General features: G+C 61.5%; 5 protein-coding genes across 8 annotated transcripts in view; 3 read left to right on the top strand and 2 right to left on the bottom strand.

Moving 5' to 3' along the window:
* Positions 1-11751: 11751 nt before the first annotated feature.
* Positions 11752-64889, bottom strand: Tbc1d16 (TBC1 domain family member 16). Of its 4 annotated transcripts, none has more exons than XM_048366360.1 (12): positions 64832-64889; positions 56067-56302; positions 53361-53937; positions 21940-22047; positions 21429-21576; positions 20623-20790; positions 19993-20141; positions 19440-19574; positions 18730-18916; positions 16080-16259; positions 13461-13607; positions 11752-12041 (listed from the first exon to the last, which is right to left on the bottom strand). In XM_048366360.1, the coding sequence occupies exons 2-12, from the start codon at positions 56242-56244 to the stop codon at positions 11793-11795; spliced, it is 2226 nt and encodes a 741-aa protein (XP_048222317.1). In that variant the 5' UTR covers positions 56245-56302; positions 64832-64889; the 3' UTR covers positions 11752-11792. The 4 variants fall into 4 exon arrangements, with proteins under 4 accessions (XP_048222317.1, XP_048222316.1, XP_048222315.1 ...); XM_048366359.1 differs by having other exon boundaries at positions 20623-20787; positions 21940-22059; XM_048366358.1 differs by having other exon boundaries at positions 21940-22059.
* Positions 64890-65808: 919 nt separating this feature from the next.
* Positions 65809-91391, top strand: Ccdc40 (coiled-coil domain containing 40). The gene is made up of 20 exons (XM_048366901.1): positions 65809-65837; positions 67103-67163; positions 67556-68341; positions 70799-70886; positions 71991-72160; positions 72799-72882; positions 72973-73192; positions 75332-75489; positions 75629-75751; positions 77452-77573; positions 79121-79364; positions 79818-80000; positions 81908-82153; positions 82438-82651; positions 83476-83645; positions 83917-84008; positions 85238-85358; positions 87139-87324; positions 88497-88655; positions 91143-91391. Exons 1-20 carry the CDS (start codon positions 65809-65811, stop codon positions 91389-91391), a joined length of 3705 nt encoding a protein of 1234 aa, XP_048222858.1.
* Positions 91392-94628: 3237 nt separating this feature from the next.
* Gaa (alpha glucosidase) lies at positions 94629-105043 on the top strand. The gene is made up of 19 exons (XM_048365092.1): positions 94629-95186; positions 96224-96369; positions 97038-97203; positions 97278-97374; positions 97741-97860; positions 97940-98058; positions 98343-98474; positions 99157-99267; positions 99732-99845; positions 99934-100018; positions 100251-100368; positions 100674-100807; positions 101922-102073; positions 102182-102330; positions 102971-103112; positions 103446-103595; positions 103874-104038; positions 104206-104358; positions 104655-105043. Exons 1-19 carry the CDS (start codon positions 94641-94643, stop codon positions 104712-104714), a joined length of 2859 nt encoding a protein of 952 aa, XP_048221049.1. The 5' UTR covers positions 94629-94640; the 3' UTR covers positions 104715-105043.
* A 1203-nt stretch (positions 105044-106246) lies between these two features.
* Positions 106247-117604, bottom strand: Eif4a3 (eukaryotic translation initiation factor 4A3). The gene is made up of 12 exons (XM_048365093.1): positions 117365-117604; positions 114334-114406; positions 113618-113684; positions 112056-112118; positions 111231-111363; positions 110951-111031; positions 110285-110426; positions 109443-109581; positions 108744-108859; positions 106779-106886; positions 106564-106691; positions 106247-106468 (listed from the first exon to the last, which is right to left on the bottom strand). The coding sequence occupies exons 1-12, from the start codon at positions 117531-117533 to the stop codon at positions 106452-106454; spliced, it is 1236 nt and encodes a 411-aa protein (XP_048221050.1). The 5' UTR covers positions 117534-117604; the 3' UTR covers positions 106247-106451.
* A 10055-nt stretch (positions 117605-127659) lies between these two features.
* Positions 127660-136387, top strand: part of Card14 (caspase recruitment domain family member 14) — a 15681-nt gene continuing 6953 nt past the window's right edge. The window contains 9 exon segments of the mRNA XM_048366902.1: positions 127660-127665; positions 127723-127746; positions 128530-128655; positions 129084-129233; positions 130418-130546; positions 132271-132413; positions 132525-132616; positions 135301-135364; positions 135564-135768. Of these exon segments, the coding sequence (XP_048222859.1) occupies positions 127660-127665; positions 127723-127746; positions 128530-128655; positions 129084-129233; positions 130418-130546; positions 132271-132413; positions 132525-132616; positions 135301-135364; positions 135564-135768 (939 nt within the window).

A 136387-nucleotide genomic window follows, 5' to 3' on the forward strand; every position in this document is an offset into this window, starting at 1 on the left:
AGAACCCTTGCCACACGGAGGGAGCCAGACAGGGACAGAAGCCGGCCCCGCCCACCGCCCCGCCCACCGCACTCAGCCCCGCCCACTGCCCCGCCCCACCGCGCCCAGCCCCCTCCCACCGCCCCGCCCACCGAGCTCAGCCCCACCCGGCCCCCGCCCACAGCCCTGCCCCACAGCGCTCGGCCCACCCCCGGCCCCGCCCCACAGCCCCGCCCACAGCGCTCAGCCCCACCCCCGGCCCCGCCCCCACAGCCCCGCCCACAGCGCTCGGCCCACCCCGGCCCCGCCCCACAGCCCCGCCCACAGCGCTCAGCCCCACCCCCCGGCCCCACCCACAGCGCTCAGCCCCCATCCCGGCCCCGCCCACATCGCTCAGCCCCACCCCGGCCCCGCCCACAGGCCTCGACCCGCCCAGGACCCTCCTGTCATTAGGGAGCCTTTGAGACCCCCCAGGGTGTTCTTACAACCTAAACCCTGGGTGAGCAGTCGGAAGGGGGCGCCTTGATGGCCATCCCTGGCCAGCCCTGGAGGAGCAGGGCCCCGCCTGCCTGTCTCAGGCCCAGCCCTACCCCTCACTGATCCACCCGCCCCCAGCACTGTGGCCTTCCACAGGGAGGAGGGGGCAGCTGTTACCCAGAACTCCACCACAAGGCCACCTTTGTCATCCCCACTGGGGGAGGGAGCAGAAGACACCTCCCGGAGCACCTGCTGTCCCCTGCAGGCCCCTGCTCAGTCCCTCCTACACCGTGGGATCTGCATGGCCATTGCACAGATGGGGGAAACTGAGGCCCAAGGTCCCGGAGGCAGGGAGCAGCATGTGCAGACTTGGAAGTCACGGGATGCACCCAAAGTTCCTTGCATGGAGGAGAAGCTGCTCTCTAGAATCCTAGGTGTCCTTGTCCTGCACCCTCCCGCACCGCTCTGACCCTGAGTCCTGGTCCTGGCCCCCTGCCCCTAAACTCCTCGCACAGGACCCCTTTGTCCCCAGAAGGACTGCCTTGGGGGTGCTTACGTCTATTTTACAGGCGAGGGAACTGAGGCAGGAGGTGCAGGTTTGTCCTTACACTCGGATGGGTGGGAAATGTTCGCCAGGGCAGGAGCCCAGCCCCTCTCTTCACACTTTTCCTTTTATTAAAACGCCACAGGGTGGAGGGTGCAGGGGCTCAGGGCCGAAATTCCAGCTACTCAGGAAGCTGAGATCTGAGGGTCACAGTTCCAAGCCAGCCTCGGCAGAAAAACCAGAACGAGAGGCACGGTTTAAGCGGTAGAGCGCCAACCATGAGAGAAAAAGACGAGAGAAGCTTTGAGTTCCAGCCCTAACACACACACGCATGCGCACACACACACACACACACACACACACACACACACACACACACAGAGGAGGGACTGGGGAGCAACTTGGTTCTCGCCCGCTTGCCTAGCATGGGAGAGGCCCCTGAGCCCAGGCGAACCCACAGATGTGGAAGGTGGACCAGTACTGGGAGTGGGGACGAGCCACCGTGGGGACAGGATTGTTCCCTGCGGGGTTGATGAGGTCCTTGCGGGCAGCGTGAACCCAACACCTCCAAGTCAAACCCCTTATGGCAACTTTTACATAATGTGGACTTCAATGAAGTTCTTAGAAAGAGAACAACACCTGCTTGGGTATTTCTTCCTTGTGTTTGGTAAGAGGCTGGGCGCCCTGCCCACCCTGGTGTTCCTACGGGGGGGGGGGGGTCACAGGACACGGGTGGACACCGAGATATCCTCCCACTAGCAAGAAGGGTCACTCCTAACCTCCGTCTGGGCGAGCCCCCTGCCTCTCAGGACTCCCGAGCTGCCCGCTGGCTCGGGTAGGCAGGGAACACTTAGTTCCCTCTTCTCCTGCCCCCCAGGGCCCTCCCTGTCCTCAAGGCCCCAGCCCCGCCCATGGCCTCCTCTTGCTGGGGCCCCGCCTCCCATGAGCCCCTCGCCTTCCCCAGTGGGGTTGAGGGTGCGAGGCTGAGCAGGACCCGTTGGTTTAGGCACCCCTCTCTCTCAAGCATACCCCTAATGTCCTCCTTATCCTGACCAGCCAGCGGCAGAGACTGCTCTAGAGATGGGTGCCAAGGGCCCCCACGGAGCGGCTTGCCCCTCAGGCCTCCCTGCTAGCATGCCTGGCCTCAGGCCCTGGAACTTGGGCTGTTTCGCTGGCTCCGGCCGCCCTGTGGGGCCCCTGCCAAGTTCCTCTGACTGCCCCCCATTCTGAGAAATCCCTCCAGGCTGAGGCTGGAAGTGCCCTGGAGCGGAGTGGGCAGTGAGAGCCCTGGGTGGTGCTTTGGGGCCAGGATGGGGTCTGGGGCCCAGCTGCTGTCCCGGCAGCAACTCCACGGGCTGGGCTGCCTCTGGCTCCACCAGCCCCGCTGCAGACCCGGAGCCCTGCAGAGCCGGAAGTGTCAGGATTGCAGGGGTTGAGAGTCTGGGTTGGTGCTAGCTGGAGCCCCCGACTTCAGGTGCTGGACACTGGTCACCAACTGCCCTCCTCTGTACTAATTCACACGCATCTGTGTCAACTATGAAAACCCACCAAACTGTTCTACTTATTTACCTTTGTGCCAGTTCTGGGGCTTGAACTCAGGGCCTGGGCACTAGCCCTTAGTGTTCAAGGCTGTTGTTGCTGTACCGCTTGAGCCACAGCTCCACTTCTGGCATTGTTTTTGCTCATTAACTGGAAACAGTCTTGTGGAGTTTCCTGCCTAGACTGGCATTGAACTACGATCCTCAGATCTCAGTCCCCGGAGTCGTTAGGATTACCGGCGTGACCATGGGTGCCCAGTCATGGGATTATAACTGAATAAAAAAATAAACTTCGGATAACTTGACAAGTTGCTGCGTACTTTCACATGTGCAGCAACTCGCCATCTGAGATGCCCCTCCATGGTAGGCGATGTGCTTCTGATGCCCCTCAGTGCCACCCTCGCCCCCCTCCCCCTGCCCCCCCAAGGGCCACACTGTCCCCCCCAACAGACCCATCACAATGGGATCCTTTATTGTCCCAGTGCTACTAAAGGAAAGGAGTTGGGGAGGGGGTGCCCCGGAATGCGCTGCACCCAGGGGAGCAGCACAATCAGCTATTGTGGCCCGAGAGGCCTCCTCGCGATAAGGAGGGAGGCCTGGAGGCGGCGCCTCCAGGATTGCAACACAGGATAGAAAGTTCACGGCCAGGAGATAGTCCAGGGCTGTGTTCTTGACCAGAGCCGCCTTGAGCCACTGCGGGGCCTCCCAACACCAAACCCTTGGCCTTGCCAGGCCTCTGTGAAGCCGACAGGCAGGGGGCCCAGCTCAGAGTCCCCCCCCCCCGCCACCCTGCCCCCCAGGATGGCAAGCTAACTGGCTGCCTGTTCAGAAGGTACCTCCTTCCTGCCCTCCCTCCCTCCCTTCCTCCCTCCCTTCCTTGAATGGGCGTGGTGCTACGGGCAACTTGTAGGCTCTGTGGGCTGTGGTTCTCGCCCCGTGTGTCTTTCCCCCTTTCCCACGCCAGGCTGTCCTCGCCCACCTGTGCAGGTTTCCCAGGGGCGCTGGGCACCCAGGCCAGCGCGGGCACCCCGCCCACAGCTGCCTCCCCTCCCCCCCAATCCAGACACTCCGTGTGGTGCCTGCATTTCCCATAGGCCATCTGTGCTGATAACCACGCTCTGAATCGGGCTGGTAAACGAGCAGCCGTGTGAACGCGGGCGGGGCCTCCTAGCCTCGCGGTGCCCCAGCTTCGTAATCTAGGAAACCGGGTAAGAATGACTCCACCCTCAGGGCCACCGTGGGGAGACTCGGACAGCATGCTGGTGTTGGGAGGTATCTCCGTCCCAAGAACACAGAGGAGTCCCAGTTTGAGAGGTGGAATTGGGAGTCTTTATTGGAGGGCTGCTGTCTGCAGGTGACTCCGGTCTCAAAGCGCTGCAGCCCCTCACAGAGCCCAAAGCTTTTAAAGACAAAAACCACACGCTTGGGTGGAGACCTGAACAGAAGCGGACCTTACATGGGGTCACTCCGGACGGGCAGAGCGTTTCAGAACTACCGAAGGAAGTAGCTCTGGTGCCGGCAGACCTTCTTCCATCGAGGGAGGATCCGCCTCAGCCTTCGCGTCTGGGGGTGTACGCGGAGGCTGACTCGGAGGGGAGGAGCGGAGCCGTTTAAGGAGGTCAGCAAGGCAGAATCAGAGCATGCTCCACGCGAGGCTCTCCTAAGGCCAGACCCCAGGACCCCCTGCAAGTCAATGAACGGCCCGGCCGCCTCCCGGCTTCTCAGCGCTGAGGGGGGAAGCCCCGCCACCCGGCAAGGCACCAGAATGGCGCGCGAGCGTCACGTCCACTCGGCCTCCTCACTCCATTGGCACCCGGCGGAGCGTTCAGTTCAGAGGACTAAGCAGTGTCCCAGAAACCCAGGGCGCTCTATCCTGGAGCCCGGGGGCTCCGCCACGGCTGAGGCTGGTCACCTCATGACATGAGCCCCACGCCAGGCTCCTGGCCCTTGTCAGCAGGTGGCAGCCCGAGTCCCTGCCCCTGGGGGCCTCAGGCCCCTCCTCCAGCATGGGGCCACCCGCCACGTCTCCAGGGACATGAGACCTTCCCTGGGGAAGCCCTTCCCCTGCCCCCCCTTCCCAGGATGGTGAGGCCGCGGTCACTGGCTGGGACAGCCTTGTCTGTCTGCCAGGAGATAAAGCCAGTGGAGGACACACACCCCATGAGGCTCGGGGAGACCTGTGCCTCCCGCCCTGTCCCCCCAACCCCAGCAGCCCAGCTGACGCCATCGAAGCTCCCGCTGTCGCCAGCCAGAGCTGGGGGCCCAGGTAGTGAAGCCCGGAGGCAGCCACCACCCGCCCGCCCGGGCCCTTGGCACCTCAGCCCTCCAACGCCCCCGACCCCCCCGCCAGGGCGAGGGCAGGCCCCGCCCCCTGCCCAGCCTGCGGAGCCGCAGCCCCTCCCCCCGCAGCTGGCCACACACGAGTGACCGCAGCAGGTCCACCACGCCGGGAGACGATTCTGGAACCACCGGCTGCAGGGGGCCATCTGGGCCGGACGCGCAGACTCACACCGTCACCTTGCATCCCGCTCTCCCCGCCCCCACCCCCCAGGGCAACTGAGGCCCAGAGACGGCTGTGTGTGACCAGGGCCGGTGCAGGGCGGCAGAGTCGGAGGGACCCAGGGCGGGGGAACACGTGTCCTGCGTGGGGCACCCGAGGCAGGACGTCTGTGAGCCACCCACCGGGACCTGCTCCGTGGTGTTCAGTTCCTGCTTTCCAGGCACCCCGCATCCTGAACCGAGCCCACGCCGCCGGAGGGCGCGACCCGGGACCAGAGCCGCAGAGCCACCTTCCCAAGGTCACAAGGGGAGCAAGATGGCGGATTCCAATGTTGCCGAGTGTCCTGGCCCCCAGGCCCAGCGAAAGGGACTCCACGCCCCTGCCCTAGGCCCCTGGCCCTCGGGGGCCGGCCGCCTCCGCGCCGGGTTCTAATCTTATCAGCCATCAGCGCTTGGCCTGGGCTCCTTTATGATTTGTGTACAGGAGGCATCCACACAGGACTGCAAGGGTTCTTCATTCGGACAATATTTGCTGACCCGCAGGAGGTGCCCTGATTTATTCATTTATTATCCTGCAAGCACTTGAGAGGCTGTTACGGGGACCAGATGCCCGCCCCACGCGCGGCAGGGCCACCTCTGAAGCCCAGAGAGGGCAAGCTTGCTATCCAAGGCCACCCAGCACATCCAGGGCTCAGCCGGCTCCCGGGTCAGTGCTGGGAGCCCACGCCCACCTGGAAAGGACCCTGCTAACCACGGGGCTCCCGGGCTCCCCAGCGGGTGGGCGGTGGCTGCTCCTTCTGCCCTTGGGAGGTGAGGGGTGACCGGGAGGCCCGGCTATTCAAACAGGAGGAGTCCGCCACGGTCCCGTACGGGCTCTGCCAAGGACCTGGGGAGCAGGCCTGGGGCCTGGGGGACACCCCCAGTTCATCCTGGTCACTCGGGTCAGGGCAGAACACCATTGTCCCCCTCAAGAACCCCTGCCTCCGTTCTAAGGAGCAGGGCCTACAGCAGCAGCAGCCTGGCTCCGTCCAAGCCGGAGACCAGCTGGGAGGAGTTTGTGGGGCCCAGGTCGGGGGCAGCCCGCTCCGGAGCCACAGAGGGGGTTCCCTCAGATCCACTCAGCAAGTCCAGGCTAAGGTGTGTGTGGTGGGGGGGGGAGCTGGGACCTGGCCCTGCCCGGGGGTGGGGGGTGGGCTGGAGAAGCCTCCGGTGAGGAGCGGGGACTGTGCGCCGGGAAGTCCCGCCCCCGCGCCGCACAGCACAGCATCCTCGTAATTAGATTCCCCCCAGCTCCCCGTGTCACTGGTTATTAATATTTATCTGGCGCACACCTGATGTGATTAGATTAGAGGCCCTCCTCCCCAGCCCCCCTCCCGCCTGCTCCCCTCCTCACCCCTCCCTGCTTCTCCCCCAGAGGGACCCTGTGCGCCCGCGGGGGGCAGGAAGGACAGACGTGGCTGGATGGGAGCAGACTGACACCCCGCCTGCAGAAACGGGATCTGGGGAGGGCTCCCGGATGGACGCCGGTCTGGCCGCGCCTGCAGGGCCCCCTCTCTCTGCCCCGGGGCCGGGGTGGGAAGCCGGGCCTGCAGGGGGGGCATGGCACAGAGGCGGGAACACCCAGGTGACTGCAGCTGGCTGGAGCTAACGACGGAGCCGCCTGCCCAGGACCTCTGCCCGGCACAGCGGCGCCCCATCCTGCCCTGGCTCCCCCACCCCACTCGGGGGCACGGCCAGACGGAGGTGGTGGTCCCAGTGCTGCGTGGATGCCTCCCAGGGGCCAAGGGTGGGAGCGGACCCTCCGGGGAGACCGTAGAGCTTCTGGAGCCGCCCGAGACCCTTTCTGGTGGGGCAGACTTGCCACTGAAGCCATCCGCGGGCGGGCGGGGGAGCGGGGGGGCCGGGGAGCGGGCGGCGGGGCCCTGCAGACAGGACTTGTGTTCTGGGGCAGGGAGACCCCCGGGGCGGGCCAGCCTGGCGCACCAGTAGATGAGGCCCAGAGCCTCAGTGTTTCCCCACAGACCGTGGGGCTACCCCAGGATCCAACTCAGGGCCTGTGTTCTAGAAGCCAGCAACCTGGACCGGTGCTCTCGCAGCACCTCAGCCTCGGTCTCCCCACCAGAAAGCAGGGGGCAGCTAGCAGGCTGTCGCTAGCTAAGTGAACGGTCCGCGTTCACGCTCCGCGAGCCCTGCCTTCCGTCACTTGCCTGTTCTCCCCGTCTCTGCCTGTCCCCAGGCGCCGGCCGCCCCTGCCCCCGCGGACTCCACGCCTCGTCAGTGCACGTGCCTACCGGGCACCAGCGGACGCTCGGCAGGCTCGTTTCCGCAGCCGGGTTCGGTGGACCCTGACTCCTCCCTGCTTGGGCAGCATTGGGCACAGCCTCCGTCGATGGCCGGGTCCCTCTGCCCGGTGTGGGGGCGCGGACGCGTGGGGTGTGAAGCTTACTTTCCCACCAGAGACCAAGTGGCCTCTTTTCCTGCAGCATTGCAAGGTCGTGGCCCAGCGGCGCTGAACCCCGCTGCTCTCCTGCGGGGCAGGGGGAGGATGGGGGAGGGGGCATCCTGGACTGCTCCGGGGTCTGGACCCTGTTCCGGGGAAGGGGGAGGGTAGGGAAGGGGCTGGCCTGGAACCTTCCAGTTACACGGGGGGGGGGGGGGGCACACAGGGCAGGGCAGGGTTCAGGTGTGTGTCCCACAAAGAGCCCAGCCGACGGGGCGGGCCTGCCGTCGCTCCGCGGAAGGGTGGGGCTCAGGCCTGCTGTCTAGGAGGCCTGGAACAGCTGCATCTGTAGCTGCAGGAATTCAGCCCAAAGGCACGGCGGTGGGGGGGGCCTTGCTCCTTTGGAGGTGGAGGGTGCAGGTCTCCTGACCCAGACCCCAGGGACTCCCCGGTGCCCCCATGCTGGGGCAGAGCACCCGCCTGGGTGACCGGGGTGGGGGGGGCCCGGCCAGCGGGGCCCGCAGGTGTAACCAGGGGCCCGGAGAACCTGGCCTGCACCGCCTCTGCCCTGGGCACACGTCTGGCCGCCCTGGGAAGCCGAGCCCTTCCTCCCCAGGACGGGGGGCATCGCCAGCCTTAGGAGGGCAGGGCCGCCCCGGAACAAGCACACACCTCTGGCGGAGCTGTGTGCGTACCCCGGAGACGGAGCCCTGGCTCATGTGGTAGAGCGCTAGCCCTGAGTGGAAAAAACACGAAGGCCCTGAGTTCGAGCCCCCACACAACAAAAAGCGGCACACACAAAACACGGGGGAAGCAGCTTGCAACCCCCAACACGCTCCGATCCCGCTGAGCCCGCCGCACCCAAGGCTCCAGGAACGGCTCCCCTGGGGCGCAGGCCCTGCCCACCTCCATTACCCCTGGGACACAAGTCCTGGTCACCAGCACCCAGGGCTCGGAAGAGGAGCAGGACAGGAGGCGTGGATGCCTGATTTCTAACTCCTACCCATACTCGAACGGAGTGGACCTCGTTTGCCCACTAAGGAAGGTCACGTGGGCAAGGCTCGGGCTTTTCCTGAAACTGGAACTGGGGTGTCAAAGGCCCAGCGGAGTTCTGTGTGTTTCCAGGTTGGCTGAGAGCCCCTCCCCCCAGGCCTGCCTCCCCCCCCCCCCATCCCACTGGCCCTTCCCCAGAGGCACCCAGATCACACGCTTCCTCAAGTTCCATTTTATTTACCTTGCAGCGAAAGCCAAAGCCTTGCCGGGGCGGCGGCCAGTCCTGGGCCTGACCAGAACAGAACACCGCACAGAGGACAGATCGCTCGCCTCAGACGTGGCACCTCTCGGCAACAAGGGTGGAAATTTCAGGAAACTGCTCTTAAATGCCCCCAAGACCCTGCTGTGCCCGAGTCGCTGGGGGACCCGCGGTGAGGGGATCCCCCTGACCGGAAACCGGATGCCACGCGTTCAGAAGGCCGGGCGGTGGCAGCCGGCTGTCCGCACCCCGGTCTCCAGGGAGCCCAGGCTCCCCCCGTGCCGTCCTCTAAGGGTCTTGGGGCGACGCAGGGGTGCGGCCCCCTCTCTGGGGGGGACGCTGGGTGGGCCGGCAGACACGCGCGGGCGGAGATCACCGAGGACCGTCTGTGAGGGGCCTTCCCCGGCACGGGGTGAATTTCCCAGAGGCACAGAGAGGGTCGCCCTCGGCAGAGGACACACCGCAACGTGGATGTTGGCCAACTGCGAACCAGGGGCGAGCTCCTGGCCTGGAGCGCGGCCGGGCCGGCTGCGGGGGCCGCTGAAGGCGGAGGTGGGCGGCCTGACTTCCCTGAGTGGCAGGCGAGGGTCCCGGGCTGAGCCCCCCCCCCCCCGCCAGCCTGGGCGGGTGTCCTGAGTTCCGGCTCACAGGGGAGGAGACGGAGGCAGGGGGAGACAGGAGGCCTCCCCCCACCCCCAGGCTTCCCGACATCCCCACTCTCGGCTCAGGACGTAACAGGCCCCCGGGGCTGTCTGATTCCAGGAACTCCGGGGCACAGCCCTGGGTCTCTCACGTGTGGCCCACATGGGCAGCTGGCCCTGGCCACACTCCTTGGCGCACGCGTGTGTGTGTGTGTGTGCAGCGACACACGCAGCTTCCTGCAGAAACCAACGCAAAGGCCAAGGCCAAGGTCAAGGCCAAGGGCCTGGGCTGGGTGGACACTGACTCCTGAGGGTTCCGGGCTGGGACTTGAGATGGAGCTTTCTAGAAATGCACAGCCCTTCCCTAGACACCCTTCTGGCCCAGATGGGTGTACCCATCCCAATCCTAACTCCACCTCCCCTGGAGACCCCTTTCCCGACCCTCCCCCCCCGCATCGTCCCCCCCCCCCCCGCCCCCGGGTGACATCGCTCAGCACCAGCGGCGGGCCAGCCCAGCCCCAACCTCAAGCATGCGCGCGCACGCCAGCCAATACTGGGAAGCGTCCCTTAAAAAACGGGTGACACGAGCAGCACGCATAGCCGAGGCCGCGGCGGACCGACGGCCCCCATCTGCGCGTCCTGGCGGCGGGCAGGCAAAGCCTAACGGCTGAATTATCACCCTCGTGCCTTCTGCTGGCTGGAACAAGCCCGGGGTGACAGCTGCCGCGGGGTTTTTGGCCGGTTTCCTCTAATTGCATCCAGATGAAGGGAGCCGGGCGACGGGCAGGGCTTCTCCACCCCTTGGCAGCGGGGCTCCTGTGGCTCTGCCCCCCCCCAAGCAGGTGCAAGCTGCCTCCCCATCGCCCGTGGCGGCGGTGCCAGGGAGGTTGTGGCACGGCCCGCCCCCTCCCCGCCACCGCGCAGGGGGACCGTGGAGGAGGCCTCGACGGTCCAGCCTCACGGCCCGCTGTGCCACACGCCGCCGCCACGGCTCGCCAAGTCCCCTGCTGGTTGGTTTCGGCCTCTCCACCCTTGCCTTCTCCACAGGCCTGGCCTGCGGGAGGGGTGCACGTGTACCCCCCCCTCGGAGCGCCGCTTGATGGCCCTGGGCAAGACGGCCCACCCCTGACCAGACCCAGCCAGCCGGGACTGCTGGTCCACTCGGCCCTGCAGTGCTCTCCTGGCGGTGGGCGGCGGTCCCCCCCCCCCCGTGCCTGCCAGGCTCCCACGGAGGAGCCAGGGTGAAGGGTGGGCGTCCCCAAGGGACCAGAAGCCAATCCACACAACAATCCTTCCTCAGACGCAAACCAGAGAAACTCATGCCTCGGCCTCCCTGGAAGCCAGCACCCCGCGATGTGGACACGGGTGACCTCCAGGACGGTCTCCCCAGAGGCTCCTGGACACAAGGACCCAGGTATCTGCACGTGGCTGCCCACCGCGGAAGGGCGTAGGGAGGAAAGAGAAGCTGAGTAAGGAGCTCTTTCCTGTGACAGTCCCCCCCCCTTTAAAAGTGGCACCGTCCTGCAGTGCCACATTCTGTGACACCAGCCCCGGCAGGAGGCCCTCCGCGGCCGGCTGGCCCCACAGAAGGGTCGGGGTTCCCGGCTCCCCGCAGCGGCTTTTGTGCTGCTCAGAGTGCTGAGGGGCAGGCCCCCCCCTCCACCTGCAGAGGCAGCCACAACCCGGTCTTCTGGAGTTGGGGCGTCAGTGGTGTTCCCCGAGTGTTCCAGGCCCCTGAGACACTGAGGAGAGAGGCCACGGCCGGCCCAGCTGGTCAGGCGCCTTTGTCTTGGCTGATCAGGCAACACAGCTTCATCCCTGGACTAAACAGATTCTCCCGGGAGAAGCTAGCACGTGCGCACACACACACGCACACACGTGTGCACACACAGCTTGACCCATCCGACCCCCGCTTGGCCGCTGTGTTTGAGGGGGCATGGCCACAGAGGGGGGGGCCCCGGAGGGCGCGCTGACCCCCCTGGCCCGCGCGTGGGGCTTCGTGGGTTTTCTGTCTGACAGCTGGGGAGGCGCAGGAGAGGCGAGGCGGGGCTGGGCTGTGCGGGAAGGCCTCCAGGCCTGGACGGGCCCGTCCTCCACGTCCCTCCGTGCTGGTGCGTGGACCGCGTGCGCTCCCCGCTGCTGGGCGAGGAGGAGGTCCTGGGCCACGGGAGAGCCACGGCGGGGGGCCACAGGGCGGCCCGGGGCGGCGGGGGAGCCGGCTTCTCTCCTGGCCACGAGTTCCAGTCCCTTCCAACTCCCGGTTCACGGGACGACGGCGCGACAGGATTCCCTTCTTGTCCCACAGAGGCGTCTCCCTTAGTTTTCTGTCGTCCCCCACCCCCTCCACGCTCCTTCCCACCCCTCCCGCGTGCCCGAGGCCTCTGGGGAGACCCCCACTCCTGGTCCCGACCCGCAGCGCCACCTATTTGCGGAGACCGAAGCCTTCCAGGGGCGTCCTGGGGCCCTTCCTGCCCTCTCTCGGGGGCGTGGGGGGAGGCGCGTCCGCAGTCCCCGCGTAGGGGCAGCTCTGGGAGCCCGAGTGGTGGCCGGCACACTCGACGGCGGGCATGCACCCGCTGTCCCACATGCCGGTGCTGCACAGCTTGCACAGGTCGTGGAGGCTGCAGGGGATCTGGGGCAGGAGGCGGAACTGGTGCAGCAAGCTCCTGGCCTGGGGAGAGAGGGCCGGCTGAGGGGAGGGAGGGCGGCGGGGGGGGGGGGGCAGCAAGCTCCTGGCCTGGGGAGAGAGGGCCGGCTGAGGGGAGGGAGGGCGGCGGGGGGGGGGGGCAGCAAGCTCCTGGCCTACGGAGACAGGGAAGGCTGAGGGGAGGGAGGGCGGCAGGGGGTGGGGGGGGCAGGCTGGCAGGATAACCCTGGCCCACACCCGTCCAGGGGAGCTCTGGGGGCCCCAAGTCGAGGATGAACAGAGCCGTCAAGGCCTTGCTTGCGCCCCAGCCCAGCCAGGACCAGCCTGTCCTCTCGCAGGGCCCCTCTGACTCGGGCTCACCCCACCCTGGGGGCCGCCAGGCAACCCTGGTGCTCGCCTCAGCCCCGGGACCCACGTTCAGTCCCCGTGGGGCGTTTGTGGGGTCTGGTGGAGTGTGGGGCCAACTGCAGGGGGAGGAGGAGGGGAGGGAGATGCTCACGGCCCCTTTCAGTCTGGCTGGCTTCGGGTGGGCCCTCGGGTGGGCCCCCGCCCCCCGCCCCCCGCCCCCCCTTCCCCTGACACCCCCCCCCCCGCCTCTTCTTCCATTTTCCCAGTTCTGGGCTACATGCCGGGTGGGCCCAGATGGGGACCAGCCCAGAAACTCATGAACTCTGACCCAGTGCCGGGGCGCCCGAGGACTGGGGTGAGGGGGCAGCTGTGCAGGTGCAGCGGGTGCTGACTGCTGGGTCCTGGTGGGAGGGGCAGGAACGCTGGGGGCGTGGCTGGGGCGAGGGGGAGCGCTGGGGGGGCGGGGTCGTAAGCGCTGAGGGGGACGTGGCTGGGGCGAGGGGGGGCGTGAGCGCTGAGGGAGGGGGGCGTGGCTGGGGTGAGGGAGCATGGCTGGAGCAGCGGGGTGTGGCTGGGGTGAGGGGAGAGCAGGAGCACTGGGGGCAGCAGGGGCGTGGCTGGGGCAGCAGGGGCGTGGCCTGGGGCAGCGGGGGTGTGGCTGGGGCAAGGGGAGGGCTGGGGCAGCGAGGGGCGTGGCTGGAGTGAGGGGGCGTGGCCGGGGGCAGCAGGGGGCGTGGCTGGGGGCATGGCTGGGGCGAGGGGGCGCGGCTGGGGGCAGCGGGGGGTGTGGCGGGGTGAGGGGGCATGGCTGTGGGCAGCGAGGGGAGTGGCTGGAGTGAGGGGGCGTGGCTGGGGGCATGGCTGGGGCGAGGGGGCGTGGCTGGGGGCAGCGGGGGGGTGTGGCGGGGTGAGGGGGAATGGCTGTGGGCAGCGAGGGGCGTGGCTGGGGCAGCAGGGGGCGTGGCTGGGGACAGCGGGGGGCGTGGCTGGGGCGAGGGGCGGGCGGGTGCGCTGGGGGGGGCACAGGGAGGGCGTGGGCGAGGCGTGCGTGGTGCGCGTGCGCCCGAGGCCCAGGCCGGGCGGGGCCTCGCTCACCTTCCTGAGCACCAGCTCCCCGTTCATGTGCATGGCCAGGTTCCCGAAGTGCAGCAACATCTGGTCGGTGGCCAGCTGCTGCTCGACCACGTCATCCCCGTAGATGGCCACAATGGCCACGCAGATGAACAGGTGGAAGTAGTCCGTCTGGGGGGAGGAAAGTGGGCTCAGCGCTGCTCCCCAGCCCCCCCTCCACCCATGTGACCACAGCAGCGACTGGGGGGGGGCTGCCAGGTCTGATGCCTGGCACCACAGCGGCCGGAACGCTCACGGTGGGCTTTTTGGGGGTTACTTGTGCGAGGGGTAACCAATGTGGCCCTCCCAGTCCTGGGCCACAGCCACTACGGGGTCTACAGGGGCATGGCAGCCCCCCCATGATGAGCCATGGCCCCCCAGCACCGGGCAGTCTGCCCCTGGCCCCCACGTCCTCCGTGCCGGCCCGAGATGGCAGCCTGCCAGTGTGGGGAGCCCTGCGCGGGCCGCCCGGGTGTGTGGAGGCCCAGCCCTCCTGTAAGGCCACCTCTCTGGGACGCCCGGGGCAGCCGGCAGCCCACCCCCGGGCCTGGTCTGGCCTCCGCGTCCTGTCTCGTCTCTCCTCCCGCCTGGACGCCCCAACGCGCGGCTCCGGAAGGGGGAGGAAGGATGGGAGCGCCAGGAAGCCCATGTTTAGTCTTGGGGCCCAACAGGGCCGTGTCCCACCCGCTAGGCAGAGGCCGCCCCCACGCCACCACCGAGCCGCTTCCTCCCCAACGCCTCTCCAACGGTCCGCCTCCCTCCCTCTGAGTTCCAGCAGCGTCAGCTGCAGGAAGTGGACGCCCAGGCCCAGCCTCTGCGGAATGTGGGGTGGGGCACGCGCCCGTGGGCCTGACCTTGAATCTCCGCTCCCCAGCAAAACCCAGGGCCAGTGGAGGGGAAGGGAAGGGATGCAGCCTGGACCTCTCGGAGGCCACACAGAAGCTTTGTGGGGAGGGGGCCAGCCCCGCACACCCAGCCCACTCCTGGACGGCTCCCACACACACCCCGGAGGCCAGCATGGACATTCAGCCTTGGGTCTGAAAACGGCCCGCTTGGGCTGGGGATATGGCCTAGTGGTAGAGAGCTCGCCTCGTATACATGAGGCTCTGGGTTCAATTCCCCAGCACCACATATATAGAAAAACGGCCAGAAGGGGCGCTGTGGCTCAAGTGGCAGAGTGCTAGTCTTGAGCAAAAAGAAGCCAAGGAACAGTGCCCAGGCCCTGAGTCCAAGGCCCAGGACTGGCCAAAAAAAAAAAAGAAAAAAAGAAAAGAAAAAAGTAAACAGCCCGCCTCCGGTCACTTCCGCTGGGCCTCAAGCATGGGGCACAGGCACCCGGGCCACCGTCCCAGTGCTTCTGCACACAGGGAGGCTGTGTGTGACCGCAGGGGTGGCCGTGCCACGTGCGTCTGAGTGGGATTGTGTCTGCGGTGTGTGTGTGTACGTGTGAACGTCCGTGAGCACGTGTGGTGATACGTGAGTGAAGTGGCGTGCATCCGTAGGTGAGTGTGTGTGTCTGTGGTTGTACGTGTATATTACGCGCGTGTATTTGCATGTGAGTGTGGTTGCGTGTGTATGCGTGCACGTGGGAGTGTATGTCGGATCTAGCGTTCGGGGCCAGCTGAGCTGTGTGTCCCTATCTCAGTGCAGAATTTCCCTGTGAACCGTGCCAAGCACGTCCGTCAAGGCAGCGAGCAAAGCCCGGGCCTGGGCTGGGTGCGGCCGGGGCAGGCGGGAGCAAGGGGCAGACCCTGGCACTGCCCCTCGGTGGGAGCTCCCCGCGGCTCCTCAGGGTGGGAAATGTGGGGCCACACACTGTTAGAGCTGCCTTCCCCCAGAGATCTCCAGGATGGGCCCACACTTTTTCTTTTCCGTACTGGGCGCTGAACTCAGGGCCTCTGGCTTGCCCTCTACCCCTTAAGCCTTACAAAAAGACTGCCCCTCAGTCTTTTTTACTTTAGTTATTTTTCAAATAAAGTCTCAGGTTTTTTTCCAGGCTCAAACTGAAAGCTACCTACCTCCACCCCCCTCTAAAGCTGTGCACCGCCTAGTGCACCTGCTTCTAGTTTTCTGGGTTTGGTGCTGGCACCGGGGCTTGGGCTCAGGGCCTGGGTGCTGACCCCGAGCTTTGTCGTTCAAGTCTAGTGCTCTACTACATGAGCCACAGTTCTACTTCCAGCTAATTGGTAGCTTTTTGTTTGTTTGTTTAATTGCAGAAGAGCCTCATGGACTTTCCTGCTCAGGCTGGCTTCAAACCGCACTTCTCGAGACCGCAGTTCTCGGATCTCAGCCTCCGTGGTGGCTGGGGTTCAGGTGTGAGCCGCCAGTGCATGGCTGTGGTACTGTTTTACAGACTGGCCACTGCTAGGAGAACAGCCTGCCGCTCCAACTGCCACGGGCCCCGACGTCAGTGTAAGCCCCAGAGTGGGGTGCTGAGCGGGCTGGGGGGTCATGTGCATCCATTGGGGGGGCATTTGCTGTGGGAGGGGCTGCGGGCAGCTTGTGGGGTGAGCAGGAGGAGGGCAGGGACCCAGAGGAAGCCGGGGCAACGCGTGCAGCCGGCCCTCGGCGCTGGGCGTTCGCGAGGGGCACGGGCCGGCTCACCTGGTAGTGGGCCCAGCAGGCCTCCCAGATCCGCAGGGCTTCCGCCTCGGGGAACTCGCGCTTGAAGCACAGCAGGAGCCAGCGGTGGCAGAAAAGCATCTGCAGGCCGTCCTCGCCCAGCGAGGCCAGGTGCTGGTAGAAGCGCACATGTGTCAGCCGGAGCAGCTCTCGCAGGTACAGCTGGGGGCGGGGGGGGGGGGACAGTCAGCCCAGCCCGGCAGCCTGTCCACCGCAGGTACAGCTGGGGGCGGGGGGAGGGGGGAGAGTCAGCCCAGCCCGGCAGCCTGTCCACCGCAGGTACAGCTGGGGGCGGGGGGAGGGACAGTCAGCCCAGCCCGGCAGCCTGTCCACCGCAGGTACAGCTGGGGGCGGGGGGGGGGGACAGTCAGCCCAGCCCGGCAGCCTGTCCACCGCAGGTACAGCTGGGGGCCGGGGGGGGGGACAGTCAGCCCAGCCCAGCAGCCTGTCCACCGCAGGTACAGCTGGGGGCGGGGGGAGGGGGGACAGTCAGCCCAGCCCGGCAGCCTGTCCACCGCAGGTACAGCTGGGAGGGGACAGTCGGTGGCTGGCCCAGGACAGGCCTGTCCACCCGGCCAGGGAGGCCACGCCTTGGGCCACCCGAGCAGCACACACAGGACGCCTGTGCCCGCGACGTGTCTGGCGTGTTGTCCACATGTGAGTCTGCTTTGGACCGAGGCTGTGGTGCGGAGGCGCGTGTGGCCGGGAGGCCGGCTCCCTCGGAAGCCATCCCAGCCCCAGCCCACATCCGGGGCTGCTGCCGCCGCCCGCCTCTCCTGGCGAGGTAAGCAGGGTCACCCCCTGGGCCCCCGGCCAGGCCTCTCGGCTCCCACCATCCCTCAGCACTGAGTAGGGAGAGCAAAGTCTGAGCCTCATGATGGCGGCTTCCCATAGGGCGGGAGGGCGAGCAGACCGAGTAAGGTCACCCCAAGACGGGAGGACTGAGTAAGGTCACCCCAGGATGGGAGGACCGAGTAAGGTCACCCCAGGATGGGAGGACCGAGTAAGGTCACCCCAGGATGGGAGGACCGAGTAAGGTCACCCCAGGATGGGAGGACCGAGTAAGGTCACCCCAGGATGGGAGGACCGAGTAAGGTCACCCCAGGATGGGAGGACCGAGTAAGGTCACCCCAGGATGGGAGGACCGAGTAAGGTCACCCCAGGATGGGAGGACTGAGTAAGGTCACCCCACCAGGATGGGAGGACTGAGTAAGGTCACCCCAGGATAGGGCTCCGAGTCCCGGGGCCAGCTTCCAGGCCACCCTCACCCGGCACTGGCGCTGGCGGGTGGGACATGGAGCCGCACACTGGCGACGGAGCGGAGCAGGTGTGGAGTGACCCCGAGCTGCACAGGGTGCTCCCTGCTCTGCCCCTGGGCTCGTCCCCTCCCCGCCCCTCAGCCCGGCCTCGCCTGGCCCCTCAGGAAAAGCCTGCTGCTCTGGGGAGCGGCGGTGAGAGGCGCCCGCCCGCCGGGGCCCCACCCCACCCCACCCCACCCCACCCCACGCAGGGGTCTTGCTGTGCTGCACCCTGCAATCCAGACACGGCAGAGAACCTAGTCCTTGCAGTACTGGCTGGCCCAGGTGGGATGGGGACTCCCCTTCTCTGCCTGTCATGTGCAGGGAGGGAGGGAGGGAGGAGGGAGGGCTCTGCCCAGCTCCCCCTCTGCCTGTCACGTGCAGGGAGGGAGGGAGGGAGGGAGGGAGGGAGGGAGGGAAGGAGGGAAGAGGGAGGGCTCTGCCCAGCTCCCCCTCTGCCTGTCATGTACAAGGAGGGAGGGAGGGAGGGAGGGAAACGGGGAGGGAGGAAGGAGGGAGGAGGGAGGGCCCTGCCCAGCTCCCCCTCTGCCTGTCATGTGCAGGGAGGGAGGGAGGGAGGGAGGGGCAGGAAGGGCTCTCCCCAGCTCCCCCTCTGGCCTTGCAGGAAGTGCGGCAGGGAGGGGCGCTGGCCCTGGAGCCCTGGGCCCCGCAGATCCTCTCTGTGGGCAGCCGGCAGCCCTTCCCAGGGCTGAGACGCCTGCTCCCTGCCAGCCAGGCCCACACCGGCTTCTGCTGCCGCTGACCCACAGCAGCAGGTCAGCCCATCACCCGCACACCCCTGGCCGCAAGGGGAAGAGGCGGCGTGTGCTCCTTCTCCAAGCCCTGCAGTGCACACACACGTGGGCACACACACAGCCCGAGCCTACACACACAAATGCACGCACACACAGAGCCTGAGCCTACACACACACACAGCCTGAGCCTACACACACAAATGCATGCACACACAGAGCCTGAGCCTACATACACACACAGCCCGAGCCTACACACATAAATGCACGCACACACAGAGCCTGAGCCTACACACACACACACAGCCCCAGCCTACACACGCACACACAGCCCCAGCCTACACACAAATACACACACGCACACACACAGCCCCAGCCTACACATAAATACACACACGCACACACACAGCCCCAGCCTACACACACGCACACACACAGCCCCAGCCTACACACGCACACACAGCCCCAGCCTACACACAAATACACACATGCACACACACAGCCCCAGCCTACACACATGCACACACACACAGCCAGAGCCCACACACACGCGCGCACGCACACACGCTGCCCGAGCCTCACCAGCTGCCTCTCCATGTCCTCGTCCCGAGGAGAGCTGACGAAGATCGTGTTCTGCATCAAGCCCACAAAGCACCAGAAGGTGTCGGACTCGTCCAGGACCTCGGCCAGGATGGGCGCCAGCAGGTCTGACATGCCCTGCGAGTAGCCGATGGCCGGGTTGTACACCGCGTAGTTCAGCAGGATCCTCCTGCGGGGACGGTGGGGAGGGCAGCGGTGACCGGCGCCCCCTCCACCCTGCTGTCCCCGCCGCAGCGGCTGCCCGGGCCTCCCCCCCCACCTCAGGGCGGCAAGCGGGGGACCCCTCGGGAGCCCGGGCCCCTCCATCAGCTCCGCTCCCGCGGTCAGCTGCAGCCGCTGAGGAAGAATGCGGGTCTCATTTCCTTAATGGTCCACCGCCTGTGACAGGGCTGCTTGGGACATTTTTATGGGCTGTTAATTTTGTGCAATTATTTGTCATTTGGCAGCAGAATGTCGGGGATGCCACCTCTGGCTCTGTGTGGGCCGTTACAGGAAGACCACCCAGGGAGCACGGGGGCGGGGGGACCCACTGTGGCAGGCCTGGAGGGAGAGCCCGGGGGCACGGGGCGCAGCGGGCTCCCCTGGGAGACCCGAGGAGCTCCGGGCTTGCTGGGCCCCGGCTCTGCGACCGGCTCGGCCAGAGGGGCGGCGAGAGGGGGGAGCGGGTGCCAGGCCCCGGGCCCGGCGGGTACCTCATGCACTCCACATTCGGGTTGTCCTCCCCTCGGAAGAACTGGTTGCTGCGATCTGTGCGTACCACGTCTTTGTCCACAGTGAACTGCACATTGCGCCAGAAGGCTCGGTGCTCCCCGGGGGTCATGGAGAGCCTGGGGGAGGGGGGGTGCAGAGCACGGCCTGGAGGTCAGCAGCAGCCCAGGGAGCGGGCGGTGGGGGTAGCGGACATGATGGGGGGGCATGCCCATGCTGCCCCAGGAGGGGTACGGGCTGGCAGGGCCCTCAGCGGGGACAGCGGGGTGGGCAGCGAGGCACCTGCCCGGTCCCAGCTTCCTGGAGGGGTGGGGGGGGCCCCAGCTCCTGCTGTCTTCCCCATCTCCCCCTCCCCCGGGCCGGGGCCCCCTTTCCCAGAGGCCTGGTGGCGAGGCATGCGGCCAGCCTTGATCTCTCGCTCCCGGGAGAGCCATTTTGAAAAGAAACCACGGGGTCGAGGGTCACATTACTGCCCCTGCCAGGATGCCCGGCCCTCCGGGGGCGCTGCCCCCCTCCACGGCTCGGGGGGACGGGCACCTCTTCTGCTGGATCTCCCCGTACTCCTTCCGCTTCTGCGCCCGCAGCGCCTCGCGCTCCTCGGCCGTGGACGCGGCGCTGTAATAGCGCAGCAGGAACGGCCAGACCTGGCCGCGGATGCTCACGTCCACGCCGCCGAAGAAGATGGCCTGCGGGACGGGGGGCCGAGGTCGGGGCGGGGGTGGTAGAGCAGCGCCCCTCCGAGAACCCCAAGCGCTCCCTGGGCCCTCCGGGCTCCAGAGCGGCGGGATCCAGACCCCCGGCAATTTGCACATGTTTACCAGGGGGAAGCCGGGGCCCCATTCCCACACAGGGCCCCGAGCGGCTCATTTCAATGTCAAAGCCCCCCCGGGGCGACGCGCGATTAACCTGTCCTTCTCACGTCACCGCCTAATCCCCGGGTCTGGAAAGGCGGCATTTATTTCAATACCGCGGGCCCTGGGCGCAGGCGGGCTGACATGGGATCCCCGGGCCAGCTCGCCCGGCTCCGGGGTGTCTTTTCAACACGGCGGCCTTGATTGCTTCCTTGATACAAATGCGGGGAACTTCACAGGAGGGCCCCCCCCCCGGGGGAGGCTGGAGGCGGCCCCACCCCCCGGGGGGACCACCAGGCGGGGGGCCCCCCCTCACCTTGCGCAGCTTGTACTCCTCCTCTACCTGGCCCCGCGCGTTGAGGTGGGCGAGCCAGGCCGCGGCGTCCAGCCGCTGGTAGAGGCTCTCCTCGGGGTGCGTCTCGGAGGACGGCAGCTTGGGCCTTCGGATAGAGAAGAGCATGCACGTCTTCTCGTCAGAGACCTGCTGGACCGGAAGAAAACCGGGCTGGCTCCCCAGGACGCCGCGCCGCGGTTCCCAGGGTTGAAGCCCGGCCCCCCCCCCAAACCCCTAAATGGCAAGTGTAATTAGATGCAATTAAGAGGGGGAAAAAATGCCTTCCTCCTAAAGTGGGCTTTCCTCGGCTGTGAACCGGCCCCCACCCTTAATGAAGGCCCCCCCACGGCCCAACTTCCCCTGCGGGGTGGGGGGGTGGGGGTGGGGGTGGGGGGGTGGGGGGGTGGAGCTGCCCTGTCAGATCGTCTCGGGGAGCAGCCACCAATCCCGGCACCACGGCAGCTGACATTTAATTCAAAACTCAAAGGTGGCTGGGTGTGGGGAGAGGTGGCAGGCCACTGTAATAAGATGAGCCACGGGGGGAGGGGGGTGGGGGGGGTCTGCCCGGCAGGGGCGGGTGGGGCCCCGAAAGTCAGCCGGCTCCCGCGTCCGCGGGCACACAGGGCACCTCACGCGGATCGTCAGCAAGCTCTTATCCCCCGCGTGTGTCACTTGAGCAAAATACGGCAGGACGCCCTGTCAAAACAGGAGTGCCGCGAGCGAGCACAGGCCTCCCGCCCGCGGGGCCCAGGGGGCGTGCGGGGCGGCGGCGGGCCCCGGAGGGCTACCTGGTCCCGCAGCCGCGTCTCGGCGCAGCACTTCCACCGCTGCAGCACCTCGCAGAGCTTGTCCAGGCCGCCGTGGTGGAAGTGGAAGATCTTGTACTGGCTCTCGCGGCTGGCGACCACCAGCTGGCCGCTGGTGCAGGCGTCGTCGCTGGGGGCGGGGAGGGGGGGCGAGAGGGCGGGCGGGCGCTCAGACGCGGGCTTTATTCAGTACAGGCCGAGGCCTCCACGCGGGGCACGGGGCCACGCGGGCTTCCGGGCCCACGCGCCTGGGGGCGGCCACGGTGGGGTGGGCCCTCGCAGAGACCCCTCCGGGCGGCACCTGACTACACCCCGCGGCTGAGGGCCGTACCCCGGGTGAGAGACCGGAGCTGTCCGGGGCCCCAGGCTCCTCCCCACCCCCCCCCCCCCGTCTTGTCTTGGGGCTGGGCCACCCCGAGTGGCCAGCGCCCGGCTTTGCCCTCCTCCCTGAGCCCCCCGCCCCCCCGGGCGCAGGCCCGCTGAGGGTCCTCACCTGAAGAAGAGGCGCAGGGAACGCATGTGGCCCAGGTCCACGCGGAACACGCCGCAGATCTGCTCCGGGGCGCAGCCGCTGTCCGGGAACCTCAAGTGCACCTCTGAGCTGCAGGGGGAACTGACAGAGCAAGTCCCGTGAGGGCTTCCGGGAGCACCAACTTCCAGAAGGTCACGAGAGAACGAGTGAGCGAACGAGCAAATCCTACCGCTGGTCACACACACAGTGACATCCACATCTATAGATCATATCCAGGTGTCATGTATATATATATATATATATATATTTGCCAGTTCTGGGCCTTGGACTCAGGGCCTGAGCACGGTCTCTAGCTTCTTTTTGCTCAAGGCTAGCACTCTGCCACCTGAGCCACAGCGCCCCTTCTGGCCGTTTTCTGTCTATGTGGTGCTGGGGAATCGAACCCAGGGCTTCATGTATACGAGGCGAGCGCTCTTGCCACTAGGCCACGTTCCCAGCCCCCACGCAGTGATGTTTTGGCCTGGATGGGACAGCATGCTCACGACCAGGAGGCAGCAGGGCTGGTGGCAGGGGAGGTCATGCTGACTAGAGCTCCAGACTTTGCTGTGTGCCCTTGGACAAGTTCCCAAGCCTCTCAGAGCCTCTGCGTCCTCATTTATAAAGCCCAGATAGCAACAAGGCTCTGCTGGGAGGAGTAACTGGACAGGGCTCAGCACAGGCCCGGTGGTCAGGGCGGACGAAGGAGGCTGCTCTGCGGGAGTTTCACATGGGCTTAGACTGGCTCTCTGTATTTCTAGAAATCACTGGTTTGGGAAAGGAAACATTTAGATTATTAGCACAATTAACAACGGTCAGTAGCCAGGAGCTGTTGGCTCCCACCTGTAATTCTCAGGAAGCTGAGATCCGGAGGATTACAGTTTGAAGCTATCCTGGGCAGAAGGGTCTTGTGAGGCTCCCTCACCGGTTAGCCAGCAAAAAAGCTGGGCTGGGACCAGCTGTGAGCAAGCAACCCAAATGACAACTTGGGGCCTGAGTACCCAGCCCCAGCCCCACCACACATACACACACACACACACACACACACACACACACACACACACACCAGCTACTATTCATTAAAACGTGTACACGGCTACCACTTCCTCAGTGTCTTCACTGCCTACGATTCTGGCAATAATCCTGTTACATGACTCCTGGATTTGCCCCACGGGGCAGAAGTGAATCTGAGGCCCACAGAGGTCAAGTGACTTGGCCTAGGTGGCCCAGCTACGAGGTGGTGGAAGGGAGATGAGAACCTGTTTTGTGGCTCTCTGCAAGGCTCTCAGAGGACGTTTACAGCCCGGATCTGCAGGGAAGTTTTTTTGTTTTGTCTGTTTTTAAAATCCACAAGCTACCAATCACAAGGTTCTGAATTCAAGCCTTAGTACTGACACACACACACGTGCGCACACACACATACACACGCACACACTCCACGGATATATTCCTAATTGCAAAATACTTTCTTACATGGATTCAGCCACATCTCAGGTTGGATTCTGCCTCTTGAGCGTTGGCAGTGACATCTAGCTAAGGCTAAAATATAATCAGCGAATGCAAGAGCCGGTTCCAGACCCCTGTGCACCCCCTTTCCCCCCTCACGGCTCTTCTTCTGGAGCCCAGAGTCATACCCATGTGACAGTGTAGCCCTGCGGGCCGCCCCCTCCCCTCAGCCCTTCCTGGAAGAGGAAGCCTCTGGAACCCGCCAGCTGGTGTGTGGCACAGCTTTCCTTCCCCCTCCATGGAGGAACGTGGGCCAAGCGTGCCCTACCCCCCCCCCCCAGGTACCTGGGCTCCTGGCTGCAGGGCCCGTCAACACCGCACTGAGCGTGCGCAGAGCCGAGTCCCACAGCCATGCCCAAAGACGGAGCACTGGGCCCCAGCCTGCCCCCGTGGGCCTGGCCACCGAGTGAGCTCACAAGCGGGGTGAGGGCTGTGCCCTCCTCCCCACCATTCCCCTCCCAGCGCCGTCCTTTAGGACCCTTCCCAGCATGCCCTGTCCTGCCGCGCCAGGGGGCCCACCAAGCTTGCCCAACACCAGACAGGGCTTCACGAGGCCCAGGTTCAGGCAGGAGGCCCCTGTTGGTCCCCTAAGTGATTGATTCCAAACCAGCGCCCCAGGGGAGAAGAGCTCCGCACCTTCTCCGGCTACCTGCTTCCAGGCACAAGGCTGCAACGTGCTTTCATGGCTCCTTGGGGGAAATCGTTTGCAATAAGTAATTGATTCATTAAGTCAGGACTCCATGTATGCTTGGGGCTATGGGTTCAAACCGGAGCAAGGCTGGTAGAGGCCTCTGGTCCCTGGCTAGGCGGCCGTCATAGTAGGGGTGATCTTATCTGCTTCCTCCTGGGGAGGCAGGAGCTGCCATGTCCTCCGCTCCCAGTGCTGGCTCGGTATGGCACACACACGCACACGCACACACACCACTCACACCTGGAATTAACGTGCAAAGTGTCTGGGAACTTGGAAGCTATATACTTTCTTTTTTTTGGAAGGGGGCACTTCAGGAAAAATTGAAATAGGATTTTTTGATGATCTTTCTACGTAGATATGTAAAGCAGTTCGGTTTGAAGAGTATTTGCTTTGCCCGATGCCAGTGGCTCACGCCTGTAACCCTTGCTACTCAGGAGACTGAGATCTGACGATCAAAGTTCAGGAGCCAGCCTAGGCAGGAAAGTCAGCGAGACTCATCTCCAGTTAACGGCCAGAAAACTGGAAGTGGTGCTGTGGTAGAGTGCTAGCCTTGAGCGAAAGAGCTCAGCCGCAGCACCCAGGCCCTGAATCCAAGCCCCCAAGATGGAGAGAAGGAGGGGGGGAGGGAGCAAGAGAGAGTACTTATGTTGCAAATAATCCGGTTTGTTCATAAAATGATCACACAGGATACATTAAAATAAAAGGGTGGTTTCTTCAGGCAGTCACACCCAGGTTGCTACTATGTGAAAACATCCTACAGGGAGGGCTAGAAGATGCTCAGTTTAAGAAACATAGTTTCAGAGCTGGGCATATGGCCTAGTGGCAAGAGAGCTTGCCTCCTATACATGAAGCCCTGGGTTCGATTCCCCAGCACCACATATAGAAAACGGCCAGAAGAGGTGCTGTGGCTCAAGTGGTAGAGTGCTGGCCTTGAGCAAAAAGAAGCCAGGGACAGTGCTCAGGCCCTGAGTTCAAGGCCCAGGACTGGCAAAAAAAAAGAAAAAAAAAGAAAAAAGAAACATAATTTCAATGGAATTTCACTCATCCATTACAAAGAATAAAATTATGTCATTTTCAGGGAAATGGATGGACCTGGAACAAATCATGCTAGGCCAGGTAAGCTAAGCTCAGAGAGACAAATAACACACATGTTCTCTCATATGAGGCAGCTAGATCTAATGCAACTGGACATGATAACCTACACGGGACTCAGGCATTTGCACAATGAGACCAAGGAGGACACCCCTGGGGAGGAACACAAAGGTGGAACTTCTCTGAACATTTAAAATACTATGTATTGAATCCAATTCCAGGAAATGGAAACTTTAAAAAATTCTTCTTAAATTGTTACAATAAAGTGACATACAGAGGGGTTACAGTTACATAAGTCAGTAAGTCAGGTAGAGGGTACATTCCTTTTTGGCAAATGTCACAGATGTCACCCCTTCCCTACCATTCTCCCTCTGTTTCTGTGGCCCCCTTAAAACATGTTTTTGTTGTTGTTGTTGTTACTGTTCTTGTTGTTTTTTTCTTTTTGCTTTTTAAGGGAGGCGAAGGGGGTGCAGAAAGAGGGAGGAAGGGCGCACAAATGTAACCATGCTATTCAGCACACACTATGTGGGAAATAAACTATGTCGCTGTGAGCAGCGATGCAGGGGGAAAGAGAAGGAAGGGGTGACGCTGTCCAAAAGAGAAATGCACCCATTATCTGACTTAGGACACGGTAACCCCTCTGGACAACACCTTTGTCAACAATAAAAATGACATTAGCAAACATAAAACGGAGGGTCAAAGGGTGAAGAAATGCAGCAATGGCATTTGCTGGACACCATGTAGGAAATGAAGTATACAACTTGTGGGTGGGGACGAGAGGGAAAAACTGAGCTGGGGGAAGGGGTGACATCGTCCGAAAAGAAATACACTCATTACCGGACTTACAGAACTGTGACCCCTCTGCACATCACTTTTATAATAATAAAAATATTTACAAAAACCCCCAGTTTCTTTTTTAAAATCTTTATTGTAAAGGTGACGCGCAGGGGGTTACAGTTATATATGTCAGGCAATGAGTACATTTCTTTTCTTTTCTTTCTTTCTTTTTTTTTTTTTTTGGCCAGTCCTGGGCTTGGACTCAGGGCCTGAGCACTGTCCCTGGCTTCTCTTTGCTCAAGGCTAGCACTCTGCCACTTGAGCCACAGCGCCACTTCCGGCCATTTTCTATATATGTGGTACTGGGGAATCGAACCCAGGGCTTCATGCATACGAGGCAAGCACTCTTGCCACTAGGCCATATTCCCAGCCCAGTAAATTTCTTTTTAAACACTGTTACCCCCTCCCCCCCCAAAAAAAACCCCATGGTTTCAAGCTGTCGCTGGGTCATGTCTATAATCCTAACTACTCAGGAGGCTGAGATCTGAAGATTGTGGTTCAAAGCCAGCCCAGACAGGAAAGTTTGTGTGATTCATATTTTCAATTGGTAGAACCCCAGCTTTGAGCGAAAAAGCTAAGGGATGGTACCCAGGCCCTGAATTCAAGCCCTAGTACTGGCACACCCCCACACACCCACACGCACACCCACACACACCCTCACAGGAACTAAAGGCCTCACGGGACGCCACAGCCAGGCAGGAGGGATGCCTGCTCACGTGTCACACACCCCAGTTAAAAAAAATGGGCCAGGGTCCCCCAGCCGGCCTTGGACAGCGTCTGCCGGGCTCCCCACTGCCGCCATGGAGACTCCTGCTCCTGCTGGGAGAAGCTGAGCGAGTAGCACCAGCTCCTCCTCCTCCCCAAACCGCTGAGGGACGAAGACAACAAGTACTAAGCACCGCGCCAACTGCGCGGCCCCCGGCCCCCGACGGGCTCCCTGGAATACGGGCGCATTTCTTTGCATCAGATGTGCTGGGATTCATAGAAATCTTGAGGTTCACATATCCAGAGTCGAGTCAGTCAACTGGACCAATGGACCAGAACAGATACAGCGCATGCAAGAGATGGGAAATACTAACGCAAGACTACTCTATGAAGCCAACCTTCCGGAGAACTTTCGAAGGCCACAGACAGATCAAGCAAGTGGGAATTTTTCATCAGAGATAAATATGAAAAGAAAAAAAATATTATGGTAAGAATGCTATGGCTATTCCAAATGGTTTTCTTTTGGTAGATAGGAAGCATCAGTCAAACTCTAAGCGTATTTTTTTTGGCCAGTCCTGGGCCTTGGACTCAGGGCCTGAGCACTGTCCCTGGCTTCTTCCTGCTCAAGGCTAGCACTCTGCCACTTGAGCCACAGTGCCACTTCTGGCCATTTTCCATATATGTGGTGCTGGGGAATCGAACCAAGAGCTTCATGTGTAGGAGGCAAGCGCTCTTGCCACTAGGCCATATTCCCAGCCCTCTAAGCGTATTTTAATACCCCATCACTGACCAAGGGAAAAGCTCCTGTAACACACGTTTTCAAATGACCACTGTTGATTATTTCAGAGGAAAAAATTATCCTTGTTGTAAGTGGACATAATGAATAAAGTCTATTGAAAAATTAATTTAAAAAAAAAAAAGGGCAAAGGGCCCAATCAGCAAAGAAGGACAGACGGCCCAGAAGCACAGGAAAGACAGCGGACGGAGCACCTCTCCGCATCTCAGAGAGCTCGTGACCTCCACACTTGCTGGTGGGAAAATGAAGGAATAGCAACCACTTTGGAAAAATGTCTGGATTTCCCCAGAAGGAAACATACAGTCATCATGGGAAGAGCGCAACACGCCAGGTACAAATCCAAGACTGGAAACATATGCCCACATGCAATAAGCCTGCGCGTGAATCTCACAGGAGCCTTGATCAAGAGCAGCTCCAGAAGGAAACGATACAAACTCCTAGCTGGCACAGAAAAACAAAATGTGGCATATCCAGACAGTGGAATCGTAGTCAGCCAGAAAAAAGGAATAAAGGGTTGATATCTCCTACGACAAGAATAGATCTAAACATGTTTTCTTCAGGGAGAGAAGCCAGTCAGACCTGCGGTCACCCCGGGGAGGAGGTCCCAGGGGCTTGGGTGGGAACTGGAGGGGGCGGGGAGAGTGGACAAAGCCCCTGGGATCCAAGCATGAGGTCAGCTGGGCGGGAAGGAAGCAGCGGTAGCCCTCGATCAATCCTGCTGTCCAAACGTCACCACAGGAGCACAGCTACACAGTTTGCTCTTGGGGTTCACCTTGTGGGAGTTGGAGATGGCCCCGTACGGAAAATCATTTTACGTTAAAGTTCCCTCCCTGTGCGTCTTAAGCTGCTTACAATTTACAAGTAACAAACTCATTTTTGTGGTTAAAAATTCACAAACCATGGGTATGTGCAGACCCAGCATTCGAAGGCCTGCTCTGTGCGCTTGTTACACACCTGCGCTCAGGCTTACACACGAAAGGTATTTTCACATGCAGCTCACAGACACCCTGCGAGGGCCATCTTGGATGGTCAGATTCAACCAGACACAGATTGATATATGTGCTTTTGTATGTGCACACGTGTGTGCATGTGCATGCATGTGTGTGTGTGTGTGTGTGTAAGGTACAGGAGCTTGAACACAGGGCCTTGCACCTTTGCTTAGCCTTTTCACTCAAGCTGGTGCTCTACCACTTGAGCCACGCCTCCATTTCCAGTTTTTAGGGCGTTAACTTGAGATGAAAGTGGCATGGACTTGCCTGCCTGGCTTGGCTTTGAATTGGATCCTCCGATCTCAGCCTCCCGAGTAGCTCTCAATGCTCCCCCGGGAGCCGCTGGGGTCTACTCTGAGTACGTGGGAGCACTGGTGGGGCAGGTTCAGCCACAGGGACGGGAGGAGAGGGCGGCCACCTGCTTCCCCCGTGACCTCATGGCCATCGCTCTGCCAACTCCTAGTCCAGCCCGGTTTCCCATTTTTCCTGGGGGGACAGGCCGGCTGCACCGCACCTGGGCACTGCCAGGGAGCCCCTGGGAGAGGCCAGCTAGGTTCGTTTCTTTTTAACTGTAGTTTTTGGTCTTTTCTTTTGGGGCATGAGGGATCAAACCCAGAACATGGCTCTTGCTAGGCAAGCATTTCCCCACGGAGCTACACCCCAGCGGGAGAAGCCCGTCCCGAGGCCAAGTCAGCCCTGCACGCCAGGGCGCAAGAAGACACGCCAGCCACCTGCTGCTTTCCACCGTCCTGAAAATCTTCCCGGCCCCCCGGGCAAGGCTTGGGGTGTTTGGACAGCAAGTTCTAGTTCCTGTCCGCTTGTGAGATCCAGGAGAGCAAAACAGCCCCACTTCCCGGTAACTGACCGGGCTTGTGCCCTCCCCCTCCCCCTGCAGCCCGGCTCTGGACAGCCCAAATGTCACCCAGATGTCTGTCTCGGGGAGCCCTGGTCCCCCCCACCGGGCCCAGCGGACTGCAGGCCTTCCCGAAGCCGTGGCCTGCATGAAAGCCCACTGGGAAGCACCCAGGTGGTCTTTAAGCCCTTGTGATTGATGAGTCCTTGATGGATGAGACAAAGAGCTTGCTTCCCAGAATGAGACCTGGGCCGCTGGAATGTTCTCTGCAACCCCAGCTCCCGGTGTCAAAGGGTCTGTGAATGGCAGCGGGGCGTGGGGTGTAGGTTGGTTAGGCGCCCAGAGCTGCCACCCACAACAGGTCCACCCCAAAGGGCAGAAGACAAGTACTGCTTCCTACCCCAGCCTGCAACCGAGGGCGCCCCAGACACCCCACCCCTGTGAGAAGCCATCTCCAGCAGCCCCCGCGTCTGCCGCAGCGCCCTGCCCCCCAGGGCAGAGGACCCGGCGCATGGCGGGAGGGCCCTGGCTGTTTCTGAGCTCACCTGCCTCACCACAGGTGTGGGCAGAGCCAGAGTGAGAAGGGGGTAACAGTGCAAAAGCCCCACAGTGCACCGGTCCCCACCTCCGTTACCACGCCCACCTTGCAGACCCAGAACCGGGGGGCCCACTGGGGCCAGGACCCCCTCTGTTCAGCTGTCTGCCTGGCACACATCGCTTTTCTTTGCCTCCCGTCCGTGCCCCATCCATCCCCCGGCGTGGGGCACGGGCTCCTGGAGGACTGTCTAGTGTTGGGGGATTTGGAAGAAAAGCTGGGGAGCGAAACGGAAGAGGGGGCTCACAGCAGTGCGGGCGCCTGGGCGGGGCGGGCTCCCGGGACGCACGCGGCCTGTCGGCTACGCCCATCCTTCCTGACCAAGGGAGGTCCAAATGAGACGAGGAAACACCCTCTGGGAAGACAAGGTCAGAGATGCTAGTGGAAACAGAACCCCAAAACCCAACCCTCTAGGATCTGAACCAACAGCCTGGGGGCTTGTCCGGATCCAAGGACCTACCCCCAGGGTCAGTCCACGAGGCTGGAGTAGAGAGGAACACCACGGCCGGGCACCTGTCATCCTAGCTACTCAGGAGGCTGAGAGCTGAGGATTGCAGTTTGAGGCTACCCCGAGCAGGAAAGGCCTTGACACTCTGATCTCCAATTAAACAGCACCAGAAAACTGGAACGTGGCGCTGTGGCTCAAATGGTAGGGTGCCAGCCGTGAGCAAAAAGGCGCAGGGACAGCAAGCAGGCCCTGAGTTCAAGCCCGGCCGCTGACAGCAACAATGAAAGAGGGACGCCGAGGAAGCCTGAGTAGTCCCTGCAGCCCGTCCCTCTGGGGTGCCCTTCCCTGCAGCCCGTCCCTCTGGGGTGCCCTTCCCTGCACAGAGCCCACGCGGCCGTGGAGGGCGCAGCCCACATGGCCTTCCGACCCTGGCCCAGGTGAGACCCCGGGGAAGGCCCGGCTGCCATGGCGACAGGGATGTGAGAGGAGCAGGATCTGATATCCAGTCCCAGCTTTCTCTAGTTCAGCTTTCGGTGATGGGGCAGTCGTGCTGCTAATAAAGTCCCTTACCATCTCCAGAATATTCCACCTTGTCCTGGGCCACTTCCCTTCCTTCCTGACAAAAAGAGAGCCTTGGTAACCTGTTTCAGAGCTTCCTCAAGTCCTCTCCCCTCCGTGCCCCTTCCCTACCCAGGTGTAGTAGTGCAAGCACAGGCCCCATCCCAAATCCTGTCATGCAGATACACCAGGCCCTGCCCTGAATCCTGCCATGTAGATACACGAGGACCCAGCCCAAATCCTGTCACGTATATACACTAGGCCCCGCCCCAATCCTGCCACGTAGATATACTAGGCCCCGCCCCAATCCTGCCACGTAGCTATACTAGGCCCTGCCCCAATCCTGCCATGTAGATACACTAGGACCTGCTGTGAATCCTGTTGAGATAGTACCGCCCCATCCTGTTCTGTAGATACACTAGGCCCCACCTCCAATCCTGCCATGTAGATACACTAGGCCCCGCCCTGAGTCCTGGGGAAGGATTCCCACGCTCCAATCCACATTCAGGAGGAGCGAAGGGACCAGAAGGGACTGGTGGGAAGCAGCAATCTGCTCCCTCACCCTGTGGTCCCAGAGGAGACCTCTCACCCCAGACCCTGAGCATCTCTGAGTGTCTCTTCTGAGTATTTCTGCGGCCCACTGAGGTGGCCGGGACCCCCAGGTCCAGACGGCCCTGGCCCTCGAGGATGGGGAGAAGGGTTAGTGTCTGTGGCACAGTCTGGAGGTGGCTGCTGCCGTGGTCAGCTCAGCCCATCGGGTTACGGCTGTTTACAGCGCACACACAGCTCACTGCTCCAAGCAAAACGCAGCGCTGCCTGCCCTGATTCACAGCAGAGTCTCCCGCACCGCACGGGTGCCGCACGGCCGCGGGAGGTCAAGCCAACACCAGGCTGCCGCCCCCCCCCCCCCCCTGCGTTCTGCTGACCTCAGAGCGCATCGAGCTACGCCAGGGAGGCGATCGATGCCGCCTCCGGGGGGCGGGCGGGGGGCGGGCGGGCCAAGCAGCCAACCTCCACGCCCCCCTGACTGCGGCCAGGACGGGGCCGGGCCCCTCAGACCCGGGCCCCCGCACCGGGGGAGGGGGGGCCGAGGGGGGGGCCCCCGGAACCCGCCGGGTCCCGCGGGGGTGGGGCTGCATCAGCCACAAGGCGGAAGAAGAGAGGCGGCCGGGGATAAATCCCCGCTAAAAATCACCGCGCGTCCCCCCGCGCCCCGCTCCGGGCGCTGAGCTGCGGGCCGCGGGCCGTCGGCCCCCGCGCTCGGGCGATTAATTCCGCACCACGTGAGCGTGCACGGGTAATTATGAAAGGTATAAATTACAGGGAGGAAGGGCACACGGTTCAGGTTTATTACCAACACCGTTTAGGAAACGATAACCAGGCCGGGCCTCTCTCCTTCCCGCTGCCAGCCGGGGGGCGGGAGAGAGGGGCCCCGAGACCCCGCGGAGGGAACGCGCCCGTCCCTCGGGCCCCGTCTTCCTTTCAATTGTTCCTCGGTCAAATCAAGTGACCTCCCCAGCTTCCGGGGAGAAGGAGGAAGCGAACGGCTGGCGGCGGGGCTCGCTGGGCCGGGAGCTTCCCACCCAGTGCGGGGACACCGCCGTTCATTAGGGGCTGGAGACGCGGATGGCAGGCATCATGTGTCGTTCCCTTCTCCCTTCAGGCATTTGCAAATGTGCTTGGAGGCTGAGGGACGGGGGTACACTTAATAAATAAAGCAGAATAATTAATAGCGTGTGTGGTCTGGAGAGCGATGCTGCGCCCCTGCACCAGGCTGGGCTCTGACGCCCCCCCCCACCCCCACCCCCCGCCTCCCGGGGCCTCACCGCAGAGCATGGGGAAGACGCGGGTCTTCCTGAGCTCGGGAGGAATGGAAAGCACAGGTCAATGTGGCTCCCCCCCGATTTTGCAGGCACCAAACGTGGGAACGGGTAGGAGAGTTCTGCGCTGACTGCGTATGACCTGGGGACAGGAAGACACAGTTCTGCCAGGCGGGGGAGCCACCCCCCCCCCCCCGCCAGAGCCCGGAACTGGACAGAGACCCCTAGAGAAGGATGTCCTCAGTACCCAGCAGGGTGGGGATCAGAGCCCGGGGCGACCCCCTCCCCCCTCACAAATGAGACAGGGAAGGCCAGGAAGAGCAGGAGAGAGGACACCTCTGTCCTAAACCCGCCTGGCGGTGCAAGTGTCCCCACAGTGGTCCGTGGCCCTCGAAGCTCCCGGGCAGCAGGAGGAAGTGGACCATGCAATCTGTCGGACCCGGGTCTCACCAGGAGGAGGAATAACCCTGGGCTCCTTCACAGCCCCCGAGAAGCCCACCCTGGACTACAGAGCCACCAGGAGCAGAGGCCAGAGGATAGCTACGCAGCAAGGGGCAGACCCTGCCGCGCTGAGCATAGGCCACGAGAGCCAAGGACTGGCAACCTTCTGCGTGGCCTGCGGACAGTGGCACTGGCTCCGCCCTCGGCCTCAGGCCACGCATCCCTGGACTGAGAAGGGCAGCTACCCACGCCAGTGACTCGGGTCTCAGTTCACAGGGGGCAGAGGATCCCACGGGGCCACAGAAATGGAATCATCAGCACCCAGGCCGGTGGCTCCCCGACTCTCGGTGACACCCCCCCTAGGCAATCGAAAGACGGAACGAATACTAGTAATAATTTGACTAAATTTAGGTGTTCCCCGTAGGCATCTGATTAGATTTCATGAATTCTTTTTTCAGGCATCCAGCCCAAATTCTCCTACTCTTTTTCTGCTCCACAGCCAGACTGTGGCTAAATACAGTCTCTTGGCCCTCCTAGAGGGTCAGTGAGTTCCGCCTAGTGAGCCAGAACCTTCCTCCCTGGACGAGCAGAAGACGGTGGCTGGGTGCAGAACCGTGGGCATTGGGATGCTCTGTTATGGACGGTGTAACCGAGGTTTGTCCCAGAAAAACAACACAGGCACCAATGGCCCATGCCGGTACTCTTAGCTACTCGGGAGGCTGAGATCTGGATAATCATGGTTCAAAGCCCACTAGGACAGAAAAAAATCTACAAGACTCCATCTCCAAAAACTAGCCAGCAAAAAGTCAGGCTGGAGGCATAGCTCAAGCGGTAGAGTACCATCCGTGCGAGCTAGCTGCGTGGTCCGAGCCTGGATCAGAACGTTTAGAACCAACCACGCTGGGTTCTCAGCACACGCAGGCCTCTCTCCAGCCAGGGCCCCGGTGTCTCAGGGGGGCCTGGCTCCTGGGCGGCCATCAGCCTGCTGCTTCCCCGAAAACTATTCCAGGATGGTGCTTGGGGAGGTTTTGTTGCCCCAGTGAGGTTAAGGCCTCTTCATTTTGACTACAACTTCCCCAACAGAGACAACAGCAAGTGAGCAGACGTGCAGAGATGGATTTGGAATTGTCAGGGATGAAGACGTGCAAAGGAGCACACGTTTTTGCTTCTTTTGTATGCCAGTATGGAGGCTTGAACTCAGGGCCTGGCTACTGCACCTTAGCTTTTTTCACTCAAGACCGATGATGAGCTACAGCTCCATTTCTGGCTTTTTAGTGGCTAACTGGAGATAAGAGGCTCACATGGGGGCTGGGAATGTGACCTAGCAGTAGAGTGCTCGCCTCGTATGCATGAAGCCCTGGGTTCGATTCCTCAGCACCACATGTATAGAAAAAAGCCGGAAGTGGAGCTGTGGCTCAAGTGGCAGAGTGCTAGCCGTGAGCAAAAAGAAGCCGGGGCAGTGCTCAGGCCCTGAGTTCAACACCCAGGACTGGCAACAAAAACAAAACAAACAAAAGAGTCTCACAGGCTTTCCTGCCTGGGTTGGCTTCAAACTATGACTCTCAGATCTCGGCCTCTTGCATAGCTGGATTACAGGCACGAGCCACCAGCACCCGGCTCAGAACGTGGCTGTTAACCTGGTGTACTAACAAGTTACCTCCCGAAGGGTAGAAGCCAATGCCGGGGCGGGGAGGGGGCGCTGGGGGGACACAGCAAAGCAGGAGCCCCCTGCCTCAGGACTATGTGCTGCACGCCTGCAATCCTAGCTACTGGAGACTCCGTCTCAACCAAGGGCTGGCTCGTGAACGCGCCGCTGTTAGCCCAGCCGAGAGGATGCGCGGCGGTGTGCGCCCGTCATCCTCAGCCCCATCCGAAAGTACAGGCGGGAGGCTGGCCTGGCACAACGCGGGACTCGACCTCAACCAGAACCCATGCACAAGGGCGCAAGTAGTGACTGCAAGAGTGACTGCCTTGCAAGCTCCGGGCCTTGAGTTCATTCCTGAGTACCCCCAGAAATAAAACGAAACGAAACGAAACGAAAGTGGGGCTTGCCCAGATCACATGGGCCTCATGGGGTGTAGACGCAGTTCCCAGCAGCCTTTGTTTTACCCTTCGTTACAGACAGCTAAAGACTTGAAAAATCTCTCTCTCTCTCTCTGTCATACCGGGGCTTGAACTCAGGGCCTCATGCGCTTGAGTCACATCACTCCCTTCTAATTTTTCATACCGGGTTTCTTGCTTTTTCCCAGGCTGGCCTAGACTATGATCCGCCCCCTCCCTGCCCCCCCCTCCAACAAGCAGCGGGATCTACAAGCATGCAGACCATGCCCAGCCTTCCTTCATAACACCAGGGCACTGACCCTGAGTTTTTGTGTTCAAGGCTCGCATTCCACCACTTAAGCCACAGCTCCACTTCAAGGTTTTTGTGGTTACTTGGAGCTACAAGTCTCATGGACTTTCCTGCTTGGGATGGCTTTGTTTTGCCAGTCCTGGGGCTTGAACTCAGGGCCTAAGCACTGTTCCTGACTTCCTTTTTTTTTTTTTTTTTTTGCCAGTCCTGGGCCTTGCACTCAGGGCCTGAGCACTGTCCCTGGCTTCTTTTTGCTCAAGGCTAGCACTCTGCCACTTGAGCCACAGCACCTCTTCTGGCCTTTTCTATATATGTGGTGCTGGGGAATCGAACCTAGGGCTTCATGTATACAAGGCAGGCACTTTTGCCACTAGGCCATTTCCCAGCCCCTGACTTCCTTTTGCTCGGGGCTAGCACTCTGCCACTTGAGCCACAGCGCCACTTCCGGCCCTTTCTGTGTATGTGGTGCTGAGAATCAAACCCTCTACCACTAAGCCACATTTCCAGCCCCTTGGGGTGGCTTTGAACCTTGATCCTCCGATCTCAGTCTCCTGAGTAGCCAGGATTACAGGCGTGAGCCACCAGGGCCCAGCTCATGAGGACATTTTTGTTTGTTTGTTTGTTTGTTTTTGGCCAGTCCTGGGCCTTGGACTCAGGGCCTGAGCACTGTCCCTGGCTTCTTCCCGCTCAAGGCTAGCACTCTACCACTTGAGCCACAGCGCCGCTTCTGGCCGTTTTCTGTATATGTGGTGCTGGGGAATCGAACCTAGGGCCTCGTGTATCCGAGGCAGGCACTCTTGCCACTAGGCTATATCCCCAGCCCCCCTCATGAGGACATTTTTAACACATCTTTTTTACCAGGGCATCTGGATATCACCCAAGGTCAGAGAGCTGCTCGGGGGTGTCTGTAGCCACCCCAGTATGCCATGGCCTGACTCCCGTAGGGGATAATTCCTGGGGACAAGAGAGTCCCTTGCCACGTTGTGCCACGTTGTGCGTGCCACGAGCAGATGCCTTCCCTTGGCCCGTGCCCTGATCCGCTCTGGGTGTGACGGGGGCATGGCCAGCATTGTTCCATTGTCCAGGGTCCGGGTGGAAGCCTCTTCCATTGATCTCCATTTGCCTTTCAAACATGCATTTCCCATCCCGTAAACTGTGCTAAATGCTATTTAGTAGCTAATTAACTTTCCGTGCGAAGATCTCTGTTAATTGCACGCTCTGCCCCTCTCTGCCCGGGTCCTCGGGGACCTGAGCTGTCCGAGGATATTTGTTCTGCCGGCTCCCATCTCGAAGGCGCAACTTCAAACCCAACCACCAACTGCCAATCAAGGCGGCAGAGGTCAAGCGGGACCAAATTAGGTGCTGCCAAACTTGCTTGGCAAAGCTTCATTTAAATAAGAAAGCAAAAAAATAAAGGTTATGAAGGATATTCTTCCCAAGGTAGCTCTCTGCTAGGTGCAGAGAGGGCAGGCTCTTCTGCTTTTGGGCGCCGCTGATTTTTGCTTTCAAACGTTGCAACCGGAATCCATTTCTATTCTGACTGCGCTAGCGCTTGCCATCCATCACACAGAGAGATAATCAGAAAATAAAAGGCTTTGATTAGCACTTGCATAAATCATGCCGGTGCCAATTACTGCAAGGCCCCCTCCCTCCGCCCAGGCCGGGGAAGCGGGAGGCAGCCAAGGTAGGTGTCTGGTCGGGGCTGGAAGCCACCGGGGCATTATTCTCCGACTTTGTATTTGTAGGGCACTCAAGCACAGGGGTACATCCCAAGTCAATGCTGATTCAAACGTGCCAGGGGGCGCTGGTTGCCCCCCCAAGGCGGGAGTCCCACCCAGGCTCAGGTCTCCGACTGGCATGGGTGCACCGTTCTGAGTCAGCGCTCAAGATCAGCTCCTCGGCCTCTCGCAACCAGACCAAAGCCAGAGGTGCTGGGCAGCCTGCTAGCCGCTCTGCATCCATCCAAGGACACGGGGCGAGGCGCCATGGCCTCCAGCGCGGAGAGCGCCCAGGGCATCCTCCCTGCCCTCGAGGATGTGCCAAGCCCGGCCCTGCCCAGAGGACCTGGCCGGCCGGAGCCCCGGCTCGGCTGGGGGAGGGCCATGGAAGGCGCGGGCCCTGGAGGCCACTGCCCCCTCTCCCCATCTGTAGATCGGCCACCGAACGCACGGACGGGCCCTCCTGGGCCACCTTGGCACAAATCCACAGAGGGCCCCGGGCCCCTGGGGCCTCCCCGGGTCAAGGCCAGGACGGGCCCGCAGGAAATGGTGCCCTCTCCTCTACTAAGATCCCAGAGCCGCGTCCAGATCCCCTGGTCCGGGAGGGGCAGAGGATGAGCATTTCCTTAGGGATGGCTGCTTTTAAAATATAGTAAATGGGGGGGGGGGGACATGTCAAGACAAGGGGCCCTCAGTCTCAGGAGAGGAAGGGCTGCTGGGGTGGGGAGGGGCCCCCCACCCATGGTGAGGGAGGGATCACTGCTCTCAGGACAGGGCTTTGCGGGCGAGGGGTCCCCAGGCCTACAGCTAATGCAGGCTGCGATTCCCCCCCCCCCGTAGGGGGCCTGGGGGCGGCGGCACTGCCTCCACGCGGCGCAAGGGCGGAGACTTAAGTCAGAGTCAAGATCTGGTTCCGATGGGTTCCAGGATCCTGTGACCTCAGACACTGCAGGCTGCTGGGCAGCTTTGCTTCCGGAAGCTTCTGGGAGACCCGAGTGCGGTGTGTGCCAGAGCAGGGCACCACCTCCGAGGCGAGGGGCTGGGGCGCCCCCCCCCCCAGGCTCCCGGAGCTGAGCTCTGAGAGAGACCGGAGGGAACTGTCACCAACCCGGCACCACGAGGCCCCCGAGGAAACAAGGGAAAATGACACTAGCCCACGGGAGGGCGGACGTTTCCTCCCGACTCAATCAAAACGCTTCCAAGTTCTTTTCCTTCACACTCCTCTGTGTGTGTGCATGTGTGTGTGCGTGCGTGCGTGTGTGCATGTGTGTGCTGTAGGGAGAAGAAAAAGATGGCCTGTGCTCCCAGAAATCATTTTATGTGTTGACGTTGCACATTTTCCCGACCTCCCCGGGAGGCGCCCGCCTGGCCGCCCGCCCGGCCCGGCCCGTGGCCCCTCGGCAAGCAGGCGTCTACTGAGTCTTTCATGGGCTCCCCCAAGGCCCCCCAAATCAACACTGCACAAGTCAGCGCCGCGCCGGCCTCCAGCCGGGCCGGGCCGATTTGTACAAAAACAAAGTGTTTCTCCTCCATCCACTGCGGGGGCGGAGCCTGACCCGCCGCCCCGCAGCCGAGTCCCCGGCACCCCTGGGGGGCGCGGGGGGGGGCGAGCGTCACAGGTGCTGCCCCCCCCACTCCCCGGCCAGGCTCCGGGTGAACCCGGGCCCTGCCGCGCCCACGGCAGCCACCCAGCAACCGTCCGGAAAGGGGCTCGCGTGGAAGGCTCTGTGCGCCAAGTGTGAGTCCCGAAGCCACGCCTAGGGGGCCACTCAATCAAAGTGCTCCCCACAGACACCGAAGCCCGTCCCGCCAGCCCTGCGGGGCCTTCCCCGAGCCCGGCGGCTGGACGGCTACGCTCCGCGATCCCGCACGCCGCACACCGCGCCCCCGCGCCCCCGCGCCCCCGCACCCCCGGACGGGCCCCGCCGAGGAAAGCCTTGCAATGAAAGCAAAAGGAGGCTGAGATCTGCGGAGCGAGGCGCGAAGCCAGCCTGAGCCGACAGAGCCGAGAGACTCTCATCTCTAAGGAATCGGCAAAGTATCGGGCTGGGGGTATGGCTCAAGTGGTAGAGCACCAGCCGTGAGTGAGAAAGCCCAGTGAGAATGTGAGACTCTGAGTTCAAGCCCCAGCACTGGTGTGTGCGCGCACACACACACACACACACACACACACACACACACACAGTTCCCGAAAAGGAGTTTCTGAAATTCAAGGGAACAGCGGGGAGCGGCAACATTTCCCGCCGGTCGCTGTGCAGAGACAAGCACGGCTGACACCGCAGCCGCGTCCCCCGAAGGACGAACCGCCAGGCAGCCAAGAGCTGAGCTGCGGGACCCCCTAACACCCCACACCCCTCCGGAGAGAGCCCCAGGGCCAATCACGGCGCCCCCAGTAGGGGAACCCATTCTGCTCACTAGACAACTGGAGCGAAGCCCCGAAGCAGGGGTCGCTGCGGGCCGTCCCCGAGGGCTTGCTGGAAACTCAGCGTCCGCGAGGCCCGGGAGCCGTCCATCCCCGCCACCTCCAGCAGGAGCAGGACCAGGAGCCCACGGATGCGAAAGCCCCGCCCACCCAAGCTCACAGCGTGTCCACAGAGCCATGGAACGCACTAGAAGGACGGCACGCTCGTACAGCAGTGGCACGCACGCGCCCTTGCCGGCTTTGCGTCGTCTCTGGAGGACCCGCAACGCGGGGTGCGGCGGGAATGTCGTGTAAACGCTTGTTACGCTACGCTGTTTAGGGAACAAAAATAAGAAAAAAGGCTGCACACGTTCAAGACAGATGCTGTGCTTTGTGGGGGTGGTGGTGTTGATTCTAGGGCCTGAACTCGGAGCTGGGAGTCTCACAAACTTTCTTGCGTGGGCTGGCTTTGAACCATGATTCTTAGCCCTCAGTCTCCGGAGTAGCTCGGGTTACAGGCGTGAGCCACCTCATCTGGCTCACACGCCATCTGTTTCCAAGGGCTTCTGGTCAGTGTTGGGAGCAGCACAGGTGGCAGAGGGCAGAGGGAGGTGAGCGCCCTCGCCCTGCCAGTGGGCAGGTTGCTGTCATTCGCTCCAGGCAGGTCCACAGCGTGGTGTCAGGGCGTCCAGGCAGGCAGGTCCACAGCATGGTGACAGGGCATCCAGTCGGGCAGGTCCACAGCGTGGTAACCGGGTGTCCAGTCGGGCAGGTCCACAGCGTCGTGACAGGGCATCCAGTCAGGCAGGTCCACAGCGTGGTGTCCCGGTGTCCAGGCAGGCAGGTCCACAGCGTGGTCTCTGGGCGTCTAGTCAGGCAGGTCTCCAGCGTGGTCTCCAGGACATCCAGTCAGGCAGGTCCACAGCGTGTCCAGTCAGGCAGGTCTCCAGCATGGTCTCCAGCGTGTCCAGTCAGGCAGGTTTCCAGCATGGTGTCCCGGCGTCCAGTCAGGAAGGTCTCAAGCTCCCAGGAGCAAGGACCTGAGTGAGGTCCATCATCCGGCTGCCAGGCCGTCCCAACCAGCCAGCCCTGATGCACAGACAGAGAGGCACACACACCAGCGCACGCTACTGAAGAGTAGGGGCAGGATCGGTAGGGAGGGTGAGCCTGGGGGGCCACAAGGCCACCTGCCAGCCAGTCCGGCTCCACAGTCCTATCTGCATCCCCAAAGCAGCGGTGGAGGAGGGCGCACAGGGCCTCCCCCTGATCCCCACCCCACCCCCAGGCCTTCAGAACAGTGTCCGCACCCAGAAATGTGGCCGGTGTCTCCAAACTCCCAGAATGCAATGGGGAGTCTGCTTTCCTAAGCTCAAGAAGCGCCGGGGAAGTGCTAACCCTACCTAACCCTGACAGACCCCCCTGCATGGTGGAAACTCCTGGGAGACTGGCCTGCAGAGCCTGGCGACTCTGACACTACCCACCCCCGCCCCCAGGCCATGGCTGTGTCTCGCTCACATGGTTTGTGGCACCGACATAGTGGGCTAGGGCGGGGACGTCTGCCTGTCCCTGCAGCCGGCAGAGGGAAGGGCACGCCCCCAGAACTGGCTGGACTGCACTGGCCCACGGGGTTCCTGGGATCTGACGTTCAAGGCCCGCTTCCGGTGGGGGCCGACGCTGTGGGCTTTGGGACTTGATGGGCAGCGCTGGTTCTTAAGAGGAGAGGGCGCGGGAGGGAAGGACACCCACCCAAACCCCCACGTACCCGCTCCCCAGCTTCAGAGTGCACGGTGCAGCCATCGCCACCTCCCACCTCCCAAGTTCCTCACCATCCCCACAAACCCCCTTGTCCCATTACAGAACAACTGGCTCCTCGCTCCTCCCCCAGCCTCTAGAAACCTCCATCCTACCCTCCCGTCTGTGCCTGTGCTCCGGGCGGCGGATGGGTGGAGATCATGGGAGACTTTCTGTGTCTGGCTCAGCTCAGGCACATGGTCCTCACAGGCTCCATTCTATAGCTTCTGTCGGTTTCTCCTTTTCTATTTATTCATTTTATTTTTTTGCCAGTCCTGGGCCTTGGACTCAGGGCCTGAGCACTGTCCCTGGCTTCTTTTTGCTCAAGGCTAGCACTCTGCCACTTGAGCCACAGCTCCATTTCCAGCTTTTTCTGTTTATGTGGTGCTGAGGAATCGAACCCAGGGCTCTGTGCATTCGAGGCGAGCACTCTTGCCACTGAGTCACATTCCCAGCCCCAGAAGTTTCTCCTTTTTAAAGCTAGATAGACATCCTTCATTTTGGGGGCTGGGGTGAGAATGGAAGCCGGGACCTCGAGTCTGGGAGAATGTGCCCGTCCACAGGGAGCCCTCCGGTCCCCACAGTCCCCTCTTTGCTGCGGTCTTCGTGTGTGGACGCACCCCCGCCGTCCATCCCCGCCTTGGCTCCAGCAGTGCCGCGGGGAGGAGGGAGGGCCGCAGCACCCGCTCTCCATCGTGTGAGGATCCTTTTTTCTAACACCACCACACGGACCACACATCATCTCTATAAAGAGTATTAAAAGAAAAAGAGGCCAACAGAGCAGATTCCAGACAAGTGTACCTCGAGCCCCCCTATCCTATCCTGGGGTGTCCACAGGGGGTGAATGGAGAGGGCAGGAACAGGCTGTGTCCAGGGGGAATCATCTGTGAGTCTCCATATTGGGTCCAGGGTTCGAGGCCACCCGGCACAGATCTGGCCTCCTGAGGGCTGTGGTTGGCTCGGGCGGGGTCAGGCTGGCCGTCCTCCGCCCCCAGAGACCTGACACCCGGAGGGGCAGGAGGTCCCAGGAGAGGAGGAGGCCCAGCGAGGCCTGGTTGGGGCCTCCGCTGCCCCCTCTCCTGGAAAGCGCTCTCAGGCACCTGCCCCCCGTGGGGTCAGGCTCCGCCCCAGGGCTCAGAGGAGGGAGGAGGAGGAGGTCAGGTGTGGAAGGACCCCAGGCAGGACTTGCTGGCCCTTGGCAGGTGTGGGTATCCAGGAGGGTGGGGTGAGAGGACCGGGCAGACAGCCCCCGCGGATCTGGGGGAAGCCCGCCACCTGCTGGGCACCCGGGGCTCCCTCCCCCGCCAGGCACCCGGATGCAGATGGGGACAGGCAGGAGCGGGGGCGGGGGCAGCTGAGCCCCCCCCCCCCGCCCCACGTCAGGGTGGCGGTGCCCAGACTCGCTCTGGGCAGGGGGACGCGGGCTCCCACTCTGCAGACGCGGAGCCTCGGGCCCGGGAGCCGCCCCCCCCGGCCTCCTGCAGCTCGGAGCCCCGCGCCTGGTCCTCGGCGAGGGGTGGCACTGCGGGAGGGGCGGGCAGGCCGGGGCACCGCGCAGCCTTTCGCCGCAGGTGCGCTGTGGCGTACGGCGGTCCCGGCCCTCGTGATCCCGGCACGGCGCCGTCCCCAGCCTGCCAGCCTGCGGTCTGGAAGCTCACAGAGCTGTCACCATCCCCTGCCCCACGGGGACTCGAGTGCGTGCCCGCGCCGGCCTCGCCCCGAAGGGCCTTCCTTCCACAGCGGCCCACACCGAACACGGAGCCACACAGCCACGGCGTGTGTGTGTGCGAGTATGTGTGTGCATGTGTGCGCACGCATGCGTGTGTGTAACTGACCAGTGTTATTCAACACCCATCCAGGCAGCCAGCCAGCTTCGGGGAGAAGAGAGACAGACCTACCAAAAATAATCCTCCCCGTGTTTAAATATTTACGGAAGCAAGACAGATCCTGAAGCCTTCCGTCCCCGCTCCGCCCTCAGCAACGCGAGAGCCTCCCCTCCGCCCAGCCTCCCCCCCCCCCACGCAGCGGCCTCTCCCCTCCAGGCCTTCCCACCCGGCACCGTGGCCCGGGGCTCCCCAGGAAGGGCCCCTTCCGCGGGAGGGACCCATTCTGCTCTGGAGATCATGGCACAAAATAAAGTGGCGCAGAGGTGTCCAGAAAGGCCGCTCTCAATCTCCTCTCTTCTCCTGTGCCAAGACAGACAAGGCAACCACACCAGTCCCGGCCAAGTGCCGAGCCCACCCCAGGTCCCGGGGCCGTGCCCAGAAGCCTCCGCAGGGCGGTGCCAGGAGAGGGGGCAGCACTGACCCCGGGGTGAAGCCATCTGCCTGGGCACGGCGCCGGGCAGCCCGGGACGAAGCCCATCGGGATCACCGCAGCCCCACGGGGAAGGGCAGGGGCGTCCAGGGCGCCGGCCCCCGCCCCGCCGCGTTCCCGGGCCTGGGCGCTGAGGCGGGGTGCCCACCGGCTCCGGATGGCCGGGGAAATGATGCTAGCTGACTTCCAAACAGATTATCCGAAGCAAGAAGACCCCTTGTCCTGTGCACCAGGGGCAGGGGCAGGGGTGCAGGGAGAGGGGCCGCCTCCAAGGGAACCCCTTGTCCTGTGCACCAGGGGCAGGGGCAGGGGTGCAGGGAGAGGGGCCGCCTCCAAGGGAACCCCTTGTCCTGTGCACCAGGGGCAGGGGCAGGGGTGCAGGGAGAGGGGCCGCCTCCAAGGGAACCCCTTGTCCTGTGCACCAGGGACCCCTTGCTTCAGGGATTCCGGGTTGCTCTGCCCTGCCGAGTATGAGAGCAAACAGAACCAGATACAACGATCCCCCCACCCGACAAAGGGTCACCCCCGCCCCCGCCGGGTTCCGGGGAGGATTTCATCAGGGGTTGGGTTACATTGCAACAGCCAGCCGGTCCCCGGGGGCGCAGGGTGCACGGCCGCGTCGGCTCAGCGCCTCTGGGTGGCGGTGACCTCATGCTCGGCTCCCGTGAGCCCTCGGGGCCCTGCCCAGCTGCTGATGTAAGCGCCGCCCCGGGAGCCCACGGGCCCACGCAACCGTCAGCCGGGTTGCGTCAAGAGCCCCGGGGAGCTGCGGCGGTGCGCAGGGCTGCAGAACCCCCAGTGGGCACAGCGGAGCCTCGCCTGACCTTCCAGAAGCCACCCAACCATCAGGGACAAAAGACAGGGGGTCCACCGGAAAGAACTGGCCGGAGCCCAGGACCGGGCGGACTCCACGTGGATAGATAGGTGCCCTGACCACAGCCTGAGTCAGCTTGAAACGTGGACTCCCCTGCTGAGACAGGTGTGAGATACAAAGCAGAGGCCGCAGAGAGACAGGGGCGGCTCTGGGCCGGCCTCGTGCCAGGGCGATGCTATGGTGGACAGATGGCGGTTGCTGTGATTGGCTTTACCTTCTTGGTTCCTTTGAAAGAGTGCAGCTATGCCAGGCGCTCATACCTCTCACCCTAGCTCTTCAGGAGGCTGACATCTGAGGATCACGATTTGAAATCAGTCTGGGCGAGAAAGCCCAGAAGATTCTTATCTCCAATTAACCACCCGCGCCCCCAAGAAAAAGCAAGAAACGGAGCCGTGGCTCAAGAGGCAAGGGGCCAGCCTTGAGCAAAAAGCTCAGCGACAGCGTCCAGACCCTGAGCTCAAGTGCTAGGGCTGGCGCGCACGCACGCGCGCGCACACACACGCACACACACACACACAGCTACGAAGAGGCCGGAGGCATGGCTCAGTAGTAAGAGTGCTTGCCGTGTAAACGCGAGGACCTGAGTTAGAACCCTACCACCGCCACCACGGCAAAAATGTAGCTCCAAGACCCACCTACGGTGCGGTGCTCTCGGCTGACCTGGATAGGAGAGCGGAAGCACTCAGCGGGGACGGACCGTCAGACAGAAAGACGGACAGTCTTTTCAACAAGTGAGGTGGAAAAGTGAACCTTGACCCGAATCTCAGACCTGACGCTCCAAGGAGCTTAAATGGGCCACAGACATCCCTGTGAAACTCTGAGGAAAATGCGAGAACATCTCCAGACCCAGCACCAGGCCTGGGATTCCTAGGTCTGACATCAGAAGTAATGATCCGCAAAACAGAGAACTGACAAAATGGACTGCAGCAGAATGGCCACCATTTGCTGTTGACACCGTAGACTGGGCCAAAGATTTGCAAATCGCCTTCAGCACTGGACTCAGTTTCTAGAATACACCGAAAGCTCAATGCGGGCCCCAGAGACACCAGGGACACCAGGGACAGGCACACACCGAGCAGAAGGGCGTTTTTAAAAAAGGAGCTGGTGTCATACAAGCCAGTATTGGCATTCCTAGGAATTTATCCCAGCGAAATGGAAACGTACATGCCGACAAAACCCTGCATCTGAACACTGAGAACCATTTTGAGATTGCCCCAAACTGGGCTGGGTGAGCGGGCCCCAAAGGGCCGGAACCCCTCCCCCCCACCACCCCCCCAGGGACACTGCTCCGCAGCGCCCCAGTCGGATCTCATGCAGGCCCCAGCTACCACGTGCAGCCACCGGGACGAAAGCGGACTGAACGCAGCCGCCCTGGGGGAGAGCGGCGGGCTCCGGGCTGGGCCCAGGAGCTCGGGCAGCTCGGCTGGGCGTGTTTGAGGCGCCCCTGGGCTCTGCACTTTGAGGGGTGGGGGGCAGGATTCGGAGAGGCAGGTGCCTGTAATCCCAGCAGAGCCGAGGACCTGCTGTCCACCCTCCTTTCCTGGGGCTTGAACTCTGGACCTGGACGCCGTCCCTGAGCTTTGGGCTCAAGACTAGCGCTCTACCACTTGAGCCGCAGCTCCATTTCCTGATTTTTGGTGGTTCACTGGAGATCCGAGTCTCACGGACTTTCCTGCCCAGGCTGGCTTTGAACTACACGATCCTCAGCTCTGTCTCCTGAGTAGCTGGGATTACAGGTGTGATAACCAGCACCTGCTTGCATGTGGGGTTTTATGACAGAAATTACCCCTAGGTATTTGGGGTGAAGGGTGCCCGGAAACCCTTGTACATTTTCACAACTCTGGGACTTCATTGTTTCTTCAAAAAAACACCAACTCGTTAAAATCATGCTACGAACGAAATCGCCTAAGTTTCTGCCGAACGGACAGGTGAACGGACAGGTCCGTACGCGGGACGGGCAGGACCCGGGCAGAGTCCTCGCCTGCAGTCTATCTGCACAGCCGGGAGCCTCAGCGACCTCGAGACAGGGCCGCACAATGGAGCCCGGGCAGGCCTCGAGCGGGGGCCGGCCCGCGTTTTGGACTTGTGATTTCCGTGACAGGAGAAATTCCCCGCGCCGCGCCGCACCGCGCTGTGCGGTGCCTGGCAGCCCCCCGGACGCCCATCCGCAGCCCGGTGCCACGTTCCAGTCTGGTCACCGTGGCAACCATTAGCATCTGTGCTGAGCGCTCCGCACAGCCCTTTCCAGGTGTCCTCTGACTTCCCCCTTCTACCCCCACCCCATCTCCCGATGGGGAGACTGAGGCACGGCGGTGAAGGCCTTGCCAAGGGTACCCCCCCCCAGGGATTTTGGGTGAAGGCTCAGGCTCCCAACTGGGCGTCCAGAAGGCAGGCTGTAGGCCCTGCTGGACTCCCGGGGCGGGGGGGGGGGGGGGGGAGGAAGGGCTGGTGTGGCCCAATCCACAGCCTCTCCCTTTCCAACGTGTGTGTGTGTGTGTGTGTGTGTGTGTGTCCCAAACACACGTGTGCAGCCGCACATCAAAGGGCTGGGCACTGTCCAGACGCAGCAGCCTGAATTCTTTGGCAACCCCTCCACAATCCTGGCGCTGGTGGCAGCCAGTTTCTGGCCCTGGCCGCCTGGGCGTCTCCCGCTTCCTGGCTTGGCAGCGAGACCTCTGGGCGACTCCGGGGTCTCCCGGCTGTTTCTAGACTACCGCGCCCCCCCCCACCCCGGGGGGCTGCAGGCCAGCCGCGGAGCTAAGACCCGCTGCTGCCATTTCCACAGCGGCTTCCCGGGGACCCCGGGATCAGCCAGGGGGAGCAGCTGGTGACGGCCGCGGGCGGCGGGGGAGGGGAGGCGCGCACGGAGCCTGCGCCAGGCGTCGTCGCGGAAACAGACGGCAAGAGGAGTCCAAGGCAGCCCGGAACAGATTGCAGGGTGTCGAGCGATGGGATGTTTTAAAGAAATAAATCTCAGCTCCCAGTTACCGAAGCACAAACAAACCCAAACAACAGACCGTGGGGAGCGGCAGCCCGCTCCTGGGGGCCCGAGAGGGGCGCAGGGGCTCCCAGAACATGGGGGGGGGGTGTCTGAGGCTTCAGGGCACCTGGGCTGGCTCAGGGATGTGGCCCTGAGTTTCAGGGGGCCAAGGACACACCTCTCACGGACCACCGGTCACTCCATGGGCCTGTGGGCCTCCCCCCTCCCCCCACCCCTGCTTCACACTGGCTCCTAATATACGGAGGGTGGTGGCATTCCGATGCTCATCCCCCCCCCCCACCAGCTCTGTCCCTCGCTTCTTCCCATCTTCCAGCACTGGGGCCAAGGAGAGCAAGTCTGCTACGGCCATCCTCAGGGAGGGAAGCCCACCCACCTGAGCGGTGGCTCAAGCCTGCAAAGCTACTCAGGAGGCTGAGATCGGAGGACTGAGGTTCAAAGTTAGCCCAGGCTGGAAAATCCACGGGACTCTGATCTCCAATCAACCACCAGAGAACTGGAAGTGGCGCCGTGGCTCAAGTGGTAGAGCGCCGGCCTTGAGCAAGAGCTCAGGGACAGCGCCCAGGTCCAGGGCCCACCCCCGTCCAGACATGCCCCACAGGGAGCAGAACCTCCGGAGGGCTCCTGGGAAAGGGGCCCGCACACCTGCGGCGCGGCTGGGCCTTCGGCGGGCGGGAGGCTGCTTGGGACTGAACACAGGGCCCCTCCAGCCAGGACAAAAGCCGGGACCGGGCCAATGTCAGGAGAAGCCAGAGACCACGGGAAGGGCAGCAACCCCAGGGCAGACACAGCCCAGCCTGCCCCGAAGGCCTGGCTGCTGTCCTCCACCAGGGCCAGCGGCTTCTTTGCCTGGGCACGGGGTCACCACTGAGGCTGAGGACGGCGGGGATGGAGAAAGGCCAGCAGCGTCAGCTCCCTGCCCGGATTGGTTAACACGACAGCAGGTCAGACAGAGCCAGCCCCCAGTGCCAGGCTGTTCTTCAACTGTGTTTTGGTCAGGTATGGTGTCTCACACCTACAATCCCAGAACGTGTCTCAACAAACAAGCCGAACTTGGCAGTTCACGTCTGTAATCCCAGCTACGGAGGGCACAGAGGTAGGAGGGTCAGAGCCTGAAGGAAGAAGTGTAAGGTACTATCTAAACACAAACCAAAGCGAGAGGGGGTGGGCGTGGTTCCACAGGTGGAGCACTGGCCTGAGTTCAAGCCCCAGCACTGCCCAAAACAAAACCTCATCTTCATCTAAAGATTAGCATAGTTACAAAAAATATATTACAAATTAAAAAAAGAAATACAGTCTCACAAGTGCACTCCTGCAGACAGGCAAACCTTCCTTTCCCGCTGCCGGTCCACCCCACCCCACGGCCACGGACACCGTTTCTGTGGATTGGGACCGTGTCACACAAAAGGAAACTTCCCACCGCTCCGCGGCACAGGGGCATGCGGGGTAGGGGTGGGGTACGGGGGGGCATGGAGCTAGCGGTATCCATGACCATCCCCATCTCGGCGGAAGTCCCGGTAGGCAGCGTTCCTGCTCAATATGTGCTGGTGCTCTACCACTCGAGTCACTCCCCGACTCTGACTTTCTGGTGGCTCATTGGAAATATAAGAGTCTCACGGGCTTTCTGGTCCAGGCCAGCTTTGAACCCTGATCCTCAGAGCTCAGCTTCCTGAGCAGCTAGGACAGGTGTCTGCTCTGACTCTGATACCTGTGAGCTTCTGTGTTACAGTGCTGGTCTCAGGACGGCAGATTGCACCTGCTGCCACTGAGGCTCGGGGCGGGGGAGGGGGGGAATGGGGCGATGGTGAGATGGGACAGACGCACCAACCGCCCCCCCCGCCCGAGGGAGCTCTGGGAAAAGGGGGAGCCGCGGGATGCTTCTCCTCCACGCCACCCAGTGCTGCCAGGGCCCCTTGGACTGGACCGGGCAGCCCCGCCATGGCCCAGGGCCTCGGGTCCTGCGAGCCGGAGGGCAGGCACGCGTCGGGGGCTCGGTCCCCGGGAGGTGGGCTTGCGGTTCACGGGGTGCGGGGTGCGGGGTGGTGCCGCACCACTTCCTGGCTCTGATTTTCAGGCCATGGCTGTGTTGGGGAGCTCGGGGGAGACCTCAGAGCCTGGCGGTGAGGCTCCCTGGGGGCCCGGCCCTGCACCCCACAGACAGCTCCCAAAGGAGCGCGCACGGGGGGGGGGGGGGGAACGGCGGTGCTTTCCAGCACTCAGAGCTCTGTGTTGGGGGGCAAATACTGTTTGTCCTTGCAGCCCCGGAGGACCAGGCACTCCGCTTGTACTTCTCCGTTTCTGCCACTAGAGGGGCCCTGAGCCTGCCGCCTGCCCTGCCCTCTGGGGTAGGTGGTCACAACCCTGACTCCCACTGGGGCGCGGCTCCTGCGTCCAGGTCACTGTCCCTGAGCCCAGCCCTGATGGCCCCTCCCCTCCCCAGCCCCCCTCACAGAGTGGTTTCCAAGTGCACTACCGGGGGAAACCCCGGGGGGCGGGGCTGAGTGAAGGGGGCGTGGCTGAGTGAAGGGGGTGTGGCCTCGTGGTGTTGGAAAGCAGTCCCAGGTGCCAAGGGCCCAGGTCTACCCACAGGCCAACGCAGGCCGGGTGCCTCCAGGGAAGGGAGGGAAACAGCAGGGGCCAGGGCCGCTTCCAAGGGACCCAGATGGCACGGTGGGCGGATTACAAACTCAGCCAGGGCAAACAGGCAGCCGCAGCGCTCCCCGGACCCTGTGGAAATGCACTCTACCACCGTGGGTGGGGGCGGGAAGGAAACACAGAGCGCGCAAAGGCGGGGTGAGGCTGTCCAAGAGGAAACGCACCCTCTACCTACCCGACTTAGGTAACTGGAACCCCTCGGTACAGCACCTTTATTTACTTTTATTTTTTGGCCGGTCCTGGGGCTTGAACTCGTGAGCGCCTCAGCTCAAGGCTGGCGCTCTACCACTTGAGCCACAGCACCACTTCCAGTTCCTGCTGATTAACTGCAGCTAAGAGGCTCAGACTTCCCTGCCCAGGCTGGCTTTGAACCTTGACCCTCAGATCTCAGCCTCCTGAGTGGCTGGGATGACAGGCGTGAGCCCCTGGCGCCGGGCTGTACATCATCTTTGTAATAACACTGTTTAAATCAACGAAACCAAGCCCCAGGTAAAGATGGGGGGAAATGCCAAGTGCAGGACGCGGTCTCTCGGAAACCTACTTTTTAAAAATAAAAGCTCCGAGGCACCGGTGACACGCGGGTCACGTGGAAGCACGCTGCACAACCTCTGACTTGAAGGTAGGCGGGTTCCACCATAGCCAGACGAGCAGGCTCCTGGTACGGGGGGGTGGGGGGGTGTCCCGGCACTGGGCTGTGCTCCTCTGCGGGTTGGGGGGACTTATACAGGTCACGTGTGGGGAGCTCGGGCCTCAGTAGGCTGTGGTGGGGCTGGAACCTCTCCTGCAAGGTCATGAAGCTGTTGGGGCATGTCATGAGGAGGAAGGGCCCTGAGGAGGAAGCCCCCTGAGGAGGAAGTGTTCTAGGAGAAAGTGGTCGTTCTCCTGACCCAGGCACTAGCCGTCTCTAGAGGGGTGTGATGGATTCCCGCCCTGCCTCTGCCCTGGTTTCCTATCACAATGGCAGCAAGAGGATGGCAGCCCCTCCCAAGGCCAATCCATGGGCCTGTGATTTGGGACTTAGAGCTTCCCAACTGCGGGCCTCGGGTCCTTCGTCACGGTATCGGAAAGTGAAAGGACACCGCATGCATGGAACCTGGTCCACACTAGATGTGAGCACAAAGAGCAGGTGATAGGGCTGGTGAGGCCTCTACACTCTAGGCCCAAAGGATGAGAGGCACGAAGATGGCCGCCACGAGGCCCCCAAGCACTTAATACATGCCCACGGTGAGGAGGTGACAGGAGGTGACAGGAGGTGACAGGAGGTGCCACTCTCCCGCAGCAGCCCCGGGCGAGGGCGGGTTCCAGGCCAGGCTCGCTGACAGGCCCCCTGCCCCACCTGGCACTGGACTCCCAGCAGCCCTGCATTTCACCCCCTCGAGGCCACTGAGCTTCGGATAGACAAGATCACACGGGCGGGGGTGAAGTCAGTCTGAACCAGATCCACCCATCCCTAAGTTCACACTCAGCGCCTCGGTGCCACAAGGGGCGTGGCCCAGGGCGGGAGCCGGCTCCAGCGGCAGGACCGAGAGAGGAGCACGGGACGAGCAGTGCCCTACTTGGCAGGCTGAACCCACACGGGCCGGTGAGGTGGGGGAGGAAGCCCGGGCTAGAGGCCCACGGCAGAGGCAGCTAAGAAGAGGTCGGGCTCCAGGGCAGGACGGGGGCCAGCCCTCGCCCCACTGGGGGGCAAGGTGCCCTTGTCCCCTGGGTAGAAACCATGACTGTGGGAGTCAAGGCAGCCAGGGACGGGAGCCAGCTAGCAGAGAACCTGGAAAGGGGCAGGCGTGTGGGCGCATGGGGACCCCTGAAAGAGATAGCATGGTCCCCGTCTTATGAGGGGAAACCAGGGCTACGGAGAAACAAAGCATGGTGCCAGTGCTCAGCCAGGAGGCAGGCCCCCACTCCCCGTCCCAGCTCCTGACACGGCGTGGCTGGCGGATGGAGGACCGCGCTGGCCAGGCTCTGACTAGCATCCTGGGACGGCAGGCTCAGCCCAGGCCGCGAAGCCACCTCCCTGGGGCAGAGCAAAGGGGTGGGCACTGGGGCACCGCTGCACCGACACGGTGGCACCACCAGGGGGAGTGCCGGCCCAGTCCACCAGAGGGCGTGGCCTCTTCTCTGCGCTCTCAGCCTGGGGCAGACCTGCCCCAGGGCAGGGAAGGCAGGGAAGGCAGGGAAGGCAGGCCGCGTCTGCCGGTTCACTGCCCTCTGCTGCCTGCCTGCCTGCCAGCGCACCCCAGCCCCGGGTAAGCCCCGGCTGCAGCCCGCGCTGGAGGCTCACACCCGTGACCCTAGCTCATCAGAAGGCTGAGATCTGAGGATGAGGGTTCCAAGCCGGACGGGGCAGACATGGCCAAAAAGCCCCCCCACCCCCGCCCCCCGTCTTCCATTAGTCAGCAAAAGGCAGCGAGTGGAGGTGTGGCTCACACGGTAGAGCACTAGCTTGGGTCTGAGCCTCCCTTTCCTCTTCTGTGCAAGGCCGAGTTCCGGGAACTACACCGGACCCAGGGTACGGAGAGCCGTGGTCCCGCGTGCCGGACCGTGGGCGCCCCGCGCAGGGCTGGCTCCCACGGGAGCTCGGCCATTCATCAGCACTGGGATCATCGGCGCTTTCCCGAACGGAACTCGCCGCCGGCCTCACCCAGGGCAAAGGAAGACGCAGGGTCTGCCTGCCACGCCTGGGCTCCCTCCGGCTGCCCCGGGCTGGCCCACGCCGCCACACCGAGCCCGGGGCCTGGGCAGCGCGGTGGCGGGCGCCCAGACGCGCGTCTCCCGTCAGAGGCTCTCCTCGGGGGACCCTGCCGGGTAAGGCCCCCACGTCCACCCGGCACGGAGCCCAGTCCCCCCGGTGCCCAGTGGCCGCGGCCCGGCCTCCGCAGCTGGCAGGCGGGAGGAGCCCCGGCAGGCCGCGTCACCTGCCCGGACGGCCGGAAGGATGCCTGCGGGAACCCCGTTACGCGTGGGGAACTCACCTGCCCTCGCTCTCCAGGAACGCAGAGCCGCCGCCCTCCACCAGGGCGGCGCTGATGGGTGAAAGGCAGAAGGGTGACGAGAAGGCGTCTGAGTCCGAGTCAAAGGAGCTGTCCCTGCTCACGCCATCGGCCGAAAGCTCCGAGGAGCCCTCCTCCTCCCCGGCCTCAGGCCGAGGCCCCCGGCCATCCTCCGTTCCGTCCTGTGACCTGACCGTGGACAAGATCCCGGAGTCGCGGTGGGGGCCGTGGGCTCCGGGGCCCCGGGCCGGCTGCTCCCCCTCCTCCGGGGATGGGCTGATGTGCACAGTGTCCCGGCTGCTCTGGGCCACCACCAGGATATCCTCATCTTTGGGGGTCAGGGAGGGCCTTTGTTCTGTGAGGGAGGGCTGGTGAGGGGCCCCCGAGCTCGGGGTGCGCTGGCGCCAAGGGCGGGGTGCCTTGTGCACCGGGGAGCTGTCGGGGGTGATGTAGCGGAGGGCCTCCTCGTCTTGCCTCTCGATGCGAGAGTTGGGGACCCACGCCAGGATGAGCGTGGCCCCCAGGAGCTCATCCTTCTCCACGTACAAGCCCAGGTACCCTGTGGGGAGTCACAGGGCCAGGGTTAGGGGGGCTCGCGAGCCGCGGAAAGCCCCGCGAAGGCCGCTGGCCGTTTCCATGGAGACCGCACGGAACAGCCAGCTCCGGCTGTTGTCTCCCTCCAGCCAAACACCTCGGGGAGGGATGAGGCGTGAGCCCGTGTCTGGTGTGCTCACGCGCAGGCACGCACGCTCCTGGCCACACCAGAGGCCGGCCCCCGTGTCGGGACCAGCCTCGCCAGCCCCCCAGTCCGGCAGTCTGAGGAGGGGCGGAGGCGGGGCCTTGACGCCTGTTTCACGGGAACAAATCCAGGTGCCTGGCCTGCGCCCCGCAGCTGTGCATTCTGGGTATTTCCCCAGGGCAGGTGTGAAGCAGGATGGAGGATCTCTAGACGAGCGGGGGGGGGGGGGGGGGGGGGCGGTGCTCAGGCTGGGAGGGGCAGCATTTCCCACGGCAGCCCTGAGCGGTTTCGGGGGTCTCCTGTCTCCTGGGCGATGTTGCTCTGTCCCCTGGCGGGCCGCCTCTGGCAGAGATGTGTGCCCCCAACGAACCCCTCAGCTCCTGTGCTCAAGAAAGGTCCCCAGAGCCCTGCCAGCTGTGCATCTCGAGGCGCTGCCATCTAGAGGGAGCTGAGAGCTCCGCCCTCCCTCCCCCAGCCTTCCCTCAGGGCGCCTTCCATTCCGTGCACTTCACACCAGACCCCTGCACTCAGAGCCTGGGGAACCCCTCCCCCAGGCCCACACAGACCAATGTGGAGCCCACCACACACAGGGCCCAGGAGCCCCCTCAGTCCCCGGTCCTCCAGGGGTGCCTGCGTTCAAGGGAGCAGCAGGCTGGAGGTCAGAGCTGGGCAGGACTGGGCCTTGGTGTAAGTGGGCTGGGTCATGTTCTGTACCTGGCAGTCAGCGCCCTGAAAACCCCAGGAAAGAGGGTCTGACACAAACACCTTGCTAGACTTTTGTTGTTGGTGGTGGTGATGGGGCTTGAACTCAGGGCCCGGGCGCTGTTCCTGAGCTCTTCAGCTCAAGGCTGGCGCTCTACCACTTGAGCCACAGCGCCACTTCCGGTTTTCTGGTGGTTCATTGGCGATCAGAGTCTCATGGACTTTCCTGCTTGGGCTGGCTTTGAACCATAACCTTCAGTTCTCAGCCTCCTGTGTAGCTAGGATGACAGGCGTGAGCCACCGGTGCCCAGCACTTCATTAGCTTGATTTTAATTTTTTTCCCCCTGCTTCCTAACTTGCTTGCCCAGGGCCCCTCGAAACCGCAATGAGATGCTCAGCTCTCGCTGTCACCCATCACCTTAAACACTGATAGCCAGGTGTGGGGGGGCCCTGCCTGCCGGCCCGGCACTCAGGAGGCTAAGGCAGGAAGGTCTGCAGTTCAAGGCCTCTCGGGCTACGGAGGGAGACGCTGTCCATAAATAACCGAATAAATAACAAAATGAGAAAATACCCGGCTACCTGGCCAGGGCCTCGGGCGGCACCCGTGCCCTGCCCTGGGAAGAGAGGAAGCAAGCCCAGGTGGTGGCCAGGCTTCCCGGAGAGCGGAAGGAAGGGAGGGAGGGGGAGGGAACCCCAGGCTGCCCTGTACCCCCCCCCACACACACACACAGTATGGCTGTGGCTCAAGTAGTAGAGCACCGGTGAAAAAACTAAGGGACAGTGCTCAGGCCGTGAGTTCAAGGCTTAGTACCAGTGCACGCACACAAACTAAAACAAAGTTCTGTTCCAAGTCAGGGCAGGGAGGCCGAGGGCCTGGCGGGGACCCAGGGGCAGCCCCGGGAGCTACGGCGGGCTGTTAGGTGTGGTGGCACCTGTGCCCTAACTCAGAACACACACACGGCCTGCCCTGTGAATGCAGAACGGAGTCTCCCCCTGGGGTTCACAAATGACGGCAAAATCCCCAGGGACACCTCCCTCCCTGCGTGCCCACAATGTCTCACTGCACCCCAGGAATGGCCGCGGGTGGCAGAGTCGCCACGTCCCCTCCACGGCTCCACTGCTCCCCGATTCTCCGAGGGTGACGGCCCTGGACCGAGGCCCACAGGACCAGCGATTGCCTGGGAACGTCTGCCCCCCGGCTTGGGGCCTCCCCTCCCGGGACCCCCGACCCCAGCCCCCAGCCTCACCTGGGTGGTGCTCCCCCCGCCCCTGCAGCCCCTCAGCCGGGTGCACGCAGACATTGTTCTTGGAGTAGATAATCTCCCCATCGGGGACAGCGGGGGGCCCCCCACCGCCACTGGGGGTGAGGGTCAGGAGGTCCGAGGCTTTGGAGGAGGCCCGGCGAAGGAGGCGGCCCAGAGACATGGCGGGGCGCGCGTTTCCATCCTCCGCGCGCCGTGGCCCGGGCGGGGCTCGTCAAGACCTGCGGGGAGAGCAAGGAGGAGAGGCTGGGGTCAAGGTCACGGAGGTCACGGGCAGCACAGGTCACCCCGCGCCTCAGGCCCCGGGAGGCCACGCCTGCCAGCACAGGGCCCACCCCAGCGGGGCGCGCCTCCCAGCCTCCTCCTCCCACAGGCCACTGGCCCCTCTCTGTGCAGCACGAAGTGGCTCCAGACACTGCCAGGAGTCCCCAAGTTCAGGTCACCCCCAGAGAACACGTCTACGCTAGAGCATGGCTGCCTCCAAGCAGCGATGCCCTAAACCCTCAGGGTTTCTCTCTGGCCGTGACCACACCAAGGAGCCCTGACTCCCCGTCCTCCCCCGCCGTCCTGGCATCCTGACCTCGGGGCGCCGTAAGTATCTGAAGGACCCAAGAGTCCCTACAACCATTTAAAAGAAAACCAGAAGGGGGGCCCTGCTGGGTCACGCCCGAAACCCCAGCCATGCACGAAGCTAAGTCCAGGCAGAAAAGTCCAGAAGGCTCTCATCTCCAATGAGCCACACACCCACACCACACCAAAGCCCTCCCTGGAGCTGTGGAGCAAGCGGTGGAACACTGGCCTCGAGCTAAAAGAGCTCAGCCACAGTGCCCAGGCCCAGCACGGGCAAGAAACAACCAGAAACGACTAGAAACGAGAGCTTCGGGATCCAGCCGACCTATGAAGCTGCTGGAAGTCACTATTTACAACAGTCAGAATCCCAGTAGGGAAACCGAGCAAGTCACACCGGAGGAAAATCAAAGCACCGATGAAGGTGAAGGGATTTTCAGCGCCGACGCCCAGCAACCCGGGGGCGGCAGCGTGGCCTCGGCAGGGCCTAAGAGGAGCTGGGATGGGCTCCGGTCTGAGCACTTCCTCGCCCAGCGGATCTGGGGAGCACCCCCACCCCTCCGACACCTCAGGAGATGCAGGTTACAGCTCCACCCAGAGCAGACCTGGAAATCAGTGTGAAGATCCTGGACCCGCACCGGGGAAAAGGAGGAGGTGAAGAAACACCCGGAGCTCTGGTCACAGCGAGGGCATTCCGCGAGGCCGGGCCAGCCAGGCAGGGCCAGCGAGGCCTGGACAGCGAGGCCGGGCCAGCCAGGCAGGACAACGAGGACAGGGCCAGCAAGGACAGGGCCAGCGAGGACAGGGCCAGCCAGGCCGGGCCAGCGAGGCCTGGACAGCGAGGCCGGGCCAGCGAGGCAGGGCCAGCAAGGCAGGGCCAGTGAGGACAGGGACAGCGAGGACAGAGCCAGCGAGGACAGGGCCAGCCAGGCGGGCCAGCCAGGCAGGGCCAGCCAGGCAGGACAGTGAGGACAGGGCCAGTGAGGACAGGGCCAGCGAGGACAGGGCCAGCGAGGCCTGGACAGCGAGGCCGGACCAGCGAGGACAGGGCCAGCGAGGACAGGGCCAGCGAGGCCTGGACAGCGAGGCCGGGCCAGCGAGGACAGGGCCAGCGAGGACAGGGCCAGCGAGGACAGGGCCAGTGAGGACAGGGCCAGCAAGGCCTGGACAGCGAGGCCGGACCAGCGAGGACAGGGCCAGTGAGGCCTGGACAGAGAGGCCGGACCAGCGAGGCAGGGCCAGCGAGGACAGGGCCAGCCAGGCAGGGCCAGCGAGGACAGGGCCAGCGAGGACAGGGCCAGCGAGGCCTGGACAGCGAGGACAGGGTCAGCGAGGACAGGGCCAGCGAGGACAGGGCCAGCGAGGACAGGGCCAGCGAGGCAGGGCTGAAACGCTTCTGCTGTGTGGTGCTGCCTGTGATCTCCACTCATCAAGGGCTGACTCCCAGTGTTTTTGTTTTGTTTGTTTTTCCCCCAGTCCTGGGCCTTGCACTCAGGGCCTGAGCACTGTCCCTGGCTTCTTTTAGCTCAAGGCTAGCACTCTGCCACTTGAGCCACAGCGCCACTTCTGGCTTTTTCTGTGTATGTGGTACTGGGGAATCGAAACCAGCGCTTCATGTATGTGAGGCAAGCGCTCTGCCACAAAGCCACACTCCCAGTCTGACTCCCAGTGTTTTGATTTTGTTTTTGTTTTTTGTTTTTGTTGCTAGTCCTGGGGCTTGAACTCAGGGCCTGAGCACTGAGCTTCTTTTTGCTCAAGGCTAGCACTCTGCCTCTTGAGCCACAGCACCCCTTCTGGCTTTTTCTATATATGTGGTGCTGAGGAATCAAACCCAGGGCTTCATGTATACGAGGCGAGGACTTTACCACTAGGCCATATTCCCGGCCCACTCCCAGTGTTTTGATATTGCAAAAATCAACACACATTTAGTAGAAGCCACACTGAAAAAAACATTGTGAGCTGGTGCTGGCGCTTGAGCGCATGGCCTTGGTGTCATCCCTGAGCTTTGTCCACTCGGGGCTCCACCACTTGATCCACAGCCGCACCTCCAGTCTTCGGCGGTGAACTGGGGAGAAGCGTCTCACGGGCTCCCCCGCCCGCGCTGGCTTCCCGCTGAGGTCCTCGGCTGTCCCCCTCCTGCGTAGCTGGCATGACCGGCGTGAGGCTCGGGTGCCAGCCAGCCTCACGCTCCGGGATTGCGGGCATGCTCCACCATGCCCAGCTGGTGCTCTATGTTCTCCGAGTCTCCAGGCCTACCTGTGTCCCCCCGGCCATGTTTCCGGTGTTCAGGGGCCGCCATGGCGGTGGCCTCCACCGGAAGGGGGGCAGGCAGCACAGGAGTGCACCCCATGAGCGACCTCCAAGGACAGCACGACGCAACCAGACTCGTCGCCGGCCTTGGCTGCTTCCAGAAATCAATGTGTTCACCTTGACAAAGTTTTGCCACCACTGCAGGTAACCAACAGAGGGTGCCAGGGGCGCAGGCCACCGTCAGAGCGGGCCCCTTGCGCCCGGTGAGAGGCTGCACCACCTCGCAGCTGTGCAGAGCGGAGGACGCGGCCCCGCGCCCCGGGCTTTGCAGAAGCACAGACCGAGCGCTCGGTCCTCGGCCTGAGCAGCTGGCCTCTCCCCACCCAGATGGGCAGCGGGGCGCTCGAGGACCCCCCTCCAGCGCTCAAGAGGAGGCCCCCCCTTTCAGGTGAACCAGGACAGGGCTGCTCAGCATCACCTCGCACCGCTCACCACTAGGCGATCCTTTCTCATTTTTACAGAAGCTTGCTCCTTAGGAGAAGCTACGCGAACCAACAGATGTGCACACGCCAAAGGAAAAGAAACACGCGCTTGCTCTTTTGTGACCGCTCTCCTCCGGATTGCTCCCCGACTTCTGGTCCCCATCAGACGAGAAAGGAAAACCCCTCAGCCTGTATTTTCAAACTTTCAAGTTTGCCTCGTGCCAAGCATGGGGGTCCGTGCAGACGTCTGCCTGGCTTTCCGGCCTCCAGGGCAGGCCAGGAGCCCCCTGAGCCCAGAGGGCGCCCGTGGCCACCCCAGAAAGGGTGGAGGCGGCCAGGCGGCAGACACAGGTGCCCGGCGCGCCCGCGGGCATGGCTGCCTTAAAATGCTCACCTCTGCCGGGCACCGTGGCACGCGCCAGCCATCCCTGCTGCCCGGGAAGCTGTGATCCGAGGAAAGCCCATGAGACTCGTGTCTCCAACGAACCGGTAAAAGAGCGAGACGTGGAGCTGTGGCTCAAGTGGTAGAGCGCCAGCCTTGAACCACATAGCTAAGGGACAGTGCCCAGGCCCTGAATTCGAGCCCCACTTACTGGCAAAAAGAAAAAGAAACTCCACAAACCCCCGCGTACAGGAATCTGTGAGAAGCCCCCCTCTGAGCCCGGTCTGCCAGAATGCCATCCCAAGGGAGGGGCTGGCAGTGCCCACCTGGCGGCTGGCATGGAGCACTGAGCTGGAGGGAAGCCAAGAACCAGGCTGAGCATCAGCCCCGGTGTGCGGAAACAAACAACTCTCCGTGGCTGTGGAGACGCAGCAGCTCACTAAGACATGCTGTCACTGGTGACCATTAGGTAAGGCCGGATTTTTGCAGAAGGTCATTGTACGATTGCAAAGGAAAACAGCAACAACAACAAAATGATCTGGGCTCCTCCCAATGAAACTACAACTGCTCATCAAACAAAAACACCCTCCATGAGACCCATTCTTTCCCATTAACCTGCGGCTCTCAACAGGAGAATACCCTGGAGCGTGCGGCAGGCTCCAGGGAAAGTTACCGGGGATAAAGGCAGCGAAAGTTGGCTTTAGGAGTTCTGAGGTGGCTGAGGCCTTGGGATACAGATGCAAGAAATAATGGAAACCCCAAGAGGAGTGGGGAGAGGAAAGAGAGGGAGAGAGACAAAGAGACACAGAGGAGGAGGAGGAAGAGGAAGAGGGGGAGGAGGAGGGGGAGGAGGAGAGGAGCAGCAGATTGCTCCCAGTCAGGATGGGCCCTGGGGACAGGCAGAGCGGGGGACAGCGTAGGAGCAGCTGCTAATTTACATGTTCCCTCTGCCCTGCAGGAGGCACGGGCCACAGAAACTTTGTCTCCGGCAGCTTTGGACACCACGGTGGTAGGTACAGAGGGTGGGGTCCCCTCTAGCAAATAGTTACAAGGGGCAAAGGGAAGACATTTATTACCCGGAATTCACAGCCCCAGACTGGGTGACTCAGCCTTGTGCAGGGACCCTCCCAGATGTCAAGAAGCCAAGCCCCGAGGAAAGCCGCCTACCCCTGGGCCACACATGGTCACCTGCAGCCTGGGCTGGGCTGTGTCCTCCGCCTGGAGGCCCAGGGCCCGCCCGCTCCCCACCTGGAGGCCCGCACCCCTCGGCTTCAGGCCCTTTCTCCACTTCCAGGCCAGCAGTGGCCTCCGGCACAGGCTTTCCCGCCTCCTCTTCTACCTGCAAGGCTGCTGTGACCCCAGAGGAGCCCAGAGCCCAGGCCCGCCCGCCGCAGCCCGCTAACGCTGTGGAGCCACCTTGAAGTTGCACTCCGTGTAAAACTTATGTGCCAGTACCGGGACTCTGGAGTCAAGGCCTGGGTGCTCTCCCTGAGCTTTTGGTGATCGAGCCTGGCATGCTATGACTCGAGTCACAGCTCGACTTCGGGCTTTTTGCTTGCTGCGTAACTGGAGGCGAGTGCCCCCCCGCGTTCCCGCCAGGGCTGGCTCGGAACCTCGATCTTCCGATCTCAGCTTCCTGAGTAGCTGGGATTGTAGGCGTGAGCCACGGGGGCCCCGCCCCACTCTGCCACTACTCCCTGCGGGTACATAGCCCCAGAGTCAGCCAAGGATATGGGGGGGAGGGGCGTTCTCCCCCCCCCACCCAGGCCAGGACCACACGTGTGCAGGGCCGACCCCCACCTCCCAGGAGGCTCTGGACGGCTCGTTCACTGCCGGACCGCGTGCAGAGCGACTACAAAGGCACCGAGGTCCCAGCCCTGGCCGGGGGGAGTCCAGGCCCCGTCGCCCCCTCTGCACGGCGAGGGTGTGGGCTGCAGGTGCAACAGCGGCGCCCGCACGCCCAGGGAAGGAAAAAGCTTCTTCTAGGGCCATGGGCAGGCTGCGGCGAGGAGGGGCGAGGCGTGGCCTCCTCCCGCTCCAGCCGCTCATGCTGCGGCCAGCCTCGCCTCCTGGGCTCACCCCGCATCTCCTCCTCCACCTGAGCCCGACAGCCACGCCACGGCGGAGTGGGGGCCACGAGGTGCACAGACCACGTCATGGGACGAAGCCCCCCTCCCGCGGTGCCCCGGACCTTGTCCCAGGCTCGATGCCCTAAGCACTGGTCACCCGCAGGTGGCCAGCAGAGACGGGGTCATCCGCCTTGCCCCACAGGCCTGAGCCACACGGAGAGGATGTGGCGATGTCCCGGGAAACACCAGCCGAGTGCTCAAGCAAGAACTGACTCTCCCAGACACCAGCGGCTCAGGCCACTACTCAAGGGGCCAGGACCTGAGGGTCGCGGTTCAAAGCCAGCCGGGGCAGGAAAGTCCATGAGACTTTCACTGCCAATCAGCCACCCAAAAGCAGGAAGTGGAGCTGCGGCTCAAGGGGTAGAACACTAGCCTTGAGGGACAAAGCCTCTGGACAGCACCCAGGGCCTGAGTTCAAGCCCCAGGACCAGCACAAGGATAAAAAATAAAAGTAAAAAAGAATGTCTGCAATACCCCTCAGGTGTGATCCGGGCCCCCCTTCCACAGCCAGGAACATCCCTCCACGCCATCTTCGGGGAGCCCAGTTTTTCAGGTCAAAGGAGGACCTCAGGCCAAGTGCGGTGTGTCTGCAATCCGAGCTACTGGAGAGGTAGATCAGGGGCCACGGCCTGCAGGCAACTCTGGGGAAAGGAAGGTCACGGCCGCATCCCCAGCAATGGCTGAGTGCAGCGGGGTGCGGCTGTTACCCCCGCTCCAGGGGAAGCGCGGCGGGAAACACAAACAGGAGGATCGCAGCCCGGGGGGAAAGGGGAGGCTCTGCCTCCAAAATAACCAGCGCAGCCGGTGCTGGCGGCTCACAGCTGTGATCCCAGCTTCTCAGGAGGCTGAGATCTGAGGCTTCAAAGCCAGCCCAGGAAGGGAAGTCTGTGAAACGTGTTTCCAATCTCCAATTGAACTATGGCTTCAATACCAACCTTGAGTTGAAAAAGCTAAGCAGCAGTGCCCAGGCCCCAAGTTGAAGCCCCAGTACTGGCACAAAAAAAGAAAACCAAAGGTTTGCAACAAGCCTTTGAAGCGGGTAGTATTAATCCTGTTTTACAGAGGGGAAACTAAGACACAGAGGAGGGGTTGTTGGGCCAAAGCAGTCTGTTTTGGGAGCCATGTTGTTAACCGCTGCCCCTCCCTGCCTAAAGCTGAGGACAAGAGGCCAGAGCAATTACAACTGGCAAGTTCTACAAACTCAACAGCTGTTTGCTCAGATGCCTAAAGCGAACAGACAGCAGTGGCTGTGGTAAGGGCTGCGCCCTATGCCTGTTCCCTTCCATTTCTACAAGTCGTAGAGCAGTGCTTGCAAACAGTGAGCCTCACTGAAAGGGGAGGCACAGGATTCTGCACCTGAGGCCCTGCTTGGTCAGTCCCGGCTCACAAACTTCAGGAAGTCATGCAAGGAAGCCTCGACATTCCGTGTAAAATGGGGGTAAGCCACAGTCTTGCTAGGCCCCGGGGTGGGGAGATATTGTGCACTAAAAAAAAGAAAAATTAACTATGTATAAGTCAAGAAATATGAACACAGAGCCGGGTGCCAGTGGCTCACACCTGTAATAACGACTCAAGAGACTGAGATCTGAGCACCTCAGTTCAAAGCCAGCTGCGCAGACAGGCCCATCGCATTCTTATCTCCAAGTAACCACCAGAAAGCCAGAAGTGGAGTTGTAGCTAAGTGGTAAAGTATGAAAAGGCTAAGGAATAGCAGCTGGGGCCCCTGTTCAAGCCCCAGTACCAGCACAAGGGAAAAAAAGAAAGAGTAACACAATCGTGGGAACTGTTAAGGGTGAGAACTTTCTACCTATACGCTGCTTATCATAAACACTGCTACAATTTTTTTTTTTTTGTCCTAAAGAAAAAAAGAATGAGCCCAGCACCAGTGTCTCACACACCAGGCCGAGTTCAAGCCCCAGGGCTCATCAGCCCAGAGCCAACTTGCAAGTTCACACTGAACGGTACAGTCACCTCCCCACTCCTTTATGAATGAAGCTCTCACGGGGTGACCATCCGCTACCCGCGGGCAGGTTCCTGAAAATCCAACTGCCTGGATTTCAAGTCCTTTGAGGGGAGTTGGGAGTGGGGCAGCGCCCCCCCCCCGCCCCCGCCTTCTCCGCCATATATACGGACACCGCTTGAGAGCCAGGCCCGTGGCCTTCCCAGAAGACAGACCGTGGCGCTCGGAGCCAGCGAGGCCGGCGGCCCCGGCCTGCCCTGCCCCCCCACCCCCCGGGCTCCCGGGGCGACCACTGCGGGGAGGAGGAGACCCCAGCTCCCGTCCCAACCGGGCTGTGGCGGGCGCCGACCCCCTCCGGGGAGCGGGGCGGGGCGGCGGCGTGCCCAGCCCAGCCGCTTTCTGGCGCGGCCCCCCGGGTTATTTTTAGCGATTTTTTAATCGCCCGGGTTTTTTTTTAGTTCTTCTCTTTTCTTTCTAAAGGGAAAGGCTGGGGGAAGAGGCCGGGCCGAGAGGACGTGGGTATCGGGGGGTGGCTTTAGACCGGCGCCCAGAGCCTCCCCCCGGGGCGGCCGGGACCCCCGGGGCGCGCACCACGGGGTGCGGCGCGCACCTGGGCGGCCGGACCCCCGCCGGTTCCCATTCGCGTGCTCGGACGATCGGCCAGACAAAGGCCGAAAGTTCCCCGGCCCGCCGCGCCGGGCACGCGGGCACGCGACTCCCGGAATTAGGCCCACGCGCGGCCCGGGGCGCCCCACCCGCAGCGGGGAGGGCCCCAGGGTGGCCCGGGCCGATCCGGGTCCTCGCGTGACGCCCCGCGACGCCCCGCCCCGCGCCCCCGCGGACAGCGGCGGACCCCGGCCCTCCCGGACGCCGCGGCGGCGCGCCCGCGCGCCCCCCCCCGCGCCCCGCGCCGCCGAGGGGCGCTGCCCCCTCGGGAGCGGACCCCGCCCCCTGGCCCCGGACGGATCCCCGATACCCACCCGGGTCCCGCGGCGGGGGCCGGACTCACGCCGGTTCCAGGATCCGCCACTGCCGCCGCCGCTACAGCCCCGGAGGCTCCGCGGGGCGGAGACGCGCAGGGAGGCCCGGCCTCGGCCCCGCCCCGGGACACGCCCCGCCCCCTCCAAGCTCCGCCCAGCGCTGCCAAGGCCCCGCCCCGGCTCCCTCCAAGCTCCGCCCAGCGCTGCCAAGGGCCCGCCCCGACCCCGCCCAAGCCCCGCCCCGGCTCCGCCCCGCCCCGCCCCCTCCGGATTCCGCTCCCTGGCGGCGGGCCTGAGAACTCCAGTCCGGTCCGCCCTCACCTCCCGGCCTCCGGGGCCGCCCCGATCCCCAGGAGAGGGGTGAGGAGGTGTAGGAGCACCCGGCCATCCGCCCTCCGCCCGCGGGGGTCCCCGGGCTCCCTGGGGTCCGAGGTGCCAGGTCAGGCCCACGCTGACATTGCTGTCGTCCTCCGGACTCCAAAGAGTCCCCGCCCGGCAGAGCAAACACGCATTTGTGCTTGAGGGTGCCCCACACCTGAGTGTATCACACACCTGAATGTACCCCTCACCTGAGCATCTGCACACCTGTGTCCTTCACCTGAGCATCTGCACAGCTGAATGTGTCCCTCACCTGGGTGTACCCCTCACCTGGGTGTATCCCACACCTGAGTGTGCCCCTCACCTGGGTGTATCCCACACCTGAGTGTGCCCCTCACCTGAGCACCTGCGTGTATCCCACACCTGAGTAGCTGCGCACCCGCGTATCTACACAGCTAAGTGTGCCCCTCACCCGAGCACCTGCCCAGGTGAGTGTGTCCCTCACCTGAGTGTGTCCCCGCCCGTGTCTGCACACTGGATGCTGCGGGTCCCCAGCGCACGAGGGCCCAGCCGCGTGCCCCGCGCCGGGCCAGGCCTCGCCCTCCCTCCGCGCGGTCCCTGCGCTGCCGGATGTTGTCGCCGTCGCCTAGCAACGCAAGATGGCCGAGCCCGACGACTCCGCCGACCGGTAATCGGGGCCCGGGGACCGGCGGGGAGCTGGGGGCACCCGGCCTCGGCCCGCCGCTCCTCGCGGCTGGGCGGCCCCCACGTCGCCCCTGCCCACCCCCCTGCCTGCCCGCGTCTCCCTTCCCGCCAACGTCCCCTCTGCCCTCCCCCTCGGGACCTTCAGACCCGCACGCCTCCCGGCCCTTTGTCCTCCCCTCCCCTCGCCGCCCCTTCGGGACGCCCCCGCCTCCGCCGCCCTCCACGGCCCGGAATCCGGGCCCTGCGGTAACCATGGCAACCCCGGTGCGCAGTGTCCCGGCCGCCTTGAAGCGCGCATCGACGGCGGGGTGCGCCGACCTGGCGGGGGCGCGGGCACCCACACCCAGACGAGGACCCGCCCAGCCCCGCACCCCCATCCTGCGTGGGGGAATCCCGGTCACGGGCGTCCCGCAGCGCCCACGGAACTGAGTACACCCAGAGGGGGGAGGCAACGACGGGACCCCGCCAGCTCTCCTCGGGTTTACGCTTTGTGTCCGAGGATGAATCCTTCCGTTTTGCTGTAAACAGTTCTGTACTGATTCATATGTATTAAAACGTTTGGTCTAGCCGGCCACCAGTGGCTCTCGCCTGTAACCCTAGCTATGCAGGAGGTTGAGATCTGAGGATCAAGGTTCAAACCCAGCCTGAGCAGGAAAGTCTGTAGCCACCGAAACGCCAGAAGTGGAGCTGTAGCTCAAGTGGTAGCCTTGTGCACAAAAGCTCTGGGACAGCACCCAGGCTCTGAGTTCAGGCACACAGGCACGAGTCTCGTAGACAGACTTTTCTACCCAGGCTGGCTTCAAACTGCAATCCTCAGATCTCAGCCTCCTAATTAGCTAGGATTCTAGGCTGGGGCCACAGGCACCTTGTGCGCCCAAACAAGCCAGATGTGAGATTCTTACCTTCAATAAGCTGCTTAGGAAAATCCAGATGATGTTGTGGCTCTAGGGATAAAGCACTAGCCTCGAGCACAAAGAGGCTCAGGGACAGGCGCCCGGAGGCCCTCAGTTCAAGCCCCCCAGGACGGGCAAAAAAGAAAAAAAAAGTACATGGTGATAGTCTTGATGCCAGGCTGAGAAGCTAGGAAGCCTGGCGCTGTGTCCTTTCTGTAGACCTTGGGCCACGGGACAGGCATGGTGTGGCTAGCGGCGGCACAGAGTCCTGACAGGCAGCTGACGGGAGGGGGGCAGAGGAGGTATGGGGTGCATGGGAAGCCGGCGCTCACGCCTCAGCTTTCTCTGAAAGCAGGTCTCACCTGGAAGGCCGATCGACCTCTGAGGAAGAGGAGGAGGAGGCTGAAGACTCTTCGGTAAAGTACCCATGTGGGAAGCTGCTCTGGCTCGGATTTGGTAGGAGGTAGGCAGAGTTAGGACTCGGGTCAGTGGTGTAATAACCCTTTGCCTTGCATTGAGGTGAGCTCACGTCACATCCAGAGAAACTAACTTCCCCTCTGCCTCCTGCTCAGGGCCAGCCGTCAGTCAGGAGCGGCAAGGGTACCCACTCTTAGACTGCCCTGAGCTTTCCAGACCGGGTTTCCATAGTGAAGCATGCAGCAGGATTGTGGGAAATAGGGAGTAGGTAAAGCGTGAAGCAATCCCAGGTGGGGAAGGGCTTTCCCAGCAGGATCAGCTCACGTGAAGGTAAGAGCTCCGCGTGGTCCTTGGTAGTGAGTCCTGGGTTTTCCTGGCCGCCCTGTCACAGGCATTGTCACAGGCATTGTCCCATGCGTCATCGCCCAAGGACGGTGACTCCGCTGAAGACACTGAGGGGGCCGAGGAGCATCCGGAAGGGGAAACACAGAATGAAGACCAGAGGGAACTCAGAGGAAGAACCGGAGGGGAGGCGGAAGAGGAGACGGAAGGGGAAACTGAGGGGGAGACTGAAGGAGGGCGAGAAGGAGAGACAGAAGAGCAGATTGAAGGGGGAAGCGAAGGGGCCACTGAAGGAGAAACGGAAGGAGAGATAGAAGGGGAGATGACTGAAGGGGAGACGATTGAAGGGGAGATGACTGAAGGGGAGACGATTGAAGGAGAGGTGACTGAAGGGGAGACGATTGAAGGGGAGATGACTGAAGGGGAGATGGAAGGGGAGACGATTGAAGGGGAGATGGAAGGGGAGACGATTGAAGGGGAGATGGAAGGGGAGACGATTGAAGGGGAGATGACTGAAGGGGAGACGGAAGGGGAGATGATTGAAGGAGAGATGACTGAAGGAGAGATGGAACTCGCCGGGACAGAGGAAGGCAAGCCGGAGTTCTATCCCTACGCAGAAGAAAAGGCCTTTGAAGAGCCAGGCAGATATTCTGAACCCCCTTACCCAGAACTCAGCCCCGAAGAAACATCTGGAAAAGCGAGGCCTGCACACCTTCCCGAGCAGGCCCAAGAGCAGGAGCTCTCCTTGGGGCCCACGACCCCACCGGCACTGACAGGGGCTGAGTCCGGGGAGTCCATCTTGCTGACCGACCCCCTGAGCACAGTGGACAGCGGGGTGAGTAGGCCTGAGCCAGTCCTGGGCCCCGGGTGCCGTGCTCCTTCCCTGTCTGGGATGTCTCCGAGCCCACCACCCAACGCCCAGAGCGCCCTCCCCAGGGCTCCCCTCGCCAGGGTCCCAGCCCAAGCTCAGCGGCGCCCCCTGAGCACCCAGGTCCTCATGTCCAGAGCAGCGTTCCAGGGGGGCCACAGTCATTCCAGGGGGTCACACATGCATCTTGAGAGCCCTTGGAGAGGAAGGAGCGCAGAACTTTTTCTTTTCCAGTGGGACTGGAAGTTGAGCCCAGGCCTCACGCTTGCTGTGCAGGCTCTCTGCTGCTTGAACCCGAAGCACTTTTGGCTCTGGTTATTTGTGACGTGGGGTCTGACTGTTCCGTATGCTGGGAGTGGCCTGCACTGTGAGCTTCCTACTTGGGCTTTCCAAGCATCTGGGATGACAGGCTTTCGCCACCACGCACAGTTAGTTATTGGCTGAGATGGGATCTCACTACCTTTGTGCATGGGTTGGCTTTGAATCTAGATCTCGCTGATCACCAACCACTCCCCTCGGCCCCCAACAGTAGCTACGATTACAGGTGTGAGCCGCCAGCACCTGGCTTCAAAGTTACTTTTTACTTTTTTGTATTACGTGAAATGATCTGGGGAAAGCACTTTCTACCTGCTTATTTACAAAGGTGAACTGGGAGAGGGTTCTGGGGTTTGAATTCAGGGCTCGGGGCTGGAGGCACGGCTCTATTGGTAGAACGCTAGCCAATGAGCAAAAGCATCAAGTACTGAGTTTGAGTCCTGGTCTCAGACAAAAGGAAAGAACTCTGGGCTTTGCCCTTGCTAGTTGGTGCTCTACCCCCTGAGCCACTCCCTGGTCCTTTTGTGCTTTATTTTTTCAAATAGGCTCTCAACTTTTTTTGTTGGTGGTGTTGGTTGGTGGTGGGGCCTGAACTCTGGGCCCAGGTGCTGTCCCTGAGGTCTTCCGCTCAAGGCTAGCGCTCTACCACTCGAGCCACAGCGCCACTTCTACTTTTCTGGTGACTAACTGGAGATAAGAGTCTCATGGACTTTCCTGCCCAGGCTGGCTTTGAACCAGGATCCTCAGATCTCAGCCTCCTAAGTAGCTAGGATTATAGGTGTGAGCCACTAGCACTTGGCCTTTTTTCTCTTTTAAACAAGGTCTTGCTAGGTAGTGCAGTCTGTCCACAAACCAACAATCCTCCTGCCTTAGTCTCCCAAGCGCTGGGGTTACAGGCTTCAACCACCATGTCCAGGCATGTCAAATAATCTTTATATCTAAGTGCGTTTCTGTTACTTCAACAGCTTTGTTGAATTCAGAACAATATGTTGAACCAAAATCTAACATCTCCAGCATGATTGACTTGTATCAGACACCTGTCCGTCACTATCAGGAAAAGGCTGACAAGCTAGTTATGAAGGAGGGGTTTATTTGGCTTGAAGGCTCAGAAGCTGAATGTGCAAATGGCGTAGCACAGACTCTCTGGCAATGACCACCAAGGCTGCCTCATTTCGTGGCTTGTGGCTCAGACAGCAACGGGGCGGGGCGGGGTACACCCAGGAGACTGCCCAAGACGGCTAGGTGCAGAGAGCAGAGCCAGGAGGGCCCGGCTCCCCCCTTTTTCTAACAGCCTCTCCACAGAGCGTAAGGTCCCGGCAGAACTGCCTTCAAAGCATGTGCCTCAGTCACCTAAAGAGCTGCCTCTGTGTGCGCGCGCGTGTGTGTGTGCAGGTGCATGCGCACACGTGTGTGCTGGTTCTGAGGCTTGAACATAGGACCTGACCCTGTTTCTTAGCCCTCTGGCTCAAGGCTGGTATTGCACCACTTGAGCGACATCTCCACTTCTAGCTTTCAAAAAATGTTTGTTGCTACCATAAATATGATATACAGGCCAGGTGTCAACGGCTCACACCTGTAATCTTCGCTAGTCAAGAGACTGAGATCTGAGGATCAAGGTTCAAAGACAGCCTGGGCAGGAACCCCAGGAGACTCTTATCTCCAACTAACCACAGAAAAAGCCAGAAGTGGCGCTGTGGCTCAAGTGGTAGAGCGCTAGCCCTGAGCAAAAGGAGCTCAGGGACAGCGTCCAGACCCAGAGTTCAAGCCCCAGTACCGGGAGAAACAAAAGATATATAGAGGGGTTACAGTTACAGAAATCAGGTAATGAGCACTGGTTTTTGGGGGGACAATGTCACCCCTTCCCTCACACTTCTGGGTGTTTTTTTTTATTTTTTTATTTTTGGCCAGTCCTGGGCCTTGAACTCAGGGCCTGAGCACTGTCCCTGGCTTCTTTTTCTGTTACATCCCAAAGCTCCTCCCTAGGGACCCAGGGCCTGGGGGGGGGGGAACGACGAGGTGGGGGGCAGAACACAGTCACACCACAGCCAAAGCACAGCAGCCCTCAGTAGTCATCGGGAGCTCATTAACTGCCTCCCCCCTCCCCCCCAGGCCTTTCCCATGGGCCTACAGCACCGCTTCAGACTGAGCCTCCAGAGCAGCCTGTCATCCGAGATGGACCAGGCCTTCCTGCAGGCAGGTACGCTGCCCCCCTCCCCTCCCCCCCGCAGGCCACCGGTGGCATCGCTGGGTGCCGAGCAGGCTGCCCACCCAGCACCAGTGGCTGCAGAGAGCATTTACTGAGAACTCACTTAGACCTGACACTCAGACACGTGCAGACAAGCACCTGAAGGGCCATCCAGTAAGTTGCCCCACTAACAGGATCGGAAGTCTGCAAGAACCGGGCGTCAGTGGCCCACGCCTGTCATCCTGGCCACTCAGGAGGCTGAGATCTGAGGGTCACAGTTCAAACCAGCCCAGGCAGGAAAGTCAGTGAGACCTTTATCTCCAATGAACCACCAGAGAACCAGAAAAGAAAAAAAAAAAAGGCACCGAGGTCCTCAGTCCCCAGCCCCATGTCTCACTGCTTCTGGTCTCAGGAGCTGAGCGTTGACAGTGTCCCCCTTGTGTGCATCTGTCCAATGAGTGTGCAAGGCCTGCCGGCACACACTGCCCCCACCAGCTCCGGTCCCTCCGCCGTGGGCATGGGGAGCGGACGCCAGAGGCTTGCTTTTCCCCAGGGTGCGAACACGTGAGCGGTCCAGACCACAAACGCTTGCGGTGTCTGTGGGTGCCATGGAAATAGTGTCCCTAGCCTAGTGAAAAGTGGAGCGGGGCTGGGCACAGTGTGTCACTCCTATTATCCCAGCAGAGGGGAGGCAGACACAAGAGGATTGCAGTGCTAAGCTGGCCTGGGCTTGCAGGTTTGCAAGGCTGCACCTCAATGACTAGGCGCAGTAGTGCATGCCCGTACTCTGCAGTGGTACAGGAAAGCACATGTAGGCTTGCAGCCCAGGTCAGCCCGGGCATAAGACAAGAACTTACCAAAGCCAGAAGGGGCTGGGGGCATGGCTCGAGTGGCAACCCGCCAGCTTAGGAGGCACAAGGCCTTACGTTCAATCCTTGGTACCTCCAACAACAAAATACAGATAGACTGGGTAATCCCAAGGGCCTGCGTTGAGCCCCCAGCTGCTCTGGTTTTCCTTGTTTTAAGTCCATTGTGCTGCCTGCAGGTGGCACCAGCTTTGCGGCCAACTCCCCCCAAATACGATGATGCCCAGTGATGTTTGCCATCCTCCCCCAGCTGTTCCCACAGAGGAGTCAGTAACCCAGTTCCAGGATGAGGCCCTGGAGGCGTTCCTGGCCCGGACCCGGCTCACGGCTGAGGAAGCCGCCCTGGCGGACCAAGAGTCAGAGGGCAGCGAGGAGGGAGGAGACGATGGGTCCCGCACCGTGGTTTTGGATCCAGACCATGTAAGAAAACTCTTTGGGACTTGCTTGTGCCCTGTGTAGAACAGTGACTGTGCCATGTGGTCTCCCGGCCCCCGGGGCACCAGCAGTCAGTCACATGCACATCCCGTGCCCAAAGCGTGGGTCCTCCCACTTGAGCTCTGCGGGCCTGGGCCTGGGGGGGAACGGGACCAGTCCCGGGCTCCGCCAGCAGCCCGGCCCCCTCAGCCTTGAGAGAGGACTCCAGGCCTTGCTTCCTATTGGAGAGGTCCAGGGACAAAGCCACGGCCTCGAAGGGGTCTCATCTCTGCTCGCGGGCCTTGGCAAAGCCCAACTCTGGGCTGAGGGGACCCCTCCGGAAAGTAGGGTGTACCAGGCTTGCACAGCGCCATTGGACACGGACACCCTCTGGCCCCGGGGGAATCAGCTGACTATGGGGGCTCAACGGCCTTTTCAAAATGGACTCAGGGAGCCTGGGGTGGGGGCGGGCCTTGAACTTGTGGCTTCCAGAATAATACACCAAGAAGGCCTAAGGCGCAGCCACTGCGGGAACCACGCGCGCAGGCGTGCACACACACACACACACACACACGTGGCCCCAGGCTGAGGCTGGGCGGGGAGAGGAGCGTGACCTGCCGTTTTCTGTTTCTCTGCTGTGTTAGCCACTGATGGTCAGGTTCCAGGCTACCCTGAAGAGCTACCTGAACCGGCAGATCGAGAAGGTGAAGCTGGAGATCCGAGAGCTGGTAAGCGGGGTGTCGGGGTGTCCGCCCGCCCTCCCCCCTCCCCAGCCTCGCCTGCGTCCCCGTGACGCCCTTTCTTTCTCTCGGGCGCAGGTGGTGGGCACCAAGCAACGCCGGAGCCAGCGGGAAGAGCTGGGCGTGAATCTGTACGGGCTCCAGCAGCACCTGGCCTACCTGCAGATGCAGCTGGAGAAGAGCCACGACCGTCACTCCCTCGTGGCCTGCGAGAGGCGGCAGAAGGAGGAGGAGCTGCAGGAGCTGCGCGCGCTCTACACCAAGACCTACGAGGACGCCAACCAGGAGCGCAAGAAGCGTGCGTGCAGCCCGAGCGGGCGTGGCGCGACGTGGGCACGGCGCGGGGGCGGGGCGGGGCGCCGAGGGGGCGGGGCGTGGGGCTGGGGGCGGGGCGCCGAGGGGGCGGGGCGCCGAGGGGGCACGAAGGCCCCAGCCGGAGGTCCCACGATCTACGCCACCGCGAGCGATTCGAACACCGTCCAGAAGGAAACTGGCTCAGAGCGCATGCGCATCCAGTTTTTTCGGCGCCAGCCGCTTGGACCCCGGGGGTCCCGCGGGGGCCGGGGGTCTCTGGACCCGGAGTTCTGGAGCTTTGCTGCGGCATAGACTAGCAGTGGGTCATCCGCAACCAACACGGATTTACTTGACTGGGTTCTGGAAGCGGGAAGAAGCGAAGAACGCGGGGCCACGGGCCAGCCCGTCGGGGCCGCAGGGCCCACGGTCCGAGGGAGTGGAGAGAGCAGGAGGGAAGGGACGCTGCTCCGCTCCCGCCTTCGTGCGTGCGTGCGTGCGTGCGTGCTGCGCTCTGGGGTCTGCGGCCTCCTCTCTCCTCCACCCTGCCAAGCCCGGGTGTGTGTGGCTCCACTTCACTTCCCCCCGACGGCCTCCCTGCAGACCCCGGCACTGGCAGGAGCTGGGCCTGGGCCTCCACCCGGGACAGGCGGCTCCAGCTCCACACCGGAGTGAAGGAGAAGAGAGAGCAGAAACCCAGCGAGGCCTGACGCGGGTACGGCGGAGGGACAAGCCGAAGACACGCCCGGAAACAGCCAAAGCCAGAGGCGCCCTCATTCGTTGGCCACCCGGCACCTAGAAACTCGAGAAGACCACCCGAGAGCCTCAGCGGCCGCCCGGAGGAGGGCAGATCACAGGCCCGGGCGCCCAGCCCTGGCCGCTCCTCCCTCCGCCCAGCTCCCGATTCCCCCTCCACCCAGCCCACCCGGGACACGAGGTTTTCCTTCCAACTTGTGGCTCAGCTTTCTGCCTCGCTCCACCTCTAAAGAGGAAGGAATCAGTTAATCCGTCAATCACCTACTTACTTTTTGGTACTGGGCACAGTTGAGGCAGGCGCTCTACCATGGAGCTTCAGCCCCAGCAAACACTTTTTGATTGGAGTAAAGCTCCCTAGATAAGTTGGCATTCCGACTTAGCACATCAGTCTCCTGTGAATTTTATTTTCCACTCCTGGGGCTTGAACTCTGAGCCTGGGTGCTGCCCCTCAGCTTTTGTGCTCAAGGGTAACACTCTACTACTTGAGCCACAGCGCCACTTCTGGCTTTTTCTGTGATTAATTGGAGGTGAGAGTCTCATAGACTTTCCTTCCAGGGCTGTCTTTGAACCTCGATCTGGATCCTCAGATCTCAGCCTCCTGATTAGCTAGGATTATAGGCGTGAGCCACCACCAGCGCCTGGCTGAATATGAATTTTGTTAAAAGGAACTAGTTTCTGAGGGTTTGTGGAACTTTCCAGGGGCGTCGGCAGTGCCCAGCCTCTGGGATGCCCAGCCTGGTGCCAGGCCTCACTGGTCCAGGGAAGTTGCTCTGGTGGAGTTCAGCCTGCCTCCGTCCCTGGGATCATGGGGCCTGGGCTCTCCGGAAGAATTGTGAAATGGGACTGGGAATATGGGCTAATGGTAGAGTGCTTGCCTTGCATACAGGAAGCCCTGGGTTCAATTCCCCAGCACCACATAAACAGAAAAAGCCACAAATGGCGCTGTGGCTCAAGTAGGAGAGTGCTAGCCTTGAGCCAAAGGATGCCAGGGACAGTGCTCAGGCTCTGAGTTCAAGGCCCAGGACTGGCATAAAAAAGGAATCTGTGCAATAGACACAAGGCCTTGTAGTGACCCTACTCACACAGCACGTGTTGTCACTGGCGAGTGTGGACTGAGGGTCTTTCCCTTTTCTCCACCTCTGATGAGTTTGCTAATTCGTTCACAGCAGAGTCTGGGTCTTCGTGGTTTAGAAGCAGTCCTCAGGCTGGGTGTGGTGACACGTTCCTGTCACCTCAGCCCTCGGGAGGCTGAGGCCTGAGGATCTTGAGTTTGAGGCCAACCTGGGCTGCGCAGCGAAGCCCTGTCACCAAAGAACAACAGCGGCAGTGTCCCCTGCCCGTGCGGGAGGGAGGCCAGGCCGGCGCGCTGAGCACCGCCTCCTCTCCCCAGTGGCCGCCATGCAGACGGAGATGGAGAACCTGGCCCTGAACCTCTTCTACATGCAGAACATAGACCAGGACGTGCGTGACGACATTTCCGTGATGAAGCAGGTGGTGAAGAAGGCGGAGATGGAGCGGATGCGGACCGAAGTGGAGAAGAAGAAGCAGGTGTGTGTGTCCACGCCGCCGGGCACCCGCTGGGAAGGCGGCCCCCAGACCCGCGGCCCCCGGGGGCCTCGGCCAGGGCCAGGGGGGGCTCGTCCTCCGGCCACGGCAGCTCCTTTCTCTTCCCTTTCCCCGCTCCCAGGACCTGTACGTGGACCAGCTCACCGCGCGCGTCCACCAGCTGGAAGAAAGCATCTCCCTGTTTGAGGCGCAGTACGGCGCGCAGGCCCAGGACACGCGGACCCTACGGGAGGCCGTGAGCGAGGTGGGTGTGCGGCCCCGCCCTCAGCTAGCCCCGCAGACGCCCCGGCCAGTGCTCACGCGGGGCCGGAGGGCCACCCACCTGCCCACGTGTCCACTGACCCGCGACAGCCCGGGCCGGGCCTCCCACCCCTGACGACAGCTAGACACCCCGCAGAGCCTCAGTTTACCCCTGCTGGGGATGGCCAGCCGGTGGGAGGAAGGTCCAGGCATAAAGAGAGACCCTACCTGCAAATTAACCAATGTAAGCCGGGCCCCCGTGGCTCACGCCTGTAATCCTAAATACTTGGGGTGCTGAGGATTGAAGTTCAAAGCCCACCGAAGCAAAATGCCCATGAGACTCTTACCTCTAATTTAACCAGCAAAAAGCCAGAGTTTTGGTTCAAAATGGTAGAGCACTGGCCTTTAGTAAAAAAAAAAAACTAAGGGGTAACACCCAGGCCTTGAGTTCAAGCCCTAGTACCATCAGGCACGCACGCGCACATACACACACACACACACACCCCACAGTAATAAGGGGCTGGGGTTGGCTCATGCCTTGATCCTAGCTACTCAGGGAGCTGAGATCTGAGGATCAAGGTTCAAAGCCAGCCTGGGCAGAAGAAAAGTTCATGAGATTCTTATCTTCAGTTATCCAGGAAAATGTCAGAAGTGGAGCTGTGACTCAGGTGGAAGAGCACTAGCTTTGAGTGAAAAAGCTCAGGGACCGCGCTCAGGCCCCAAATTCAAGCCCCAGGACTCGCACGCACACACACACAATAATCAATATTGGGGGTCTGCTTTTTTGGTTTTTTTTTTTGTATGCCCATACTGGGGCTTGAACTTGGGGCCTTGAGCTCTTGCTAGGCTTCTTTGCCAGAACCTTCCTTTCCGGCTGTTTGCAGGTTAACTGGAGATAACAGTCTCTGGGATTTTTCTGGGCTATTCAGAACAGATCTCAACCTCCAGGGTAGCTAGGATTACAGGTGTGAGCCACCACACCCTGCAGCCCCGCAGGGGCCTGGAGACTCCAGGCTGCTCTGAAACTGTGCTTAGGTTCCTGCTATCCCTTCGCTGACTTTTGGTCAAGAAAAGCCAGGATGAGGGGCCGGGAGAGGTGTTTCATCCTCCGGTCCTGGCTAATCGGGAGGTAGAGTCAGGAGTACCCTCCTTCAAGGGCAGCCCAGACAAAAGTGCAAGATCTGAGCTGAAAAATGAACTGTGACCAAAATGACCAGGGGCATGGTTCCAGCAGTAGAGTACTTGTCTAGCAAACACGAGGCTCTGGGTTCAAACCCTAGTGCTTGCACACGTTAGGGGCTGGGCACAGAGGTTCAAGCCTATGATCCTAGCTCCCTGGGAGGCAGACACTGCAGAAACACAGACGGAGGCCGGCCCAGGCAAAAAGCTCTCAGCCAGTCGGCCCCCTCCTAGCCAGCAAGAGCTGGGCACTGGCTCGCGCCTCTCACCTCAGCCATTTGGGAAGCACAAATAGGAGGCTGGCGGTCCAAGCCAGCCTAGGCATCAAGGTGAGACCCTGCTCATCAGTAGCCAAGATGGAAAGACCGGGGCTTGTGGCTCGGGCAGTCGAGCATTTGCATGGCGAGTGTAAGGCCCTGAGTCCAACCTCCAGTGCCAAAAATAAAAAGAAAGGGTGGAGTAAAGACAAGAGGAGGGCCCCCCCCGCCCCGCGCGCCGTCCCCTGAGCCCGGGGCCCCTCCGCAGGCAGCCACGGAGATCCACACCATCAGCGTGGAGAAGAAGTACATCCTGCAACAGTGGTCCACCAGCCTGGTGGGCATGAAGCACCGCGACGAGGCGCACAAGACCATCCTGGACGCCCTCAAGTAGGCCCCGGGGATGCGCGGGCCCTGCCTGCCGGAGGGGGGCGGTGCTCGGGGTGACAGGTGGGCCGGGGGTGCACGGGAACCAGACGGAGGGGCACCTGGAGCGCCGCCCCCCTTCCGTCCACCTCTCCAGTCCTTGCGCCGCAGAGCTGCGGGCCTGCTTTCCCGACGGGATTAGGGGACAGGAAAGGGAGGTTTATCTCGGGCAGATCGCGGTGTGGCTTTGATCTGCCACCTGAGTCTGAAACCCCATCCCTCCCCCATTTTTCTGCCTGAGGGCCGTGTGCCAACCCAAATCCCAGCTTAATTCCCCATGGAGGGGCCGGGGACCAGGTGGGGCACTGGGGACGGGCTCTGGGATCCGGCCCGGTTTCTCGGTGGCAGCGTGGAGCCCAGCGGGGGATGGACAGGTGGGACAAGGCCCGAGGGGCTGGGTCCCACCGCTGCTCTGCCCACCCCCAGCGAAGACCAAAACAGGACCGAAGCATCTACGGTGGTCTTTAAAAAAGACCGTCAAGGGGCTGGGAACGTGGCCTAGCGGTAGAGTGCTTGCCTAGCATGCGTGAAGCCCTGGGTTCGATTCCTCAGCACCATATACACAGAAAAGGCCAGAAGTGGCGCTGTGGCTCAAGTGGCAGAGTGCTAGCCTCGAGCAGAAAGAAGCTCAGGGCGTTGCCTGAGTTCAAGCCCCAGCACTGGCAAGATAAGAAAAAAAAGATTTTACAAGAATAGTGCAGGAATAAAAATATCCATCTCTACCACTTCCTTCAGTCAGTGATGTAAATCCACAAGAGCTTTGTGGGATTGTCTAGAAAATTCTGCCTAAAGATTTGCTTATCTCTGAAATATGCAAGTGGAAGAAGCTGAGGCAAGCCGGGGGCTGAACCTGGGCTTGTTTTCTCTGGCCTGGAGCTCATTACGTAGCCCGGGTTGGCCTTAAACTCTCGACCCCACCGCCTTTGCCGTCTGAGGGCTGAGTTACAGATCACACACCCAGGCAGAAATTCTTAGGAAGTCTGACTTATCAGCAGTTTTCCTTCCTGGTTCATACTTTTTATGTCTCCTTTAAGAAATACCCACCTAAACCAGAGTTTGCAACTGTGTTCTGCCAAGAGCTTCATTGTTTCAGCTCTGTGTTTAGGCACACTAATCGATTTCAGGACACCTCTATTTTTGGACGTCCTGGGGACTGAGCAGGGGCTTGCGCTTGCCCGGTAGGTGATGTAGCATTTGGGCCTCCAGCCCCCTTTTGCATGGGCAGCAAAGTCCATGAGACTTTATCTCCAGTTAACCACTCAGAAGCCCGTAGAGGAGCTGCGGCTTCGCGGTAGAGCGCCGGCCTTGAGCACAAAGAGCTGGGGGGCGGGGGGGGGGGGGGGGGGACGGTGCCCAGGCCCCGCGACTGACACGAGAAAGAAAAAGGAAAGAGAAAAGGCTGCAGCTGTTAGCGGAAAGGGAGGCTCCTGGTTTGCTCCCCCGCACGGCAGAGACCCTCCGCGGGCCAGCTCCGGGGCCCGCCACAGGCTTCGCCGTGTCCGTGTCCGCAGGGAGTGCCACCATCAAGCCAAGTCCCTAGACGGCGAGATCGAGGCCTACAAGAAATCCATCATGAAGGAGGAGGAGAAGAACGAGAAGCTGGCGGGCATCCTGAACCGCACCGAGATGGAGGCGAGCCTGATACAGAAGATGACCGCCCAGTGCCTGAGCAAACACGAGGTGATGCAGAACGAGTTCACCACCTACCGGCTCACGCTGCAGGACACCGAGGACGCCCTGAGCAAGGGCCAAGTGGTGCGGCCAGAACCCCGCCCCCCAGACTGTGGGTCCCGCCTTCCCCTGGCCGTGGCTCCTCCCCCCCGGGCTGTGGCTTCCCCCTCCCCGGGCTGTGGCTCCTCCCCTCCCCGAGCCATGGCTCCCCCTCCCCGGACCGTGGCTCCCCCCTCCCCGGGCAGTGGCTCCCCCCCTCCCCGGGCCGTGGCTCCCCCCCCTCCCCGGGCCGTGGCTCCCCCCCTCCCCGGGCCGTGGCCCCCCCCTCCCCGGGCCGTGGCTCCCCCCCTCCCCGGGCCGTGGCTCCCCCCTCCCCGGGCCGTGGCTCCCCCCCTCCCCGGGCCGTGGCTCCCCCCCTCCCTGGGCCGTGGCTCCCCCCTCCCCCGGTCCATGGCTCCCCCCCTCCCCGGGCCGTGGCTTCTCCCTCCCCGGGCCGTGGCTCCTGGCTGGCCCCCACTGTCCACCCCGCTCTTGCAGGAGCACGTGGCGATCACGGACGAGCTGCAGGGCATCCATCAGGCCATCCGTCAGGAGATGGACCTCAGGCGCCACATGGACACCTCCATCATGGACAAACTGCAGGATCACATGACCTCCCAGAAGATGACCAAGTACTTCAACCAGCTCCTGCAGAAACTGCAGAAGGAGAAGACCACCCTGGTGGGTGGCTGAGGCGCGGCGGCAGCGGGGGCGGGGGCCACGTGCCAGGCTTCTCGCTGCTAAAGCTATCCCCTCACACCAGCCCCCCACCCCCCTTTTTTTGCTAAGTGCGAGGCTTGAACTCAGGGCGTTATCCCTGATCCCTGAGCTCTTGTTGCTCAAGGCCGGCGCTCTACCACTTCAAGCCACAGCTCCACTTCCGGTTTTCTGGTAGTTAATTGGAGGTCAGAGTCTTCAAGATTTCCCTGCCCTGACTGGGTTCCAACTTCAGCCCTCGAGTTTCATCTCCTTGCTTAGCTGGGATGACAGGCGAGAGCTACCGGTGCCTGGCTTCCCGCCCCCGCCCCCCCTTTTTTACTGGGGCTTGAACTCAGGGCCTGAGCACCGTCTCTTTGCTCAAGGCTAGCACTCTACCACTTGGGCCACAGCGCCACTTCTGGCGTTTTTTTTATATATGTGGTGCTGGGGAATCGAACCCAGGGCTTCAAGTATGTGAGGTGAGCACTCTACCGCTAGGTCACGTTCCCAGCCCTTCCCTCCCCTTTTTAAATGCACATCAATCAGTTGTGCCGGGAGGTTCGTTTTGTGATGTGATTTGGGGGGGGGGGTTCCTTAAGCGTGCATGCCAGTCCTAGGACTCAAGGTCAGGGCCCGGGCACTGTCCCTGAGCTTTTTTGCTTAAGGCTGGAACTCTACCACTTGAGTCACACACAGTTCCACTCCTGGCCTTTTGGTGACTAATTAGCGATAAGAGTCACACCGACTTTCCCGCCTGGCCTGGCTTCAAACCACACGCCTCAGATCTCAGCCTCCCGAGTGAGTGGCTGGGACCACAGGCGTGAGCCGCCGGTGCCTGGCTCAAGTTGTCTCTCGTGGAAACAGAAAAAGAAAAGAAGTAGGTCTAGTCCCATTATCTAGGACAGTCTTTTCCTCAGTCTTGCCGTACTTCCTCCTGGACATCTTTATACACACACGCATGCACACACATGCACACGCACACATACACGCGCGCACAGTCACACATGCACACGCCGCAGGTCCGTTTGAATCATTAGCTAATGATTCACTAGTGAGAGGGTGCAGGTTGGGGTGAAGAAGTCAGTGATTTTTCTCTACGTCGTTTGTCATCCAACCCTACCGACCGTATCCACCGGGACACTGGCCGGTGCCATTGCTCTGCCCTGTGCTTGGCCCCAGTCACTACCACCTCTGTCCAGAAGAGGGCAGTAAGGAGTCCTAGAGGACAGACTCCCTGACAGTGCCCTTTTCCACCAGATGCCCAGGGCCCCCCCAGCCGGTGGCAGGCAGGCAGGGCGGGGCAGGGCACAGGCAGGGGGAGGAGCAGAGGGTGGGTGGACCATGAGGCTGGGGTCCACAGGACGCAGCAGTAACGCAGGGGCCTGGCAGGCAGAGGGGGGCAGGGCAGGGTGGTGAGTTCTGAAAGGGGCTCCGGCAGTGGGGGTCCTGGGGGAGGCGGAGATGCTGAAAGCCCGGGGGTGACGTTCACAGGACGGGGTGGGGGTGGGGGAGGGGGGCAGTCCTGACTGCTCGGGACCCCGGAAGCTTCTCCTGGTGGGCAGGTCTCTGCTTTACCAGCCGTGGGAGAGGGAGGCCTGGGTGCGGTTGGGGCAGAGGAGGGGAAGTTGAGGTACCTCAGAACAGCTGGGGTGTCAGAGCCCTGAGCTGCAAGAGGGCTGGCAGCAGGAACTGAGAGGCAGTGAGCAGCCAAGACCATCTACCCCCCATCCCCCCAAGAAAAGCACAGTCACCGCCCGCACGAGCAGGCAGACGGGAAGAAGGCTAGACCCCAAGCAGCCCCGATGGGAGCCTGGCGGCAGAGCCCCGGGCGATTCCCGCTCCTGGTCCCGGAGCCTCACGCGCCCGAGCTGATGCGCATCCTCCCTCAGGTGACACACCTCTCCAAAATCGACGGCGACATCGCCCAGGCCACCCTGGACCTCACCAACACCAGCTGCAGGCTGGAAATGCATCGGAAGACGCTGGCGGAGCTGGACAAGGAGGTGCGGAGGATGAACGAGCTCCTCAGCAACAGCGAGAACGAGATCGCCCGGCGCACCATCCTGATCGAGCGGAAGCAGGGGCTCATCAACTCCTTCAACAAGCAGCTCGAGCAGATTCTGTCGGAGCTGGGGGTGAGGCCCGGGCGGGGGGGGGCGGGGCAGAGGCTCTGTCCAGAGCTAGCCCTGGGCAGAAATGTAAGACACTAGCCACCCCCCCCCAAAAAAAATAACTCAAAGTTAAAAAAAAAAAAAGTTCGGGGTATCCCTCCAGTGGTAAAGCACCTGCCCAGCAAGCATGAGGCCCCGCAAAGGGCAGCAAAGGGCCTCCAGTGGGCCCAAGGGCTTGGAGTCGGGAGCCCGGGGGGGCACAGGAGGGCCCCAGAGCACGCCCACCCAGGGGAATGTTCAACCTCCAGGGTGAAGAGATGGGGCCCCTGGAAGTGGAAATCAAACAGCTGACCAGGCTGACCGAAGAGCACGCGGCCAAGGCGGTGGAGGCCCAGGTGAACTGGCTGCGCCTGCAGCAGGAGCTGGTGAAGGTCACCCAGGAGCACGAGGAGCAGCTGGCCACCATGGACATGCTCAGCAAGGAGCTTCACATCATGGAGCAGAAGAAGCTGCGCACCGACAGTGAGAGGGGCTGGGCGATGGGGGGGGGGGGGGGGCTGGGGACACGGGGCCTGGTGCTGGGCGGGGCCTGGCGCTGGGCGGGGCCACAGCCGGGTGCTGGGCGGGGCCTGGCGCTGGGCGGGGCCACAGCCGGGTGCTGGGCGGGGCCTGGCGCTGGGCGGGGCCACAGCCCAGTGCTGGGCGGGGCCAGGCAGGCTGCCAGCCGCGGCTGTCCTTTCCCATCCCTCTCCCTCTGTTAAGAATGTCTCTTGTAGGTAGAGCACTAGCCTTGAGCAAACGAGCACAGGGGCAGCGCCAGGCCTTGAGTTTGAGCTCAGGGGCAGCGCCAGGCCTTGAGTTCAAGCCCCCCCATCATCGACCAAAACACAAAAGACAATGTCCGTTGTAGCCGGCACCGGCGGCTCACGCCCCTCATCCTAGCTACTCAGGAGGCTGAGATCTGAGGATCATGGTTTGAAGGCAGCCCAGGCAGGAAAGTCTGTGCGAGTCTTATCTTCAGTTAGCCAGCACAAAGCCCAACACAGAGCTGTGGCTTCAAGTGGTAGCACGCCAGCTTGAGTGAAAAAAGCGAAGGGACCGAGCCCAGGCCCTGAGTTCAGGCCCCAGGATGAGCCTTGTCTTTCCCGGAGGCCGAGGGGCAGCCTGGCCCTGCGGCGTCACTCCCCCCTCCCCCCCCCAGTTTTCTCCTTAGCACAGCCTGCTGCTCCCTTTGAGGGCCCAGGAAGACACCCCTTCCTCCCCAACAGGGTGGTGAGAAGGGGGCAGGAGCGGCGGCGGGGCCCTCCCTCCCCACACCCACCCCCCCCGCCCCCCCCCCTGCACAGACAAGATCATTCAGGAGAAGAAGGAGCAGAAGGAGATCAGCTGCCACATGAAGGGCCTGGACCAGGACCTGAAGAAGCTCAACCTGCTCATCCACAAGAAGCGCGGCAGCTCCGAGGAGCTGCAGCAGAGCAACTTCGTGGCGGAGAACGAGTTTGTGCGCACGCTGAAGGTGGGCACCCTCCCCCCCACCCCGCAGGGCGCCCCTCCCAACGCCCTCTGTCCCCGAAGGGTTCAAGGCGACTGCTCCACCACCTGGGCCACAGCTCCACGTCCAGGTTTGTGGTCTTAGAGCCCCCCCCCCCCGCCCGGGCTGGCTTGAGGAGCTGGGATTACGGTGTGAGCCGCTGGCACGGGCTCCGTGTCCTCGGCTGGGTCCTCCGCCGGAGAATACAGCTCCCCACTGCCAGCCCTCCCCATAGCGCCCCTACTCACCCCTGCAGATGGAAGAGAGAGAGACTATCCAAATGCAGGAGAAGCTAGACCAGCTCCAAGAGGAGAAGGAAGCCCTCCTCAACAGCCTGGTGGAGGCCGAGTGAGTGTGTGGCTCGGTGCACGCCCCTCCCCCCCGTGGGCCGGCATGCCCGTGGGTGCCCCCCCCCACATCAGGACCACGGAGAGCAGTTCTGGGGCCCACCCACGCGGTCCCCAGAGACCCACAAGGTCCTGCAGCCCTCCAGCCAGACCTCTCAAAACCCAGAAGCTGTCTTTGGAATAAGTGTGTGTGTGTGTGTGTGTGTGTGTGTGTGTGTGTGTGTGTGTGCACGCACGCGCACTAGTCCTGGGGCTTGAACTTCCGGTCTGGGCACTGTTCCTGACCTTTTGTGTTCCTGACTTGCCTGCCTGGGCTGGCTTAAAACAATGATCCTCAGATCTCAGCCTCCTGAGCAGCAAGGATGACAGGTGTGAGCCACCGGTACCTCACTGGGGTAAACTTTTCTTGGGGGGGGGGGATTTTTTTTTTTGGTTGGTTATTTGGAGATAAAAGCCCCACCGACTTTCCTGCTCAGACTGGCTTGGAACCACAGCCCTCAGATCCTAGCCTTGGGGTAAACTTTTTAATATTTGCTTTATTTCACGGGGTCTGATTATGACAGTCATGCCCAGCCCTCAGCCTTTCAGACAGAAACGTGCGAAGGGGAGGAGGAAGTGTGCGTGACTCCATCCTCTCCCTGCACTGGAGGCCCGCTGTTAGTAGGGCTGTTCCCCTGGGAAGCGTTTCATTTCCGCCGTGCCCTGCACCCACGTCTCCAGCTGGAGCAGCTGCTGGACGGGCATGGGTAGGGAGATGGGAGGGGTGGGGGTGGGGGTGTACACGAATGTGTGCGTGCATGCACACATGCGCACCATGGCTAGTGTAATGGCCAGGGGCCCGTGTGTTCTCACGGCTTGGCGGCATCCGTGCAAAACGCCCACTGGTCAAAGCTGACGGAGTCCAAGTTCCGAGGGCCTGCGCCCCTGGTGACTGACAGGAAGGGCGTTCTTCTCACTCCTCCCGTCAGCTCCTCAGCTCCTGTGGTTAAGGGTGACATTCACCCTCTCCGATCTGTCCTCCTCCTCTGTGCTCTGCCCCCTACCTTCCTCCTTGTAGGCCAGAGCAAAGACCTGAGCCTTGGGGCCTTGGGGCCTTGGGGTCTGTGGGGCCTTGGGGTCTTGGGGTCTTGGGGTCTGTGGGGCCTGTGGGGCCTTGGGGTCTTGGGGTCTTGGGGCCTTGGGGTCTTGGGGCCTGTAGGGCAGGCTCTGATGCTGCCTCTTCTCCTAAAGATATCAGATCATGCTTTGGGAGAAAAAAATCCAACTAGCAAAAGAGATGCGCTTTGTGGTGGACTCGGAGGCCGGCCAGACAGAGATCCGGGCCATGAAGGCCGAGATTCAGCGGATGAAGGTGAGCAGTGCGGCGCGGGGCTGGGGGGAGGGGCTGGGGAGCTCCGTGGGAAGCCGCACGGACGGGCAGCCCTTCCAACCCCTCCGTCCCCTCCCCCCCTCCTCCCCGCTGAGCCCCACGACCTCAGGGAGAGTCCCAGGTCCTTGCGAGTGACCAGGCCCTGCCCAGCACTGGGCACCCCGCAGTCCTGGCCCGCCTGGCTCCTGTCCCCATCAAACCCGTGGTCCAGTACCCACGTCATTCCACCAGACGCTACTCTGCCCTTACTCTGGCACTCAAGGTAGCTGGACATTTTCTGCGTTGGTAATGACCCCGGTCATCACTGCCCACTAACGAGGGCCGCACTGCGGACAAGGAGAGCCCCCCTCCTCCCCATCACGTGTCACGAACAGCTGCTGACACATACACCACCACTGACTTCAGGGCTGGGGCATTAAGGATTAAAATAAATGTGACATTGTCGTATGTCGGGATCTGAACGATCCCCTTCTCCCCGACCCCACGGGGAGAATGGTAACCACAAAATCTATGAAAGAGCACTCGGCCTTGCCCTCCGCCGGCGGAAGGCCAAAGGCGTACTCCCATGGAATTGTGCTAAGTTGAGGAAAGGTTGCTGAAGCCTCCCCTCCCCCCAGTCCCCTCACATGTTACCAAGAGCAGGGGCGAAAAGGAAGGCATCAGGGACACGCTGCGATATGGAAAGGCACTTATATAGAAGTAATGGCGGGAAAGAAAGGGGGCTGGCCAAAGAGCCAGTCATAGGCTAAGGACCATGTCCATCAAGTGACGTCACGAAACTTCCTTTGTGGGCGGGACAACCCCATCATGGTGGCACGCACGTGTTCACCTCCCAAGGGGTGGAGGCCAGAAGGTGGGAGGGACTTCCATTGTCCCAAGGCTGGTGGAAGGGCAGCCTTCCCAAGGCCATAATAATCCCCAACATGACATGGCGTTTAAATCCGACGTCCCGTGGCTGCTGGGGAATTCCTGACCTGAGCTGTGGCTCGGTGGTAGAGCGCTTGCGGGTTTGATCCCTGCCAGGAAGCACATGCTGTCCTGAGGGTGGGGGAGAGAGTGAGCCCAGACGCACCTCCCCGCCCCGCACCAGCTACTGCCCCCTCCACACCACCCTCCCCCCGCTGCAGCAGGGCCGCCTCCTCCCTCCCGCCTCCTCCCTCCCACCTCTCAGTTTTGCCCGTGAGCCGCACTAGGTTGTGTGTTGTGCGTCCTGGACCTGAGCCCTGCCCTCTGGTGCCCCTTGGGGCCTGGGCTGTCTGGTTCTCCCAGGCTGGGACAGGCCTTCCGCAGCAGGGGGGACTCTCCCGAGGATGGGCCATGGGATCAGGGGTCCCCCGAGGCCCCCCAGCAGGCCATCTTGCCCGTGTATGGACTGGCGTAGATCTCAGGATGTGTCCTCATCCGTGCAGCACAGGACGGTACAGAAGAGCCACAGGGTTTGGTGGGGATTATTTTTCTTTCCCTAGTCCAGATCAACTGTATCGAGGCATAATTTACGTGCCGGTTTTAGCTAGACACGTCCGTGGGTTCCCATAGGAAGTACACCTCCGTGGGACCATGCTCACAATCAAGACCCAGAATATTCCCGTGGCTTCAGGAAATTCCTCCGTAGACCCCACCCTGGTCTGCAGACCCTCCTCCCAGCGTCCCTCCCAGCCACGGTGCGACCTTGGCCCCCCACGACCGGCGCCCACCCCCGACGGGATGCCGCCCGGCCAGGCGGCCGCCGAGCCCCGGCCCAGGCCCTCTCCCGTGCCTCCAGGTCAGCCTCGGGAAGCTCCTGAAGCAGCAGGAGAAGATGATCCGGGACATGGAGATGGCCGTGGCCCGCAGGGAGAGCATCGTGATCCAGGCGGAGGGCCAGAGCAAGAGCAAGAAGGTGTTCACCAGGTCTGACTTCCACCACAAGCAGCTCGAGCTGCGGCGGAAGATCAGGGACGTGTACAAGGTTGGTGGCCATGAGGAACCGGGCCGAAGGGAAAGAATATTCCAGAAAGGTGTTCCTGCTCGGGCTCCACGTCCGTCATTGGAGCTGGGACGTGGCACGGGGAGAGGCTGGCGTTGGAGTCTCCCGCCCCCTCCCCGGGGGGCCGGCCTGAGCCCCCCCACCTTGTGCTACCCGTGGGGTGAGGGCATGGCGGTGCGGAGAAGCCGCTGGCCGGCCCGGCTCTCCCCCGCGCCCGGGACCTCCCGGGGGAGGCTGGGGACGGGCTGGGTGATGAGGCCGGCTCTCACGGGGGAGCCCCCGGCCCCCGGCCCCCTCCGTGAGGAGACGGGACTCCAGCCAGCGCTGCCCGAGCCCATTCCCTCGGGGCCGTCCATGGCAAACTCCTCCGAGCCCCAGCCTGCTTTCCCGTCTGCAGGGGAATAGACAGTAGCCGCCCCCACCCCTGGGGGGGGGACGGGGAAGCGTGGCAGGGGGCCCGGGCCCGAGCCCAGCTCCCAGGCCCGCCCAGGGGGCCTCACAGAGAGCACCCCGGCCGCCCCGGAGCCGGCGGGCGCCACACTCGGGCGCGTGACCCCATCGCCCAGGGAGCTAGGTCAGAGGCGTGACAAGACCAGGGTGACCGAACAGGACCCTCCGGAGTAGACCCCCCGGAGGGAGACGTCAGGCTGGCTGAAGTGCTCACGTGGAAGCTGCCAGAAGCTTGCAGACAGAGGTGGCCGCGTGTCCTTCCTCAGTCCTCCCGTGACCTTCACTCTCTGCTTCGGCTTCTGCCCCGGGGGCACCCTCCCTCTCGCCTCGACGCCCCTGGGCGCCCCCCGCCTCCTTGCCCCACTGCTCTGGGGGAGGTGCCCCCACGCCCGTGCCCGCAGCCACGCCCGCCCCCAGCTCCACCGTGTACCAGCGGGCCCCTGTCCTGATGGCCCCAGCCCGCCCTGAAGAGCCTGACGGCCAGGCAGAGAGCCCCCATTCCCTCCCACCCCGCCCAGGACCCCGCCCCTCAGCCCCCACCCGCCGCCAGCCCGCCCCCAGGGTGCAGCCGCCTGGGAGGACGCCGCATGGCCTGGCCCTGGCATCTCGGGGCGCTCCCCTTCCCGGATGCAGGTCCTGCTGGGTGCCCAGAGGCTCCGGGAGGGGCCTCAGCCTGGGCCTAGCAGGTCCCGCTCGTCTCCTAGGCCACCGAGGAGTCCTCTAAGACCATCTCAGAATTGGAAACCAGCCAAAAACTCCTGAGCAGCACCCTGACGGAGAAGCAGAAGACGCTGGCGGCCATAGAGACCGAGTCGGACAGGATGGAGGCTGACCTCGAGCAGCTCACGGCCCTTAAGAAACAGGTGAGGACCCAGGCGGCCAGCAGGGCTGACGCGTCCGCGCCAGAGGCGCACCGTGTGCACGCACGGGACACGTGTGCGTGCGTGCGTGTGTTGTCATAACTAGGCTAAGAACCACTGGAGTCGCAGCCACAGACACAGGATTGTCTCAGCACCGAAGGGTGCACCGGCAGCCCAAAACCTCGCAAGCAAGCACCCAGCCGGCAGCCGCACAGAGCAGGCTTCATGGTGTCCCTGCTCAGAGGGGCTGAGCTCAGGGTCGCAGGCTGCTAGTGATAGGCTGGTTTGAATTAGAACAAGATTAGCAGGCTCCCGCCTGTGCTCCTTAGCTACTCGGGAGACTGAGATCTGAGCAGTGAGGTCCCCAGCCCGCTGGGGCAGGAAAGGCTCTGTGGCTCTCATCTCCAATGAACCCACAGAAAACGGGAAGCGGTGCTCCGGCTCAAAGTGGCAGAGCCCTGGCCTTGAACTCAATTGCTCAGGGACAGTGCCCAGGCCCTGAGTTCAACCCCCTTGACCTACATAAGCAAATAACAGGAACAGTTTACTCCCAGTCTCCAAATATACCCTCTGCAATTTCTAGTCTGGGGTGGGCCTTAAGCTCATTTTGTTTTGTTTGTTTGTTTTTTTTTGGCCAGTCCTGGGCCTTGGACTCAGGGCCTGAGCACTGTCCCTGGCTTCTTCCCGCTCAAGGCTAGCACTCTGCCACTTGAGCCACAGCGCCGCTTCTGGCCGTTTTCTGTATATGTGGTGCTGGGGAATCGAACCTAGGGCCTCGTGTATCCGAGGCAGGCACTCTTGCCACTAGGCTATATCCCCAGCCCCTTAAGCTCATTTTGCAAAGAAACCAGTTTAAGACAAAACCTTACAATCCAAAAACCCTCCCTTATCCTGAAGCAGTTCCTCTTCCTCTTTCCAAGAGTCCAGCCACTGGGCCAAAACGGGAACTTTGAAGCCGCACCCTTTGCTAGGAAAGACCGTTGGTCTCTCAGCGTGTGACCCAGGACCAGGCCTTCCTGTGGGCACTGAGACTCCTGGCCTGAGTCCCAGCCGCTCACAGCTTTGTCACCTAGGATCCGCTGTCCCTGCCTGGGACACGCAGGTCCTGCCGGGTGCCACGGCCACATAAGAGAACAAAAAGACAAAAGGCCTCTGCCCTCCCCCGGGTGACCTCCAGGGTTGGAGGACCCAGGTTACAGTTAGGAAGGGAAAGATACAGTGTGTTAAGATGGTGAGGGAGTTTGAAGAAAAATAAGGAGTGGTGCTGAGCACAGAGGTTCACACGTGTAATCCTAGCTATCTGGGGAGACATATGGGAGAATATCAGCTCACGGCGCAAAGTTCAAGGATCTCTCTGTCTCTCTCTCGCTCTCATCCTGGGGCTTGAACTCAGTGCCTGGGTGCTATCTCCCCCTCAGCTCTTTTGCTCAAGGCCCTCTACCACTTGGAGCCATTGCTCCACTTCTGGCTTTCGGGCGGTTCACTGGAGGTAGGAGTCTCAGCGGCTTTCCTGCCCGGGCTGGCCTCCAGCCGTGCTCCTCAGCACGCGGCCTCCTGAGCGGCTAGGGTGACAGGGTGAGCCACGGGCGCCCGGCTGTGAGCTGAAAGAAGGGGGCGAGGCACGATGACCTCAAGGGTGCAGCCTGGCCTGGCGTGCAGCAGGGCCCAAAGGCCAGCCCCCCTCCCCCCCCACACGACTGACCCTCCCCCGCCTCCACTCATCCCTCCAGCACAGCTCTGCCATCCCTAGGAGCTGGGGGGGGGGGCTGGGTCCTGGTCTGCATGACCTGACTTGGGGTCCCTTATGTAATGGGGTCCGAGGGAGGAGATCCCCGTCCCTCCAAGAGTCCACCACTCAGAGAGTCTCAAGCAAAAAGATGGGTTTACTGGGGAAGCAAAAATCAAACTGACCAGCCGGGGTCACAGCTCAGACTCAGGAGCTGAAACCGCGGCCGTAAAAAGCAGGCTGGCCGGCCAGGGCCAGGGCGGTACTCGGGAGCTGGGACTGCGCACCCCGGGCCACACTTGGGGTGGAGTTACAAAGGCAAACACCGCATGGTCCAGCCTGCCACACGCAGGTGGCTAATGAGGTGACAACACTCACAGAGCATGCCAGGTCACACGCAGGTGGCCAATGGGGTTACAATCTGCCTCACAGCAACTGTTTGAACCAACCTATCATTTTCGTTAGACTTGGTGCACGGATTTGGCAGGATTTGGCGGGGCTCACGTGACGCAGGCAGATACGCCCACTCACGGGAGGGCACAGGTTTAACCTTGAACGTTCCAGGACGCAGGTGGTGAAGCAGTTCACACAATCTTATCACAGCGAAGGGGAACTTCCCTGGATAGGGCGGGGAGATCTTAGTGAAGATGGAGTGGGCTTCTGCTCGCTCTAACTGATCTGAGATGGCGTCAATCTGATGCCCCTCGACAGCCCGTGACAGCGCTGGCCAGGTCTGACCTTCGTATTGCTCCTCTCACATCCAGAACCTCTTGGAGCTGGGGCTCCTGCGAGCACGCCACAAGCACCTGGAGGACGTGAAGGGTGGAAAGTACGTGTTCCTGTTCCGCTCTCCCAAGGCCCTGCTCATGGAAGAGAAGCGCCTGGAAGACCGGCTGGTCCGGCTCGGCGCCGTCCTCTCCCAGGTGCAGCAGGAATACCCCCAGTTCCAGGACACCCTGCTCAAGATCAGCCAGAAAGTCGCCAGCAAGCTGCCGACCACGCAGCCCCCCTAGAGCGCGCCGGGCTCCCTCCTGCCATCGCGCCCTCGGGACTGTTCCAGCTGGGAGGGAAATGGAGAGCCAGCCCCATAGGAATTAGTTTTTAGCGGTTCAAGCCACGGTTTAGAAGGTCTGCAGTGCTGCCTCTGTGAGCCTGCCCTATGTTAGCAGAGGTCTCATCCAAGGTGAACCCACACTTCCCGACCTCCCCTACCAGTGTCCAGGCCACAGGACCCCCCAGAACACAGCCTGGGCCGTGGAAGCCAGGGCCGGGCCAGGCCTGGGGGCTCTTGGCTTCCTCAGCACCCTTGCTAAATACATACATCTGAAACCCACGGCCACCTATTTCCAAGGTTCCCACCCCATCCCCCAGGGAGCCTGGTGCCTCTCCGCCCTCTCCCTGCAGGGGAGGGGTTGCTTACTTAAATATTGGTGGGTCCCTCCTCCTCTGAGAGCCCTCCCCTGCATCCAAGTCCTGTCCCCAAGTACTGCCCACTCTGCCTCCCACTGGAAAGTCTTCTACAAAATAAGTCCACTCTCAGGTTTTACAGAATTAATAAACCACACTCTGAATGCCAGAGAGTGAGGCAGATTTATTCTAAAACATTACAGAACAGTGAAACTAGAGGAGCCAGGTCGGCCTGAGCACCTGCCCCAGAGCTAACTGCTGCCCCTAGATGGGGCTCCCTCCTTCCCTCCATCCTGGCATTCATTCCCCTTCCCGGAGGTCACATCCTAATCCAGCTGGCCACACCCCAGGTGTTGAGATCGCAAGGTGGACCACCCAGCCTGGCCTGTGAGCATCTACTCATTATATGGGGGGGGGCAGCCTTGCATCATTTAATAAAGGTATGTTCAGTTCTAGAACAACCTTGAGCCTCCTGGTGCGCGTGCGCGTGCGCGTGCGCGTGCACACTGTACCAGTCCCGGGGCCCAGGCGCCGCCCCCGTGCTTGCTGTGCTCAAGCCACTGCGCCCCTGCCAGCTTGGGTGCCCGGGCTGGCTTCGAGCCTCCCGGGGACCTGGGACCACGGGGAGCCACCGGCGCCGGGCCACACTGGGGCTGATTCCCGGGCGCGGGGTGGGACCACGGCCCGAGCCGCGCCCCCCCGCGGCAGGACGCGCGTGCGGAGCCGCGGGCCCGCTGGGCGTGGAGGCCGCCAGGGGGCGCAGCGCGCCCGGGCCCAGGCGCCGGCGCCGCCTGACCGTAAGCCACGCCCACAGCCGCGCGGTGGGCGGAGCCCCTCCCGGCCTCCGGCCACGTGACCCGCGCCGCCCGGCCGCCGGGTGTCCCCGCGGCGGGAGCGAGCGCAGGTGAGCGGGGTCGTGGCGCGGCGCGCAGGCGCGGCGGGGGCACCGCGGGGCGGCCGGCGGTCCCTCCGGCGGGCGGGCGGGCCGGCGGCGCCTGTGGCCGCGGCTTCCTCGGCGGGCTGCAGCCCGGGGGGAGGGCGCCCCGCGCCGGGCGGCGGGGTCACCGCGGCCTCTGCAACGCCACGGACTCACGCTCTCCCCCGCCGCGGCCAGCGGGAGAAACTGAGGCGCGGGGTCGGGGGGAGGCGGCCCCGGGTGCGGAGCGCGGGGGGGGGGAGGGGCGACCCGCGGCCGGCCGGGAAGCGCGTCCGCCCGCCGCCCTCCTCCCGAGCCCGGGGGCCCCCGCGCCGCGCCTGCCCCTCCTTCCTTCCAGAACCTTCCTCCGCTCCTCCCGGCGGCGAGGGGCCTTCGGGGCCTCGACCGCCCGGGGTCGGGGCGGGAATCCTTCCTCCCACACGCGCATGCGCACGCCCGCCAGCCCGCCGGTGGTGTCCCCGCCGTCCACCCATCACCCGCCCAAACCCGCACCCGTGTAACGGTGGAGGGAAGCCGCCCACACCCGCGTCCCGGGAGGCCCGGGGCTCCCAGGCTGCGCCCCGGGTGATGAGCAGCCGGTCCGCAGCCAGCCCGGCAGGTCGATCCGGGAGACCCCTCGGGCCACCGTCGAAGGGCGGAAGTAGAGGCCGGGCTCGCGCGGTGCAACTCCAGCTTTGAGCAAAAAGTAATAGCCAAGTGAGAGCCCCAGGCCCCGAGTTCCTCACAGTGGAACACAGAGTCACCAGTCCACGTTCTGAACTCTCTCCCTCGTGGTGCCCAAGGCCTGGACGCTCATGCCTAAGGAAGGACCAGGACACTGGTTCTCAGACACACCAAGTCAGGCCGCCTTTGTGGGCGTGTGCCAGTACCCAGGATTGAACTCTCAAGTCCGGGGACTTGCCGTTTTCCTTACTTACAGTTGGCATTTGAACCACGCCTCCAGTTTTCTGCCCCACTGGCTTCAAACTGCTCTCCTCCAGGTCTCAGCTTCTCAGGTGTCTAGGATTGATTCCAGGCGTGAGTCACCAGCACCACGCACCTGCCCCGCTGTCTTCACAGAGCATGGCCTCTATTATCGTGTGTACCGCTAGGCTAACACAGTGGCTCGATAGGTTAGACACACAGAGGAACAGATGCGCCATCTCCATCTTGCCACCAGATTCTGAACTTCGGGTCTTCCGTTTTACCAGTCTCTGTGGGGGGACCAGAGATGGGGGAGCACTTGTCAAGTGGTTGGGGCCATGTCTCTCGTCATGTGGCCATTTCTCAATGATGGTCTTTGGCTTCAGTGGCCATCACTGGTGTGTAAGGTCCCTCTAAGGACAAAGCTTGCTCTAAGCCTTCCTTTTTTTTTTGCCAGTCCTGGGCCTTGGACTCAGGGCCTGAGCACTGTCCCTGGCTTCCTTTTTGCTCAAGGCTAGCACTCTGCCACTTGAGCCGCAGCGCCATTTCTGGCCATTTTCTATATATGTGGTGCTGGGGAATCGAACCCAGGGCTTCATGTATATGAGGCGAGCACTCTTGCCACTAGGCCACATTCCCAGCCCTGCTCCAAGCCTTCCTAACACGGGTCACCTCTGTCTGCAGAAGTGGGGCTCAGGCCCGTGGCTAGACCTGGTTTCCTTGCAAGGCACTGGCAGTCCTCCCTCGTGGCAGTCTGTTCCAGGCTTCCTTGCCGTGGCTGCAGCCCCCCACCTGCGCCCCTGCGGCGTCCCCGTTGTCACCTGCCCTGGCTTCCTCACCATTATCCTGGAAGGAAGTGTCCCCTGGCCGGCCGGCCGGCCTCTCCCTCCGGCACTGGACCTGCTCACTGCATGGATGCCCCTTTGGGAACGGCCTTCTTCTCTGTGACTGGGCCTCTGTCTCTCCACAGGCCTCCGAGACTGCCCACTGCCCCCCTGGCCGGACGGGTGCCACCATGGGGGTGAGGTGGCCACCCTGCTCCCACCCACTGGTGGGGGCCTGCGCCCTCCTCTGCCTGGCCACAGCTGCCCTCCTGGGGTGCGTCTTGCTGCATGGCGTCCCCGTGGTTTTGCAGGAGCTGTGCGGCCCCGCCCGGGGACCGGAGGTGACCCCCGGAGCTCAGCAGCTCCGAGCGGGCAGGCCGGGGCCCCCGCCCACCCAGGAGCGCCCTGGCCAGCGCTGGGCAGCACCCCCACAGTGCAGCGTGTCCCCAAACGACCGCTTCGACTGCGCCCCGGACAAGGCCATCACGCAGCAGGAGTGCGAGGCCCGCGGCTGCTGCTTCGCCCCCACGCAGCGGCGCCCCCAGGAGCCCCTGAAGGGGCAGCCCTGGTGCTTCTTCCCGCCCAGCTACCCCAGCTACCGGCTGAAGGACCTGAGACCCTCAGACACGGGCTACACCGCCACGCTGGCCCGGGCCACGCCCACCTTCCTTCCGAGGGACATCCCGGTCCTCCAGCTGGACGTGCGGATGGAGACCGACAGCCGCCTGCGCGTCACGGTGCGTAGAGGCGGGCAGCAGCACGCGGGAGGGGCCTGAGGCCCCACTGGGAGCCCCGCGGAGCAGAAGGACTTGCACGGTGACAGGTGCTGCAGAAGGCGGGGCGCAGGGGGCTGGGGATATAGCCTAGTGGCAAGAGTGCCTGCCTCGGTATACCCGAGGCCCTAGGTTCGATTCCCCAGCACCACATATACAGAAAACGGCCAGAAGCGGCGCTGTGGCTCAAGTGGCAGAGTGCTAGCCTTGAGCGGGAAGAAGCCAGGGACGGTGCTCAGGCCCTGAGTCCAAGGCCCAGGACTGGCCAAAAAAAAAAAAAAAAAAGGCGGGGCGCAGGCACCCGGGGGTCGGGCCTCTCCCAGGACCGGACGTCTCAGCCGTCCCATAGGAATCCACAGCCGCTGCCTGCTCGCCCCCCAGTCGGGCGGACTTCCTTCTGCGCAGTTCTCTGCCGTCCTTACCTCGTCTGCAGCACCCCGTATCTACAGAGAAGGGATTTTCATGCATTCTCCCCCTCCCACTCCCCCGCCCCTTGTTGCTGGGCCTGGGCTTGAACTCAGGGCCTGAGTGCCAACCCTGAGCTTTTGTGCTCAAGGCTAGTAGTGCTGTACCATTTGAGTGACAATTCCACTTCTGGATTTGGGGGATGGTTAAGAGATAAGCCTGTCACAAACTTCCCGCCTGGGCTGGCTTCAAACTACGATCCTCAGCTGTCTGCCTCTTGAGTCTGTAGGAGCGTTACAAGAGTGAGCCACCAGGGCAGGGGCTGGCTGATTTAAGCAATTAGCACAGGATGGCCCATGTAACTTTAGGGACCTACTTACACTAAACACACAGGGCTGTGGTGTGGCTCAAGGGCTAAGTTATCTGACTAGCAAGCTAGAGGCCCTGAGCTCGAATCCGGAGGAGGAAAGCCCTGTGGAGGGTTGGCTCCGTGGCGGAGTTCTTACCTGGCCACCTCGCTGAGGCTGGTGTCACGTAAGCGAAGGGGAGAGGCAGACCCTCCCACGGGGCCTCCAACACCACCACCTCTCTCATAGATCAAAGACCCCGCTAGCAAGCGCTACGAGGTGCCGCTGGAGACGCCCTGTGTCCGCAGCCGGGCGCCGGCCCCGCTCTACAGCGTGGAGTTCTGGGAAGAGCCCTTTGGGGTGATTGTGCGCAGGCAGCCCGATGGCCGGGTGCTGTGAGTTGGGGCTCTCCACTCTGGGTGGGCAGAGCTTCCTAGATGTAGGGTGCAAGCTGGCCAGCACTGTCTCCCAGCTCTGGTCCACCATCTTGACCCCTCCCCGCCCCCACATAGCTCCCAGGAGAGCCCCCTGGCTGACAACTTGGGGTACTGCCTGGGTATGGTATGGTGGCCCCCTCTTCTCCTCGCCCAAGGCTTCTCAGAGGGTCCAAGTCCCCCAGGAGACTTGCAGAGGGGTCTGGAAGCAGCCGGGTGGCCACGGCAGCCCTGCAGTGCCCCGGACGGCCCAAGGAGAGGCCCTGGCCTGGTCCGCAGTGGCCTTGCCTCCAGGAGGCTGCAAACGCGGGTGTCATAGCTCGTTCAGCTCAGCGGCTGGGCGGTCGCTGTGCCCTGGAGCGCTGAGCCATGGCTGGCCAGCTGGGGCAACGCTGGGGCCTCAGGCCAGGCGGTGCCACCCTGCCTCGTGTCCTGCCATGACCCCAGATTGAATCACTGCTGTTCTCTGTCCACCTCAGCACCTGACTGCCCTGCGTGCGGGCCTTGGGGGCTCTGTTCAACGGCCTTGGGCCGAGGGCTGCAGGGTCAGCGTTCTGCAGGTCTCCTGGCTGTGTGGGCCCGCGTGGCTCTTGCGGCCTGGGTGCGAGGGAGCCTGGTCTCTCGTGCAGGCTGAATACAACCGTGGCTCCCCTGATCTTTGCCGACCAGTTCCTGCAGCTGTCCACCTCGCTGGCCTCCCGCTACGTCACGGGCCTTGGCGAGCACCTCGGCCCGCTGATGCTCAGCACCGACTGGAGCCGGGTCACCCTCTGGAACCGGGACCTGGCGCCCACGGTACGGGGGCGGCGATGGGGGGCGGCGTGGCGTCCAGGGTCCTGGGACTCAAGTGCCGTCTCCACGTTCCCTAGCCTGGAGCCAACCTCTACGGCTCTCACCCTTTCTACATGGTGCTGGAGGACGGCGGCTCTGCGCATGGCGTCTTCCTGCTGAACAGCAACGCCATGGGTGAGCCCGGGCCCAGGGTCCCTCCCCGCCTCCCGCGGCCCCCTCCACGGGGAGCCGGAGCCTCTCTGCCTAAGATGGTGCAGGCCCACCAGGGACATCGCAGAAGGGAGGCCTCACCCTGCTCTGCCCTCAGTGCCCCAAGTGGGTCCTGGGCAGGTCCTGGGCCCAGCCCCGGTGCCCAGACGCTGGGCCCCTTCTGTTCCCGGTGAGGCAGGCTCAGCCTGGCCACGTCTGGCTCGCCCCCGCCGTGCCTTTCCTGGGCTTCCTCCGGGAAGAGCCACACTGTGGCTGAGGCTTGTCCCGTCTGTGGGGTGCCTGGGCCCCTGGGGTGGGGTATGTGTCCCTGACCAGGCCACCTCCCTCCAGACGTGGTCCTGCAGCCCAGCCCTGCCCTCACCTGGAGGTCAATAGGTGGGATCCTGGACGTGTATGTCTTCCTTGGCCCGGAGCCCAAGAGTGTGGTGCAGCAGTACCTGGATATTGTGGGTAAAGGCTCCGCGCCCCCACCCCCACCCCCCACCCCTGCAATCCTCCGCGCCTGCTCACCAGCAGTGTTGGCCCCCAGGCCTCCCGTTCATGCCTCCGTACTGGAGCCTGGGCTTCCACCTCTGCCGCTGGGGCTACTCCTCCACCGCCACCGTCCGCCAGGTGGTGGAGAACATGACCCAGGCCCGCTTCCCCCTGGTGAGTGGGGGGGCGAGGGGGGGGCAGGGCCAGCGCCCGGTGTGACGCCTGGCCTGAGCCTCCCCGGAGGGCTTCCCCTTGGTGGTGGGGGACAGGGCCGGCGCCCGGTGTGACGCTGGCCTGAGCCTCCCCGGAGGGCTTCCCCTTGGTGGGGGGGGACAGGGCCGGCGCCCGGTGTGACGCTGGCCTGAGCCTCCCCGGAGGGCTTCCCCTTGGTGAGGGGGGGGGGGATAGGGCCAGCGCCCGGTGTGATGCTGGCCTGAGCCTCTCTCGCGCGGTGGCAGGACGTGCAGTGGAATGACCTGGACTACATGGATGCCCGCAGGGACTTCACCTTCAACAAGGAAGGCTTCGCAGACTTCCCGGACATGGTCGCGGCGCTCCACCGGGGCGGCCGGCGCTACGTGATGATCGTGGTGAGCGTCCTGCCTGGCCGAGCTTTGTGGTCTCTTGGTGCCGCTTCTTCCCGTCCTGCTGGGGCCTTTTGGGGTGTGAGGGACATCGGGGAGGCGACAGACTTGGTCTCTGCAGCCCGGGGCCGTCCCCTGTGGGGCAGGAGGCGTCCTAAGTGACGCCCCCCAGCTCTGGGGAGGTGGGGGGCCGTGTGTGTCTCACCTCGGAAGCAGGCAGGACAGAGCAGCCCAGCCCAGAGCCATCCGTGCCCTGGGTCAACCCTATGTCGGGGTCGCAGCTCGGGGCTGGTGCAGCTGCCCCCCTCGTGGGGCTCAGACCCCACCGATGAGCAGAGAATCTGCTGTGGGCCGGAAGCTTGTCGGAGCCCCGTCCTGTCCCGTCCTGTGCTCAGCTGGGAGGGCAGCGCAGGCTTTTCATTTTCTGTTGAAGTCACTGTCGAGTGTCCGTGGTCGCTGTCGAGTGTCCGTGGTCTCCCTAGAGGCCCTGGAGCCTTAGCGGAGAGCCGAAGCCTGCGCCAGCCCCACCCATCCGCCGCCAGCTGCTCTTTCCTGGGGTCTCCCCAGACAGGGAGTTTGTGTGCACACTGAGGCCTGGGGTACACCACCTCTTGGCCAGCAGCTGGAGCCCGGGCCTGGGTCCAGCCGCCTCCTGGTCGCGGTCACCATGCGTCCCCCCCCCCCGCAGGATCCTGCCATCAGCAGCGGGGGCCCCGCCGGGAGCTACAGGCCCTATGACGAGGGGCTGCGGAGAGGAGTCTTCATCACCAACGCCACCAGGCAGCCCCTGATCGGGAAGGTAGGGACAGTGGCCTCTGGCAAGCGGGAGCCAGCTGGGCGCCCAGAAACCAGCCTGGCCAGCGGGACAGCGTCCGGCTTGGGGTGGGAGGCCCCAGGCAACGACGCCCCGGAATTCCCCTGTCTCAGGCTTCCGGGGCAGCTGGGCACAGCCCGGGCATCACCTTGGCGGGCACAGAGTGAGCCCTGGGGGCCCTCCTTGTCCCCCTTCCCATCTTGGGAGGCCCCCAGCAGAGACCCAGCTTCCTCCTCCCGGGGAGCCGGAGAGGGCGAGGCCCAGGAGGGGGCTCTGTGCCCGTGCACCGCCTGGCTGGCTGTCCGAGGGCTGAGGCCCCTTGGGCGCCCACTCCCAGGCACCATGCCTACCCATTGGTCCCCAGGGCTGGTCTCCACTCCGAGTGGCGGTGACAGGGTCGGGCTGCAGGCTTGGCGGGCAGGGCCTTCCCTCTGGCATATCACATCCAGGTGTGGCCTGGCCCCACCGCCTTCCCCGACTTTACCAACCCCGAGACCCTGGACTGGTGGCAGGACATGGTGGCCGAGTTCCACGCCCAGGTGCCCTTCGATGGCATGTGGATCGTAAGTGCAGCCCGCGCCCCGGTGTCCCCCTCCCTCGGCTCCGTCTCTGAGCCCCTGCCCCATCCCGTGTCCCTGACCTCCCTTGCAGGACATGAATGAACCGTCCAACTTTGTGAGGGGCTCTGAGCACGGCTGCCCCGACAACAGTCTGGAAAACCCGCCCTATGTGCCCGGTGAGCCCCCCCCCCCCCATGGCCGCTGGGTCTGCCTTCTCTGGCTTGAGACCCAAAGCTCTTGTTTCTAAGAAGCAGTGGCTGCGGGTAGCGGGCAGGGATGGAAGGGGACCCCCAGGAGTGTGCTCCAGGCAGGGGGTGCGGCTGAGGTGGCCCTGGGGGCTGTGCCGGGGGGGGCAGCACGGCCTGGGGAGAAGGCCCGTGGACAGCGGCGCGCTCGTCCCTCTTGCAGGGGTGGTGGGCGGGAGCCTGCAGGCGGCCACCATCTGCGCCTCCAGCTCCCAGTTCCTCTCCACGCACTACAACCTCCACAACCTGTACGGCCTGAGCGAGGCCATCGCCTCCAGCAGGTGAGCCCCACCCCCGGTGAGGGCAGGGGCCGTCCCCGCCAGCCCCCCGGCCGCCACCCCGTCCCCACAGTCACCCCAAGCTTCCCGGGCTTCAGGCCTGCCCCGTCCTGCTGACCGCTGGTCAGATGGGACCGATGGCTGGGGGTGGGGGCGGGGGCGGGGTGGGGCTCCCCCAGGACGCCTTAGGTGGCTGGTGCAGACCAGAGCCCCCTGCAGAGGGTGGGGGTGCTGCCCTGCTGTCACCAGGTGTGGGGGTCACGGGGGCCAGGGCTCCACACAGCTCCCCGCGTCCCTGTCGCACCCAGGGCCCTGGAGAAGGTTCGAGGCACGCGGCCCTTCGTGATCTCGCGCTCGACGTTCTCGGGCCACGGCCGCTACGCGGGGCACTGGACGGGGGACGTGTGGAGCAGCTGGGAGCAGCTGTCGGCCTCGGTGCCAGGTGAGCGGGGCTCCGGCGAAGCTAGGGCCGGGCACGGCTCGGGCGCCCCGATGGCGGGGGGCGGGGGGTCCCACCACCAGGTCGTGTGAGGCGCGAGGCCTGGCGGTCCCCGCGGCCCGGGTTCACCCGCTTCCCGCGCCAGCCAGCTTCCTACGCGGGCACTCGCCCGCGGCGCCCCTGCTCACTGCCCCCGACTCCAGCGCCTCCTGGCCGTCGCCCCAAACCTCAGTCACCCCCCGGTGACCGCCCTCGAGCTGCAGGGAACGCGGGTCGAGCTCGCGCTGCCCAGCCGGCCCGGCGCCCAGCTCCGCTCGGCAGCCGCGGCCCGGCCGGTCCGTCCCTGGCGCTGACGCTGTGACCCCTGCTGGCTGCGAGCGGCTCCGAGCCCTAGAGGGCGGCAGGGTGTGGGGCGCCGCGTGGGTGGTGAGGGCAGCTAGGAGCGTCCCGGTGGCCTCTAGAATGTTCTGACCCGTGGAGAACGTTGGTTCTGGGTGAGATGGTTGAAGACCCACACGGGACCCTCAGGGCCCAGGCTGGCCCCCGCGTGGGGCTCTTGTTTCCAGGAGACCCCAGGGGAGCAGCGGGTCAGGGAGCTGGGGCTGCCCCAGCCCACGCGAGCCGGCCTCGCGCCCCGCACTCCCTTAGCGGTCACGGACTCCTTGCCCTGCCTGCGGGGCCGTTCGTGTCCTGTGGCCGTGGTCGTGACAGGAAGCTGGGGCCTTGGCCGGGGTGCCTCCTCCCCACTGTGGGCACTGCAGCTGCACGCCGGCTGCAGACTCGGGGTGCTCCTGGCTTCGGGTTCTTGCTGGGCTTCTCGCTGCATCCTCCCAGACATCCCACGCTTCGTCCTGGTGTGTTCCCCTTCCGTCACAGGGAGGGCCCCGCTGGAGGACATCTGTCCTGGGGGTCAGGGTGCACCCCAAGGCCTCCGTCCTGCCTCCTTTGCCTTTGCAAAGACCCGTCACACGGCCTAGGGGCTGGGACCCCGTCTTTCGGGGAACACAGCCCTGCGCACACGGGGGTGCGGATTGTGGCGGAGGATGCGGAAGCCGAGGAGGGACCCCTTCTCCAGCGCACCGGCAGGCCCCTGAGGCCCCTCTGCTTGTCCTCCCAGCAATCCTGCAGTTTAACCTGTTGGGGGTGCCCCTGGTGGGCGCGGACATCTGCGGCTTTCTGGGCAACACCTCGGAGGAGCTGTGCGTGCGCTGGACCCAGCTGGGCGCCTTCTACCCGTTCATGCGGAACCACAACGACCTGCGCAGCCTGGTAGGGGCCCCGCCTGCCCGAGACCCGGCCTCAAGCCTCCCCACGTTGGGTGTCCCGATGCCGGGGCCGGGGCGTCCTCACAGCCGCTCTGCCCCTCGGCCCGCGCAGCCCCAGGAGCCGTACCGGTTCAGCCCGCCCGCCCAGGCGGCCATGAGGAAGGCCCTGGCCCTGCGCTATGCCCTGCTGCCCCACCTCTACACGCTGCTGCACCGTGCGCACGTCCGTGGGGACACCGTGGCCCGGCCTCTCTTCCTGGAGTGAGTCCCCGGGGGTGGCGTGGTCTCCTTGTGCCCCTGGGTGGGGAGTCCATTAGGAGCCATGTTCCCGGGGGTGGCATGATGGTCTCCTTGTGCCCCTGGGTGGGGAGTCCATTAGGAGCCATGTCCTGCTGAGCCCCCTGCACTGCAGCTGGGGGCGTTTGGGGTGTGGGAGGTGGGGCGGAGCAGACGTGCGGGGGGAGGGGCTGGCTTCTACAGGACAACGCGGCCCCATTGAGTCCCCAGGCTGGACCCTGGGCACAAGCGGCTCCAGGGGGCCAGGCCCAGCCAGCTCTAAGAGAGGCGTCATTAACCACGGATCAGCGGCCTGGAAGGCCTGACAGGCGCAAAGGCGCACGCAGCCCCGCGCACGGCGGGGAGTCAGCCTCGAGCCCCCGGGCCTGGAGGAGCAGCGCGGGGTGCACAGGGGCGGGGGGGAGGTGAGCTGGGTGCTCATCGGGGCTGTGGGGCGGGAGGGGATTTTCCCGGGTGGCGATGCGCTTCGTACTCCGTGCCTGTGAGCTGGGTATGTGGCATCGCCGCCTTGATGATCAAGAAACGAGGTAGCAAGGTAGAGCGCGGGCCGCGTGCCCCGGGCACGGCCCGCGGAGATGGAAGCCGTGTGGCCCCCCCCCCGAAGGTTCCCCACAGACCCTCGCACGTGGCCGGTGGACCGCCAGCTCCTGTGGGGGGAGGCGCTCCTCGTCACGCCGGTGCTGGAGCCTGGGAAGGACAAGGTCACGGGCTACTTCCCCTCGGGCACGTGGTATGACCTGCACACGGTGAGTCTGGGGACCCTGCCTCCGGGGGGGGGGAGGGGGAAGGGGGTAGAGCAGGTGCCACACCACGCTGGCCCGTGGGTTTGAGACCGGGGAGGGGCTCGCCTGGGCGGCCAGCCTGTCGGTGCGTGTGCCGGGCTCGAGCACTTGAAACAGACCCGTCCACCCGGCCGTCCTTGCCGGCTGAGGACGCGGCGCCTCCGCAGCCCGCTTGCCGGGGCCACAGCCTCTGCGGAGGCTGCGCTAAGCGAGGCGTTCCCTGGCCCGCAGGGCCGCGGGAGGAAAGGCGACGGGGAGCCTCTGCTGCCGGCCTCCTGACGCGACCTCTCCCTCCAGGTGCCCATAGACGTCTTCGGCAGCCCCCCACCTCCGCTCCCGATGCTCAGAGGGCCTGTCATCCACAGCGAGGGGCAGTGGGTGGCGCTGCCCGCCCCGCTGGACACCATCCACGTGCACCTGCGCGCGGGGTACATCGTGCCTTTACAGGTAGCCGGGCCGGCCAGCCGCAGGGCCGGGGAGGAGCTTCCTGGGGAGCAGTGGGCCAGCGAGCGGACGCGCAGAGCACGGCTGGCTGTCCTGGGTGGCACCAGAAGGGACAGATGGGCCCTTCCCGCTGGTCTCGGCCAGGGAGGTCACGAGATGAACATGCACTCGGCCACAGATGTCCTGCCGTCCCCCTTCCTGTGGAAGAGGGGGGCCGAGCTGTCCCGGCTGTGTCCCTCCATCGAGCAGGGGCCATGCCTGACATGTGCACCCCTCTGCAGGGCACGGCCCTCACCACCACGGAGTCCCGCAAGCAGCCCCTGGCCCTGGCCGTGGCCCTGACGGCAGGTGGAGAGGCCCGCGGGGGGCTGTTCTGGGACGATGGGGAGAGCCTGGGGGTGCTGGAGCGGGGGGCCTACACGGAGGTCACCTTCTCGGCCAAGAACGTGAGTACCGGTCCTCAGGCCCGGCCCGGCAGGAGGGGTGGGTGCCCACCCTGATCGGGAGAGGGGAGGGGAGAGGGGAGCCGCCTGGGGCGCCATCCCTGCCACGTGGCGCTGCCCCCACGGTGGGCCTCCGCCCCGCTGCTCGCTGACGCCTCCGTGTGCGGCAGAACACGGTCGTGAGCCAGCTGGTGCGTGTGAGCAGCGAGGGCGCAAGCCTGCGGCTGAGGAAGCTGACGGTGCTGGGGGTGGCCGCAGCCCCCCACCAGGTCCTCTCCAATGGCGTCCCCGTCTCCAACTTCACCTACGACCCCAGCAGCCAGGTACGAGATTGGGGGCCTGGGTCCCAAGGCTGGAGCGAGAGCACGTCGGTGCCGGGCAGCTGGCATCGCGATGTGTCCCCGGGTGGAGACTGGGGTGAGGGCGCCTCGTTGTCCCCACGTCTGTCGTGTGCGTGCGCGATGGCGGCTCCTTGGCTCCACCAGGTGCCAGTGGCCAAGCCCTGGTCCCGGGCTAAGGGGCGGCCCAGGGAGGCGTGGGGCACGCTCGGTAGACACCCGTGTCCCGGGCCTGCGGTCTGGCGGCCCTGGGGACCGCTGGCGTGGTGCTTGTCTTCCAGCTCCTGGACATCCCCGTCTCGCTGTCCGTGGGAGAGCAGTTTCGTGTCAGCTGGGCCTAGCAGATGGTGCCGTGTCGTGGAGGGGCAGCGGCCTGGGGGTCCCAGCGTGGTGTGCTGTGACGGCGACCCCATGGACAGCGCCTGGGGGCGGACCCCGGTCTGATGCACTGCCGGTGCCTCGGCGGCAGCTACCTCTTGCTCTCACCTAGCAGCGTCCACTGTTCGCAGCCATCTCCTCCTGGCACCGGCGGAGGCGGTGGTGCCCCGGACGGACCTCTACCCGCCAGAGGCCCAGCGAAGGTGACACTGCACTTGCAGGACTCAGGAATCTTACTGTGAAGTGTGCATTTTTAATAAAAGGACCATATGGGCTGAGCACTCGTGGCTCACCTGAAATCCTAGCTGCTCAGGAGGTGAGATCCGAAGACTGGTTCACAGCCAGCCCGGGCACAAAAGACTGTGCAGATTACCTCCAATACATGACTCAGAAAGCTGGACGTGGAGCTGAGGCTCACGGGGTAGAGCAGTAGCTGTGAGCAAAGGATCAGGGACAGCAACTAGGCCCCGAGTTCAAGCCTGAGGACTGGCCAAAAAAAAGGGGGGGGAGGGAGGAGGGGGCACTTGAAACCAGTGCCCAAACAGGCAGCCATACCCGGACATTTCTGGGGTACTGATCAAGCTGTCACCCATACCACCTCCTGCCAACCCACACCTCCTTGACATCCTCCATTACCCAGCCCCACACCACCTTTCCCCTCCAAGGTGGCTGGCTGGGGTCCAGCAGGCCCTGGCTTGGGGAGCGTGGGGGGATGCTCCCCCACTAGAGGGGAGAGGATGAGATCTCAGGAGGGACTGCACAGACCCAGGGCCCGAGACTGCAGGCAGGAGCAGAGATCTGTCCCCAGATGACAAAGGAGAGAGGAGCTCAGGGACAAGGTCTCTCTGGTGGACTGAAGAAAGCAACCCGTGGATGGTTATCACTGAGGCCAGGGTACAGAAGCCATTGGCATGAGCTGACACGACCGTCCCAAATGTCCTCAGTTCAAACCCCAGTACTGCCACACACACGTCCGTTATAGTCTACACATCATCCTTGATAATTATTTCACAAGAATTATGCCCATACCCATGCTTTGCCTTACTTACACAAATGTCTTCAGATATAAACTGCTTTATCTTGATGAAACCCTGTTGAAATTATTTTTTTAGAGAACTCTTTAAGTGGATGCTGGTGGCTCCTGCCTGGAATTGTAGCTAGTCAGGAGACTGAGACCTGGAGAGCACAGTTCAAAGTCATCCTGGGTGGGAAAGTCTGGAAGACTTAACCATCAAAATGCCAGACGGGAGTTGTGGCTCAACTGGCACCAACTATGAGCAACAAAGCCAAGGGAAAGCACTAAAGGGAGAGCCCTTGGTGCAGCAAAAATAAATCTTTGCTAAGAGGAAGTCAGTATGATTCGTTTTCCACTAAGGATGTAAATCTAGCTCCTCTTGCAAACATTCCAGGTAGGTTCTGCATGGGATGTGGACTGAGCCCAACTCCAGACAGCATGTCTAGGAAAGCTCAAGTCCTGAGAAATGTGAACTCACACTTATGGGAAAAAATTCAATGTTTAATGAAAAAACTTAGAGCAACGCACTATTTACATGTGGTTAAGAAAAGCCAGTGAAATCCCCAGGGCTGTCTTTGTCTTCACGGCCCGAGAGCTCACGCGACCTCTCACAGACGGGGCGCCCCTAAACTCCACAGGGGAAACGGGGCGGCGCAGGGCAGGGCGGTGTTCAGCTCAGCTCCGCTCAGATGAGATCGGCAACTGCGAGGAGGGGAGGGGAGGGGAGGGGAGGGTGAGGACAGCGCTCCGAGCACACCGGGAAAGCCCCCTGCGCCGGCCCGGGCCGCGCCCCTCACCGTTCATGGGCATCTCGTCGATCTGCGTGGAGTAGTACTGCTCGATGTCGCGCAGGATGCGGATGTCATCGTTCTTCACAAAGTTGATGGCCACACCCTTCCGGCCATACCGCCCCGAGCGCCCGATCCTTCAGGGGCAAAGCAAGGCCGCGTTAGTGAGCGCAGGCGCCGCTGGCCAGCGCGCCGCCTGTCCCCGAGCAAGGAGGGGCTCGTACCTGTGTATGTACAGCTCTCTGTTGTTGGGCAGGTCGTAGTTGATGATGAGCGACACCTGAGGGACGTCCAGGCCCCGGGCCCAGACGTCTGTGGAGATGAGCACGCGGCTGCAGAGAGAAAGCCACGATGGTGAGAGGAGAAGCGGTCACGTCACGCGCGCGGGCCTCGCCACAGCTGGTCTACTCACTAATAGTAATTCCATTTGTTTTGAAGAGAGTTGCACACCCGCAATTGAGAAAAGCGCTTTCCTGTTTACGGGAACCTGGCGGGTTTGGCTCGGCAGCTCTACCACACATCCGACACGCCCACACTGCCCCAGGGGCGTCACCGCGCCGAGGACGAGGTGGTCACAACCAAGGTGTGCGCATGCCCGAGACACACACACAACACCCCACCACACTCATCGGGCTGGCAAAACAGGTGTACTGGGTCAAGAGTAAGCGCCAAGTGTGGTGGTTCATGCCTCTAATCCCAGCCACTTGGGAAGGAGCTGGGGATCCAGGGTTACAAGCCAGCCCACGGGGCCCCCATCTCAACCAGTAAAGCAGGACACATGAGCTGCCACCCAAAGCTCATGGGGCAAAAGGGAGAGACGGCGTCCAAAGGCTGCTAAGGCAAAAGGGTAGTGGTGTGGTTCAAGGTACAATAGCTTCCTGGCAAGTGCAAGGCTCCAGGTTCAAACCCCAATGCCACCCATAAAAGATGCTTCACTTGTTTCTCTACCTATTTTAGTTTAGCATGGCTATACTACATAGAACTGGACTTGTATTGGAAACGTGAGCCTAGGGGCAGAAGAGGGGAGCAGATCAAGTGGCAGAGTGCTAGCCTTGAGCAAAAAGAAGCCAGGGACAGTGCTCAGGCCCCGAGTCCAAGGCCCAAGATTGGCAACAAAAACAAAACAAAGTATCTTGTAGAGCTAAAACATATCCAAGTTGCCTCCTGAACTGCAAAGTAACTAAATACACAAGTTGAGACCATGGGACAGCAGGTAGGAGGGCAGGGTGCTTACAGGGCTGCTACTGAACCCTATAAACAAACAGGACAGAATAAGGAAAACAGAACTGAACAGACAGTGGCTCACACCTGTAATCCTAGCTACTCAGGAGACGGAGATCACAGTTCAAAGCCAACCCCAGCAGTAAAGTCAGTGAGACACTATCTCCAATTAACCACCAAAGAGGCGGAAGTGGAGCTGTGGCTCAAATGCTGTAGATTTGAGGGAAAAAAAAGTTTAGGCCCTGGGTTCAAGCTCTAGAACTGACAACAAAAAGGAGATGACAGAATGTAAGTGTAAGAGCCACGCGAGATCAGTAAACACCCGGAATAAAACTACAACTAACTACAAACTACGACTACAAACATGGTTATCTTAACTACTGACCAAAAGAATCCAATGACAGGATGTGTCCAACAACCACGGGACCCACAAGGACACAGAGGACCCAAAGCCCGTGGCCCGTGGGGAAGTGGGACCGGCAACCGCAGGGCCTCGGCCTCGGAAGAACCGCAGGCGGCCGGGGCACGCCAGGACTGCTCAGGACTGCCCAGGACTGCCCAGCCCACCAGGGACGCCAGGCGAAGCAGCGCAACCAGCAGTGGAAGGCTGGCCGCCCACTCCATTTGGGGACACACACAAATCGGAACATGTCTAAAGGAACTCGCACACACACACACACACACACACTTCCATCTTCTCCAAGCACTGCAGGCTCCTTCAAACTCAACCACAAAAGGATAAGGCGAAAACCCTCCCTTACTTGGAAACAAAACCACCGACTTCTCAGTAAGCCAGCAGCCCACCCGTGGAGGCCCGCCCTCTGCGAGCTTGCACCGGGGTGCAGCGGCCCCTCACTGGCTGGACGGTGCGGACGGCACCCGCTGGCATAGCGCGTCGCAGCAAGCAGACCCAGCATGGCCCGGGGACCCCCAGCAGCACGGCCACGCGCGGCTGCCCCGCCACACACCTGGCCCCGGACCGGAACTCCTTCATGATGGACTCCCGTTCCTTCTGGGGCATGTCTCCATGCATGGAGGACACCGTGAAGTTGGCTTCTCGCATCTTCTCTGTCAGCCAGTCAACCTGGAATCACATCAGCAGGGGCCACTGGAGCTCACGAGGCCCCCGGGGCCCCCGAAGCAACCGCTCGACACAGACTCCTCTCAACCGAGGCGCAGACACACTCGTGCTGGGCTGACACCAGCCGACGCCGGTCTGCTCATCTGAAATCTGAACCCATGTCCTTTTACAAAGTCCCTCTCTTCTTTTGTTGGAATGGCTGCCAAGGGCTCTCAGTTCAGCTCCGCCGGTAGTTTGGACTACCCACCACAGGCAAATGATATCCGAATGTAAGGGTGGGGCCTGCATCAGTCAGTCTGGAACTCCTGGGCTCCAGTGGTCTCGCTCCTCAGCCTCCCCAGTGGCTAGAACCCCAGGGCTGCGCCAACCTGCGGGACCTGACGCGCGCTTCCTTCGCAAATGAAGCTTCACTGTCCACAGCCAGCCACGCGCACGTGTCGGGGCTACAGCTGCGTCCGCACAGGAGCCAAACTCCCAAGCCGGGCCTACGCCCCACTGGGCTCCACGAGCAGCTCAGTCCCCATCACCAAGACCCGCGCGGCCCTCCCCGGGGACGGGGCTCTCCTCGGGCTGTGGGGCGGCCTACCTTCCTCTTGGTGTTGCAGAAGATGACGGCCTGCGTGATGGTCAGCGTGTCGTAGAGGTCGCACAGGGTGTCAAACTTCCACTCCTCCCTTTCCACGGCCACAAAAAACTGCTTGATACCTTCCAGGGTCAGTTCATCACTGCGCCAAGACAAAAGGCCACCTATCATGTCCCAGCCGGGGCTGGGGGGGACAGGCTGGGGGGGGGGGTGCACGGACAAGGCCTTCTGCCCAGCATCCCCTTCTGCACCTCTTCCTGGGCCTCCCTGAAGTTGGAACTGTGTACGCATCCTTAACTACAGTTCCATAAAGCATACACAACTAAGTGCTCACAACTTTTTTTTGAAGGGAGGGGTGGTCATGGGGCTTGAACTCAGGGCCTGGGTGCTATCCCTGAGCTCATCAGCTCAAGGGTAGCACTCTGAGTGACGGAGCCACTTCCGGTTTTCTGGAGGTGAGCTGGAGGTGAGAGCCTCAGGGGGACTTTGCACAGTCCTCAGCCTCCTGAGTGGCAGGCCTCCTGAGTGGCAGGCCTCCTGAGTGGCAGGCCTCCTGAGTGGCAGGCCTCCTGAGTGGCAGGCCTCCTGAGTGGCAGGCCTCCTGAGTGGCAGGCCTCCTGAGTGGCAGGCCTGCAGGCCGCAGCCACCAGCACCACGCACACAGCTCTTTTATTTTTTCCCCAGGCAGAAAGGAGTTTATTGGAAGAGCGAACAGCCAGCCCTCACAAAATGGAGGCATGGGGAGACAGAGGGAAAGGAAGAAGAGAAAAAGAGGGAAAGGGGAGAAAGAGAAGGGAGAGACTGCTCTTTTGAGTGGGATTCTGGGTCACAGGGCTCGGGCCCACCGTTTCACCAGGATGCGGATGGGGTCCGTCATGAACTTGTTGGTCATCTCCAGGATCTCGTGGGGCAGCGTGGCACTGATGAGAACCACCTGCGTGGCGGGAGGCAGGTACCGGTACACGTCGTAAATCTGCTCCTTGAAGCCTGGAGGGCGAGACAGGCAGGTGCAGAGCTGCGGCAGGGAGGCCTGAGGGCGCCGCGGCCGGGCCCACAGGAGGGCAGCCTCGGCGTCCCTGCCGCCAACTCAGGCTCACCGGTGCCTACCACCCCCCAAAGGGAAACCTTATGCACTCTTCTATTCAACTGCCGCCAGAATCGGATGTCTAGTTACCCCCACTTTCTGGAACACGCTTGATTTGTAGTTCATACGGTTATTTTGCGGCAGCAACTGTGTTTTCTTATTTTAGCACGAATGCACTGACTACAGGGAGCCCCCCCCCATCAGCACCAGGCTTCCCGCAGCGTCTCTGTGCTGATCCCGCGGGGCCCGGTGCTGGGGCATGTGGGGAGCGGGGGCCATTCGGGTGCATCAGCTCTCATCTCCTCCCACGACCCTCCCACTCATCACCGCCCTCGAGGCTCAAGTTTCTCTGGGAGGAAAACCTACGCCTATTTGCAACTACTCTGACTACCTAAGCACCCCAGGAAAAATTCCTTGTTACTCAAACCTTTATTCAACATTTCGTCAGCCTCATCCAGAACCAGCATCTTGATAGCTCGCGTCCGTAGGCTCCTGCGGCGGATCATGTCTGGGGAGTGAAGGTTGTGAAGCACTCGGCGGTGGGCTCCGAGGGGAGGGCCTGCCCCTCCAGCGGCCCGCCCGGAGCCCGCTGCCAATGGCGCGGCCGTGGCGGCTCCGGTGCCTCCCCAGCCCGAAAACTGCCCGTGTGCGGGGCACGTTCACAGGTCCCACCGGCAGGGCGCCTTCCGCCGGCCAAGGCCACTCACCAAAGACCCGGCCGGGTGTGCCCGCGACCACGTGCTGCCCGTAGTCCAGTTTCCGGATGTCCTCCCCGACGTTGGTGCCCCCGATGCAGGCGTGGCACTGCACGTTCATGTAGTCCCCCAGAGCAAGCAGGCCCTGTCAGGAAGCACCCCACAGACCCGTGTCCAAAGGGCCTTGCCACCACTACCACCACAAGGCCACAAAAGTGCTGCTTTCCTCTTTGACACACCATTACAAAAGCAAGCGCGTTACTTTCAGAAATACATTTCAGCCAGGCACTCGCCGCTCACGCCTGCGATCCCAGCCACTCGAGAGGCTGAGATCTGAGGACTGTGGTACGAGGCCAGCCCACGCAGCAAAGTCCATGAGGCTTTCATCGCCAGTCAACCACACACACACAAAAAAAGCCAAAAGTGGCACTGTGGTTCCTACGGCAGTGCCAGCCTTGAGCCAAAGCTCAGGTCCAGCACCCAAGCCCTGTGACACTCAAGCCCAGAACCCCCTCCCCCCGCCTCCCCACAAAACCACAATCCTACCTGCTTGATAACATTGGCACCCTAATATGCTCCTTCCAAGTTATGAGTACGAAACACACACACACACAGCCCGACCATAAGGTACAGTAAAAACGGCAATACAAAGCAGAAGCTCACTAAGCACATGTCTATGACAAAACACGAGGAACCGGCTGCCTAGAACGCACAAGGCCTCCGGCCTCAACTCCCAGAACCACAACGGAAACAGAGAGCTAGGAACCGGGAAAAGCTTCTGAGGGCAGAGCCAGCGTGGCACCAGCGTCTTTTACCGCAGCCACAGACGCAGCCCACCTTCTGAATCTGCACAGCCAACTCTCTTGTTGGAGCCAAGATCAAAGCTTGGGTTTCTCGCACCTGGAAACGATTGAAAAGACAATCCTCAACCTTCGATTTTTTTTTAAAACTTTTATAAGAATGTGCATTAACTATAGAAAATAAAGTGTTTCACTGTGACATTTTCATTCCATATAATGCACTGTGACCACAACTGCCCGTTACACTTTCATCTAGAATCTCCTTCCAATTCTAAAAAAAAAAAAAACCCTTTCTGCTCTCATACTGTTTTCTTAATTTAGGTTTCACATTTGAGAAAAACAGGTAAAACTTGCTTTTCTGACTGGCTTATTTAGCTTAATACAATGATCTTCTGTCACAGTACTTGTTTTTCTTTTGCTAGTACTGGGGTTTGAACTCAAGAGCACTGAGCTCTCAGCTTGCTTGCTCCCCTAGCACTCTACCACTTGAACCATACCTCCAGCCTTGCTTTTGCTGCTTATTCTGGAGATGGGAGTCTAGCAAACCCTTCTACGTGGTCTGGCCTCAAAATGTGAGTTTCCAGATCTAAGCCTCCTGAGTAGCTAGGATTATAGGCATGAGCTTCTGGTGTCCAGCTGGTCTCACGTTTGTTTTTTTGGGTTTTTTTTTTGTCAGCTGTGGGGCTTGAACTCAGGGCCTGGGTGCTGTCCCTGAGCTTCTTTTGCTCAAGGCTAGCGCTCTACCACTTTGAGCCACAGCGCCACTTATGGTTTTTGAGTGACTAATTGGAGATAAGAGTCTAATGGGCTTTCCTGCCCAGACTGGCTTCAAACTGGGGTCTTCAGATCTCAGCCTCCTGAGAAACTAGGATGACGGGCAGGAAGGCAGGAGCCACCAGCGCCCAGCTAGTACCACAGTATTTTAAAATGTGGCTTGCAATAATCTACAACCAGATCTACTTTAAATATTCTCTAGTTTAAAAAAATCTCTCTCGGGGCTGGGAATATGGCCTAGTGGCAAGAGTGCTTGCTTCTTATACATGAAGCCCTGGGTTCGATTCCCTAGCACCATATATACGGAAAATGGCCAGAAGTGGCGCTGTGGCTCAAGTGGCAGAGTGCTAGCCTTGAGCAAGAAGAAGCCAGGGACAGTGCTCAGGCCCTGAGTCCAAGCCCAGGACTGGCCAAAAAATAAATAAATAAAAATCTCTCTCACACAGGAGTGGTAGTGCACAGTAATCCCAGTACTTTGGAGGCTGAGGCAGAAGACTACAAGTCTGAGGTCAGCCAGAGGCTACCAAAAGAAGAGAGAAAAACACACCAAAGGACAGTGGGTGGATAGAGTTCAGTGGTAGACTGCATGTCTAATGTGCAGAAAGCTCTGGGTTTGATTCCTACCATAGCAACATTACTAATTCAAACAGCAAGGATTTTGGATTTTGGGTGGGCTATCAACTTAGCCATTAGCCAGGTGATCATGATGCTGCTGAACTGGCCTAAGCTTAGAATACCAATGACAATCTCTGAACACACTGAACTGCAGAACAAACAGCAAGTGGCTCCTGGGACCAGAGAGTGATTCTGAAGGCCAGCACTCACCTGAATGTCCAAGCACTGGAGAACAGAGATACTGAAGGTGGCCGTCTTGCCTGTGCCAGACTGAGACCTGTTCAAGAGAGCAGACAAGTGGGACTGGAGGGGCCTGTCCTCATGCCCAGGATTCCTCCCTCCCCCCCCCCACAGGGGTCTTCAACGGCCCGGCTCTGGAAGACTTCCTGTCTCCAGAGCGGCTTCTTTTACACCAGTGCTGTGTGCACACATGCGGATGTGCCAACACCAGGATCTGATCTCAGGAACTCTCTCAGCCTCTTGGCTCACAGCGGGTGCTCTACTACTCATCCACACCTCCAGCCAGCATTTTGCTGGTTAACTGGGTAAGAGTCCCATGGACATTCCTGTCTGCCCTGTCTTGCAACTGCAATCTCAGATCCCAGCTTCCTGAGTAGTTAGAATCACAGGTGGAAGCCATGGGCACTCATAAAGTGATTTTTTTTAGGGCTGGGGGGGAGACTCTAGTGGTAGAGTGCCTTCCTAGTATGACAGTGACTCCAGATGGATAGCTGAGCAAAGCCAGCTAAAAAACAAAAACTTTCTCTTGTTAAGAACAGAAGAAAAATCTTAAGTACAAAGCTGTAGGGCTAATGCAAAGGAGAAAGCCAGACTCTGCAGAACAGACTTCTGAAGGCCATTTCACCACACGGTGTGCCACTGGCTGGATCTGCCCTCCCCACAGACCTCCCCACGGACCAACTTACTGTGCAATGACATCTCTCCCTTTAATTATCTGCTTGATTGCTCGCTGCTGGATCGCTGATGGCTTTTCAAAACCTGCAAATAAAGAACAATCAAGCTCTCACCACGATAACGGCACTAAAATCTAAGGTGTAAACTCCACAGGGACACAAGTGATTCACTTTTTTTTCCTTTTGGCCAGTCCTGGGGCTCGGACTCAGGGCCGAGCACTGTCCCTGGCTTCTTCCTGCTCAAGGCTAGCACTCTACCACCTGAGCCACAGCGCCCCTTCTGGCCGTTTTCCATATGTGTGGTGCTGGGGAATCGAACCGAGAGCTTCATGTGTAGGAGGCAAGCACTCTTGCCACTAGGCCATATTCCCAGCCCAAGTGATTCACTTTTTAACCCCTGCCAACCTATGCCCAGCCTAACTCAATGTTCAAGACACAGGCAGGATGTATTTCATACTGACCACTGTGGAATGCTATCTGAAAAAGACAACTGTAAAAAACAGCACTGAGTTCAGAAGACAGACACCAGTTTTAACAGGATGGCGATAGTGGTCTTTCCTGGAGTGGGAGGGTAAGGAGGGGGCGTCACCTTTTACTTCACAATTTCTGTAGTCTCTGACTGTCACAAAAGGCCTCATTGACTTCCCCTCTCCCTGTAGTGGGGCTTGAACTCTGGGCCTGGGCCTCATACCTGAGCTGGTTTTGTTCAAGGAGAGTGCTCTACCACCTGAGCTGCAGCACAACTTCTGTTTTCTTTTTTGTTTGTTTTTTGTTTTGAGTAGTTTCTTGGAGATGAATCTCCCCGTGACACCCAGATCTCAGCCTTTTGAGTAGCTAGGATTATAGGTGTGAGCCACCAGGGCAGGCTCTCACTTTTTTTTTTCTTTTGCCAGTCCTGGGGCTTTCAGCTTTTGCTCAAGGCTAACACTCTACCTCTTGACCCACAGCACCACTTCTGGCCTTTTCTGTTTACATAGTGCTGAGGAATTGAACCCAGGGCTTCATGCACGCTAGGCAAGCACTCTACCTCTAAGCCACACTCCCAGCCCCTCACTGACTTTTTAAACTAAGTAGCTACAGCATTATCTCTCCTGCCTGGTAGTTACCATGAATTAACCTATTTTGAAGAACTTTTCCAAATAAATACAACCTTACTCACAAGAGCTGTAACTTAATTACTTTTTACCCTCTTAATGATGTATGAGTCTTCCCATCTCAATACAAAAGGAAATGTAACAGATGAGTTATGCCCATGAGGTTCAGTTATGCGAATGAGAAGTTACACTGCCTAGAGGGCGGGGAGGCCAAGCGGGCAGCAGCTGCTGGTGGAGAGGCCTTTTCACCTCCCACCTCTCAGCAGCCTCTCTAAGGCTGCACTAAGGACTGCTAGATAAGGGGCATCTTGAACAAAGACCACGCTCCCAAATGTCCACATTCCCATCTGTATGTCCCTACCCACCATCTTACCCAGAATCCCACCTCAGACACTAACAGACTCCACAACACTCCCTCCCTGGAGGCTCCCAGGGCCTGGTCAGATCACCTGAAATGAAGCCAAGCAGCCGCTCAAATAGGTCTCCCTTCACCTCTGCTAGATGTTTGCATGTGCCTACCAGGTCACTCAAAACCTGTGGAATCCTGCTGTAATCCTTCTTCCTCTGGCACCAGCCAACCTGTGAGCTCTACAGTTCTCCATCGCTATAGAAACACCCTGTCTCCTGGATTGGAGCAGGAACCTCCCAACTCACCTCGCTGCCATCTCAGCCCAGATTCAGACCCTAAAACAAACTGAAGCTGCAAATCCAGTCATGCCATCTTTGATCTCCAAGGTTTCCCATGGCATTTATAAATGAATTTCTAAGTTCTTCAGCTTGTATGTACATATGATTAAATAGGATAAGGCTAAGCAAAATGAACTCCAAGAGATGGAAACAGGAGGATTTTATTGTTGTCATTATATTTAATGTTCTAGGTGAATTTCCTGTGGCATATCCCGTATGGTCACCGTATATGATTTGGTACACTGGACATTGTATATATGCTTATCTGAACAAGGGAAGGGAAAGAAAAATGAGGGAGGATTTAATAAATAAGACAAGAAATGTACTCACTACCTTATTATGTAACTGTACCCTCTCATCACCTTGTCAATAAAACAATTTTAAAAATAAATTCTTTAGCTGAAATCTGAGGATCACAATTCAAAGTCTGTCCATGAAACTCTTATCTCTAGTGAACCACCAAAAAGCTAAACACTGAGGTGTGATACAAATGGTAGAGCACCAGTCTTGAGCAAAAAAAAAACAAAAAAGCTCAGGAACAGGTCCCGAGTTCAGGTCCTAGCGCTGGTGCGTGCGCACACACATACACACTCACACGATTAGAAAGGCACTTCAAATTCTCCATCACCACTCCAGCAAATTGACCCCTGGACCCCTATGACGGGGCGGGGGGGGGGGCCCTCCACTGGTTCCTGGAACGTACCGGCCACCGCAGGCCCCCAGCACCAGCTCGGACCCCTCAAACTCAGTTCCACGCCATCCCCTCCGGGACAGCCACCCCCTATCCGCGCGGCTTTAATTCTCTTTGCAGATCCGACCCCACAACCAATCATCCCGCTTCGCGTCTCACAACTGCCACTCCTGGGGCAACTCCGTTTCGGATTCCTCGGATTCCCCGGCTCCCACGTGCCGCGGGTACCTGGCTGTGTACAGCAGTTCCCTCCGGACTAAGGCGAGCGAAGGGTCGGAAGGACTACGAGGCCCCGCTAGACCCGGCTCGGTGGGCGGCAGACCCCGGGCCGGTGGGCGGCAGGCGGCCACCGCACCGGCCTCCGCCCTCCGCCCTCGGAGCCACACTGAAGCCTGGCGGTCTTCCGCCCCGCGCCCCGGGCCGGGCCCGGGCCTCCCCGGAGCGCCCGGTCCCCCCCGGAGTCCCCGGACACCCCCCGCCTGCCCCGGCCCCCCCCGGAGCCCCCGCCGGCCCCGGCCCCCCCGCCCCCCCACCCCCGCCGGCCCCGGCCTCCTCCGGCCCGCGAGCCTACCGTAGGCGTAGATGCCGCGCAGCAGGTCCTCCCGCAGGCCCATGGTGTCGAAGGTGGGCGTCACGTCCACCTCCTCGCTCGTCTCGAACTCCACCTTGGTCATGTCCTCCTCCTTGAGCAGCCGCTTGCGCGCCGACCCCGAGGCCGTCATCGTGGCCGCGGCCGCCATGATCGCCGACTCCCCGGAGAGCTCGGCGCGCGCCGCGGCGGGAAGCGGAAGCGGGCCAGGCGCCAGCGCCGGCGACCGGAAGTGACGACACCGCGCGCCCTACGCCGCCGCGCGCGCGAGGGCGGGCGTGCGCGTGCCCGCGGGGAAGCCGGCCGTCGCGGCCCCGCTCGGCCTGCTCTCCGCCGCTCCCGCACCGCGGAGGCTCGCGGGGCTCGGAGGCGGCCCAGCCGGGCGGGAGGCGGGGCGGGGCGGGGCGGGAGGCGGGGCCGGGCTGGGGGCGGGGCGGGGGGGCGGGGCGGGAGGCGGGGCCGGCTGGGCGGCCCCTCTATCTCCTCCGGAGGCTGGGAACTGAGCGTCGCGGCCGTCCGCCACCGGGGGCGCTGTGGCCCCAGCCGTAGAGCGCTAGCCTGGAGCCCCAGTGCTGGGCGGCGGGGGGGGGGGGGGGGGGGGGGGCGGGGGGGCAGCGCCCCGGCCCCACGTCGCGCACGCGCGCGCGCACACACATCACACACACACACACAGACGGGTCGGGTAAGTTCCTGTGCTCCCTCCCCCCCTCTCCCGGCGAGGGGTTGCCCAGGACCCCGCTCTAGCTCCCAGCACCGCGGCTTTATGCTGCCTGCCCTGCCCAGGCTCTGCATCTCCAGTCCCCTCGGGGTCTCAGAAAGAAGCCGCCGAGGGGCTGGGAACGTGGCCTAGTGGCAAGAGTGCTTGCCTCACATACATGAAGCCCTGGGTTCGATTCCCCAGCACCGCATATATAGAAAAGGCCAGAAGTGGCGCTGTGGCTCAAGTGGCAGAGTGCTAGCCTTGAGCAAAAAGAAGCCAGGGACAGTGCTCAGGCCCTGAGTTCAAGGCCCCCCCCCCCAAAAAAAAAAGGAAAGAGAAGCCTCCGAGTTGTTGGAGTGGACAGGCCCTCCATTTTGCAAAGGGAGTTTATTCCCCAAGAGTGGACGCCCTGGCTATGTATTTCCCCACTGCTTTGCCTCCCCCCAGCCTCCAACCCCAGCCTCCCCTGGCCCTGGCCGCTGATCCCACCCCCTCGGGGTTGCTCACTTCCTGGATACCTAGGGCCAGAGGGAGGGAGGCAAGATGGGTGCAGTAGGCAGAAGTGTTGCTAGCTTCCATAGCTATTGTAGGGGGCATTGGGACAACACCACAGTGTGCCCCTCGCAGGAGCCCACCGCATTCCTGGAGTGGGGGGGGAGGCGGGGAAGAGACATCCTGTTCAAATGTGAACGAGCATCAGGCTGTGCCACCCATTGGGCTGGGCTCCCTGGAGTCATGGCCGCAGGGGTTGTCCTGGGCAGAAGGAAATCCAAGGGGCTGCCCCTTAAGGAGAGCTTCTTGCTACAGGTCCCCACTCAACCCCGGGCATGAAGGCATGTCCTGGGGTGGGTACCTCACTGAGCGCTGCCGAATCCCACCTAGCCTCCATCGGACCCCTGTTCCCCCACTAGACAGTGGCATCTGCCCAGGTGCTGGGACTCCCAAGGAGAGCTGGCTATGGCCGCCATGCTTCTCATTTCGTTTAAAAAAAAAAAAAGTCACAGGTTGGAGAGCCCAGGGGTGATGGGTGCCTGGGCAGGGCAGTTAGGGTTGCAGAGCAGAGTTGCCTCAGGTTACTGGTGAGGTGAGCACATCTAGGAATTGGGGTGGTCTAGGCTGTTTACCCTTTGGGGTGATGAACCTGCTCTGGAACTAAACAGAAGTGTGGTTGCATAGTGTGGATTGACCAAATGCCACTGAGTCAGTCACTCTAAAATAGCTGATCGGGGCTGGGAACATGGCCTGGTGGCAAGAGTGCTTGCCTCCTATACACGAAGCCCTAGGTTTGATTCCTCAGCGCCACATGTATAGAAAAGGCCAGAAGTGGCGCTGTGGCTCAAGTTGGCAGAGCGCTAACCTTGAGCAAAAAGAAGCCAGGGACAGTGCTCAGGCCCTGAGTTCAAGCCCCAGGACTGGCCATCAATCAATCAATAATAAATAAATAAATAAAATAGCTGGTGGACTAAATGCCACTGAACCCGTCACTTTAAAGAGCTCATTTTACATTGTGTGATTTTCACCAAAGCTTAAGCAAAAGGAACATCAGTGCAGGTAACTTGAGGGTTCGGGGGAAGGCAGGGCAGGCAGGCAGGCAGTTGTGCAGCGTTGCAGGGAACAACCCGTTTGACCTGCTCTGTGGAGACACCGGCTTCCTGCCCTTCCCTAGTGCACTCCCCGGGGTTGAGGCCTTCGGGTGGGCATGAGGTCCGTGTCCACTCCAGACACCCCTGGAGCCACACCTGCTCACAAGTCCAGTTGAGATGTTGAGAATCCATTCGGAATGTTAGAAGAAGTCACAGAACACACACACACGCACACACATAATGAGCAGGGAGAAGCCCCAGTCAGACCCTGCACCCCTCCACCCGCCCGGTCCTGTGGCACTCTTTGGGGGGCCTTGACACCCTCCTCACACTCCATCTTTGCCAGGTGCCAGCATCCTGCTTTCAAGGCAGAGCCAGACACCTGCCCAAGCCCCCGGACCGGATGGATGAATTGTCCCCCTGAGGAGCACCATGACTGGCCTGAGTGTAGCTCATGGCAATCCTTCTTAGTCTTGCTGTCATGGGAAGTGGATCTGCGAGCTCACACTCCTGGTGCCCGCTGCTGCCAGCCTGCCCCACACACACACACATCTTGGGTGTTTTCCCAAGCGATGCCCTGACCCATCCAGGTTACCAGAAATACCATCCTCTCCCAGATCACACCTAGCCTGGCCAGCAGACCAAAAACACCGTGTGTCACCCCTGGCACTGGCACAGAATGGCGGAGCCCCAGCGTCTTTCTGGGGGCACCATTCCTGCCCTCAGAAAGCTGATGGTCCTTTAGAAATTAGGGACTTCCTCAACTCTTGTTTCTATATCACTCCATGTCTCTGAAGACAGCATCTGTTCTCTTAAGTGCTGAGGCTTAGCAGGTTCTCCTTGGGCTGGCTCCATTGGCTTCCTCTTTCACTTTGCATGACGACATTCCTGTATGCTTTCTAGAGCTATCTTGAGCTGCCTTCATGCCAGGCATGGTGGGGGACAAACATCCTCCCTGCCCCTTTTTTGTGGTGGTGCTGGGGCTCAAACTCAAGTCTTGGCTTTTTTCACTCAAAGCCGGTGCTCACTTGCAAAGCTGAGACCCGGGCTGGAGATCTCACACCTGCCTCTGATGCGAGGTCTCTGGAGCCCCTCCCCTCCCTCAGTGGGAGGGGCTCTGGGATGGATCGCTGTGCCACCTGGGAACCAGCCTTCATTGAATGAAAGCCCTCAGGTTCTTCCCACTCAGGCCAGAGTAGCAAGTACTCCTTCCATGCTGATCAGTGGGAGCCGGGCACCCCCGCAATGTCTCTTCTGGAGATTACAGGCTCACCCCAGTGGGGAGACAGGCAGGAAACCAGCCAGAAACCAGACTATCGAAGAAATCAGGAGCTGGGTGCCTGTGGCTCACGCCTGTAATCCTAGCCACTCAGGAGGGTGAGATTTGAGGATCGTGGTTCAAAGCCAGGCAGGGCAGGAAAGTCCGTGAGTCTCTTATCTCCCATTAACCACCAGAAAACTGGAAGTGGTGCTGTGGCTCAAGTGGTAGAGTGCTAGCATTGAGCTGAAGAGCTGAGGGACAGAACCCAGGCCCAGAGTTCCAGCTTCACAACCAACACCCCCCCAAAGAGAGAGAGAGAGAGAGGGAGAGAAAGAGAGAGATCAGGCAAGGGGCCCATCAGAGAACAATGGAACAGGGAAGGGGAAGAGGTGCTTGGGACAAGAATGAGCTGGAAAAGGCTTTCTGGGAGGCTTGCCCTGGAATGGAACCCCACAGCTAAGTGGAAGGAGGTATCCCTGCGGTAGGCATGGGGGGGGGGGCTCCTGGTGCCTGTGATGTCCTGCAGGCCTGGTCCCTGCAGAGGAGGCCTCTGAGCCTGCTGGAGACCTGTGTGGCAAGGTGAGGGGCCAGAGCTTTACCAGACCTCGCTGCCTGCCGCTGCACACCGTCCGCGGAGGGCCCTGGGGGTGGGAGCCGCTGCAGAGTCCACAGAGGTGGTGAGCGGGGCCCCCACATGCAGGCCGCGTGGTTGGGTACCCGTAGTTCATGCCTGTAATCCTAGCTACTCGGGAGACTGACGCCTAGAGAATCAGTGTTTGAAGCAAGCCCAGACAGAAAAGTCTGCAAGGCTCCGTCTCCAATTAACCAGTGAAAGGCCAAACGAGGCCGGGCTCAAGTCTAGCGCACCAACCGTGAGCAAGAAAGCCAAGTGAGAGCGTGTGCTCTGAGTTCAGTCCTTGCTACCAAAATTGTTTTGAAAAAAATGCAGAAGACCAAGCTGATTGTAGACACCTGTCCACAGAGAACAACCAGGGCTGGTTTAAACCAAATGTAAAGCATAGGCAGTGTTGACTCTACAGGTCCATTGGGATGACTTAAGTATTTCTTATTGTTAAATATTAAATGATTTCTAAGTAGGAACGTGAAAACCACAGTGGGCCCAGGAGTGCTCCTAATCTTCCCAGAATTTTTCTTTTTTTTTTTTTTTGGCCAGTCCTGGGTCTTGGACTCAGGGTCTGAGCACTGTCCCTGGCTTCTTTTTGCTCAAGGCTAGCACTCTGCCACTTGGGCCACAGCACCACTTCTGGCCGTTTTCTGTATATGTGGTGCTGAGGAATCGAACCCAGGGCTTCATGTATATGAGGCAGGCACTCTTGCCACTAGGCCATATCCCCAGCCCTTCCCAGAATTTTTCTGAGAGTAGAAATTCTGATGAACTGGTCTAACTGCTCACAAAGAAGGGGTGGCCCTCCACCCCAAGATCTTCCTCCCTCCCCGTAGCCGCTGCCGGCTGCCTGGCATTTCTAGGCTGGTGCCAAGCAGACGCCCATAGTGGGCAGAACCTAGGTGGACCCACCGTCGGACCTGCTCGTCAGCTGCTGCCGGGCCCCGCCCGGCCCCAGGCAGCACCCCAGATGGCTGTCGCTGCCCCGGAAGGTCGGGGAGAGCAGGCCAGGATGCCGGAGGGACGGTGGTCAGGTAGGAGGGGGCCCTGGCTGTCCCGGGGAGGCAGGGTGGGGGGCGGGGGCTGGCTTCTCCCTGGCCAGGAGCCCAGGGGACGCCTGGTCTGTGGGTAAAGGTCCTGACCGCGCGTGCCATTGCTTGGTTAGTTCTGGGTTGCCGCGGAGTCCCATGCTGAAGCAGGGGGGCTGGGAGGGTGGAAGGGCCCCGGGGCTCGTGCCCTTTCCCTCTGGGAATATGTGCAGGAGGAGGAGGAGATTGCTCCGGCCGGTGTACCGTGAGCGAGACCGGCTCTCCTGCGATGGCGGGAAGGGCGTCACCAGGCGGTCCTGCCATTGGGGCACCACATTTGACCCAGGGGTGCCCGCTTCTCTGGTCACCGCCTGCCTCGTCGATCACGAGCTTGTTCCTTGCTCGTCCCCTCTTACTCTGGAGCTCAGAATCGGGGCGGGGCGCGGGGAACCCGCAGCTTCTCCTCTCCACTTCCCAGCTAAGAGAGGAGCTTGGCCTTGAGCCCCAGCGGAGGCGGCTGGGGAGGGCTGCACTGTCCGCCCCTCTGCTGCCTGGGACTCCTGCGGAATTGGGCAGCTGGAGAGCTGAGGGCACCCTGGGGGGCTCTGGCCCCCACCGCTTTCTTTCCTGCCAGGACGAGCTTCCATGTAAACCTCCTCCCTCTTTGTTTTCTGCGGTAAGAGTCTCACCGTGTTGCCCAGGCAGGGCTCCGGCCCCTGAGCTCCAGCCACTGTCCCCAGAGCGGGGACCCCAGGAGTGCACCCCCACACCACTCCCACGTTCATTTACTTTTATTTTTAGTGGTGCCAACAGATTCAGGGCCGCATCATACCAGGCAAGTAGTCTTCCGTCCTCCAGCGCACCCCGGCTGCATGTGGGGACCTGGGGCCAGCTGCCGCGTTCCTCCCGGCGCGGCCAGGATGAACACACCCTCGTACGCCCCCACCCGGCAGTGGGGGGCCCCCGGAAGCCTGGTGGGAGCTGGGGCCTGGGGAGCTCAGAGAACCTGTCGCTTTTCCGTTCCATGTTCCTTGTGCCAGAGGCGGGGCCCACCCGGGGGGCAGTGCCACCAGGCCGCAGGCAATCCTGAGACCCTCGGGGACACTGCCACGGCCTGTCATGGCCGCCTGGACTCAGCTGGGGAAGGCCCTAGGAGTCCTTGAAGACACCCAGGCCCACTGCCCACCACTCCTGGCCTCAGGGCTTCCTCGGAGACCCCCAAATTCTTGTCTGGGGCCACGTGGTGATAACGAAATGGGGCCGAGTCCCCAGGGGGTTACTAAAGACACAGACCCATGCTCTGTGAGCACCAGGCTCAAGGACCCCCGCCCTTGGGTCTTAGGGCTGCAGACCTCAGTGGTCACCGTGTGAGGGGCCCAGGTTTCCCCGCTGGGCTGCGGTTCAGGCCGCGCAGGCCTGCCACCGGTTTCAGGGGTGTCTCTTGAGCAGTTTGCACAAGATGCTGGGCTTCTCTCTCCACGTGATGAACAAGTGCAGGCATCCGCTCTAGTAAGACCCAGCCAAGCCAGCCCCGATCCAACCCAGCCAACTTTCTCTCTTCTGGAAGTTTTTCCAGAACTTTCCCCCCCTCAGCCTGCCTCTGTCATCCTGCCTGCTCCCACCCTTCCATGCGCTGGCGTGAATTAGAGACGGCCGGCATCCCAGGGCTGAGGCAAGGGTGTGGGAGAACGGGACCCGAGGGGGAGCCGGGGCTCTGCACCCCGGCCTCCTTCCTGAGAAGCCTTGCACCTAACTCGGGCATCTCGTGAGAGAGGAAGGGGGCACTGTCAATCATCACGCCAGGGCAAGGCATACACAGGGCCTGTCCCACCCGCCCCTCGCCTCCCCGCCCAGTGGGCGCAGCGAGGACGAGGCCTTGCTCCTCAACTGCACTAATCTTAGGGATTTTTGAAATAATGACTTGATGGCTTTGATTGAACCCATATTTACTCATTCAACAAAGTTTGATCGGACTGGGAACGTGGCCTAGTGGCAAGAGCGCTTGCCTCACATACATGAAGCCCTGGGTTCAATTCCCCAGCACCACATATATAGAAAAATGGCCAGAAGTGGGGCTGTGGCTCAAGTGGCAGAGTGCTAGCCTTGAGCAAAAAGAAGCCAGGGACAGTGCTCAGGCCCTGAGTTTAAGTCCTGTGACTGGCAAAACAACAACAAAAACCCACAAAGTTTGATCAATACCAAAAAGAGGAAATAGGAGAAAGCATCATACTTAAAAAAAATCACTTCCACAGTTAGTAAATATTAAATTCTAGGATCGCCCCTTGTGTTCTGTGTTCTATCTGGGTCTGTCTCTCACATACACAGACATACAGCAGATGGAGAGATTGGGTGGGTGGGTGGATGGTCATACTCAGTGACTGCTAGATATATTATAGGCTAACATTTTATAAAAGGAATCCCATGGTTTCCATTATCTTTCGACAGCACCAGAATTTGAACCTAGGGCCTCATGCTTGCCAGACAGGTATTCTTCCTCTGACCCATACCCCCAGCTCTGTTCCTTGTTGGTTATTTTTGAGATAGGTCTCACTTCCTGCCCAGACATATACCTGAATCACAAGCCAACTGTTTCCAGGTGTCTAGTAATTTCTGGGATGGTAGATACAAGCCACTGTGCCCAGCTATCTGTTAAGAAAGCGGTCTCATCAACTTTGCCCCTGGCTGGCCTTGAACCATGATTTTCCCATTCTCTTAAGCCTGTTACCTTCATTATAGGCTCTACAGTGCTCTACCACTTTAAGCCACAGCACCACTTCTGGTTTACTGGTGGTTAAATGGAGATAAGAGTTTCATGGACTTCCTGCCCAGGCTGGCTTTGAACTGTGATCCTCAGATCTCAGCCTTCTGAATAACTAGCGTTACTGGCATGAGCCACCAACACCCAATTAGCATTTTTTTTATGTACTGGTCCTGGGGCTTGAACTCAGGGCATAAGTGCTATCCCTGAGTTTTCTTTGCTGAAGGCTAGTGCTTTATCACTTCCAGCTTTTTGGTGGGTTATTGGAGATAATCATAGACTTTCCTATCTGGGCTGGCTTTGAACTTCAATCCTCAGGTCTCAGCCTCCTGAGTAGCTGGGATTACAAGAGTGTGCCACCAGCATCCAGCATTTTTTCAACATTAAAAATGTTGGGTTTTAAAAACAATTATTAAGGTGATATGCAGAGAGCTTGCCATTTCATAGGCAAGTAATGAATGCATTACCATGAGTACAGTACCATTTTTTTTTTTTACATTTTTGAGACAGGGCCTCAATTTGTAACCCAGGCTGGCCTTGAACTTTGATTCTTCCTGATGAGACCAGAAGCCTGCGCCATCCCGCCTGGCATTTTCTCCATGACTCAAATGTACACTTTTACTTTAATTTAGAATGACTAAAAATGGCAGAATCACTGAATGCAGTCTCGGTGTTTTTAGTTTTCATCCCATAAGAACTCGTAGTTCTTTACTATCACCAAGACTTGACTGAGAAATAAAGACGTTCTAAGGTCTCTGTAACACACACACACACACACACACACACACACACACACACACACACACACACGGCTCTGCCACTCTCTGCTTTGTCCCATGGAGGTTTCTGTGTGCTCACTGGAGGCTCAAGCAGGTCGGGTCCGGGGCTGGGCTTCCCTCCTCACCTGCTGGGTCTCCAGCCAGCAGGGCTCTGCCCCTGAGCTGAGCTGCGGTGGGGAGGTGGGTGGGCCGGGGGGGGGGGTGATTTCATTCCTCTTTGGGGGAGTATGTGGCAGAAGAGACTCAGCCCTTCAGTGCCTCCCCAGCTCTGGGCCCACCCCGGGCCCTCCCTCCACTGGTTCATTCCTCCAAACTTGGGGCAGGAGGTGGTTTTCCTTTCGTTTTGTGCCCAGGATGGCAGCCCCTCTCCCTCGGCAGTGCCGTCGTTTGCCCAGCGTTGGTGTGCTGAGCTTGACGGAACCTTTGAGTCTGGCGTGAGGGGCGGCAGTTCCTCCTCGCTCCCGTCATCTGAGGATGTGGGAGGGGACCCCAGATATCTCTGTGGGAGCCAGAGCCAGGGCCCAGGCCGGTCCCAGCCGCCTTCCTGGGAGGCTCCAGGACCCTCCGGAAAGCAGGGAGTCTGGAGCAAGGAAGTGAGGGGGCGGGAAGGAGGAGGACAAGTGACGCCCAGAGTCCTGAAGGCGGAGCACAGGGGCTGGGCACCTGCTGGGCGCGGGGCGGGCTGACAGAGCTGCTCTCTGGCTCATCCTCTGCCCCGTGCCCTGCCATCTTGCCTTCCAGAGTTCTCTGCGCGGAGGCTTAGGATAGGGGGTTGGCCTTCCCTGCAGTGGTGTTCATCTGTTTCCTCCTTTCTCTCCACTCTGGTGCTGAACGCTGAGTTTTGGAGCAGGTCCCGTGGTTTGGCTTCCGGCTCTTCCTTACCAGCCTGGTCCCGGGGCAACCTCCAGAGAAGGAGCCACGGGGAGTGCCCTCTGCCGGGGACTCCACAAAGTGCCCCCCGCGGGCAGGAGGCCGGGCCGGGCGGAGTCTGAGCCTCTCCCCGTGACCGCTCGCTGGGCTTCTGGAAGGACCGTCCCGTCCCCCGGAGTCTGCAGCCGGCAGCACCCCGGTGTGTATGTGCAAACCTCCAGGGCGGAACTGTTTGGGCTCCCAAGCTTCTTTTTTTTTGCTCAGGTCACTTTAGGTGACATTCAGCTTTGTCCCGTGCAGCTTGTCATGCCAAACCCAAAAAGAATCAGGCCGTGCAAATTCATGGGGCTCGGAACCGCCCCCCGCCGTGCCCAGAGGGTGCCCGCGCTGTGTGATGAGCCCAGCCCCCAGCCCCGGGGGGAGCACAGACAGTTGGGCCTTGCGCACGAAGCTGGCGGAGCACTGCGCGCGGAGCCGCAGCCTGGCCTTCCCTTTGCCCCGTCCTCCCGCGGGGTTCCTAGTGGACATCTTTTCCCATTCATCCTCCAGGCCACACTGGGTATCCGTTTCCATCCTGGGCTTCACACAGAGAACGCATAGAAATCGGTGCCCCTAATAATCCCCCCCCCCCCGCCGTGAGCCCTTCATACCTGTTTTGCAGGCTCTCGAGAACATGGAGGTTTCATTCGAGTTCGTTGAGCTGAGTTTTTGTCTCGCTTGGTTTTTGTGGTGATAGAGATCAGAGAGGCAGCGGAAGCGGGTGACGCAGCCGCAGTCAGCCCGGGGCGGGGCGGCCTCTGACCCGCACACAGGTCCGTCCTCGCCCGCGCCGCGAGGTGCTTCTGGCTGCACAGAGACCCACTACTGTGCTTCATTCCCTCGCTGGTCCGCTCACCCGGGCCGTCAGCAGAGCTCTGTTGCACAGCAGCAGCTCAGGGCCCAGACCAGACTGGGCAGAAGCCAGGCAAGGGGGCCAAGCCCAGGCCGGGTCAGGGGCTGGAGGGCCCAGGCTAGAACCTGGCATTCAGTCATGGGGAGGAGGAGGAGAGAGGGGACAGTGCGAGAAAACCTGGCAGCATGGAAGAAAATTTAGTTATTTATGCCAGTCCTGGGCCTTGAACTCCGGGCCTGATCACCGTCCCTGGCTTCCTTTTGCTCAAGGCTAGCACTCTGCCTCTTGAGCCACAGCGCCCCCTCTGGCCATTTTCTGTATATGTGGTGATGGGGAATTGAACCCACTACTTCATGTATGGGAGGCGAGCACTCTTGCCACTAGGCCATATTCCCAGCCCAAGAAAATATTTTTATGTTTCTGGACATTAAACTTTTTTAAGTTCTGCATGCAATAATGCAAGTTTTGCTGATTAATGTGATCAGCACTGCGATTCCATAGACACACATCTCAATCTGACCCTGAAGGAAGAGCCTCAGCCTGCCTTCCTTTGCCTCTAGAGCCCCCTCCCCCCTGGCTCTCTGCCTGCCCCTCCCCCGTCATCCGGGGCCTCAGCCACTGACCTGTGGGGTCCCGTCCCTCCCCGTGCAGTACCTGGAGGAGAAGGAACAGACCTTGCTGCAGTTCCAGAAGACGCAGGTGGACTGCGAGCTGTACAGAGAGAAGATGAGCACACTGCAGAGTCAAGTGGCCGAGCTGCAGAAGGAGCGGGACCAGGTAGCCGGGGACGCCGGCCGGGGCCCGGGCAGGCGCACAGGGCCACCTGTGCCCTCCACTGCCCGTGCCAGTGTCCGGGTGAGCCGGAGCACTGCTGGTTGAGGGCGTCCGCTTGCCCCCGCCCACCCTTAAAGGCAGACGCTTCCAGATCGCAGTCTGTGTGGGGCACACTGGTCCTGGGGCTTGAACTCAGGGCCTACCTGCTGTCCCTTAGCGTTCGCTCGCTCTGCTTTTATCCCGGACACAAGACATCAAGACAATCCACCCCACAGAGTGGGTGCTGGCTAAACCACCCCAGGTGTACGGGCACAGAAATGGATGGTTGTTTTTCATAGATAGCCCAATCAACAGTACAGTGCTTTTGGGGGGCTAAGAGCCCCCCCCCCCCGGCTCACCGTGCGCGCCCTGCCTTCCTGTCTCGGCGGCAGGCGTACGCGGCCAGGGACAGGGCGCAGATGGAGATTTCCCAGAGCCTGACAGATAAGGACTCCCTGCGCGGGAGAGTATTCGAGCTGACGGAGCAGGTGTGCGAGCTGCAAACCCAGCTGTGCAGGCTACAGCAAGAGCCCCCCGCAGGGGTGAGTATGGGGGTGGGGGTGGGGGCTGAGCCTGGGAGAGAGGCAGGCAAGGGCCTGGGCTGCTGCCGCCTCCTCTGAGCCCGCCAAGGTGTGACCCATCATGCCAGCCTCCGCTCTCACAGAAGGAGAGGCTGGGGGGGAGGGGCAGGCAGTGTTGGAAACCTCGTTTGGGGTCCTACAGATAGGGTGGGGCCTGGCACTTGGGGACCAGCGAGGTGCAGTAAGGCCCATAGGCCCGGGGGTGAGGGGAGGCGGTCAGGCCTCCCGCCCCACACAGGGCTGGCCCGGCCTCCAGCCTTCCTCCTCACTGCCTGGGGTTCCCCGGACTCAACTACCCGCAAACAAAAGAGGACGGGGAGAGGGGTGGGGGCTGGCCACACCCAAGTGCAAAGAACCCTGTAAGCCATTAGTTTTGAGTGCAGAATTAGGGGTGAATTGATTCTGCTCCTCATAGTTTATGTAGCGTGGTGTATAAAAATAGACGTGTGTGGGTTTTGTTGTTGTTGGTGGTGGTGGTGGTGGTGGTCATGGGGCTTGAACCCAGGGCCTGGGCGCTGTCCCTGAACTCTTCACCTCAGAGCTAGCGCTGTGCCACTTTGAGCCACAGCGCCACTTCTGGTTTTCTGGTGGTTAATGGAGATAAGAGACTCACAGACTGTCCTGGCCAGCTGGTTTTGAACCGCGATCCTCACATCTCAGCCCCCTGAGTAGCTGGGATGGCAGGCGTGAGCCACCGGTGCCCAGCATGTACATGTAGTTTTTACATACCATTTTTTTTTGTTTGCCATTACCAGGGTTTGAACTCAGAGCTCACCCGTGATCAATCGGCACTCTACCTGTTGAGCCCAACCTCCAGTCTGGCATTTTGCTGGTTATTTTGGAGATGGAGTCTTGTAGCCTTTTTTCCCTGGGGGTGGGGAGGGGGCCTCCAAACCCGATCCTTAGGTCTTAGCCTCCAGAGTAGATGTGCGCCACAGGCGCTAGCAAACGGCAATATACGTTCTCTACTAGGAGAAGTGAAAGGCTTCCCGGGTGAGCCAGCTCTGGGGCTGATGGGGTTCAGAGCTCAGAGGACAGGGGACACTCGGGGTGCTGTCCCGTGGCTTTGACGCTCAAGGCTGGCGCTCTGCACGTCTGGCCGGTCGGGCTTCCCGAGTGAAGAGCTGTCTGGCCATCTTCGGCAGCCCAGACGGGAAGCCAGGGCCAGGGAGCCCTGTCCGCGGGGGAAGCAGCGGCTGGTGCGGATGCACGCGGTTTGCCCGCAGAAGGATGGCGAGGGCGGCGGCCAGCTCAGCAGCCTCAGCTCCACAGAGGTACCCAGCCCCGCCCCTCCCCACACAGCCCGGAACATTCTCTATGGGGACTAAGGGCGCTGCGCCACCCTGTTCCCTGGGAGGAAGCCAGCACCCTGGAGGGTGAAAATCGATTTCCCGGTGGTTCTGGAGGAGGGAAGGGAATGGAGACGCCCCAGGGCCACACGCTGGGCTGCTCTTGGAGAGGCTGGTGACTCCTCTCAGTCCTCGGCTGGTGCTGGCAGGGCTTTGATCCTGGGCTCCATCTCCACCTGGTGTTTCCCCCCATGCTTCTGCCCCTTGTCCTCTTAGAAAGTACAGCAGTCAGCTTCCCATGACTGTGACAAAATGCCTGAGATAAGCCACTTAAAGAAGGAAAGATTTGAGGCTGGAAGTGTGGCTCCGTTGCTGGTGCCAATGAGTAAAAGCAGCGGGTACCGAGTTCAAGTCCTGGTCCCACACCTAACAACAACAACAAAAACAACAAGGAAAGATTCGGCCTGGTTCCATTGTATCACGCCTGTGATCCTAGCTACTCAGGAGGCTGAACTCCAACGAGCAAGGCTCAAAGCCAGCTTGGGCTTTGAGACTCTTATTTGTAACTGACTGGAAGGAGAGGTGTGGCTCAAGTGGTAGAGTGCCAGCCATCATGAAAAAGCTCAGGGACCACGCCTATGCCCTGAGTTCAAGTCCCAGCACAAGAAAGAAAAAAAGGAAGGATTTATTTTCAGTTCATGGTCCCTTGGCTTCACTGCTTTGAGCCAGTGGTTAGACAATGTCATAGCAGGAAGCACATGTGTATAGCAAAGCTGAGAGAGAAAGAGAGAGAGAGAGAGAGAAAGAGAGAGGCCCACAGAGAGTCAGAGACACGGAAAGAGATGGAGAGAGGGAGAGTCCGGGTCTTAATGCGTCTCCAGTGACCTGACTTGGTCCCAGCAGGTCCCCACTTCCCAAGAGCGCCACACACCGGTACACAGCCTTAGGGGACATTTTTTTTTTTTTTTTGGCCAGTCCTGGGCCTTGGACTCGGGGCCTGAGCACTGTCCCTGGCTTCTTCCCGCTCAAGGCTAGCACTCTGCCACTTGAGCCACAGCGCCGCTTCTGGCCATTTTCTGTATATGTGGTGCTGGGGAATTGAACCTAGGGCCTCGTGTATCCGAGGCAGGCACTCTTGCCACTAGGCTATATCCCCAGCCCCTCCTGGGGACATTTAAAAGGCAAACTACAATAGAAAGACTCTGATGGGACTAACGCCCACTCCAATCCAGTCTGGCTCCAGCATTGCTCAATTTCATTTGCAAAGATCCTAGTTTCCTAGGGTTGTGGGTGTCCATGAATTTTTTTTGGTGGGGGGGGCGTTCCTGGGAGGCAAGCTCACCAGGGTTTCTGGAATCTCAGGTCCTCAGTGTCTACTCCATCCTTTGGCAGAATACATGGGTCCCCCACAGAAGGTACCCGGTTCGGCATAGCGGGGCACACGGGCAGGTGTGGGGCCCCTGGCGCTCATCCTTCCTGGATGATCCCAGCTGTGTCCCCGCAGAGCAGCTTCGACTCGCCTGCTCCCTGACCTCTTGGAGAACTGAGGCGAAGCCGGGCATCTCCCAGAACCCCTGCGGGGGGGCGGGGGACACACATTCCCGGCCGAGCGCGACCCACGCAGTCCGCGGCAGGCGTTGGGTGGGCGCGGCGTCGGCGGTGGGCGCTCTCCTCTTCCCTCGCGCGTGCTCTGTGCGGCCGGCCCGCAGTCCCGGCTCTGGTGGGACCTGAGCGTCGCCTCCGGCCGTGAGCTGGCCGACAGCTTCCGCTCCAGCAGCCCCGTGCCCCCCAGCCAGCAGTCCCTGTACAAGCGGGTGACGGAGGACTTCTGGGAGGACCCCGAGTCTGTCAGGTAGTGTGTGGGGAGCCGCCGCTAGGCTCGGCCCACCTGGGCATGTCCAGAGCAGCTCCAGGGGCTCGAGGAGGGGACCGTGTGCGCAGGCCGGCTCTCGGTGCTTTGCAGCCCCTTCCCAGACATCCTGGAGGTGGACCCAGGGCTGTCTCTAGGAGCCAAGGATGACCTAGGCCTGGATTATGAGATCCTAGACAGGACCGGTGAGTAGGACTACCCTACCAGAGCCTCTTCCACCCCCCCCCCCCATGGCTGGCAGAGTGGGCAGGGGCAACAGCAGCCTGGGACTGGCGGGGTGCAAACGAGACAGCCCGGGGAAGGCTCCAAGGACCAAGGGGACAGCGGTCAACTTGACCTGTGCCCTCGGCCTTGACCTCAGCACCTGGGAAAACGCAGGCTACTTGGTGTCCCAAGTCCAGACCCACACGTCCACCCCCGAGCCTCTCCCTCCTGTGCTTGGGGCACACTGGGTCTGCAGGGGGACCGCCACAGCCGGTGTGGGTGCCCAGTTGTTTCTGGCAGAGACATGGGGCGCAGACTGGCACCCATCAGCTGGGAGCAGCTCTCCTTGGCCGGGATAGTCCCTTTGGTCCAAGTGCATGGCCTTTCCCTCCTCGGCTCCCACCCGGAGTTCACCTCACGGCCGCCAGGGGGCACCAGCGCGTCACACTGTTCTGCCGAGGGTTGTCAATGTATTTGTTTATGCGTTTGTTTGTTTGTTTAGTGCTGGTCTTCAGGGCCTAGGAGGGGCCCCTGGGCTTTTTTTTTTTTTTTTTTTGCTCAAGGCTAGCACTTTACCCCTCAACCCTAACTCCACTTTGGTCTTTCTTAGTGGCTAATTGGAGATAGGAGGATCTCAGCTGGAAGCCAGTGACTCAAGCCCGCAATGCAGGAGGCTGAGGCCAGAAGAGCAGGAATCAAAGCCAGCTCAGGCAGGAAAGTCCTGGAGAGTCTTAGCTCCAATTCACCATCAGAAAAAGCGGAAGTGGAGTTGTGGCTCAAGGTGGTAGAGCAAAGTGTTTCACTGGCTTTCCTGCCTGGGCTGGCTTTGAACACCATCCTCACATCTCAGCCTCCTGGGTAGCTAGGATGACAGGTGTGAGCCACTGCTACCCAGCCTAGACTCATTTTAATTTGTGACACTTACAAGTCGAGAGCATCCACCCAAAGGCAAACCTACCCTAGACGTGAGGCCAAGGACAGAGAAGCCTGCTCCTCTCAATGTTCCTTCTCTTGGGATTCTGTCTCATATGCTCAGCGTAACTGCCTTCAACGCTCATTTGGCTTTTCCCACCCCCCCTCCCCCAGTCCTGGACTTGGAATTCAGGGCCTCATGATGGTGGCTTGGCTGGTATTCTACTGCTTGAGCTACATCACCAGCCTCGTTTTGTTGTTGTTGTTGTTGTTGGGTTTTTTTTGTTTTTGTTTTTGTTTTGTCAGTCGTGGGGCTTGAACTCTAGGCCTGGGTGCTGTCCCTGAGCTCTTCAGCTCAAGGCTAGGCACTCTACCACTTGAGCCACAGTGCCACTTCCGGTTTTCTGGTGATTAACTGGAGATGAGAGTCTCATGGTCTTTTCCTTCCCTGGGCTGGCTTTGAACTGCAACCCTCAGGTCTCAGCTTCCTGAGCAGCTAGGATGACAGCCGTGAGCCACCGGTGCCCAGCTTCACTTGGTTTGGAATGGAATCACAAGTGGGTTTGTTGCTTATAGCAAGTAGTCCTTAAGCCTGGATGATTTCTTGCGAGCCGTTCACAAGTGAGGCACAGCTGCAAATTAAAAATGCCATCACAGCTGGGCACTGGTGGCCCACGCCTATAATCAGGGCTACTCAGGAGGCTGAGATCTGAGGATCACAGTTTGAAGCCAGTCTGGGCAGAAATGTCAGTGAGACCCTTATCTCTAATTAATCACACACAAAAAAAGCCAGAAGTGGCGCTGTGGCTCAAGTGGTAGAGTGCTAGCCTTGAGCACAGAAAGGTTCAGGGACAGAGCCCAGGCCCTGAGTTCAAGCCCCAGGACCGGTGGGGATGGGGAGCGGAGAGGAGATCAAGGAAAGTGCCCAGGCCCCGGGGCTGGCACAAAAATTAAATAAAATGCCACAACACTGGGCATGGTAACCCATGACACCTGTAATCCGGCACTCAGGAGGCTGAGATAGGAAGATCACAAGTTTGGGACCAGCCTGAGCTACATAGTGAGGCCCTATCTTAAAGGAAGAGAGAGAGAGGAAGAGGAAGTGAGAGGGAGAGAGAGGTGGCGACACGCTAGTGTTTGGGAAGCCCTGGAGGCTCTGGGGAGCGTTGGCTTAGACCTGCCGCGGCCGGCTGTCCACTGACCAGCGAGCGCCGGTAACTGCTGGCGTGTGGCGTGCAGGCCAGGGCTACCGCACATTTGATTTGGGGTTTGTTTTTTAATGAAATGTTTTCTGTATTAGCGGAGTGTGTGTGTGTGTGTGCGCGCGCGTGTGTGCGTGTGTGTGTGGTGTGTGCGCATGCATGCACGGTACTGGGGGTTGACCTAGGGCCTGTGAACTAGGGCCAGGCGGACACTCAGCCCCAGTAACAGATATGATTATTAAATGAATCTGGAATCTGGAAATGTAGACTCCCGGTGACATCTCCCCGTCTTTCACGTTGTTGGAGACTTGTTCAAATATCAGGAGACGCCATGGCCCATTCTCACTAGTGACTGGGACCCTGGGAGCGGTGACCCCCAGAGTCTGAGCAGAGAGAAGGCCAGGTGGGCGGGGCCGAGGCCGGGTGGGCGTGACCCGAGGCCAGGTGGGCGGGGCCGAGGCCGGGTGGGCGGGGCCGAGGCTGTCCCGGCTGAGCAGGGTCAGCAGCAGGGTGACCTCAAGCGTTGGCCACCGCTCCCTGCTTTCTCCCAGAACTCCCCCAGCCAGAGGGCAGCAGCCTGCAGAGGTCTGCCAGGAACTTGGACGTCCCAGAAAGGTGAGCGGTGACGGGGCCCCCTCCACCACTGGGGAACCAGAGCAGAGTGTGACAGTGTCCCGGCCCCACGGGGAGAGGACAGCTTTTCTGAGAGGGCAGAGCCCTGGCTAGGGGAAGACCCCACCCTGCTGGGGGCGGAGGGGGCGGAGGGGGCGGTGGAGCCATGGCCTGGCGGCCTCCGGCCCTGGCAGCTCCGGAGCTGGTCACCTTGCTGTCCTCGGCAGTGCCCCTGTCCGGCCCGCAAGACCTCGAGCCAGGTCACGGTGCTGGCGTTCCAGGGGGCCGCGCTGCTCCAGCAGGTGGGCGTCATCGGGGGGAACCTCACCGGCATCTTCATCCACCGCGTCACACCCGGCTCCGCCGCCGATGGCACGGCCTTGCGCCCTGGCACCCAGATCGTGATGGTGAGTAGCTGCACCGGGACTCGGCAGCCACCAGACCCCCAGGGGCCGCAGGGAAGCGCCACAGCCACCTATGGAAGAGGGGGGTGTGGCGAGGAGGGGGAACCTTGATCTGCAACCCGGGAGCTGGGAAGGCCGAACATGCCAGGAAGATGGACCACATGGAGAAGGCTGCTGGAATGCCAGGTCCTTCCTTCCTTCCTTCCTTCCTTCCTTCCTTCCTTCCTTCCTTCCTTCCTTCCTTCCTCCCTCCCTCCCTCCCTCCCTCCCTCTCTCCTTCCCTCCCTCCCTCCTTCCCTCTTTCCCTTCCTTCCCTCCTTCCTTCCTGCCTTCCCTCTTTCTTCTGTTTATCTCCCTCCCCCTTTTTGGTGCCAGTACTGGAACTTGAACTCAGAGCCTGGGTCCCTTAACATTTTCTGCTCCAAGTTGGCATTCTGCCACCAGAGCCATAGCTCCATTTCTGGCTTAAGAAGAAAGGACATGAAGTGGGCGCCAGTGGCTCACATTCTAAGTCCCAGCTGCTCAGGAGGCTGAGATGTGAGGATCACAGTTTGAAGCCAGACTGGGCAGGAAAGCCCACAAGACGCATATCTCTAATTAACCACCCAAAGCTGAAAGTGAC

This window comes from Perognathus longimembris, chromosome 17, assembly GCF_023159225.1.
Source record: "Perognathus longimembris pacificus isolate PPM17 chromosome 17, ASM2315922v1, whole genome shotgun sequence".
NCBI classification, from domain to species: Eukaryota; Metazoa; Chordata; class Mammalia; order Rodentia; family Heteromyidae; genus Perognathus; species Perognathus longimembris.

Bases quoted from the DNA above. Each gene is read 5' to 3' on its own strand.
- Tbc1d16 (XM_048366358.1), bottom strand. From the start codon at position 56,244: ATGTCTCTGGGCCGCCTCCTTCGCCGGGCCTCCTCCAAAGCCTCGGAC. The intron at 18,917-19,439 runs GTACCCGCCGGG...CCGTCCCCGCAG, and splicing joins CCGAATGTGGAGTGCATGAG to GAGGATCCTGCTGAACTACG. The intron at 13,608-16,079 runs GTGAGCCGGCCC...TCCTCCCCCCAG, and splicing joins CCTGCTGGGCCCACTACCAG to ACGGACTACTTCCACCTGTT.
- Ccdc40 (XM_048366901.1), top strand. From the start codon at position 65,809: ATGGCCGAGCCCGACGACTCCGCCGACCG. The intron at 83,646-83,916 runs GTGGGCACCCTC...TCACCCCTGCAG, and splicing joins AGTTTGTGCGCACGCTGAAG to ATGGAAGAGAGAGAGACTAT. The intron at 88,656-91,142 runs GTGAGGACCCAG...TCTCACATCCAG, and splicing joins TCACGGCCCTTAAGAAACAG to AACCTCTTGGAGCTGGGGCT.
- Eif4a3 (XM_048365093.1), bottom strand. From the start codon at position 117,533: ATGGCGGCCGCGGCCACGATGACGGCCTCGGGGTCGGCGCGCAAGCGG. The intron at 111,364-112,055 runs GTGGGCTGCGTC...GCTTCCTGACAG, and splicing joins TGGCTGTGCAGATTCAGAAG to GGCCTGCTTGCTCTGGGGGA. The intron at 111,032-111,230 runs GTGAGTGGCCTT...TTCACTCCCCAG, and splicing joins CACACCCGGCCGGGTCTTTG to ACATGATCCGCCGCAGGAGC.
- Gaa (XM_048365092.1), top strand. From the start codon at position 94,641: ATGGGGGTGAGGTGGCCACCCTGCTCCCACCCACTGGTGGGGGCCTGC. The intron at 97,375-97,740 runs GTGAGCCCGGGC...ACCTCCCTCCAG, and splicing joins GCTGAACAGCAACGCCATGG to ACGTGGTCCTGCAGCCCAGC. The intron at 98,475-99,156 runs GTGAGCGTCCTG...CCCCCCCCGCAG, and splicing joins GGCGCTACGTGATGATCGTG to GATCCTGCCATCAGCAGCGG.